At 40.9% G+C, this 144179-nt stretch overlaps 2 protein-coding genes and 1 long non-coding RNA gene across 7 annotated transcripts; 2 read left to right on the top strand and 1 right to left on the bottom strand.

Moving 5' to 3' along the window:
* Nucleotides 51556–114194, top strand: DEUP1 (deuterosome assembly protein 1). Of its 4 annotated transcripts, XM_021382005.1 has the most exons (16): nucleotides 51556–51722; nucleotides 53680–53744; nucleotides 55188–55258; nucleotides 62039–62210; nucleotides 63306–63404; nucleotides 65692–65814; nucleotides 68830–68943; nucleotides 71928–72140; nucleotides 78892–79028; nucleotides 79991–80096; nucleotides 81621–81818; nucleotides 83772–83858; nucleotides 85945–86144; nucleotides 91653–91953; nucleotides 98049–98205; nucleotides 113088–114194. In XM_021382005.1, exons 4-16 carry the CDS (start codon nucleotides 62127–62129, stop codon nucleotides 113282–113284), a joined length of 2016 nt encoding a protein of 671 aa, XP_021237680.1. In that variant the 5' UTR covers nucleotides 51556–51722; nucleotides 53680–53744; nucleotides 55188–55258; nucleotides 62039–62126; the 3' UTR covers nucleotides 113285–114194. The 4 variants fall into 4 exon arrangements, with proteins under 4 accessions (XP_021237680.1, XP_021237673.1, XP_021237692.1 ...); XM_021381998.1 differs by lacking the exon at nucleotides 55188–55258 and having other exon boundaries at nucleotides 51559–51722; nucleotides 63309–63404; nucleotides 113088–114184; XM_021382017.1 differs by lacking the exons at nucleotides 55188–55258; nucleotides 113088–114194 and having other exon boundaries at nucleotides 51562–51722; nucleotides 63309–63404; nucleotides 98049–100708.
* Nucleotides 73734–75841, top strand: LOC110390705. The gene is made up of 2 exons (XR_002433831.1): nucleotides 73734–73901; nucleotides 73982–75841. It is a non-coding gene; the product is annotated as an uncharacterized LOC110390705 (long non-coding RNA).
* On the bottom strand, nucleotides 105562–132197 carry SMCO4 (single-pass membrane protein with coiled-coil domains 4). 2 transcript variants are annotated; one of them, XM_021382127.1, is made up of 2 exons: nucleotides 131896–131984; nucleotides 105562–106631 (listed from the first exon to the last, which is right to left on the bottom strand). In XM_021382127.1, exon 2 carries the CDS (start codon nucleotides 106497–106499, stop codon nucleotides 106320–106322), a length of 180 nt encoding a protein of 59 aa, XP_021237802.1. In that variant the 5' UTR covers nucleotides 106500–106631; nucleotides 131896–131984; the 3' UTR covers nucleotides 105562–106319. The 2 variants fall into 2 exon arrangements, with proteins under 2 accessions (XP_021237802.1, XP_021237792.1); XM_021382117.1 differs by lacking the exon at nucleotides 131896–131984 and adding an exon at nucleotides 132034–132197 and having other exon boundaries at nucleotides 105750–106631.

The following is a 144179-nucleotide window of genomic DNA, read 5'->3' as shown; positions in this document are numbered from 1 at the left end:
TGAGGTAAAGGTGGCCTGAAAAGGACTGAAAGGAAAGAACTGAAAATGGTATATTAAAATTTCTAAAACTTTGCAAGAATTTACCAAGTTAAATTTTATTCCAAAATCAGCCATTATCTTTTTTTATTCTGCAAATCTTGCTTGATGTGTTTCTGCTATGAAGACTAAATGACAGCTTTGCAAACAGGTAGAATTACTCTCCTTTACACATAACATTATCTCAGAGAATTTCACCATCAGCAGCCTGACCCAAAAAACTCCATCCAAGATAACAGAGCCATCCTGCAACTTCAGCAAGTGTACTGTCAGTCCCTAAAGAATGGCAGACCTGAAAGACTGAGGAACTAATATGGGATCATCATTTAATTCCTGAAGAATCTTATACTTACTTGAACCCAAGAATTTTTAAAAATAGCTCTATGAATAAGTATATGCAGAACTAATATTTTGAGCCAGTTAATTTAGCAATAATTTCCTGCATTGCGACTAATGAGATCCCATTGGAATAAATATTATCATAGCTGATCCAAGGCAGAAGGATAATCAAGCAAGTTTGGGAACATAACATGCTGTTATAATAACTGCCAACCAGATATGTTTAATAAATGGTCCTCCAGGCAGAGTCCTCAAACAAAATGTCCTTAGAGCTCTGAGATTCATGAATCTGGTTTCCAGTGCTGAACACACAAGCGTATGTGCAAATCTCCAAACTCTAGCAGTAAAACATCAGAGCTGGATCTCAGTAAAAGATTGTGCTTGGAAACGCATTCAATGTCATGATAAATACAGCTGTGATACACTTTTCTTTCTGCAGTGAAACCATCTATGCTTCTAGGAACTGCATTCCTCTGCACGTCATGCTGCAGTGGTGGCCATGGTGTGATTGGTTCTGTGAAGCATCACTGGCAGCTAAGTCTCAGCTGTCTCTTTATCTCTACCAGTAGTTTTGTGTTGAGATTCATTTGAGAATGCTTCAGATCCTTGCAGTTTTCAGCAAATCGTGGCTGTTAGAGTGATGTCTACGCAAGGATTGCACACAGCTACCAAGCTCATTTTCACGTCAAACCCATTGAGTTTCTGTCCAAACCAGACAACCCATTACATGTTGAAGCCTGTCTAAATGGTACAAGATTTTCTAGGGATGGTAACGGTTTAGTGCTGTTGTGTACTGTAGTGTAAATATGAATAAGCAATGCTCTTTCCACTGAGAAGGAGGAAATACATCACTGTTTCAGGCTGAGAAAGCTGGGGCCGTTCAGCCCTGGAAGGCTCTGGGGAGACCTGAGAGCGGCCTTTCAGTGTCTAAAGGGGGGCTGTAAGAAAGGCAGGGGCAAACTCTTTGGCGGGGTCTGTTGTGACAGGACAAGGGGAAATGGTTTCAAACTAAAAGAGGGGAGATTTAGGCTGGAGATAAGGAAAACATTTTTTACAGTAAGGGTGATAAGGCACTGTAGTAGATTGCCCAGAGAGACGGTGGGTGCCCCATCCCTGGGGACACTCAAGGTCAGGTTGGGTGGGGGTCTGAGCTGTAGATGTCCCTGTTCATTGCAAGGGGGTTGGACTAATGATTCTACCTCTAAGCAGTTAGCTCCAATTACTTTTAGATCCCTCTTAACTATATAAAGGTAGTTTGTCCTTTGACTCTGTCTTGATCGTATACCGATCAATTCATGTTGCTTTCTTTGGAATATTGGTGTTGCAGACACAGGAGACTACTCTTTCTCTGGCATAAATAGCAAGATAGGTTCATCTATTGAGGAGAGTTTGGGAAACAGATAACTTGCATGTTTTTAGCCTCCACCTTGAATAAATATGCAAAAAAATTACCACTGTTAGATGTTAAAACTAGAGGTGAACAAACAGAAAAGAAGAGCAGAAATCTGGGGAGCCTCTAGAATCAGAGATTTTGTGCCATTTATAAGTGGTCAGGAGTTTGGACAATGTAGTAAAATATTTTCCTTATAGTAGTGTGTTTTCCAGAACTGATTTTTTTATGAACTCTGTATCATAAACTGCTGTTTCATCAGCTACTTTTCATGTTCAAAAAGCCATATGCAAGAAACCAGAACCTTGTTCCTGAGTGCCAGCCCAATCTCTTCACAACCAGAAATCAAGCTCAGGAAATCAAGTTTAGGTAAGCTCAAGATATAGACATCGTATGTGTTAAAGCACAAGCCTGTGTAAGCAAGCCAGTGAGAAACAAAAGCCATAAAATACTATTCTGATTTCTGCTGCAGAATTATTATTGAAGTCTGTGTAGAGCTGAACCAACTACCTCTGCTACATTATGGAGATTTAGGCTTTATCCATAACAGACAGGACTTAATATCAAAACAGAGCTCTTATCTGTCCTGTTTGCAAACACAGAGCTTGCCTGCAGTGATGCTGTGCCAGACATAGGGTTGATAAGTACTGTGTGAAGAACTATGCACCTGTCCTTCTTGATGCTTTTCTTTCTGAGAAAGCCTATTTCAGATAACCATATGTTCTGCAAATAACATCTTCATCAAGGAACTGTACAATTCTACATCCTCAGCTGCTCCATCTCAAACTAAGGACCGTCAGAGCAAGGAGAGAGGGTTGATCAGTAGACAAGTCATAGCATTAACTATCTGTATCCCTTTTAAAATAATTTATTTCATCGCACAGAAAGATACCTTTGATTCATACATGCAAATTATATCATAGAATCATAGAATGGCTTGAGTTGGAAGGGAGCTCAAAGCCCACCCAGCCCCAACCCCCTACCATAGGCTGGTTGCCCCCACCAGCTCAGGCTGCACAGGGCCCCATCCAGCCTGGCTTTGAGCTCCTCCAGGGATGGGGCACCACAGCTCTCTGGGCACCCTGTGCCAGGGCCTCATCACACTCTGAGTAAAGAATTTCTTCCTAACTTCTAACCTAAATGCCTCCTCTTTTAGTTTAAAGACATTCCCCCTTGTCCTATCCATCCACCTTATTTTAAGCAGGTGAAAAATAAGCAACAATTTCAGGCCTTGCTAAATTGGTTTCCATTCAGCAACTAGATGTAATTATGCCAGCTCACACCTCACAGAGAAGTTACAGACACTCTCAGGCTTGTAAGACATGGTTGGCTTACCATTTAATAAACAGTACAAATCCCATTATGTATTTTTTATCCCAGTGCATTGCTGGCCGCAGAATATGGAAGACATTTCTAAGCAGAGAGAAAATAGCTTAAATATTCCTAGGTAGAACTCAAACAATGTTGAGATCCATCAGAACAAGATACCAACAGCATATATTTTAATATAAGCCAATAATGCTTCCACAGCTTGTCTTTGGATACTTTTCTGGAAGAACATTAGTTAGAGGTTCCAATTGTATTTGCTTAAGTGAGTGACATTTGCTTAAATAAACATGAGTTTGCATTTATTTAAAGACTTATTCTCTTGTTCCTAATGTTTTGTATTAATGGTCAGTCATGGCTAGGCCAGTTTCTTCAATGATACTTGGATGTTTTAATCCCTATCGGATAAAGACATAACCAAACAATAAATAGGGCTTTTTAGTGTTAGCTGCTAGGGCCGCTTGTAAATGTTCTGCTCCTTGAGGAGTTCATTGTTAAGGAATGCTGCTAATGAAATACTGTAATTGCTCCCATTACAGGAGTAAACAGTACAAATTAGAGCAAAATGGCAAATGTCTCATGTGGAGGAAAACAGCTGCTAACAGTATTGCTCTACAGTAACATTTGGTGACAGCAGTAAGCAAGTTGCTGAGGGCCCAATTCCCTTGTCAGCTAGCCACTGTAATTGCAGTGGTACCATAAGTGTAAACGCAAGTTTATCCTGAAGTGCTAATGGGATGCAGGTGGTGAGCTGTAACAAAACTTTCCCAAGTCAATAGAGGATGTTTCACTTTTTTCCTGATGCTATTTTTTTCTTCACAGACTGGGGACAGGGGAGCCAGTGGGACATCTCAGCTGCTTGCAATTATGGGACAAACTTATCATTTAATGCCATTCACAAAGTCATCCAGTTTGGTCATAAACTAGTTCGATTTCTTCTCCTCCCTATTCCTATGGGAGGAATGCTTCATTAGGCTGAGCGGGAAGACATTTAAAATCTACATCTGGTATGGTTTTATGAAAAATGTTGGAACTTGACAGATTGTGTGACCTGCTCTTGTTCATGCAGCAGTGCTTCATTAAACTATTGGGAAAGGAGAGAGAAAATGAAGGAGTTGTGACAGATAGACAGCACTTTTCAGGATGATGCATTCTCTTGTTATCTCAAGAATGCTTTATAAAAGTTACCAAGAAAATCTTGTTCCATGTAGGAGGGCATAGAAGCATTGCACATCAACTTAAGGATCTTCAGCTGAAAGTATCTAAGAAGATCCTCAGATTTTCCAAAGATCTGAACCCTTAAATAAATCAGTGAAGAGGACTGATCTCTTTAATCTATTAAATTGGCAAAAATAGATAAAGCAACATTACCCACAGTAAGATAAAAAATTTTAAATTTCATACTCAGCATGCTGGAAAAATGCCTATTACTTCATTAAGAAAATATGTCTTTTGTTGGTTGGTTTGTGGTTTGTGGTTTTTTCTGAAGGAAAGGTAGAATATACTATTAATTCAAAATATCCCCTCCATAGTTCATAGAATCACAGAATTGTTTGAGTTGGAAGGGACCCTTAGAAGCCATCTGGTCCAACCCCCCTGCAATGAACAGGGACACCTACAGCTCAGAGCCCCATCCAGCCTGACCTTGAGTGTCTCCAGGGATGGGGCATGCACCACCTCCCTGGGCAACCTGTGCCAGTGCCTCACCACCCCCAGCATAAAAGATGGTAAATAGTTGTGAAGACAGTGAATTTTTGGAAATAATTTTTCCCAACTCTGAATTCCAATAACTTCACGCATTTTTCTCTCACAGTAATGTAAGGCACTCTGTGGGTGCCTTTCACATGCACATGTGCACACTGCAAGAAGTTATACAGACTGTTCCGTGTGTTCACATTCTGCCTTTGGAGTACTTCTGAGTGGCTCCTATTTGGAATATCAAAAGCATCAATCTAGTATTTATGGCTAACAAGAAATACAAGTTCATCTCATCCCTGAACGTTCGTGTAGTACCTCCTGTAGTACTTTTAAGCAGAAGTGTAGCTTATCATTGCATTGTCACAGGAACGGGTCATTAAATAGAAAAATGGCTATTGAGTAATTTTCAATAGAAAGCCTCAATTTCTCAAACATATAACACCTCAAAACTTATGCTCCCTCCTCTGCTTCACTCTTACAGAATTGCGTATCTAGTGCTGCAGTGCTACAGCACTCTGTGCAAAGATATTTTTTCATCGAATGCAGTCCCTGCATGCACATCCTCGCACTGGGAGAGAATGTTTAGTCATTTAGTAATTAAGCTCAGTTATTTCTGTGATTTCAATTAACCTACAGTTTTCATGTCCTCACATTCAAATTCAGTTTCACTAAAAATATTTGTCCTCAGTTGACTGGTAAAAGAAACTGATGGATGGATGGATGGATTTAAGTCATTTAAGAACAATAAAAATAAAAAAAACTATATTCTTGGAAAAAATATTTTTTCATCAGTTATCTTTTTTAACTTTTGTGTCTGAAAACAATATATCCTTTGAGAGATTTTCTATGATAAGGTGTGTGTATGTTCGCATGTGTCCGTGCTTAAAGTCCACCCTGCACGGATCAGCTGTTATAGGCAAGAACCAGATGTTACATGGCTGAGTTTCAAACACAGTAGACAAGTTAAATATTGTTAAGAAATGATCCACAGGGACTGTCCAACCTTCACACATTCAATTAATTTGTAATTTACATAACATATGCTCCAGACTAAATGACCAGTTCAAATCAGTGTTTTATTGGGCTATTGGTGCTTTAATCAACTGATTATAGACTAATCACAAACTTTGTTTTCACATGCTACTCTTGTGTAAAGGACTTCATAAAAGGGGACAAAGCCCTGCTAGCTTTCCGTAGGTGGTCACAGAATCATGGAATCATTCAGGTTGAAAAAGACTCTTAGGATCATCTCATCCAATCATCACCCCATCCCCATCATGCCCACTAACCGTGGCCACATCTCCACGGTTCTTGAACACCTCCAGGGACCGTGACTCCACCACCTCCCTGTGCAGTCTGTGCCAGTGCCTCACCACCCTTTCTGAGGATAAATTTGATAATACCCAACCTGAATCTCTCTTAATGCAACTTGAGGCCATTACCTCTCGTCCTATCATTGTTACCTGGGAGAAGAGCTGACCCCCACCTCACCACAACCTCCTTTCAAGGAGTTGTAGGGAGCGATAAGGTCTCCCCAGAGCCTCCTCTTCTCCAGGCCAAACAATCACAGTTCCCCATGAATCTTGTGCTCCAGACCCCTCACCAGATTTGTTGCCCTTCTCTGGACACACTCCAGGGCCTCAATGTCTTTTTTTGTAGTGAGGGGCCCAAAACTGAATACATTCCTCAAGGTGTTGCCTCACCAGTGCTGAATGCAGATCTGCCCCTCAGACAAATCAGCTTCCCCCCTAACCTGGTGTCATCTGCAAAATTACTGAGAGTGCACTCAATCCCCTCAGCCAGATCATCAGTAAAGACATTAAGCAGGGATGGCCCCAGTACTGACCCCTGGGAATGATGTTTTATGCTGCTCCTACAACACTGCAACACTATTTCAATATGGAGAAATACCACCACTTGTACCCCTCTTTTTTCCAAGAGATCCTGAACTTCTAGGGGCGGAGGTCCCTGGTTCCATCTGGAGCTATGTAGCCTAAGGCCATCACGGTTGTCTCCAACATTTCCCTGCTGTGATGGAGCGGTACCTGCTGTGCTGCAACTCTCCATGGAGCTCATCCCAGGAGGAAACTTCTCCTGCCACTCTCTTCCTGTCTTCTCCTATAGAGAAGAACTTCTTCAGGAACTGTAAGTCTGGTAAATCTGACACAGTAAAGTCTTTTTGGAAAAAAAAAATTCCCCAGTGAGTCTTTCAGAAAATGAAATGTCCAGGTCTGTTCTCAATTGGAGCATTCATCACTCAAAATTAAATGGGCCAAATGAATCCTGGGTACATGACAGATAAAGTTATTTAATGCTCAGTGAACTTGTTACCCACCAGCAAAAGATCTGCAATAGATGGGTCATGGTAACCTAAGCTTTTACTTCTGTACTGTGACTTAATTTGGAGTTGAAGAGGGTGGAGGGAACAAGTCAGAGATTACTGACGACAGAGAAGTCATCATGCTGTAACATGCTGTGCTACTTAGCTCTCAGTATTATGTTTGAAAACTCCTTATAAGTTAGAAGTAGTCCAAATACTCCTTAGAAAATAGGCGGAAGGCTATTTGGACATCAGTTATTTTTTAAAATATATTTTTCCAGATATGTGTGAAACATATGCATTTATTAATAATTAACAATGTATTTATTAGAACGCCTGCCACATAATGTATGTCTCTCTGCCCAAGAAGAATGCAATTTTCACTAAATATGTTGTCTTTCCTGCTTATTTTCAAAAAATAAGCCTTATTATTTTGTTGCACAGGCTTAAGGCTGAAACAATTTCAATGGAGTCCCCCCAGCAACAAAAGAACGGAGAGTTAGGATCACTAGTTGTGTTTCTAAATATATCTTGAAGTAGTCGAACTGGCTGTGAAGAATTACAACACCTGTTCTTTAGGAAATCTGTACAAAAATAGAATCTTATTGACCAAAGCCAACACCTGACTAGTGCAGATGAATGCAGAAATTTGATAATGGCAATGTCATTTCCTTCCCACCCATTCTTCCTCCCACCTAAACATATCAGTTCCAATTACTTCTCTAATTGACCCACTTCAGGAAAAAAAAAAATCTTTACTCCAACTACTTAATGACCATATTTAGATATAAAGAAATTATACTGAGATAGAGAAGACCTGTGTTAACTGTGGAAAGGCTCCCAGCACCTGAGTGACGTACAGGAAGGATGAGCCCAGTCTCCACATGGTCCTGTGCATTTTGCTGGGGTGACCTGGGGCTGCCTTGGGCATCTCAGAGTGCTGCGAGCTCCCATTTAACTCTTGGGATCTGCAAATTGTTCTTACCACAAACCATTGCACGAGTCATTTTGTGGAAGCGTAAGGAAAGCTCTGTCTGATAACTCACATTTCCAGCCGGTGTGACACAAGGGCAGTCTGCATACCAATGGATCCACTCTATGGTCAGCATGACACCTTCTGTTCTTTGTGTCAGCTCCAGGGAGTGGTTACCGAGGTCTTGCTGAGCCAAAACCACAATCACTTCCCAGCCTGTCCGTTAAGAGCCTTCAGTTTCTCATGACAGATCCAATAACCCATCAGCAGAAGTCCCTTTGCTTGTCTGATCATTGACATCAGTTTTTTTGTTCAGTTCCTTTGAACGTCACAGCCCTTTTTAGCACATAGCCTCCTACGTGACAGACAATTGCCAGCAATCGTGTTACCCTGCTTACCACAGCCATAAAACGTCAGCTGGGTAAGATTTTGTGTCTGTAGGCAGCAGGAACTGTTAACCTCTGTGCTCACTGCTGTACTGCTTCCCACAGCTGCATTTATTCACTTCTGGCTCGCAGTCCCACAAAGATTTCTATAAGCAAATAAAAAATCCCAACGAATTATGCAGTATCATAGAGAGGGGTGCAGGAGATCATCATGAGTGAAGGATGAATTACACAGAGGAAAAGAAACAATGTGACTATCCTGGTCAGACTTAGACATGTTAGAAAGAGAAAAAATGAAATTATTTGAAAAAATATAAGAATAGTCCAAGCTTACTTACTCTGCATAGCACAAAAAGCAAAGGCAAATTTGTTGTAGTTTATTTTTTCACCTGGGCTTGGCTAGGTGGGTCTACAGCAGCTTCTGTGGGACACCACCCAGGAGTGGACTGCCACAGGCACCTAATTACTTTGGCAAATAGTCTGATTTTGAAGTTTCTTCTTCCACTAAAAATCTTCTAATATTAGATCTGATATTAGTTCTGAAAAGGGATTATCTTGCAGATTATTGGAAGATAAATGCAATGAAGGTAAGTGCAATATTTCTGGATGAAAATATGTGGTCAAGTTCATACTAAGAATAATGAGGTTCCTCTAATACATAGTAACTCTGTCTTTTTAATTTTCACAGTTCTCTTTTTCCCATTTATTATTCTAAAAAGAATGTTTAAGAATCTTCATTTTAAGATTGAAACCAATACACTTAGAAATACCGATTTCAATCTTAATTAAACTCACCGAATTAGTCAGTTTGATTAATAAGAACTCCAAAATCAGTTCCCATTAGAATATGGTGGGACCTGAGTCTCCCAGGATCAATAAGAATTTTTTGGTTTTCAGTAACCTGGAATAACAAAAGGCAGTGGAAGTAAGTAGATAACAAGATGATTTGAGTAATAGAGATTTGGAATTCCCACAACACATATGTTTTAATGTCATTGTGGTCACACTGGCTGCGTATGGCCTCAAGTTGCACCAGGAGAGGTTCAGGTTGGGTATTAGGAAAAATTTATTCTGAGAAAGAGTGATGAGGCACTGGCACAGGCTGCCCAGGGAGGGGGTGGGGTCACCGTCCCTGGAGGTGTTCAAGAACTGTGGAGATGTGGCACTGAGGGTCATGGTGTGTGGGCATGGTGGGGATGGGTTGACGATTGGATGAGATGATCTTAAGAGTCTTTTCCAACCTTAATGATTCTGTGATTCTATGATATACCCAACCTGTGTTTGTAAAGCTTTGTACTTGTATATTGTTTGGCATACAAGGACAGACTTTCCAAATAACTTCCCATTAGGACCAAAATACATGGTCAGGTATTTTTGGGTGCACCTCAAATGTTGAGGTTATTTTGGAACTTGGGCTGCTTGCTTTCATGCCTTTCCTGCAGCTCAAAGCTTTCAAGGATGTGGCTGTGATTTTGGAGCTAATTCTGGTCTGCAAAATAACATCTGGAAAAATCGGAGCTAGCTCTCTCCAGTGTGAGACACAGATGGGTATGAGTTGGGGAAGAGCTCACTTCCAGGGCAGCTTCCACAGCACAGCATGTGGGAGACTATACAAGTGCCACTGCAGGAAGACCAAACACCTCCCAAGCACCCTCACGCCATGCACTAGGCCAGGCAACATCATCCTTTGAAAACGCACTGCAGGGCACTCAGAAACAGCTCTTACGACACTTCAGACACCCCAAAATGTAAATAGGCAGAAAAGAAACCTCTTTGCAGGACTGGGTGGGGGCACCAAATGTTATCCAGGGGAGAATGTGCCAAGTGCAAAACAGTGTGGACGCAGATGGAGAACCAAGTGCAAAACAGTATGGGCGCAGATGGAGAACAAGCTTCAAACCGTGTGGACTTGGCCCAGGGTCAAGGACTACTCATTTAATCACGTGAATGTCACCTCACCATTCATTCTGGATGGCAGTGAGATATAGGTCTTAGGGCTTCAGCTTTATTCACAACCTGAGGACACATTTGATGTGGAGTTCAGTTAGTATTTGGGAAAAAAACCTTCAGGAGCAGAAGCTACAAATCATAAAGTGTGATAAAACTGCCAAGTTAAGATTGCATCTTCAGTTTTGGAAGTCTGCAATGCTTAACTGCTTTTATTTTCAAACTTACTCCTTGTTCAGATGTTCTCTAGAACATAGAGAAATATTTGCGTTATGTTTGGAGAACTGGCTTTAAGCCCAGGAGTGCTACATAATCTAAATAAAACATTTATAGTAGCATCCTCTATTTTCACTCATTTAATGTATCATTTATGAATAAAGCTAGGTAGCAATCACCTCTCATCTTGTCCTCAGTGAAGTTTCAAGGATCGGATTCTGTGCCAATGGAAGGCGACATTCATCCTACTGAAGCAACTGGATCTGCACTAATGTACACATCTGCTGCTTTCATCCATTTGTAGAAGTACAGCAATTTGCTAGACGTATCTATGGCTGATGGTACAGGACTTTTATGAACTAGCCCAGCTGGTACTATTTCTTCCTTGTGATCTCTTATTTTTAGATCAATACAGTGAGTACCATTAAGTAGTCTCTCATTTGAGGTTTTTATACACCATTATATTACTTTTAAGTTGTCATCATGATGATATTACAGGTACTATGATGGACATATCAGGTACCAATTAAGATTTAAAAGCTAATAATGATCTAAAAATGTAGATGATTAGAATTGCCTGAGAATAATATTCTCAGGGCATCTCTTGACATGTGTAGGCTTTTTAGTCTAATGGTAAAGAGTCTTATCCTCTGATGCTCCTGCTCCCAGTGAGTGCAGCTGGAGGCCGGAAGGACATTCCAGTTTTGAAAATGTCAGTGACCACTGGAAACACTGGATCCCTGTTATCTCGCTGAAAGCAGGATGAAGATTCCTCTGAGCTGTGCTTATCACACAATGACTGGATACATCACTCCTGCCTGAAACAAAAATCTAAGAGAAATATCTGGAACAAAAATCACAGTAGGTAGAGAGAAGACTGAGAGGTACACACTGAGACTTACATCCAGCAGACCAACGAAGCCTAGGGTCTAACAAAAACTCCAGACAATAAGAATAGAATAGGTACTTATGAATGATCCCAAGTCTAACTGTGCTAAAAAACCTTTGTGACAGTGCAAATGACTTCAGTTAAGCACCTTCAGATAGAATGACATAAGTGAAAGATAATGTTTGTATAGGATATTGGTTTCTGAACAAGTATTTGTCAAATTCATCTGCTTTTTGATTTTTTCCCCTCTTACTCCCTTCTCCAAAAATTTTAACTCTTTGGAATCATAGAATCACCAAGGTTGGAAAAGACCTCCAAGATCGTCCAGTCCAACCATGGACTGGATGGAAGAAAAGACAAGAATTTTTTCTTTTTCTGACCAAAATATCCAGTGAAATAAAGCTGCCCAGGATTTTTTCATGATATTTTTTCTACTTTTTCTCATTTTCCTCTATCTAATTTTATCCTCTCTGTATTTGGAAGGGTTTTATTTGCCTCTTGCCAAGCTGTTTTTTCTGTTTTCTTTCAAGTTAAAAAATAAAACCAAGCAAAAAATAAAACCAAAAACTTCTATACTTTCATTCTATTGCACCTTATGCCAGAAGAGGAGTAGAGGAGAAAGAAAATAGTATCCAAACTCTTGATACTTCTAACACTGCCTATTTTTTAAAAGCTGAAAGAATACATTTGGGTTTTTTTCATTTAAAAGATTTAGAAGTGGGACTGAGGAGAGATAAAGCATCCTGAGTCAAAGGAATCCAGCTGAGAATTTCTGTAAGAAATAGTCTGACATAGGGATTCTTTGCAGTATTTTTTCCTCTGGATAAAATAATACCTATAAATTCACTTGCTCCTAAGTAAAGACATGTTACTCTGCAAAGGAATTTGCATGAGCAGAAAATAGCCGATATTGTGTTTAATTGCAGCTTGAGTATTTAATCTATGAAGAAATTCTTAGATACGAGGTCTGGGCATAAATCCCTATTGCAGTAAAATAAAATAAATTTAATTTCTAAAATTTCTTAGCTGTAACTTAGGTGTTTCTCATATTCACTCATTGTAAAGTCACCTCAAAACCTTTTCAGCACTATAAGCTGGAATTGATGGATGATTAATACGTCTAGAATAGCAATAAGTAAGTCATACAGTAAGCATCTAGGCTACTTAGGCCATTCCTGAAAACAGACGAATAATTCTTTCCAGAAAATAACTCTATGAAAGGCAAGTTTGTGTGTGTGTGTATGAAGAAGACTCACATCTGACAAGAAAACTGTTTACTTGGCAAAGAAAGACAGAAAATACAGGGCCGGCCTTCCTTATTGAATGGTTCTGAATAGCTGATTGTCATAGGTCATGTTTTCAAAGCTATGAAGTACATAGTTTTGTAAGGCAGCGAGGCTCAGATCCTGCCTATCTATGAGATATCTATGAGCCTGCCAAAGCCCGGGAAAAGAACTGGATATTGCTGTTATCCAGAGTTACCCTCAATTTGCCTTGTCCTATTTCAGCAGTCACTCCCAGAGGTAGCAGGGTACACCATCTCACTCTGCATTAGGCTGTGATGTTGCTATCACTCTGTTTATCACCTATTTACAGGTCATACTGAGCAACTGAGGAGGCACAGACTCTTTTATTCCTAAGTTGTTCTAGCGGTAAAATGTCTGATACTTCAAGATTTCTTCTTTCCGCACTCTGTTTCATTCTTCCAACTCCTTAAGAGCACTTCATAGAATCACAGAATAATTTGGGTTGGAGGGGACGTTAAAGATCATTGAGCTCCAGCCCTTGCCATGGGCTGGTTGCCCCCCACCAGCTCAGGCTGCCCAGGGCCCATCCAGCCTGGTCTTTAGCACCTCCAAGGATGGGGCACCTCAGCGCTCTGGGCAGCCTGTGCCAGTGTTCTCACTAAGTGAAGAAGCCCCACAAAATATGAGAGGTAGATAAGAATTTTCATGCTGTTTTATACAGACGTTAGGCAGTAGATGGAGCGGTAAGCATCAGGGCACACCGTGTTTTGTAGAGAGGTCGCCAAGAGTGGAAAAAGTGCTTCGCTTATCCATCAAAGAGCACCTCAAGAACCTACATTTCCAAATGGAGCATGAGGAGGAGGGAGAAGAGCAGAGAAGTCACCAGAAACCTGCAAACAGGATTAATAATAGAAGTTAAGGAAAACTAGCCTTCGGTTTTGCCAGTTAGAAAAAGGATGTGTAATGGCTTTCTGTGTTATGAGAACCTGCACCTATGGATCCAGTGCAGGCCTTCACAGTTTCTGAACTTCTTTATTCCTCTGCTGAATTAAAAGAATGTATATGATCCTGATGCTACACTATAAATAATATCATATATCAAACAGATTAATGAATGAAGATACAGAAGGGTGTAATTAAATTAATGATTACAGTAATATACAAGGAGAAATAATTATGTTTCAAGAAGACTGCAACAAATGACAAAGGAGAGCTTTAATATATCATTTTTTTTTACTTAAATAACGATCAAATGATACCTAGAAAAAACTCTAAATGCCTTAATGCATAACTGAGCTTATACAAACTGAATTATATTCACCAACCAGCAAGAAATATTCATGTGAGAGGAACACTTCAGTACAGTGGGCACGGTGGTGTTGGGTTGATGCTTGGACTAGATGATCTTAGAGGTCTTTTCCAACCTTAACAATTCTGTGATTCTATCATTCTATAATCTGGCATTCCTTCAAAAAGACACAAGCCCTAGGAAATAAAGCCAGAAGAAAAAGGGCTTTCTTACAAAAATCCTAGAGGTAAATAGATGGACACATCATCCAGTTATACCTCTGTTTGTAACAGGTCTTTGGGCTGGAGATCTGATGTGTCACCTGTTGTAGTGGCTGTAAAAGGAACAAACAGGAATAGCAGTGATGCTCAGGAATGTGAGCTACTTGCTCTGAGCTTCTTCATCATAACAGTTTCTCATGAAAAGTGCTCAGGGAAATGAAGGAGTGGGCATCTTACTCCAGCTTCTCTTTTTGCTTGGGTTTCTTCTTGCTTCAGATTCTTCACAGGACAAACTTCACAGAGTTTTTGGGAGCTTATGGGATGTAGACTGGAAGAGTGCCTGAGGGAGCTGCCAGGGGTGCTGGTTTGCAGAGAACAGTGGTCACTTTCCTTTTATTATTTATTTTAAAATAAATACTTCCAAAAATATATAAATTGAATGTAATGAAGCACAGATTTATTTGTGGTTAGTAACTTTTGCACTAGAAGGTACCTGTTATACTACTCACTGTTAACTCTGAGTCGCTGAATTGCTGCTTTGAGACAGGGTTATGAATGGTGTTTGTCTGTGTGAGAAAAGCTACTCTTCATCTTCATTGACACACTGTTTTTTTGGCCTAAAATTGTTCTGTGACTGAGTGCATGAGACATTTTTAAAATTCCATGAGTCACAATTTATTTTAATCTTTGGGGAATGTGGGAAATATGTCACAAGCCTTTGACACAACTATCACAGCCAAGAATGTCAGAGTTTTAAACTTGCCGAGGGCTTTAGATTATCTTAATGGAGGATTTAGGAGTAAAGGGTTAATACATGGTTAATTGTTACAAATATATTACAGATGTAAATCAAGCACAGGCATATCAAAAGTGCTTATGTCATGTAGCTATGGACGAGCTGTTCACCTATTGGATCCACAAAATTTTATTTTGGCTGAGATAACTATTTATTAGGACGTTTATGACACATGCAGTCACTTTCACAATGCTGCTTCTCAGACAACTTTCATTCAAGTTTAGTTTTAAAGCCTGAACTTTCTTGGTGACAATTACTGGGAAACTTTGCATGAGGAAATATTAATACAAGAAGCATTAACAAAATTAGTATAAAACCATGGAATCATGGAATCACTGAGGTTGGAAAAGACCTCTGAGATCATCTACTCCAGCTGTCAACCTACCACCATCATGCCCATAACCACGTCCCTCAGTGCCACATCTCCATGGTTCTTGAGCACCACCTGGGACAGTGATTCCACCACCTCCCTGGGCAGCCTGTGCCAGTGCCTCACCACTCTTCCTGAGAAGAAATTTTTCTTAACATCCAACCTGAACTTCCATCAGAATGCATGAAACAGAGACATCCAGAGCAGCTGATGCCTTGGCTCTTTCCATTTACTGCATAATTAACTTTCCAATGAAGAATAAGTCTGTCTTTTTAAAAACTATTCTTTATCCTGTCAAGAAAATGAGGGCCAACTAATCAGCAATGGGAAACATCTCCAAGAAGATGAGACTAAACTTTGAGTCCTGTTTTTAGACAGGTGTCTGAGGAAACTTGAAAATGCCTACACTGTTTCTGTTAGCATAACCTTAGAACAAAGGCAACAAGGAGAAGAGTAGCTTCCATTGCAGCTCTTGCAGTGAGCTGTGAGAATTCCATGGACACCACAGCTGCAAGTGCTGTGCAGGAGATGGAGCTGGGGAAAGCCATGGCCACGGTTCAACCTGCTCTAGTTTACAGCTGAGAAAGAAAACAAGTCTAAAGCCAACAAATGAAAACTGGCTCCATCTCAGAAATGGTAAGTTTCTGACTATTTTCTATTGACCTTAGCACCCAGAATTCAAAACAAACCATTTGTACTGAAAACAGGCAAAACTATACTGAAAATTAAATATTACTCCAAGCCATTAAATTCTTGAGAACATGGGTTTCAATTAGAGTCAGTCTGGTCTCATATAAAGTGTCAGTGGTGGAAGTTTGTATTGTGAAATACAATAATATGCCTTCCAATTTTGGAAATAGGCAGGACTCTGGTTCTTGTCTGAGCTAATCTCCTACCCATTACATTCAGTTTATTGAGTATTTTTCTTAAAAGCCATTTCTTTGCTGTGAGGACCATTTCACTTCCATTCCCTCATCAATAATAAACAGAAAACTGTAATATCACTAAAATTAAAAATAAGTGTGTGTGATAAAGCTCTCTGGATGCTCAGTGAACTTGCTCGCCTGGTGCTGCCTGCACACCCATGCTGTGGGCTCTGCTGCCATCAAGTGGAAATCTGCGCAGACACTAAAGACCAGATTCCATAAATCTTGCTCATCTCATGCCAGTGGTCCTGAGAATAGAAAACATGCACTAAAATGCAGCCAGAAGCTTTTGTTGTTGATGGCAAATACAGCTGAGAAGGTCATTCACGGAGGAAAGTTCAAGTCAGCGGGATCATTCCTCTGTATGTGTATGTTTAAGTGTAAGTGTAAGTGTATGTGTATGTGTATGTGGAAGTGTCTGTGTATGTGTATGTGTGTGTGTATGTGTATATGCATCCTACTAAGGGTTGAGATGTCCCACTCTCAGCCCAAAACCAGCTGTAGGGTGAGGGTGACAATGAGGACAGGACACTGCCCACTGCAGGGATGTCCCACAGCACTCAGCCAGACCAGAGCAAGGATGGGGACAGTGAACAGGGTCACCTGCAGCCCAGGGATGGCTGGGCAAGTCCACAGTGACAGGCAGGTCTCAGTCTAGCAGTGACTAATGTCACATTTCTCATTAACCTGAGCAAACAACAGAAGTACAGGCTAGTTCTAGCGATGCCTTCCCATCATTGCTGCTGAAGTTGAGCTGCTTTACAGCAATGTGTGTGTTCATGGGCACTCAAACCAGCAGTATGATGTGTTCCCTTTGCTTTCTATCCCTCTGGTCTCGGAGAAGCTGTGGTGCCCCATCCCTGGAGGTGCTCAAGGCCAGATTGGATGGGGCCTGGGCAGCCTGATCTGGTGTGGGGCAACCAGCCCCTGGCAGTGGGTTGGAACTGGATGGACTTTGAGGTCCTTTCCAACCCAAGCTATTCTCTGGCTCTATGATTTTATGGTTAGCAACACATGAGGATTCACCTGTCTGCTTTCTGTGTGCTACAATAGAGTTACGTTCACCACATGTTTATGAATTAGCAAATATGCTAAATAATAGTAATAATTCTCTCTTGCAGAATTTTTATACTGGTGTTTATTGCATATAGAATCACAGAATGGCTTAGGTTGGAAAGGACCTCAAAGATCATCCAGCTCCAACCCCCTGTTGTTGGCAGGATTGCCAACCACTAACTCAGGCACTGCTGAAAGATGGCCACTACTGAAGATGGAAACATGGTTTTAAAGACTGAAGAAAGCATAAAGGTTTTTCTAGACATCATCCAATGAGTAAAAGGAGATCAGACCAGCTTTTTCTGGTTCATGTTTGCCCACGATTCAGTTGGGAAGGAATTCAGTAAAATTCAATAAAAATTTGTTGCAGCAAATACTTATACGTTCCAGTACTAACACGATGTATAGCAATTATTTTGCACATTTAATTCTGGATTTATAGCAAATATTCAGCACTGAGAGAACTGAAACCCTTACACCTCCATGGGGTGCAAGACACAAAACAATCACAAAACTCTGCTTCTATCCCAGACTTCTTTTTTAGTTTTTCATAAACTGATCGGATTCCATACTAAACCTGCTTTTCTCTATTCCCCTTAGTTTCCATTAATTTCCTTCTCAGATTGTTAGAAACTTTCCTACCTAAATTCTTTCACATGACATGGTTTGGGATTTTTATTTTGTCAAGTCTGTCTTTAGGTTTAAATCATCTTCACTCAGTGAATGTTGTCTCCCACCTCTGGCATACCTGTCCTGATGTACTCATATTCAGTAATCATATTTCACGTTAACCTTCAGTCTGTAAGGTTATGGAAGCCAAACTCTTCTTGGCTAGGTCTTTATATTAGTAATACTGAACCATAATGTACTTGTGTGCACGGAAGTGATGAAATAACAAAATGATAATTGAAAATGAGGATGAGAATTACTGGAAAAAAAAGAAGGGAAGCCACTGAGAGTCCTGTAAATAGAGGCGGACATACAGCAAAATTTGGTGTTCCAGAGCCATATGGAAAAATCACAGTAGTGATTTGATCTGAAACACGATATAACAACATTTCTGCCCAAATGTTTTTACTGCATGAAATGAGAAGATAAGTTTTTATTTAAATGGGAATCCTTTATTCAATCCTAAATCAAGTGATTAATTTTGTTTTCTTTTTTGATTATACAGTCTTTTTATAGGACTTGCTATCCACTTTGCATGAGCTCCTGCTTAGAATGAGCATGACTTTTTGGACAGCATTTAAAAATTCAAAGCTTTGTAGGTATGAGATAGACAGTTTCAAATTAGAGTATTTAACAGTACACAACAGTTCATTCTGAAAATGTTAAAGTGAAACTTCTTTGGCATTTCCATGGTTTAACCTCCTTTTTTTCCAGTCTCAGCTATTAATCAGATCTGATGTGACCTCACCGATTTCTTAACTGAAATTTCCACTTCAGGCAAAGTTAGTGATCCTCAGAGAAGAAAATGGTCTATATCCATTACCTACTGGATCTGCCTCATGTTATTCTTCATCCTGGCAAAAAAAGGTAATCGATACAAGTTTCTGCAGAATGAGGAGTAAAACAGAGATGGTGAACTGGGTTCAGTTGTGCTCTGATTCACTTGGTACAAAAGCCAGGAAGAACACATTTGTAGAAAAGAAACCTAGAAACCTAGAAGAGAATTAAAACGTAGACTTCATCACAGGCTCAGGAATTCGCCAAGCTGCAAACTATTGAAGTCCAGAAGGATATTTTGGCAAATTATCATAGTGTGCTTCCTCCACTCCCTGTGGATGTACTCCTGTAACTTTTATGAGGAAGGATCCTGAGCTCTGTGGACCTTTGCTCTGACCAACTTATCAGTTCTGCAAACAGTGCAAAGAGACAACATTAATGAAAGAACCAAACTTGGCTGCTCTGCCTGTTGAGCACTGCTGTGTTCCAATGGTACAAATCCTGTTACAGATGTCTCATTTGATGTCTGCAATACTCCTTTGAGTTCCTACTGAATAGCAAGTAGCTGCCCTTCTGGGAGACTCTGACAACCCGGATTTCGTCTGCTTTATTTCTCTCCTGATACCCTTGCGATAGCTTGCCCCATCAAGTTGTTTACCAAAGTAGTCTATTTTATTTCCTTTTGTCTTTTGTAGAGATTCAGACTGACTGAAAATGTGGCATCAATAAATAAGCAAAAGGCAACCTGCTAAGATCTTAAAGCAAAAGAACAGATGTGGAGCGGAGAAAAACCAACATAACCCCATTTTGACATTAACTCAATTGCTTTAAGCCCATCAAACACGAACAGTTTGTATTTCCCATTGCTCTGTACAAACATTTAGCACAGCATAAGAGTGAAGCTGCTCCTCAGCTACAGCCTTCCAAACTCAATCTAGACTTCAGTACATCCATTATATGTAGGATGGGCTGGCAGCATTATGCTGCTTTCACTTCTAAGATTAGAGGAATGATTAAACTGATTGGACATCTTTTGAAGCCTCAGTCCTTTAGACGGATTCTTAAACATCACAGTGACAGCTGTTGGTTTCATATGAATATGTAACCTTTGAAAAGTTCTTGAAAATCTGCTTTGTGATATATAAACACCTTGTGGGTGTCGCTGTGTTGATGGATTTGAGGAGCCGTACATAGAACACTGCAAGAAGAGTCAAGCTAAGCAAGAGAAACGCCTGTTTTTGTCAAATTTATAACAGATACTTCATTAATTATTACTCAGAAGAGTAATAATTTTTTCCACTTTCAGGACCACATTTCCTTTCCAAATAAAAGGCTGATAATGGTATAATAAAGTGCTAGAGCATGTCCAGAGAGGGGCAGCAAAGCTGATGAGGGATTTGGAGCACAAGTCTTATGGGAAGTGGCTGAGAGAACTGGGATTGTTCAATCTGGATGAGGCTCAGAGGAGGCCATATTGCTCTCTACAACTGCCTGACATTGTGGTGAGGTGGGGGTCGGCATCTTCTCCCAGGCAACAGCGATAGGAGAAGAGGTAACGGCCTCAAGTTGCACCAGGGGAGGTTCAGGTAGGGTATTAGGAAAAAAATTCCCCTCAGAAAGAGTGGTGATGCATTGGCACAGGCTGCCCAGGGGGGTGGTGGAGTCACCATCCATGGAGGTGTTCAAGAACCATGGAGATATGGCATTGAGGGATGAGGTGTGTGGGCACAGTGGGGGTAGGCTGGAGTTAGGCTGTATGATCTTAGAGGTCTTTTACAAACTGTGATTCTGTGATTCTTTTTTTTAAGGTACTATCAAATACTTCAAAGATTTGTATATCAGTAAGCACACTGAGTACTGAAATTACTGGTTGATTCACTGTGGGTCTTTGCAGCAGGTTGCTCAGTAGTAAAATGGTAAAGTTAATCCTTCTATCTTAATTTTGCTCATATGTACACATAGGTATGCAAACAGGCACACAAATGCATGCATGTGCTCATGCACACACTCCTACCTCTGTCGTTATAACCCTTTGCAAGTCTCTCACATTGAGAGTATTTCAGCATTTCAAAAAAATCTCAGTGTATTGCATTGTATTTCCCCTTAAAAAGAAGTTTTCTTTTGCCATTTACCCTAATCTGATGGCCTCTGCAAATCTGTCAAGAGGGGACACCCTCTCACCTCCTCCAAATTGTTGGTAATAATGCCAAACAGGTCAGGTCCCAGGACTCATTAATGTGATCCATAAGACACGACCCTTCAAGCCCACACAACCAGTTTTGTAGCCATGCTCATGTAGCTCTGCAGCCATGCAGACCATAGTGACAGAACTTGTTTTATTCATTTTTACATGCATACCAACATCAAAATTCTTGTGTAACAAAAGTGTACATGGAAGTTTGTACTCTCCTAGGAGATAAAGTATATTGCTTCCTAAAAAAATGTCCTTACATTAACTGAAAGTAGTCTTATTAATGAGATGATTGTAAGAATACTGTGAGACAGAGAAAAAAAATAAAAATCCAGGTTCACACAGAAAAGGAATACAAGATGATGATAGTCATTAGCAGAGACATTGAAAGGAAAAAAAAGATGACTTGGAAAAAAAGGCAGTAAATGCTAATCCTCTGCTGCCCATCATTATTTCAGGGAAACTGGACTCTTTCCAAAAACCAGGCAATTTGCGCCTCGCTATGCTGCAATGAAAGAGCCATTTGGGGTCAGCAGTAACTGCAGAATAAATGGACGGCCAAGGAGTCCCTCATTACTCATTTTGACTGGAGACGGAAGAATATTTGATGATCGCTTTTATATTCTGTCCCTGAAGGTAAGCACAATTAAGCCCAGCCAAAATGGTGATGGCTAATGGGATGCTGCCGAGATTCAAACACGGTGTAGAATCCCATGGCATGTGAAGTCAAAGCCAGTAACATTGTTCTGTGGTTTAATTAAAAACAATAACGGAAATTTTATGAACGCTGTGTTAGTGCAATGGGAGAAATTTGTATTTTTTTTTTTAAAAAAAAAGGCCTAACAAGAGAAGATTGAACATATGTGAGATCTGACAAAAAGCCCAGCTGGCCAAAGGTTCAGAAGGTCAAACACATGTCACTATTGCTTTTAGTTTCCTGTAAGAATTATAAACAGACGGGTCTCTGAGGAATTTGGTGTGAGAAAAATAGCTTTAGCAGCACCTGAACTATAGTGAGCAAAGGTATTTCAGTGGCATTCATTGCAGCCTGAAAGAAGAAATTGCTCATTTCTCTGGGTGAAACGTATTAACCTCTAACAGTCAGTGAGTCAATAAAAATGACTTAAGACTCCTTTCTGGCCCTAGAGTCTGTGAATCGATGAATACCAAAACAACACCTGTGCAAAGCCAACTGCTTGTCATTCATACCAGGAGCTTCTTTATGTCTCCTGCCGTATTAAAAGGACAATGCTCTTCTTCACTATTTTCCCACTTGCACATCTTAAAAGAGTTTGTAATCATATGCCAGAGAGTTTGTGAGTTGTTTCCATGCTCTGGATGACCTACTTAGATGCTGCGATCCTGGGATATGTGTGCAGAACCATAGCTATGCTGCTACCAGCACCTGATAAATGGGAGGGTACAAATAGGGCTTGTTTTTTGTTGTTGTTTTGTTATGATTTAACCAAATCCTACACTACAGCTAAGGATTTCACATCAATCCTGAATGCAGGTCTGCAGCTCTGTCAGGAGGTGTTCAAGAAACATGTAAGTGTGGCACTTCGGGATGCGGTTTAGTGGGCACGGTGGTGATGGGCTGATGATTGGACTAGAGGATCTTAGAGGTCTTTTTCAACCTTAATGGTTTTCTGATTCTCTGACATAAACAGTATCAGTGACTGCAGATGGAGAGCCCTGCTTTTACTCACACTGCAAGACAACAAGGCAAGGCCATCTTCTAATAAAACAGTTCCTTGACCACAGTGTTTTGAGATATACTCAAAATAGAAGAAGTTCTTCTGTGAAGTAGGGAGCAAGTTGTCAATGACCCTTAGGGAGGATGTAGGAAAAGGAATGTTTTTCCTAAAGCCAGGACAGATGGGAAGGGTGATGGGCAGAGAGGAGGCAGCTGGGGCAGAGCTCTACATCCCTGTGTCCAAAGTTCTGGCATTCTCTTGGTTTGGCACTCCCAGTTCTGACCACAGTCGTGCCTGTCGCACTGGATTTCTCAAAAAAAGCTGTTGCCACCATTGTGTGAAACTCTTGGCTTTGTGACTTTCAGAGTATAATATTATGTTAGGGAACATGCATTGCCTAGTAGCTGCCAACAGGAGATAGCAGAGGTTTAGGCAGCCAAAAATTACAACTTCAATATATGCACAAAGCTGAGGCCAGCTGGCATTGCAGCGCGTGTGTGGTGAAAATGTGCTCTGTGCAGTGTGATCAGTGTAAGGAGTAAGAGCTAGCTGCCTTGGATAAATCTCTTTTCCCTTTTTCCCTTCTCTTGGAGGTCAGCTGACAGCAATAGGACCAGAGGGAATGGCCTCGCGTTGTACCAGGGGAAATTCAGCTTGGATATTAGAAACAATTTCACCTCTGAAAGACTGATGAGGCATTGGCACAGGCTGCCCAGGGAGGTGGTGGAATCACCGTCCCTGGATGTGTTGAAGGAAAGAGCAGATGTAGATCTTAGGGGCATGGTTTAGTGGGCATTATGGGTGGTAGGTGGGTGGTTGGACTAGATGATCACAGAGGTCTTTTCCAACCTAAATATTCTATGATTTTTTTTCCTTTCTCATTTCCTTTTCCTGCTCCCTTTTCTCTTCTTCTGTCCTCCTTTGACTTTCCCTTTCTCTATTCCCCTGTCTTAAATTTGTATTTTTTAATCTTTCCTGAAAATGACCCTTTCTACTGAGCTGATGTCCCTCGGTTCTTTATATCATCAGTCATACCCAGACGTACTCTCCATAAAACAGCTATGTGGATGGTTTTGGATAAGACAGCTGGGTAATCATTCACTTCAGCAATTTATTACTGGTGCCTAGGGCTTCCATATTTTAGGTTTGTAATGATTTCTTCTCAATTAATGGCTACGAGGCCCAAAAAACCTTGACTCTTGTTGTCTGTACTTCTTTTTGCATTTAGAAACTTTCACAAAATGCTGTATCTTTGTCTCCAAGACAAACATTTTTACTTTCAAAAAAACTGGTTTCTCTGTCTCTCTCTTTCATCTAGCAGCCTGGAAGTGTACCTGGGGGATCATTACTGTCTCAGAAGTGCTGCCATTCTTCTCTGCAAACTGTTTTATTACCCATAATCCTTTAAGGATAAGGTTTCAGAATAATTCCTTACAGCATCTTTAGATGATGAAAAATGCAGTGAGTGTTTTTCTTTAGTAAGTATGCCTGTAAAACTGCAATCTCAACATTTTTAACATCATCTCAAGACTCTACCAAGGCTTTACTGGGAGGCAGCATGCAGCAGCAGACAAGGCTCTATACCATGACATAGAACTGCTGGGGTCTATTCCTCTCTGCACAACTGCTTGTTCTGTGGGTTGGGGCAAGATATTCCATCTTTGTGCCTCAGTTTCTTTATCTGTGGTAATGAACCTTGATACTACGTTCCCACTGTTGCGTGCAAAGTAGCCTGACTCTACAGACAGGAAGGGATTTATGTGAGTATGGAGATTTTTTTGTTAGATCTAGCCTTTTGACAATGAAATGTATATAAATAAATAGGTCTTAAATTTAGATTGTTGTGACATTGTCTTATTTCAATTTCACAAAATCTAGAAACTTGGTGAAGGAGGCACAGGGGGGAATCTGCTGGAATAGTGCCTGATCAGGACTTTTTTTTATGAGCTCCACACCTGATTTTCCTCCAGACAGTTTGTTCCCTTTCAGAAATGCCTACTGCTGCCTCTCCTCTAATTAATTCCTTATTCACCTGAAATTTCTTCTAGTAATTTTCATCTTCTCCCATATTACCGTATGGCACAGGAGGCCAGACAGATGACATCCATGGCATTTCTTTTCATCTAGAAAATGAGTTAGCAAAGAATAGTCAGAATATTCAAATGCAATTTACATTCAGTAAACCTGAGCTTCAGTTTATCTCATCTTCCATTTTGTAATCACCTTGGGTTTCTTTCTCCATTAGGATAAGTGTCAGGGCCCCAAGGGCACTAATAGGCTTGCATAGTCCCAGTCAGCCCTGCCCAAGGTCTCTGCCCACCCCTTCCAGCTCCCTCAGGAGATGCCATCCCTCTCTGTTCCCTGACAGTATAGACTTAAATTCCTCATGCTTCTGAGATCAGAGTAATGGGCCCGTACTTACATAAATAACCCTTTTAACCATCTTTAAATAACATCCCTGTGTTTTTTTTTGCTTTCCCTGACTTGAAGTCTGTTGGAAGTATTGCTGTTAAACCAATAAATTCACTTATTCTCAAATCTTTGAATCTATATTGGAACTGGATGGGCTCTCCCTGATCTGAGCTCATCAATCTCTTTGATGTTTTTGCGTTCACCTCAGTTTTACTAATTTTCACTTCTATATTCTTAATCACATATCTGCCCTGCCTTTGCCCATATGCTCAATATCATCATCATGGCTAACAACTAAGAAGAACAACCATTAATGTTTCGTCAGAAGACATCTTTCTGTAGAAAGTTATCCAATTTGTTAAGTACACGTCTAACTAACATAGAGGTCAATGGGAAACATTACATGTTTAAATGCTTCATTATATTGGACACTTGTACCCAGTTGCCAACCTCGTTGTCAAAAGATTAGTGACATTCTGCACTGTAACTCACATCATGCAGTCTTCAAGCATTTCAAGGAGCTGACACAGGTGTCAAGAGACACTTGCTGAGGCTAAATATTGGACCTTGTATTTTAATACAGTACATTATTACAGGCAAATATTCCCATCTAGCAGCCATGCACCATATGGTTATCTAGTTTCATGCAGATTGCTAAACCCAGACTGCCTTAATGCAAATAAACCATGACATTCTCTTAATATATCGGAGACTGCATCTGCTATCCTGCACCTGTCAGTACTGCGGCAACAGAATGATTTATGGATCTTCAGCTCATTACCAAATGGTTCATGGACAGACACACGTGGCACCAGCGGTTCTGAAGACAAGTGGAAGTGGCAGGGTCACAGACTTCACACGTGGTTTCCTGATCGTATCAGCACTCTCTGATGGACAGTTCATCCATGAAATCTCATCTAGTAACTAGTTACTCGCCAACATCTGCATGCTTCCTTGGTACTGGAGCAAAGCTTAACGTTATCCAAAATATTTGTCTGCACTGGAGAAATGAAGAACAGCACATAGCTTGAAAGTACAAGCAAGAAAATAACTTTTCTAACTCTTTATTTATTTGCTTGTAAGGTAATTTTAAAATATTTGATCTGAAATAAGGCAGTGTTGAGCTCTGCTCACAGGGGCCATCCCTGCATCCCCCCACTACCAACACTCCGCTACATAAACTCAATACAACAGCTCAGAGAAAACAGACCTACTCTTGTTTAAGAACCAGTAATGAAATATATTCATAACTTGATGAATAAAATATGATAGCAATCTTGTTTTTATAGTGCATATGTATGTCTCTTGTGACCCTACGAACAATGAAGGGCAATTCAAAGAATCACAGCATCACTGAATGGTTGGGGTTGGAAGGGACCTCTGGAGATCATCTAGTCCAACTCTGATTCTTTACATTATAAAAATAGATCTCAAGTGCATAAAACCTTTTAACACCCTATGCTGGCAGAATACATTTTTATACTAGATGCCCAAATTTAATTATGTAAAAGGAGATCAATCTCAAAACCTTTCTCAACAATAAGGAATTATCATGACTTGCTCAGATAAAGCAAATAATTTGTCTGTTTTCCATAATTCGCCCTAGCAGCTATCTAGCAGTTAATTGTATTATCATTTATTAATAGGAAATTCTTACTGATGTCTGGTCATTTCACAGTGTTTAAGCAGAACAGTAAATAATTTCAATTACACACTGTTGGAACACCATGAAAATAATTCAAGCAGCTTGAAATATTACCAAGCACCTTCACAATATTTTCTTGGGAGAGTCTTCTGTTTTGTCCTGTTATTTCATTTCAGCTTTTAGAAATACTACACCCTACACTTGGAGGCCCGCAGAACGTGGTTTTCTTCATTGTCATATAACTATAACACCTTGGACAGCAAAAGAGCTGGACCAGAAATGCATTTCTGCATGGTCTTTCTTCTCTTTCATGACTAAATTGGAGCAACTGAATTTCCAGTGCCTAATAATTTCATGCATCTGTACGAGCATCCAAAAGGCAGACAATCTGTGAATATTCTATTCATACATACCATAAATGGTATAAATGACTCCTGATCTGGTCAGAAATTTTCTGTAGAAAATTGCTGTACAGGAGTCTTTCATTCACATCTCTTTCATGGTGGATAATTGCCTGGTTTCATGCCAGCTTGCCTGCTTCCACTGCAGTTCTCCAAGAGAAGATTAAACATGACAGCTAAATTCACTGTTTCTTCAGAAAATTGATGACTAATTAAAGAGTATACACTTGAGTCGTTATTGCTACAACCAGGTTCTTGGAAGCATCAGCCTGTCCCAACTAAGGTGACTTGCTGGACCTCCATCTCCAAAGCTCTCAGTCTCTTTCATAGGCCACCAAGCTCTACACTGAGAAGGAGGAATCCTTAAGACCCCTAGAATGTATCTGCAACTGAATATTGAAGAATTTTGGCACCATGAAAATTTCTAGGGTATTAGCTTTATGTCCCCGTTCTTAAAACCACTTTTCACACAAGTAGAATTAGCTTTTTCAGCAAGCTCTGTGAAATAGACAACTTGCACCAACAGATGTTACTTTATGCCTCACCAGATGGCTCAGAGTTAGCAGAATCACAGAATCATGGAACTATAGGGACTGAAAGGGACTGCTAGAGATCACCAAGTCCAAACCCCCCTACAATAGGTCACACAGGTAAGCATCCAGACAGGCCTTGAATATCTCCAGAGAAGGAGCCTCCACCACCTCCCTGGGCAGCCTGTTCCAGTTCTCTGTCACCCTCACAGTAAAGAAGTTCCTACTCATGTTTGTATGGAACTTCCAGTGTTCCAGTTTGCACCTGTTGCCCCTTGTCCTGTCACCGCACACCACTGAAGAGTCTGGCCCCATCCACTTGACTCCAACACTGTTGATATTTATAAACAGCGATGAGATCCCCTCTCAGTCTTCTCCAGGCTGAACAGCCCCAGGTCTCTCAGTCCTTCCTCATACAGGAGATACTCCAGGCCCATCATCATCCTTGTATCCCTCTGCTGGACTCTCCAGGAGATCCCTGTCTTTCTTGTGCTGGGGAGCTCAGAACTAGTCACAGCACTCCAGATGTGGCCTCACCAGGGCAGAGTAGAGGGGGAGGATCACCTCCCTCGACCTGCTGGCCACACTCCTTTTAATGCACCCCAGGAAACCATTGGCCTTCTTGGCCACCATGATGCTGGCTCATGGCCAACCTGTGGTGCAACAGGGTAACCAGGTCCTTCTGCAGAGCTCCTCTCCAGCAGGTCATCCCCCAACCTGTACTGATGCATGTGGTTATTCCTCCCCAGGTGCAAGACTCTACACTTGCTCTTGTTGAACCTCATCAGGTTCCTCCCTGCCCAACTCTCCAGCCTGTCCATGTTTTGCTGAATGGCAGCACAGCCTTCTGGTGTGTCAGCCACTCTTCCCAGCTTTGTATCATCAGCAAACTTGCAGAGGGTGGATTCTCTCCCTTCATCCAGGTCACTAATAAAGATGTTGAATAAGACCAGACCCAATACCAGCCCCTGGGGAACATTGCTAGTTACAGGCTTCCAACCAGACTGCACCTCTGATCACAACCCTCTGAGCTCTGCCGGTCAGCCAGTTCTCAACCCACATCACTATCCATTCACCTATCTCACACTTCCTAAGTTTCATTACAAGGATGGTATGGGAGACAGTGTGAAATGCCTTGCTGAAGCCAAGGCACACAACATCTACTTCTCTCGTCTCAAGTATCCCTCTGGTGATGACACCATAGAAGGCTACCAGGTTCACTGGAGCTTTTTGTATTTGTTTGGCAACAAGACTTTTATTTTTTTAGATATGAAAGATAGCAATTAGGACATTTAACAGGACTTTCATAAAGGCCTATAGATATTTAATTCCATTGCTTTCAAATATGTTTTCTCATTCTGTATAATGAAAAGAAATATTTGTGAAGTCATTTTATTGCCTCCATGAAAAATGCTCTGTGACAAAGAACAACAATCCCTAGATTACAGATTTTTTATGATCTCTATATGTTATGAGAATTAATGCTGTTCTAAGATTGTGCTTCAGAGCCTAGAAGGTATTTAAAGCACAAAATCATTGTCAAATTGGTAGCAAATTATTAGTGTTTCCTAAAAATTGCAGTGTAGATTTCCATGAATGAATGGAAACTAGTCTTTGAGATCACTCATAAATAATCTTTTTAGTTACTTGACCAAATACTGTCTTGAAAAAAAAACACAGTAAAATCTTAGTATTTCTCTACAAATTCATAGATTGTAAATCAAGACAGATTTGGGGCAATTCATAGCAACAGAAATGTACTAGTCTTGGAGGAGCTATAAGTCACAAATTTCATTTTTCTGTAAAAATCTGGCATGAGCAAACTGCAGTTCTCAGTCAACTGCTTCTTCCATGTGAGAAACAAAAAGTACTATGCCAACCCCATGCTTTCCAGTGAAAATCCATCATCAGTGTTCTTAGTTGTTTAAGCGTGAGTCTAAAGGCTGTTGAAGACTGCCATTTATTTTAATAGACATTTGAACAAGTTTTTCAGAATAACAAAAAGATTAATACTAAATAGAAAATACCACAAAAAGCAATGACGATCTTCCTTCGTTGGTATAGAGCTCCTACATTTATAAAACTACCCCATGATACTTATAAATATTTTTTTGATGAATGAAACTGCATTTTATACGTAGGATATTTCAACTTGAAATACAGCAGCCTGAAAGCAAGTGGGAAAGTTGATTAAAAATGTACTTTATCATTTCAGTACTCTGCATGAAATAGAAAAGACAAAGAAATTGTTGTCTGTAAGAGATAAAACTATTTTTGGTTGAGTTTAGAATGTTTCTGTAGATTACTAACAATTACATACAAACAGACTTATTTAACAGATCAACAGCTTTCGGATTAATATTCTTTAGGAAAATAATGTTACCAATTTTCTACATTTGATCATAAATTTTGTGATATTTTGTGTTTTTCTTATAGTTCCATATACTTGGATACAGTAATAACATAGTCATTCCAGTCTTCCTGTGAAGCCAAATTAAGTTTCTAATCCCTAGAGTTAAAAAGAAAGGAGTGTGTCATGGGTCAAAAAATAAAATAAAACAAGCAGCTGACAAAAGGAGCCATTAAATCTGTAGGGATTTTCATCCTAAATCATAGCTAGTGGAACTACTAGGATTTTGCAGCAGTGAACAACTGTTAAGGTTACAAAAAGGCAGTGTTTGTAACACTTGGGGTCTTATTATATTCTCATTATATGATTATATGATTATATTCTAATTATATAATTATATTCCTATTTATGCTGTGTTAATCATTGTGATTTGGGGATTGAAAGCAGGACATGGTGTGAGACCATTTTTCTGACATTATTGGCCCATCCTTTTTCCCCATCCTGAGACAGAAGCTGGTCTCAAAGCGCAGGAACTCAAGACAGCAACCCTGAAGGAGTTCGGCTGGCAGATGTTAAGATATTCAGAAGATATGGTCTACCATGAGAAGTTTAAGGATTAGGATCATTTAACCTAAATGAAAGAAAAGAGAATACATATGTTTTCATGTTTTTATGTAAAATATTACATAAAGGAGAAACAGATTGACTTGCTCTGTTCCTGTGATGGACAAAATCAAGTCAAGGGATGTGATTATCCCACTCCACTCTGCTCTTGTGACACCCACTCCCTCACCCATAGAACCTCAGCATAAAGACATGGACTTGTTGGGGCAGGTCCAGAGGATTGGAATTCCTCTCCTATGAGGGAAGGTTGAGGGTTGGGCTTGTTTATCTTGGAGAAGAGAAGGCTCTGTGGAGATTTCATTGCAGCCTTCCAGTACTTGAAGGGAGCTTATACAGCGGGAGACCAACTTCTTGCACAGACTGATAGTGATAGGAGGAATGGCTAGAGGAGATTTAAGTTAGATGTTAGGAGGAAATTCTTTACTCAGAGGGCGGTGAGGCCCTGGCACAGGCTGCCCAGAGAGCTGTGGTGCCTCATCCCTGGAGGTGCTCAAGACCAGGCTGGATGGGCCCAGGGCAGCCTGGTCTGGTGGGGGGCAACCATCCCATGGCAGGTCTTTCAATACTGTAATTACTTCATTAATTGAGGTACTTGATTCTTTAGTTAAAGATAAGGAAAATGATGTAATTGTTGTGCACCCACACGTGCTTAGAAAAATAGCAATGGATTATTTACAGGTTGGATTAATATTGAGGTAGAAAGCTCATCATGGCAAACAGTCCTTTCAGAGACAAAGATTTGCAGGTTTAACTTCTTCAGCTCTCATTTGAGTACACACTGAAGATAAAGCACCACACCGAATGCCTTTATTAATGTGCTCAGTTACTGCCTAGGCTGTTACACCATCAGACGAGACATACAAAGTGTTATGAATGACAGAATAGAAAATAGTTTTCTTTAAACAGTTTTCAGGTTTGCTCTCAAATTTGCTTACAGAAATGAAACTGTATCGTTGAAAATTTCATTTAGATGAATCCTCATGAATCAATCTGTGCTAAGTTTACATTTAGCTGACTTCGGTATCTTTGTCTCCTGAACAGTTTGAAAACTATATTAGGTTCCTGAATTGCTGCTGCTAGGCATTATCTACATCTATTACAGCATAAAAATTAAGGCCTAATGCTTCCATTTGTCATTATGTCGGTTTCACATTTCTTTGTCATTCAGGAGTGATTCTTAGGGAATATTTCTGAATGCTTGGACAACTGCAGTTCCAAATTACCCTAATAATGAGAGTATATCAATTCTTGGACAACGTTTCATTACAGGAGACATCACTGTTAACACCTTTGCTGATTTATATATATTGTAAGCTATATCTGAGTTTCTTTAAATTCAGTCATGTCTTGTTGCCTTCCTTGTCTGAGCCTGGACCATTATGCTCCATCCCATATATTAAGACTGTCATATATTTGCAGGTGGGAACAGATTTTCAGGGGATGGGAACAGACCATTGTTCCTCAGTGGCAGCCGAGTGCCATTTGTCCACCCAGGAAACGCAGTAGGCTTTGTCCACCTCTGCGTTGTATTTGTTGACCTTACTCAATGGTGCAATGTAGCTGTATAAAGTTACGTTATTAGATCAGTGGTTTTCAATGGGTACTCACCTACACATCTCTGGACGGCTTCTCAGAGATCCATCCAAGATAGTTAAGATAAGATAGAATATATCTCAAGTGTCTTAAACTTGCTTCATTGAAAACCATGACAATTAAACTAAACTAGATCCATGTATTCCTTTGCTAAGAAAAATGTAACAAACCAAGAGCAGTGAGTTAACCCTGTGATAAATTTTTTTGAAAGTACATCTTTAAGCACATAATGGTGTTTGTTATTTCATTTCTGAGCTCTTTGTAACTTCTTTTTCTTTTTTGATATCAAGATGCCCAGGACAGTTCATTGCTGTGACAGTCTCTAATGTCTAATAGCCATTTAACATCTTTGTGCACTCTGGTCTCCGGGACCTTTTCACAGCTGTAGCGCTATATTCTACCTGCCCCAAGGGCACCAACTACCCTGTTGTTCTTTGTCTCATGTTTTACTCACTTTTTCTAGAAAAACAATGTGATTAATGTCTCTTTGGAAAATGTCATGCAGCATTCACTCCACTGTAAACGAGCTAGACCAGCTCTCTTCCAAATGTATGAAACAAACCAGTCCTTCTACTACTGCCATTGCCATTAGTCCTCATTAGTTAGACTGCAGGAGCACTACTGCCTCAGCTTCATCTTGGTAGGCACTCCATTAATACTTAGCAAATAATGGAACCTGTTCTAAAAAAAAATTAAAAAGAAAAATAAAAAGGGGGAAACAATGCATGAGACAAGTAAATAAGAAGAAGTGAAAACTAATCATAGGAAATAAGTTGTGCCAAGTATATTACAGAGTGGAAAACAAAAATAACAACTGTAAATTTTGATGACAGGTAGGTGAGCTACTCTGCAATTACAGAAAAGGTATGAACAGGCAAGCCTGGAAAAGGCAGTCCATTCTGGAGCAAAACAATATTGTGAATGTTCATTCTCTTCTGCAGGCAGGAGGGCTTATATCAAAGCAGATACAGCCTTCAATGTGATTGCATAGACTCCTTTTCCCCTGTACTATGACTTTAATTACCAGATCTCCATAGATTCCCTGTTCTTCATAGCCAAGTTGGTATTTTGATACCGTGATCTTGTCAAGGGCATGAACAGACACCATGAATCCCTAAATGTCTCTGTTGAAATAGAATTTCATTCTCCTCTTTTCTTGAATTCACTTTTCCTTCCATATCCATTATCATCTTCCCTCTGGTGCATTCAAAAATCCTCTCTGAATTGTGAGTATGGTCACAATGATTGAAGGGCAGTAACATTCTGAAAATGTTCTGTAATATTCTGAAGAGAAACCTCAAGTGGCACAGCATGAATTCATCTTTAGTGGTCTCATTGGTCCCTCTACTACAAGCTGTTTATTTGGAAGACCACAGACTGCTGTTTGTCCTAAAACTTGCTGTAGATTGATTTGATAATCACATCAAGTCCTTTCTATTTCTGATGTCTTCGGTGCTAATAATTCAACTCATTTATCAGTGGCAGCAAAAGCGTGGCACAGTGCTCATGGAAGTAAGACTGAAAGAACTTCATTGGTGTTATGCTTCCAGAAAGTGCTATGAAACCCTCCTAGATGTACTTCTGAATTCACAAGCATTAGCAGTTCCATTTTGTCCAGTTTTCTAACCTCCACTCTATTTTCAAAGTAGTCCTTGAAAGTGACACATTCTGCCCATGGAGGATACAGTGTTCTAGTGCTCACACTGAATGATAGAATCATAGAGACATTTGGGTTGGAAGGGACCTTTAAAGGCCATCAAGTCCATCTCCCCTGCAGTGAACAGGGACACCTACAGCTCCATCAGGTGCTCAGAGCCCCATCCAACCTGACCTTGAGTGTGTCCAGGGATGGGGCATCCACCACCTCTCTGGGCAAGCTGTTCCTGTGCCTCACTATCCTTATAGTAAAAAACTTTTTCCTTATATGTAATCTAAATCTCCCCTCCTTTAGTTTGAAATGACTTTCCCTTTTTCATTCACAACAGGCTCTGCTAAAGAGTCTGTCCCCTTCTTTCCTGAAGCTCCCCTTTAGATATTGAAAGGCCGCTCTCAGGTCACCTTGGAGCCTTCTCTTCTCCAGGCTGAACGGCCCCAGCTCTCAGCCTGTCCTCGTAGGAGAGGTGTTCCATCCCTTGGATCATTTTTGCAGCTGTCCTCTGGACATGCTCCAATTGCTCCACGTCTGGATGCAATACTCCAGGTGAGGTCTCACCGGTGCAGAGTAGAAGTGCTGGATCACCAGAATCAGAACGATTCGTTTCAATTCTAAACATAAATTCTGTTTTTAAGAAGTTAAACTTGAGGAAGAGTGAAAAATGCATAGTCTAGAAATCTAACTGCACAAATTTTCCACAACATTTAAGTGATTTTTCAGATGAAATTCAGTCAGTACTCCTCTGGAGAAACTTAGAACATGGTTACTATTTGCATCCATTTTCAAACTTCACAGCTCCTTGATTAATTACTCTTTATATTGCATTCAACACATTCTGAAACAGCGTGACTCATTTTCCTGTGCTGGAGATCCTGGCATCGCAAACACAAGAACTACTAATCTCAGAGTCAATACATGGTTAATTCGAAAATCAGTTTGCCATACAGCAAGCTTAACATGTGGATAAATTTTTAAGAGAGCCTGAAAGAGCAAACAGAAAAAGCACTTGATTGAAAAGAGCAGCTGATCTGCGAGAAGCAGTGCAAGACTGAGATGCAAACACTTGAGTTTTTGTTCTTGGAATTTGATGCTACAAGGACATCATTATTTTTCAAGTTAACTATAATAGAAGATAGTTTAACACATGACAAAGCAACGCAGCTAGCAAGGTAGAAAATGCAATTCTTTAATGTGGCTACACGTACTCTTCTGTTGAGAAACACTTTCTACTCTGCAGCTACGATAAAATCTACAGCAAATTCTTATTTATTCTTTTAACAAAAGCTCTAACAAAATTTAAAACCAAACAACAGCAACAAACAACATTAAGTAAAACATGGGTGCATTTTTTTTTTTACTTACTAAAGCAAGGAATACTTTAGGAATAGTAATTCCTTACCTTATCTACCTATTGAAAATGAATAATGATTGTTTATCCACCAAACCTGTGTGTTCAAAAAGCTGGAAAGTGGATGCAAATTTTACAGTGTTCTTATATGTATAGCAATTAATATACAGATTAATATATATATAGATAGACCCTATATAGGTAGATAGGTGCACAGATAGATAGATAGATAGATAGATAGATTAACGATAGATTAATCATTTCCTTCCAATCCCGTTTCAGTGCTGAACACAGTATTGTTACAAAGTTTGGTCTACTACAAACTACAGTGAACAAAGCACTTGAATATTTTGATGCTTCTAGAACTAAGTGAAAGCAAAATAAAAAGGCATACTTGACTGGACTTGAATGGACTTGAGCTTGGATGTTTCCAAGGGGAAAGAAGCTGTCACAGGCAGCAAAATTTCTCGAACAGAAACAAAAGCAAAATATTCAAGCCCTGCATTTTCTTAGTTTCTCTGATCACAGCTGGGTGGCAATATAGACTAGGCAGACTAATGACCTACAATAAAGAAACGTTTCCCCCACATTCAAACACATCTATCTATAATTTTGCCATGTTCCCCAAGTAAAATGAAAATATCCAGAGAGGCTTTTGGGGAGTTTATTCAAAAGTGGATGAAACAAGAGCTAAAATCAATATCAGCCTACATCAGCAGGCTTCATGTAAACATCATACTAATGAGTTTCTTTCAAGTCTTTTTCTATCCCTCCTGTTCAGCTTACACAATCATTGGATTGTCTCCTCTTTATATGTGTATGTTTATATTCCAGGCTCTGTAATGCAGCCATTGAACATGACTGATTAACTGAAAAGTAGTTTGACAGTGAAGAACTTGGGATTCTTGGTGGACAGCAGTGCTGACCATGTGACAGGAATGTGCCATCACTGCAAGAAAGATCAGCATCCTCCTGGGCTGTAATAGACAGATTGCTACCAGAATGGAAGGGGTCTACTCAGCACTGGGAAGACCACACCTGGAGCACTGAGTCCACTACTGGACTCTCCAGTGCAGTAAATATACCGACTTACCAGAGCAAATGCAGAGCAGGGCCACAAAGATAGTTAAGGAACAGGAGCATCTCTTACACCATCAGAAGCTGAGAGAGCCTGAGGATGAGAAACAGAAGAAAACACTTCTTTCTGTGAGGGCACTTAAACACTGGTACAGGTTGTCCAGAGAAGTCATAGAGCTTGTCATTTGTGGAGACATTCCAAACCAGCTGGAAACGGTCATGGACAAGCTGCTCTCACTGGCCCAGCCTGAGCAAGCGGTTTGGGCTGCGATGATCTCAAGAGATCCTTTCCAACCTAGAAGGTTCTACGATTCTATAACAAAACAGTAAAGAAAAATCAACTAATTTCTCGAAAAGTGAGTGCATTCATGAATTAAGATGTAGGAAAACATGCTTAATGCTTTGTTTTCACAAAATAAAATAGCTATTTGGTCTTACAGAAAACCTAGTATCATAAAGGACTGAAGCAAAAGCAGAATGTTTTCTACAGAAACACTCTGTAGCTCTGGAAACCAAAATCTATAGAATTATGAGCATCAGTCATCTTGAATCACATTTAGAGCGTACTATAGTGAGTAAAGATAACAGACCATTAAATCAAAGTAAATGCAAATTTCACCTTCTCTCAAAAGCCCTGCTTTCTCATTTAGGAAAGACTTAAGAAAATTCAAAGCTTAAAAAAAGTGTTGTTATTGAAGTGAAAGATATCTAAGGTTAAATGCCAAATGAAGACTGTCAGGTTGAGAAATCTGTTAAAAGGTATACATTTTTGATATAACAACCTCCTATGATGTCTGTCTTAGATAAGCAAAGTTAAAAAAAGTTTGAATTTTGAAACAAAAAGAATTTCTGTGCCTTCTGGTTCCGTTTTCTCTGTTTCCTGATTTCAAGTACATTGACTGAAAAATGAGAGCTTAGATCCTGTGTGAATCTTATACAAATAAAAATTATAGCATGGAGGGGACAAGAGGAGAAGGAGATAGAGGACAGAAATGGTGGAAACAAAGTTTGTGTAAGTTAATTGCAGGCTCTCTAGGTGAAAATAAATTTCAGAAAAAAAAATCCCTATAAAATATTACATATCTAAGACAATTCCTAACTTAGTGTACAGAAGATAAACAGCTTTATCTTAGATCCTGGCTCGAGGAAGGAGTGTCATAAAATGTAGTCAGTTCTTCTGGATGGAAAAGGAAACACAAAAGTAATAGGAAGCTGGTGAATGAGCTTCAAGGGCACCAGAGCACTCTCAGCCCCAAACTGGAACATCAGGGTAAGCCATGGAGATGTAGAGACCACAAATCAGAAGACAGTTGTGATCTTTCTATCCAACATCAAACACCAAAAATGAGTTGGTTCTGTTTGCTGAGGAAAAACAGTAAGAAAAAGTACCTTGGGTACTTAAACATAGATTTCTAGTGCCATAATAGACACCATAAAATAACCAGGATATCTGCTGGCACATAGGAAACTTGCAGGAAAATAATCATCGGAAGAGGATCACACTCAGATGACAGAAGAAATCAGTTAATGGCACATACCCTTAAATTACTGGTGGTTATAGACCTTCAAAAGTAACACAGTGCTCTTTATATTATAATAAGCAAGAGAATCAAAGAAGAATAATAATCTGAGAAATACTTTCTCACATTAACGTTGTGCAAAAAGTAAAATCTAATCCATAATATTGTAGAAGATAACGATTGTTATTGTGATGGTAGAAAAATAATCACATATGAGTTCTTGAAAAAAACCTTAAGATAATTAGATAATTATCTAAGTCGCCGATTATTGCTATGACTGCAACCTTGGCAGAAGATCTGTCAATAATACAACAGAAAGAGAGTGACATAGTAACCCTACCAACAACATCATTATTAAAAATTCACATGTAAAGACATACACAGAGCAATGAACTGTAGAACTCTAATGGATTTTTTCCATTTTTTTTCCTTTTAATTAAAAGTATTCCAAAACTACACAATAAGAATAAAACCTTCAGCTTCTGAAGTGAAGCACAAGGGATAAAAAAGCTGAAGGTTCTTTTTACACAAAGAGAATGTATGCCTCAGTATGAACATGAAATTTCAACAGATATAACTCATTGTCCCACTCCTAAGACACTGTTCTCTGAGGAAAAATCTTATTCTGGAAACACTGATATCTTATATGGTCCATACCATTCAGAGTAACCAATATCGAGTTTGCCAAACACTCTATATGTAAGTACCAACCCTTTCAGAAAGTATCAGGAAAATGTGAAAATGTGAAGTTTTCTGAAAAAAAAAAATAATAATCAAAAAATGTGTGAAAATGATTGAATGTAAAAATAATCCTGAGAAAGTCAAGCAACCCTAATTGCAATGCTATCTTCTTAATCTGAGCTATAGTTACGTGTGATGCCTAAAAAAAATTCTAAGCAGGGAAACTTTCTCCTTCATTGTCAGATCTTTTTTTAAACAGCCTGATATAAAGTTTTAGATTTCAGAAGGCCATGTGTAAAAATAAAATGTCGGTAATTATCAGGCTTCGGGGTCCTCAGAGAGGTTACAGTTCTCTCCAGTTGAATCGAATGAATCCTTGAACACATTACTCTTAGAAGAATCACAAGGTTTCTTTTCAAGCTGGGGTAAGTAGTTATGGCTGCCTGTTTTCTTCTATCCAAAACTGCATCAAAAAGAAGTGTAAAAAATATCCAGCAACTCAAGAAAACAAAATTCTATAAAATCACATTTCTTACTTCCTGAGACATTGTTTTGACCAGCTCCCCTACATCATTTAATTAGCAGCAGCATTTTTAAAGAAAGAAATGTCAAATGAAGTTACAGGACCATACTTTTAAGCCGCTTGTGTAGTATTTGTTGCTATCACATTGATGTACATGGTGTTTCCTGAGTTTAGGATTCATTTCACTTAACTTTAGACACATGCAATATACGTAGTTTTACAAATGGACAAGGCATCCTAACATCCCGTTACAGTTAATGACAGAAGTAGAAATCTTAAAGGCAAAATTAATCAACCTCATTGTAGTTATTTGTATTAGGAAAAGAAGTAGGTCTAGAAATGCCCATCTCATCTAATGGACTGTTAAAGGATAAAAAAATTATAAAATCTTACAGTAGACAACTCTTAAGCAGGCCTGTATTGTCTTGAGACCTTGATCAACTTTATTTGACCAAGAATAATAAATAATAAAAGCAATATTATTTTAATCAGACTTGAGGAACATTTGGTATTGCATACCAAAATGACATGTAGGTATTCATGTTAATTGTAGTTTTAGAAGTATAGGAAGGTACCTTAAGCACGCATATATATCACATACATTTATCTTCATGTGCTACATGCAATGCATATTTTAAAAAATTGATATAAATTAAGAATTGTACATAATTTGATTGCCTTCTACTTCTTTAATTCCAGTATAATGTTTATCTTAGATTCAAAAAGATAATAGAAAAAAATCAAGGAATTAACAGCATTTATTATAAGTGTGATATCTTCTTTTTCCTCCTTTGTCTGTTCTAAATTTTTAATGATTTTTTATTCGGGATGAGAAATCTCTTACCAAAGGCTTCCCTTAAATGTGGGCTATATCGGCTTACCTGACTTCACATTTGCTACCTATCAAGAATGCAAAAATTTGAAATTACTACAGAACAGCTGCTACACAATGAATGAGCTACTAGATGGCAACTTGTTGAAATGTCTAGAATTCCACTTGTCACACAGAATCTATCGCTATAGAAAAGACAATTAATGAAATAAAAGTAATGCAATTGAACCTGACTTGACTGAAATAAAAAATGATTACCCTTTTGGCTCTGAAGAATCATAGAACAGTTGAAAAGCCTGTGCTTGACGTTGTGCAAGTTAAACAGCTACTTACAAAATTAGTTTTTCCTGTATTCCTTTGCAAGGGATTATTGAGGTATATAAGGTGATAAGGCATAGACCTGGCTATATGGGGAAAATAAAAGATAACAAAAATGGAGATGTAACAGGGACCTCCTTAGTTGCAGCACCTGAGGCACAGACTCAGATGCGAACGCTCCAAATCATTTATTACAAGTTCTCACAACACTTATATACATTCACAAGTTTCTATTCTTAGCTCTCCCATCCACCTTTACAACTTTCCCATCCACAGTTATATGTCAACAACGTATTCCACAAACACTTCTTAACTGTGCGTACAAGCACTTGCACTTGTCCAATCAGAGCCATGAGACATTATTTTTGTTTTTCTCCTCTTCTGGAGGTGTCCTTGGTTCTCAGCGTTGCTTTCTCATGCCATTTATCTTGCTCCGCAGCTTCTGCTCTGAATAGTCTTTCTTGTATCCCCACACTTAGTAAGGAAATAATTTATTATCAATTGACCAGTCACTCTTCTACACTTTTTTTCAATACAATTGAATGAACTCCCTCATTATACCAGCTATGCAAGCTATACCTCAAAGAAACCATGCACATACCAAATATGCCAACAACAGTAACTGGCTTTTCACACAGTGAGACAGATGCAGAATTTAAAGCCTGAGTACATACTAAAAGTGATAGAATATATCTCCATTTGCACAAGAACATATGACAAGATTTATAAATACAAAAAACAACCTCGGAGACCTTCAGAAGAGGCAGGAGGCAGAAAGAGAAATGCTTTCAGATTTGGCACCATGTGGCAGTAACAGATGAATAGCCATGTGGCTTGGGAGTGCTCTTAAAAAATAAAATAAAAATGAAAAGTAACATTCACTTCACAAAGCTTAAGGAAAGGAGAGCAAAGTCGTGAATCTTTTTGGATAATATCCTGTACATTTGCAAATACGGTTATTCTCTGTGGACTGATAAAGAATTCAACACCTCAAAAGAACACAGACATTTTTCCCAAGGTTTGCAAAAATGCAAGGGAAACACACAAAAAATCTTTATCAGCATGTCAACAGACTCTTTGAATTTTTCCAGCAGAAATCTCTGTGGGAAAAACCCTTTACACTCTATAACAAGGACCATCAAAGCAGCTTAATCCTAAACAGTCAAAACCGGATGCTAGACGGTACTTAAGACCTAGCTTAATTGAGCTACTACTGATATAAAGAAATGGAAAAGCACATTCAAACCCTAAACTCCAGATGTGATGATGCTTAAAAGTCATTTAAAAATTTCCAGTATACCATTGATTCTGATAATATGAATGTAATCCATCAGATTCCAATATACCTCTATCGGTCATTTTGTAAAATGATCAATGAAACGTGTTGCAATTCCCTGGAAAATAGAATGAGAACGTGAAGTGCCTTTTTATTACAGCATATTAACTGAAACGTTAGTTTAGCTTAGAAGATTTATCTTTCTCTATCGGGCAAGACAAAATTTCATTAAACTACTTTTGCTGAAGTAAGTAAGAACAACAACTTGTGAATGAAGAATGCATATGAATAATTAATGCCATGGCCACTGTGTTACTAAATCCCGGACAAAAGAATTCTTGGATGTAATAGGAGGACTTGCTAACTGAGCCAGGATTATGTTTCCTAAATATTTCATGTACAATAAATAGGAAATGGTCATTGCTGCAGTAGGCAAAGATAAAGGATATGTTAAGAAATAGGAATAAAATTAACATTATAACCAATTTCCCATATCGGAAAATTATTCCAAAAGATTTGCTGAAAGGCTTGTGAAGCCATGACAAAGTTCAGAATTGAATCCAGAACTCAAGAGTTCAGAGAACCACCTTCCTTCTCTATATGCTAATGGTTATGGCTGGCTAGAGTCGACCTTTGTAGCTTCTTTCTTCTTTTGCAGTAACCACATGTAAGAAGACCCAGTGTTTGAGCAGAATGACTGCTTTCAAGCCTCCTCTGATACTTTAGGTGAGAGATTACCCTATTGAATAGTTCTGTTGATGTAAGTGAACGGTTTTGGTGTACCTTCACTGTAAAAATACTTCAGAAAAAGAACTGCTGCAGTGTAGGTGTGGCTGTCCTTACCAGTCTATACATTATATAGGAAGAGGAATCTGCTAGGGAACCTGCTTCAGCAGGTTGATGACTTCCAGAGTTCTCTTCCAACCCCTACAATTCCATGATTCTGTGATTCTGTGAATTTGTTGGGTGGGAAAAGTGACACCAAGAAAAAGAAAATCTTGGACAAAGAACCAAAAAATAAGTACAGCAGTGAGTCCTGCCTGTTGAAGAAAATCTCCTGAAGAGTGCCATTGTTTCAGTCAATCAAAGCTAGTCTAGGTACAAAAATCTTTAGAAGGTGCCTCTAAAGATCACTATGGTCTTGAAAGAAGTAAGGGACACAATCAGTTCTTTATAATACTATGAATTGAGGTAGGAGAGCTATTTTTAGACAGCAGTTTTATATTTGGTTTTTCAATTTAAACTACTGGGAATGTGGAAAGCTGAAAATATTGGTTTAATATCTCCCCAGCTGTGGACTTTCTCGAATATGATGGAAAATACTAATATCACCTTAATATATATGCAGCTGCTTCTGTCCCAGAAGATCCCTAGGACATCTACACACTATTCATAAAGAGAAGTATATTCACTAAATCATAGATTACAGCAATCAGATGTTAGTTAGGAGTATAAAAACAGTACAAGAGAGTAAACAAGGACATTTTGGACACTTTTATCCTATGAAAAACCCTGTGCTTATGGAGTATGATTATACAACATTTAAAGTCAATGGCTTAATTTTTCTGCAGTTGGATTCTAAAAGTGGCACCAATTGAACTTTTCTGAGATGGAAGAGAACAGCTGAGGTGGGAAGACACTTCTGGGTCCATCTGCTCCAACCCCTGCTCCAGCAGGGACCCCAGAGCAGGGTGCCCAGGGCCATGTCCAAGCAGCTTTCGAAGATCTCCAAGGAAGAGACCCCACAACCTCTGGGCAACCAGCATCAGTGCTCCATCACCCGCACAGCACAGAAGTGCTTCTGGTGGTCAGAGGGAACCCTCTGTGTTCCAGTTTGTGCCCATTCCCTCTTGTCCTGGTACTGGGCACCACTGACAAGAGTCAGGCTCCATTCTCTCTGCACCCTCCCTTCAGGTATTTATGAACATTACTGAGATCCCCTTGAGCCTCTTCTTCTCTAAACTGAACAATTCTTTCTCTATTGGCTTTTCTCATGGGAGAGGTGCTCCAGTCCCTTAATCATCTTGTTGGACTCTCTCCAGTATGTCCATGATTAATGTTCCTAAACAACATGTAAAATACCTGTGAAGTATTGATTATCTAGCTACTTAGAAAACAAATGAGCTCTTAATGAAGCAAAATCTTCCCTCCAGATCTATGTCCACAGTACTTTCTGCTTTTAATGGAATGCTGTGAGAGTAGCTAAGGAAGTTCTGAAAACAAAAAGAGCATTCAACATTTGGATCTCCTCCTTACCTGTTGCAAATGTTTGAAAGGAAGATTGATTCTCCTTTTTGTGTTTGTTCAGTCCTATTTCAGCTGATCTGCAACCCTCCCTTGCTCCAGCAGCCAGCGGCCATGAAAGGCAGTGTACCAGTACACACTGAGCACTCAAAAATACTTAACAATTACATTATAAAATTGGACCAAAAGCATAAATATCGTGCTATATAAATATTTTGTCTTTTGAATGCTCCTTTTCTTTGTTTGTATAGCTAGCATCTAGCAGCCCAAACAGCCCCAAATATATAATTTTGGCCTACATTGGCAGAATCTCAACCCTATTCATTGCACAGCAAGCTACTGTTCTCCAAGTTCCCCAGCTCCCTTCCCACTTACGCTGTTATCTACCCTGCCTACACTAGGTCTTCTCCCATTCCCCTTATCTTTTCATCTACACAGTTTTTCCTCAGCCTTTTCCCCTGGTGTTTTTCACACACTGCTCTGATGTTTATGAGAGCTTCTACAGGACCATCTTCTTTCTCAAGTCTTATGTTTCACAATTGGAAAATAATTCTCTTTACTCAAAGGCCAGAGAGAGAGAAAAATACAGGGCTGAGTTCCTTCCTGCTTTCTCATCACTTCTTTTCAGCAATATTGTCAGTTTCTGAAGTGTATACATGAGAAAAACATATCTAATCTGTGTTTCCTATGAAGGGCAATGAAAAAGTGACTAACCATAATTTGAAGCTCTTGAAATTCAGTAGCAATGCTTGTTCTCATGCTATTGAAAAACTAGTTCAAATCCTGGCCAGTTATTCATGAGGAAAACATAAAATATGCCAATGTCAAGGTAAAGTCAGCCTTCGATATCAATGGCATCAGAAATCCATTCCCTGTATATATTGCCAGTGCTGCTTGTGTCTTTGTTTCTTTGTCTTGAGACCTGGCCAAGGGTGGGCTGGAATGCACGAAGGCCAGATCAAGGCAGGTTTGAATGTACCCATCAGGAAAAACATAGCCTGCAGTCCAAGAAGGCTCAGCCAAGCCAAGGAGGTCGGTGAGAGGGGCTGACTCTAGGAGAACTCTACTAACATCCCAGTGATGTCCAGCAGTAAATTGGCCAAGCAACCCTAAGGCTATCCAAGGGCGAAGACCAGAGTGAGTGACAGGATTTGTTTTGCTGCAGTTGCTTAGTTGGGAGATTAGATCCTTCAGGAGTCATGCCTCTCCAACAATCTTATGTCACCCAGGTGTAAAATTCAGAGTGTGTATCTATATGTATCTCTGCACACACGTGTACGTCTGTCTCCATGGATCTTGTACATTATTCCCCCCCTACTTTGATCACCTACTCTCAGTAGAAGCATAAATGGAGCATGGCTTACATCTACCCAGTAACTCCTTTGGATAACAGCATGATGCTTACAATATACTTAATTCAGTGATATGAGAGAGAAAGTTATAACGTGGCCTCAGTGGGGTGGTGGTGTCCAGGATGGGAGGGCAGCTCAAGGATTAAGGCTCCACCCTTAGAAGACATTTGCTTCTGCTAAATAGTGGGACAGCAATCCAGACCTTAATTTCAGCTTCTAGAAAATGTAGCTTATTTCTGTTAGCTCAGATTCTATTGGAAAGCCTTGTTTGCCTTTTCTTTTTCCAGCAAGCAGAAGCAAAATTTCCACTGCAGCTGTTGCTCTAATACCTGAATGCAGTCAGCCCTGTGAGGGGCTCTTCTCTTAACTGAAGCTTCATCAGTGTTAACTGTCAACAGTTAAGCAGAATTTGATATATGAGCATATCGTGTACTTGCTCAGCCCAGACTAAGCACTGGGTATGTAAACAATTAGCAGCCTGCTGAAGACAAAGAAGGGAAGCAACAGTTGTTTTTTTATTTGTGCTCTAAATACAGTAATGACTCTCAAGGTCAGAAGGCTGAGTTTAGATGTTGAATTGTTAAAAAGCAGTTTTCTGTTTCTGGAGACAAGCAGGAGTGTGACACAGCTATTATCATTATGTGCCTGCCTCTGACTCCCTCCTCTGGCTGATCAAAAAACCCTCTGCAGTCAAGCCAGCTGAGGCCTTAACTTTGACAGACAATTTATATTGCTCAGACCTCATAATGAAATTCTGTAGAAGGCAACATAACTATGTATTTTAATTGCCATACAGCTGTACCCCAATACTGATTCTAAAAATAGAGAAATTGATGTCATTAGAAAACTAAGGGCTGAAGCCAAAGGTAAAAGAAATAAAACTGGTTAGAGCACATGATCATCCAAGCATAACATGAAAATACCATTTTAATGTAACGAATATAGTACTGCACTTTATAAGTACACTCTTACACAAGTGAGTAGTGTGAGCTCCTATGTCATCTCCTCAGTTCCTAACTCTTAAACTCTGGAATGACATCTTAAATGTCAGCATCATTAATTATTTTTCTGCAAGTTATTTCAACAGAATATTCACTTCATGTGGTTGAGTCAAAATTCTACGCTAGCTCCAAAATCGGTGCAAGATTACAAAAGTTCCAATTATCCACCCTTCAACTGTCAAACGCAAATGCTACCAAAAGTTACTTCTGCAATCTTTATCACATTTTGTGCCATTGAAAACTAACATCGTAGGGATTTAAAATAATTTGAATTTAAGATGAAACAAAATGTGCGATTTGTTTCCTGTAATCCCTTCAGACAGTAAAAACCGAAATTTGTGTCTTAGAGAGGTGATATTTTTCTGTAACTTGCCTATTTTAACTAAAAAGTTTCTCATAAATCCTTGCACCAGTGTACCACTGAAGCAACAGTGGCACAATATTCAGCAACAGATGAAATGTTCCATATGAAGTTTAAGAGACATTGCTCTTTTTTTAATTGTCAGTGATCACAGACAAGAGACAATTTCATTTCATTTGTATAAGTAAGAAAAAGTTAACCAAGAAATATTCCTGCCTATGGAGTACTGGAAACATTCTCATGCTGCTAAAACGTCAAGATTATGTCGATGCTGCAGTAGCGATGACTACAAGACGATGACATGCTAAAAGATATTACAGTAATGCTAAACATTACCATGACTTTCTAGAAAAATAGATGAGCAGAAAGCTTAAAAAATATTTTTATTCTATACATATATTTATCTAGCATTATTTTTTATCATTAAAGAATGAGACACAAAAAGATTGAATTATAACTGTCACAGCAAGAGGCCAAATACCACCATTAGCCCTGTTTTTCATCTTCTCAGAGCACTACCCTTAACTTTCACATTTCTTGCTGTTACCTGCTATTGGATAAATACTGACAGTTCTCCACTTTTAAAGTCTCAGCCTGCAGCCTGACTTACCGATCAGTTTACATGTCAAATCCAACAAAATCCAAATTCTTTCCCTTCTTCCCTTCTGTGATCTCATAAGCTGCTTAAGAACAGAGCACTTTTCAGCTTAAACTTGAAGCAAATCATTTAGAAACAGGACTCTGCTCCTATCAATGCATTATGTCAGGATTTATCACCTCCTGCCAGTAAATTAGGTAGGTACCTTCAGAATCCTCAGGTTGATTTTATGCTTGTCTAATTTTTACCAAAAAAAAAAAATCAAAACAAAAAACCCTCTCACTTCCAAAAGTTGTTTTTAAAATACAGTTCTTCTCTCAGTGTTTATATCACAGAATCACAGAATTACAGAATCACAGGATCACAGGGGTTGGAAGGGACCTCAAGAGACCATCGAGTCCAACCCCCTGCTAAAGCAGGTTCCCTACAATAGGTGGCACAGGAAAGCATCCAGATGGGTCTTGAATATCTCCATAGGAGACTCCACAACCTCTCCGGGCAGCCTGTTCCAGTGCTCTGTCACTCTCACCATAAAGAAATTATACTGCATGTTAGCATAGAAATTCCTCTGTTCCAGTTTTAGGCCATTACTCTTTGTCCTATGACTACACAGTGAGAAGAGCCTGGCCTCATCCATTTGCCTCCCACTTCCCTTTAGATATTCAAAAACATTTATCAGCTTCCGCCTCAGTCTTCTTTTCCCCAGGCTGAACAGACCCAGGTTACTCAGTCTTTTGTCATATGGGAAATGCTCCAGGCCCTTTATATCTTAGGAATTTTGACATAGATTTTATTGTCTCAGTGACTGCTGTCTTTTTTGTTGACAAATGGCTTATGCTGAGCTACTCCTTTTCCTTTCCATCTGTACTTTCTAAAAGAGCTCCCCTAAATTTAGTTGGTACATTCATAAACATCCAAACTAACATATAGAATATAGTTATTAAACTGTTTTAGAGCTGCTGTGAATCCATACATAAGTGTTAATAAAACAATTTCTGCACCAAAGAAAGCAATTTCATATGTGTGTTTCTTACAAGAGCTGTGCTGTTTCATGCAACAAAGAAGTTTTTCCTCTAACAGAAGTTTGTCATCTGAGATTGCACAGAATGATATGAGCATATAAAATATATATAAATATATAAAATAAAATAAATAATATAAAATAAAATAAAATAAAAACTGTATCTGAAGTTAAATACACACCTTTTACCTACTGTTATATATTATACTACCAAAATGTCGCATCTTGAAGAATTCAAGTGACAGATATCTAGGAACGGTGACCATCTATCATTTTATCACTCAAATTCCACTTCAGTTACACTACTTCCTCTTTTATTCTTCTCTGGAAATATTCTACATTGACTTTATGTTATTGATTTAATTTCTTATTAAAAATGTCCCACTCAGCACTTTTTGTTCCACACCTGGAGTATTATTATATCCAGTTTTAATCCCCACATTTCAAAAACATCATGGACAAACTAGAAAGGGTCCATGAAGATGATCAAAAGGCTGGAGAACCTGCCCTGTGAGGAAAGACTGAAGGAGTCAAGTCTTTTCACCCTGACGAAGGGTCAGGGGAAACCTCATCACAGTCTTCCAGTACTTACAAGGCGGCTACAAAGAGGGTGGAGGCTCTCTGTTCACAAGGAGACACATGGATTAAACAAGTGGAAACAACCCCTAATTACAGAAAGAAATTTCTTATAGTGAGATCAATTGCTGAAAAAAAACTCTCCATGGATATGACAGAGGTCTTCAAGACATGACTGGACCGAGTGCTGTATAATCTTATCTGGGTGCCCTTTTCCAGCAATGGTTGGACCAGATGACCTTTTAAGGTCCCTTTCAGCTGCCACTGTTCTGTGATTCTATAATTCTGTGTTCTAAATTCTCAGCATAATTATTAGACTAAAAGCATTTCACTTAGGATTTCTTCAAAAACTCTTAATATTATTTGCTGGTGGAGTAGAATTGTAACGGAATTCAGGATGCTTGATTTTCAGCGTTGTATCTTAAAGTAACTACATGTTTCCCAAACATTATTGACAAAACCTCTGCAATTCCATGTAAAGCCCACACCAGTGGCAAAATACATCCTGTATGAAGAGACTCACTTTGAAGAGTTCCCTCCAAAACAGGAACAGCTGGGACATACAATCTTTTAGGTGGACAGGCAGGATACCTACCCATCAATAGTGTGGTGCAATGCTACAAAAAAAGAGAAGAATCTGACAATTCAGAGTTGCAGATATTGAAAAATGAACATCTCTCTTTACACAGCTTCTTCCAGTTCTTCTACTAGAGCTGTTAATCTCATTTTGCTTCACGAATCCCAGGACCAGACTGAGCAAGGGGTATCCTATTGAAGCTATACAACTTTGTACCCACTGGGTCACTATTTGGATTTCCCTGTGCTCTCTTGTTGCCAAGTAAGTCTGAATGTGAGTACCTGCCTTGCTAATTCCCCTTGCTGATTTGTTTGTTTTAATATCAACGTTATGCCTTGTCTTGTTTGACATTTGGTCATTTTCTGTTTTGTCCCTGACCTGAAATACCTCCTTTTTCTCTTGCAGAATTGTGCTTATAGCTTTCCATTAATTTGCAGGTTTTAAATTAGTTTCTTTTTCTTCATCATTTTATTGGCTACCATAATTTAATGTATGTATAAATATCCTTTACAAAATCTTTAATTATTTTGCATTTATTATGCTTCCTCTCCATCTGCTTTGAATACTACTAATTACCATTTTAAAGTCAACAAGTGAAAATTTTCATTCTCATTAACAAGCTCTAGTCAAGAGATAATGTTCATGAACAAAAGCAAATTGAAAATGTCAAAAATTTTGTAGGACATGTTTTTTTTAATATAGCAAATGAGATATTCAAAGGAGCATCCAGGAGTTAGAAATACAACTCTGATTAAATGCAGTGGGAACTGTCCTTCAAAAAAGCTTTTAAAGCACTGATATGTCATTTTAAAATTATTTTTCTGTGTGCGTGTTGAGTTTTTTTTACATTTTATTTGGGCATGATAGATGGAAGTTAAATTTCTGAATAACTGATTACCACTGAGAAGGTATGAGACAGGTAGGAAATTAAAATGAGCCCAGTGGGAATAGGGCTGAAAAGTTAACTTCAATTCCTCATATGAACAATGGGAAATTTGCTGGCAGTTACATTGCAAATTATTTCTACAACATATTTTAAATTCTAAGTTTATGTATTTTAAATAGATAATTCTAAAATTCGGGGGGAAAGGGGGGTTCAATAAAAAAACCCTTACAATAGCATTTCCATGCAAGAAGTTATATTTGAAATATTTCAGATATCAATAACCAAATGTTTTGGGGTCATTTCACATTCTTTCTATGGCAGTAATTAGGACAAAGAGGTGTCATGAAGAAAATGTTTTCAGGGCCAGGAGTGCAGTAGCAGATTCAGGGCATTGTAGAGAGCAATAAGGTTTCTCCTGAGCCTCCTCTTCTCCAGATTGAACAATCCCAGTTCCCTCAGCCGCTCCCCATAACACTTGTGCTCCAGACCCCTCACAACCTCGTTCACAGAAGTGGACTCACTCCATGGCCTCAATGTCACTCCTTCAGTTGAGGAGCCCAAAACTGAACACAGTATTCGAGGTGCGGCCTCACCAGTGAGTGCAGAGGGACCATCAGCTCCCTGCTCTTGCTGGCTGCACTATTTCTGATACAAGCCAGGATGCTGTTGGCCTTCTTGGCCACCTGGGCACACTGCTGGCTTGTGTTCAGCTGAGCATTGACCAACACCCCCCAGATCCATTTCCTGCACACAGTCTTCCAGCTGCTCTGCCCCAAGCCTGTAGCAATGCATGGAGTTGTTATGACCAAAGTGCAGGACCCGGCACTTGGTCTTCTTGAACCTCATCCCATTGGCTTCAGCCCAGAGATCCAGCCTGTCCAGATCTCGCTGTAGGGCCTTGCTACCCCCAGGCAGATCGACACTTCCTGCCAGCTTGTTGTCATCTGCATATGTACTGAGGGTGCTCTCAATGCCCTCATCCAGGTCATCAATAAAGATGCTGAACAGGACAGGCCCCAGTCCTGACCCCTGGGGAACACCACTCGTGACCGGTCGCCAGCTGGATGTATCTCCATTCACCACCACTCTCTGGGCCCAGCTCTCCAGCCAGTTCTTTATCCAGGGAAGAGCAGACCCGTTCCAGCCACAGGCTGCAGCTTCTCCAGGAGAATACTGTGGAACAGAGTCAAAGGCTTCGTTAAAGTCCACATAAGCCGACTTCATCACGAACTTTCTTGAAATTCTGCATATACTTTTATTTTAATCTTTCATTTTAAAAACACTGTTCATAATCCATAGCTTGCTCTGCCCCGGCTCTGTCCCGCGCGGCCCTCCCGCCGCTCCCGTCACGGCCACCGCTCGCTCTCCCGCCTCGCCCCGCGTTGCCGCGGCGACGGCCGAAGCCGCCCGGCGCTGTGCACAACGGCCGCGGGGCGAAGCGGGTGGGGAGGGCGGCGGGCGGGAGCTGGGGCGGGATGGGGGCGCCGGAGTGACCGGTCCGAGGAGCTGTGCTGCGGCCACAGAGACTGAGGGTGCAGAGGGAGCGCCGAGAAGAGAGCGGCAGGTAAGGGGTCTGCTGAGGGTCCGGGGAGCTCCGCCAGTGCCCGTGAGTCCCGGCCCGACAATTCCACGGTGCTTGGGTCACCTCAGGTGCTGCTCCCTCTTGGAGCCACAGCTGCTGCTGTGTCACCTCAGGTGCAGGTCTTTTGTGCAGCCACAACTGGTCCTGTCCCTGTGTCACCTCAGGTGCTGGTGAGGGGTCTGGAGCACAAGTCTTACAGGGAGTGGCTGAGGGAACTGGGTTTATTGAGCCTGGAGAAGAGGAGGCCCAGGGGAGACCTTAATGCCCTCTACAACTCCCTGAAAGGAGGTTGTGGTGAGGTGGCGGTCAGCCTCTTAGAATCATAGAATTATAGAATTGCTCAGGTTGGAAAAGACCTTAAAGATCATCAAGTCCAACCAAAATCTAACCATACTACTCTAACTCTAACAACCCATCGCTAAATCATGTCCCTGAGCACCACATCCACACACTTTCTAAACACATTCAGGTATGGTGACTCAACCACCTCCCTGGGGAGCCTGTTCCAGTGCTTAACAACCTTTTCTGGAAAGGTTGATATACAACCTAAACCTCCCCTGGCGCAGCTTGAGGCCATTTCCCCTTGTCTTGTCACCTGTCACCAGTGAGAAGAGACCAGCCCTGCTCTCACTGCAATCACCTTTCAGGTATTTGAAGAGAGCAATGAGGTCTCCCCTCAGCCTCCTCCTTCCCAGACTAAATAGCCCCAGTTCCTTCAGTCTCTCCTCGTAGGGCATATTCTCCAAGCCCTTCACCAGCCTTGCTGCCCTTCTTTGGACCTGCTCCAGCACCTCAATGTCATTTTTATACTGAGGTGCCCAAAACTGAACACAGTACTCGAGGTGGGGCCTCACCAGTGCCAAGTACAGAAGTACTCTTCTCCCATGTAACAGTGATAGGATGAGAGGTGATGGGCTTAAGTTGTGCCAGGAGAGGTTCAGGTTGAGTATTAGGAAAAATTTTTTCTCAGAAAGAGTGGTGAGGCACTGGCACAGGCTGCCCGGGGAGGTGGGGGAGTTACTGTTCCTGGAGATGTTCAAGAACCGTGGAGATGTGGCACTGAGGGACAAGGTGAGTGGGCATGGTGGGGATGGGTTTGGGTTGACTAGGTGATCTTAGAGGTCTTTTCCAACCTTAATGATTCTGTGGTTCCCCAGTGGATCCAAGGATGGTGATCCTGTACGTGTGTCACCTCATGTGGCCATCCTCTGTGGAATCAGAGCTCCTGTGCCTCACGTGCCATGGAGTGGTGTCCACACACCTGCATGTGCTGATATCCATACTCTTGAGAGTCTGTGGCAGGTTCCTGTCCTTGCACGCAGCCAGGCTTTCTCCAGGTCCCTATTCCTTCAGACCCACAGACCCAGGTTGTTCCCAGGATCAGATTCTGACCTGTCCTTGCCACCAAGGTGCTTGAGTGCTGTGTGTCTCCATGCTGCATTCACAGTGCAAGGGAGCAGATAGTCACTGTGAGTCCAAAAATGTGTTTGAGTGCAATTACAGCCCAGTATAACTTAATTATGAAGGTACGGAGTTTGACTTCTGCGCTATGGCAGTGGAGAAATGGCTGCTGACTGCACCCATGAATCTGTGGCAAATTTACATTCATGTGTTTTGGAGCAAATCATTGATACCACAAGCAGAGAATGATCCAAGCCAAACTCTTCCTCGTGGAAATCCAAGGCTATCCTCAAGCCAGCAGCACCTCTACTATCTCACTGCTGCACCAAGTGGATGAGCTGCTGACAGAGCTCAACTTACTCCTGAAGCTTTCATGCTACCCATTGCAGTCTGTAATCATTTCCCTTCTCCTGTTGTTTGCAGTGGAAGAATCACAGAAACTGAAAGGAAAGCACTGAACTATCCAGTATGCACTGCTTTGCTCTGTACAGGTGCACTTGAGAGAATCTGATTTATATGATTTTTGTTGTTCCAACAGGTTAACAAGACATTCAGTACTATGGAGCAGGGCTTAGAAGTATTTCAGGAACAGGCTCTCACTAAGTAAGTAAAAACTATCTGGGGGTTGAATGCATAATAGAATTGAATTCGATGGGTTTATTAAGGATGTAAGATAAAATACAAATGACTTCAGAAGCAAACATTCTTTTACAATTTATTTGAATCCTTTTTGTGCAAGATGCAAAGGGGTTACTGATAACTAATACAACACAGTTTAGAGCTTTAATTATCTACTTTTATTAATTTAAATCTTTAAAATCTGCGTATCTAAACAAAAGAAAACAGTGGAAGTGGGGTTTTATTAAAATGTTAAGGAATTTCGTTTTGCATGGTCTTCAGAAGTTATTGAAGTTGCTAGGATACAGCAATATAAACTTAAATATCACAGCACTTACAACATTCAAAACTATTAGAAACAAGGTTATTGGTTGTTCAAGCTGTAGTTCTATTTTTCACATACAATAACCAAAATTGTTCTGCCAAGTTTTAAGCTCACTTTTCTTCCCAACACAGTCATCTTTCTTCCTTATCATCCAAATTGAGTTGTTTTAATCTAAAAAAATATGTAGTAGAGCACAAATCATGGGTGGGATTTGATGCAGGGCCTCATATCATCCAGGCTGTTCAAGGAAAACACAGCAAGATAAAGAGCACTTCCCCATATGTCATATCAAATGGTTTCTTATATCGTTATTATCAAGAAGCAGTCTAGCTAATATGGCACGTATTAAGTGTAAAAGTACTTCTTAAAGTAATAGAAACACATGTATTCACCCACACTTTTTTCTAGCTAAAGAAACCTTTAATATGATTTGAAAGCATGCTCAGTTGTACTGAAGAATGATTCATGCAATTTTCATAATGGAAAAAAGTAGCATGCTGCATTAAGGTATATTCTGAACGACACGGCTCCTTTTTGGCTTTGAGGGCCATTCTTCTTGTTAGTTGACAACTGGTAAATACGGTCTCATAAAAACTCAAATTTTAAAAAGATCAAAACATTGTTATTCTTTGGATACTACTTTAACAAATCAAAAGGCCATCTTAAGAATTGAGGTCCATAGTTGTAATTGGCGTACATGAAATTTCAGGCCATTGTAGGTGGATCTAGAGAGTGATTTGTCCCATTGTAAAACAGATGTTCTAGATAGCTATTTATTTCCATTAACAATACAAAGAATCTGGAAGTTTAGTCTAGGGTACACATCCAATGAGAGAGTAACGTTTCTATCTGTGCTGACGGTACTGCAGAAATAATGCAGATAGCTTTAAATTTTGGAAAAAGGGTTAAATTATGGGGTAGAAGTCATGACAGTTATGTCACATCTGCAAGAACTCATAAGTCACAAATTATCCATCCACACATCTATGACAGTTTATGGCTAAAAATTGTTAAATAAATCAATTGCAGTTCATATACAGGGTTAAAGGGTTACTAATGGAGTGCTGTATTGTAGACAGCTTAAAACTTTTCTATTTCTAAAGCAGCTCTTAAGAAGAGAAAATGCATTAATGCTGGCTCTAGAAGCTGGGTTAAGGATCAAGATCTAATGAAGGTACTGCTCAAGAGGGAAATATTTGTTTACATTGTTCTACTTAGGTTTTGCACATTTGGATAAATATGGTCATACACACTTTTGTATTTGTCAGCAAAGTGAGTAATTAAAGGACACTGACAGGATGAACTAAAAAGGTACACCTACTTGGATGTACCTAAAGGATCTAGGTAAGGAAGCAGACCACAATGAGAAGGAGAAAAGAGTGAGACTGAGAAGCTGCTTCATATGGGATTTTTTCCTTCAACATGTCCATTTTCTATACTGGAAGTTCTAGGTTCATGAAACATGCAATGATTGTTGCATGCTGCAAACAGCTGCAGAACTTGTCTCGTGGGAGTTGATCTCAAAAGGATAGGTGAAACAGCCCGAGAGGAAAAGATGTGAGCCATGGCGGATCTGGAATGGTAATCCGATGGTCCAGGCTGGAGATCACATTTGCACTTGCACAGCAATGTTTAGATAATCCATATGATGCACAAAAATAGAGTACCAATTTATGAAGGCTAAAATCAGATGGTAGAGTCCCTGCTCATGGTTCCCTGACATGTTGCCACCTGGCAATCATAGAATCATAGAATGGTTTGGGTTGGAAGGGACCTTGAGGATCATCTAGTTCCAACCTCCCTGCTATAGGCAGGGACACCTCCCTCTAGACCAGGTTGCTCACAGCCCCATCCAGCCTGGCCCTGAATGCCTCCAGGAAAGGGGCATCCACAGCCTCTCTGTGCAACCTGTTCCAGTGTCTCACCACCCTCGCAGTAAAGAATTTCTTCCTCATATCTAGTCTAAATCTACCCTCTTCCAGTTTAAAGCCATTTCCCCTCATCCTGTCACTACATGCCTTTATAAAATGTCCCTCCCCAGCGGTCTCACGAGAGCACAGTAGAGGGGCAGAATCAGCTCCCTCCACCTGCTGGTCACACTTCTCTTGATGCAGCCCAGGATGCAGTTGTCCTTCTGGGTAGCATAGCACACATTGCCAGCTCATGTTGAGTCTTTAATCAACTGCCATCCCCAAATCCTTCTCCTCTGGGCTGAAATACATGAGGGTAGAAAGGCAGAGGTCCTTATACAGTAGCATCAAATGAAAGATAGTTCTGATGCAGTACCTCTTCAACTTCTGTTTTTAAAATCCAAATTTATGTCTCCCCCAGTAGTGGAGGTATCCAGAGGGAATTAAAGTTTGCTGTATCATGAGCGCTAATTTGAAGTGGGTTTCAGGCATTTGGGGGTGGGAGGGAAGCATTTTTGTCTTCCGATTTGTACATCATGCTGTACTACTTGCTTGCCTTTTTGTTCCTATGTTCTATGAATGATACTAAATTTTAAAATAACATTGCTAACAGTTTTAACATTAAAAGCCATTAAGATTTTTTAAAGTATTTATAAAACATTTCCTTGCTTAATATTGATAATGTTAAGGTTTCTAGGATTTGAATTTCTGTAATAATTGTCGTAATTGTAACATACGCACCTCTAAAGCACCAAAAAACCTCAGCAAACATATTTCCATGTTAAGGAACTTTTTTTCTTAGTGCACTGCATTCAGAAGTTGAGCATGCAAGATATGGAACACAGAATGTGTGGGGCCAGTGCTTCACTCCTAGCAGAACCTACAGATGGGATTTTGGTGTGTCTGTACAGGCACCAGGAGGGCAGACAGGGAGCTGGCTGAACAGTGAGAAAGAGAAGGATTACCAGAAACATTTACAGCAGGGACATTTTTATCCAGTGCATTTGTTATTTTGAACCAGGTTGTTAACTTGGAAGAAATACTAATGTTTCCTTGAGATACTGGCACCAACTACCAGGAGTAAAGTGTGTGCTTATATTAAGGCATGTTTTGTGTAGTCATTTACAGCAGAAGAACGTGTGAGTACGCGTACTGCTCTTCAGTGGGGTGCTGGCAGCATGCTCAGAAGCTGAAGGCTTGCTGGCATTAGGGGTATGTAGTGGTTTAATCTGGCAGGTGTCTAAGCACCACACAGTCATTCGCTCACTCCCCCTATTTCCCAGTGGGGTGGGAGAGAGAACTGGGGGAAAAAAAAAATAATGTAGAACTCGTGGGTTGAGATAAAATTATTTACTAAGAGAAAAGGAAAAGTGTAATAGTTATGACAAATATATATATATGTACGTATATAACAAGTGATGCACAAGCAATTGCTCACCACCCACTAACCAATGCCCAGCTAGCCCCCTGAGCAACGGAAGAGAGTGAGATGAACTTCCATATGACGTCATATGGTGTGGAATATCCCTTTAGCCAGTTTAAGTCAGCTGTCCCGATTCTGTCCCCTCCCAGCTCCCTGTACCTCCCCCAGCCATTCACTAGTAGGAGATGACAAACTGGAACGGTCTTGGCTCTTTACAACACTGCTTAGAAACATTGGTGTGTTATCAACGCTACTTTTCTCCTGCAACCAAAACATAGCATCATACCAGACACTATGGAAAAAACCAACTCTGTCCCAGCTGAAACTAACACAATATTACCTCTGAGTGCATGGTTCAGTTTGTGTCTGATTAGTCGGATTCTACTAAAATACAGTTCCTAGTTACTTGGCACATTCTTGATTGCAGTGTCCATTCCAAAAAAATCTGCCAGATTGCAATGTACTTGACACAAAACGGCATCCTGTGCTAATTTTGGATATTGAAATCTTCACCAGCACCCCTTAGGACTGAGTGGTTACATGTCCACTTCTGTGTACTTTGTCATTAACCCTCTTGCAGGTTGCTGCTACATTATACAGATCCTACACTGGCTTTTGTCTCTGTGTGACCACCTCTATGGCAATTATTTCATAAATTATTGATTGATGGCTACACTTGGAAGGAGAGGAAAGAGAGCTAGGAAATGGTAAAGAATTAATAAAGCAAGTAGCTATGCTCACTTTTTCGGACTATCATGCCATAGAGATATTAGAATGACTGCACACTGATAGGCAATCATAAAGGCATTTGCCACACAGCTGTATGTACCATATGCAGTCAAGAGAGCTGGTAACTTTTAAGCCTGTATAAATTAAATAGTCACCAGTTATTGTTCTTTTACTTATTTTTAGAAAGATTAGTTGAGATAATATTTTTAAGAGGCAAATAGAATATGGCAAAAGTCAAAACGATGACACCACTCAGATTATTTTAAGAGAAGAGATGCTTATCAGACAGCTAAATATACTATAGTGAAAAGTAAAAGATTACAATACATTTTGTCACCATTTTAGATTATCAAATTTATGAAAGAATACAATTCCTGGTTTTATGAACAGGAAATTCAACGCAGACTTATAAACAAAAGAATAAAAATAATAAGAGGCTTGAAAATTTTGCAGCAGTATGAGGAAACTGAAATTAAATTTAGATTAAACTTCAATTGTACAATAAATAGGCAATGTGACAGACAAAAAAGTGAAGAGCAAACAGATGTTTAGTAATAGTACAGTCTACTGAGTTAAGAGGAAGACAGGTGATACTGAAGAAAAAAAACACAATGTGATTTATTTGTACTTTCTTGTAGATACAGCAGTAATTGAATACACTAATCTCTAAATCATTGCAGAGGGAAATTGTAGAAATTTTCATAATGATGAGATAATACCACTAAAAGAAGTAATTTGAGGATTTTAAATGAGATTTTTTTTTTTTTTTTTTTGTCATGGCCAAGATAAGATTAAGCCTTTGACAGGGTCCCTCACCACATCCTTCTCTCCTAATTGGAGAGGTATGGATTTGAAGGATGGACTGTTTGGTGGGTTAAGAACTGGTTGGCTGCTCACAACCAAAGGGTTGTGATCAGTGGTTCTATGTCAGGGTGGAGGCCGGTCACCAATGGCGTCCCCCATGGTTCAGTCTTGGGACCGGTGCTCTTCAACATCTTTATCAATGACATGGACAATGGAATCGAGTGCGCCCTCAGCAAGTTTGCAGACGAGACCAAGCTGAGCAGTGCAGTCGATACAGTAGCGGGAAGGGAAGCCATCCAGAGGGACCTGGACAGGCTGGAGAAGTGGGCCCATGTGAACCTAATGAGGTTCAACAAGGCCAAATGCAAGGTGCTGCACTTGGTCCGGGGCAATCCCAGGTATTTATACAAACCAGGAGAAGAACTCCTCGAGAGCAGCCCTGCGGAGAAGGACTTGGGGATGTTGGTGGACGAGAAGCTGGACATGAGCCAGCAGTGTGCGCTGGCAGCCCAGAAGGCCAACTATGTTCTGGGCTGCATTAAAAGAGGAGTGGCCAGCAGGGAGAGGGAGGTGGTGGTCCCCCTCTACTCAGCTCTTGTGAGGCCCCATCTGGAGTACTGCATCCAGGCCTGGGGCCCCCAGCACAGGAAGGACATGGAGCTCTTGGAACAAGTTCAGAGGGTGACCAAGATGATCAGAGGGCTGGAGCACCTCTCCTATGAGGAAAGGTTGAGGGAACTGGGCTTATTTAGCTTGGAGAAGGGAAGGCTCCGGGGAGACCTCATTGTGGCCTTCCAATACTTGAAGGAAGTGTATAAACAGAAGGGGAAATGATGGTTTACATGGGTGGATAGTGATAGAACAAGGGAGAATGGTTTTAAACTAATACAGCGGAGGTTTAGGTTAGATATTAGGAAGTTTTTCACACAGTGAGTGGTGAGGCACTGGAACAGGTTGCTCAAGGAGGTTGTGGATGCCCCATCCCTGGGGGCATTAAAGGCCAGCCTGGACATGGCACTGGGCAGCCTGGTCTAGTGGTTGGCAACCCTGCACTCAGCAGGGGCGTTGAAACTCGATGATCATTATGGTCCTTTTCAACCCAGGCCATTCCATGATTCATTCTATGATTAAGATTTCAGTGGCTACTGATGACACATTTCGATACTTCCCAATACGTGACAAAGATAAGATAAAGATAGATCTAAAGAAAGTCATAAGCTGTATATGGGGGTAAATTATAAATATTATCTCTTATTCAAACAAACAAACATATAAAAACCTTTAATTAAAAGAAGAATAGGAAAAAAGAAAGGTACTAGAAAGCTACAAAAAAAAGTAAAAAAAGAAAAAAATTATTAACTAATATGAGAAAGGAATGTATAGATAACAGATGCCACTAAAAAAAATGTGTGGAAAGTAGATATTTACAGGAAAGGAAATGAATGAGATGCTGTGCCTCGAAAGTTTAAAAATGCAATGCATTACTCACTGGTTAAAAACAATTAGTGAAAGATCTCCTTTCACTTCAGTGAGATAAATGCCACTTTAGCTCAGTCTTTGTAGCAGTCCAAAAATAGCTCTAAGTGTTAATGGAATAAAATTCCCCCTTTTATTTTATGGAGAGGAATTAGGAAAGAATTTACTTTGTCTTCTCTATCTTTTCCTGAAACACTAGAATCTTATCTTAAATGGATACAAAGCAGTAAGTCAGAAAAATAAAATCGTCGGAAGCATTTCAAGAAAGAGTTTTATTTAATTATATTGTCCTTTTCCTAACTGGAATATTTCACCCAAATTTGAATAGATCCATGAGTTCTAGAAAGATCCTGACTTTAAAAGAGGTTGCCATTCTGAAATACCAGCTGTAAATTCACAGATGAAAAGAAACCCCCAGTTCATAAAACAATTGAGTTTATTGGGCAATGAAGTCTCGAAAACACTTATGGAAAAAATCTCATATACCCAGCAGAACTGTATAATGGAGATGTAAAACAGTCATTTCTACAAATAGAAATTTTTAGAGTGCTGAAAAAATTGTGCAATTTCTTGCAAAGAAAGTATCCATAACCAAATATGTTATAATATATATCTTTCTTATTTCATTTTTTTACTAATATTTATTATCAAATACAAAGTTTGAATTTATATGGAATTAAGAAGGCTGCATATTAAAGTTCAGATGCTTTTTACGTCTGCTAAATGGTGAATACCATCTGATTTAAACAGCTTGACGCTGTCCAATGTCCAATTTTTTTTTAATACTGCTCCCATATAGGGATAAGAGGGTAATTAAAAGCAGCTTTGACTGCTTTCAGTTGCTGATATTTCATATATTAACCAGACACCATTATTTTGTTCCTTATGACACATCATATTCCTAAAGCAGCAATGCAAAAAATATTCCATCACTGACAGTGAAGTTGTACTATGAGGGACGTAATCAAAATTTAACCTCCTAAGTTTGGAAAAATTCTAATGTTTCTGGCCTCCCCAAGATGAAGGCATTTGCAAAATGCCCTCATTTCTCTGCTTCTTGGTAGTATTAAACCTGAGTAGTATTATAGAAGTCTTTTTATTTAAGTCCATTTTCCACAACGAGATTAGGAAAATAGAGTGTAAATGTTGAACTAGCAATCAAGAATAGTAACTAGCTTGCAAGCTAGATGTTTAATAACTTCCTCCAGTAAACTCTACTTCCATCATTACTCAACCCTTAATAGCAAGTCCTGTGCCCATGAGCTACTGGATATTCTCCTACTACCTTCGAGGTTTCAGCCTGGATAATTTCTACTTAACTTATGCTCGTACAACAGCTTGTCCCTGAAAGAGCGAGAGGATATGAAACAGTATTTATGCTAGGCAAAAAGTCAGGAATGTGCTAAATATTCTGGTTTGGACCTCAGGCAAACTTACAATTTAACTTCGGAAGGCATCACGTAACTTCTCCATTTCTTTTCTTTCTGATGTTGAAAAATGGCTATTTCCATCAGAAGTAAAATGAAGTCTTAGCAATGTAATTACAAATTTGTTTTCTCCCTTACTCTGTATTTAAAAAAATAATAAAATTTCTCATTATTATTGTTACTAGAGCCTCTTCATGTGAAGCCGAACTTCAGGATTTAGTGCATCAAGTTGACATCATAGTAAACAGCAAGAAAGTAGAATGGGAAAGGAAGATGAAAGCTTTTGAAGCACAGATGGATATCCAGCATCAAGAATTAGCAAGTGCCCAAAGCAAATTGGATCAAAAAGGTCAAGAGGTATTTGAAAATATCAGATCTCTAAAAAAGTATATATCCTGTGAGGAAGTTAATAGTGTGATCACAGTGCTCTGTAAGTAGGCTTGTGTGTTCTGTCATGTGAAAATATCGAACTCTTTAGAGGTCACAAATTGTCCTTGCTATTTTGTTTCAAAGTGGGCTTCTGTTCTGAGAAGTGACTGTAAAAATCTCATTCAAAGTCCCATACTTCTTTTATTTCCTTAAAGTCTAAATCAAATATTCTCAGTTTAACTTTGAAAGGACAATTTGATTTTTTTTTTCTAGTTTAATCAGAGATTTTAAATGGAAAAATGCAGTTCCAAAAGTTTGACAAAATTATGTCTTTGTAATTCATGTTTATACTCCATTTTTGTCATTTTACATGCTGCACTGGCTTTGAATGTTAATTTTATTAATAATAGTTAAGATTTGAACTGTATTACCATTTAGAATTGCTTATCAAACTGAAGGCACCAGCGGATCTGACATCACCTGTACTTTAAGTCATGTCTGCTGAATATTCATTCAGATGTATTGGTGAATCCTGGCATGACATTCAGCTCTAGTGCAAGACACCTGAAGTTAGGTGTTTACATGTGGGTGTCCTCCTGTGAGCTACGTGCCAGTGGGAGTCTTGAAAAGGATATATCTCTCCCTAACAAGCAATTACAGCAACTTGCCCTTTGTCACTGCAGTCAGAGGAGCCAGGAGGATAATTCAGCTGGTCAGTCCTTACAGCATCGATCTATTTGCCCATACACAGATGTTATCTGAAATATTTTAGCTTATTGCAACTAGCTTCCAGCTGTCTCTCCAGAAAAACATAGGTGTCATGTGTGCTCGTGGTCATATTTCTCGTATCTCTGTGGAAATCTCAGATAATTCAAGATGTAAACAATTCAAGCAAAATTCTTATGCTGGGGCACAGCAGCTCACTTATATACTTGGGTCAGAAATGTTTCGTTAAAGGACCTTTCATGACAGACTCATACGGTGTTATCATTGTTTCATAACATAATATACAATTCTACGTTTTGCTATAAAATCTTCAATTTGATGTTGCTGCTGTCTGGCTTTGTGGTGTGTTTCTAACTGCAGGTGGAACTGCTTTGTCAGAAACTGGAAAACTTACAGAAAACTAACAATGAAATGGCTCAGAATTATGAAACTCAGCTTTGTGCGCTTAAATCTCAAGTAAGAAAAATATCAGTTTCGTTATTTTCTGATTTCATTATGAAAAACTTATATGTGCCTAATGGTATAGACACACCTCTATGGATTTGGGAATAGGTTGAGCTGTGTAATCCAAATGATGCCGACTGTAGCTTCAAACCTGGCCCCACTGTCTTTACTGTACTGACATGTACAAGCTCTCTGGATGGATTTTGATGTGAAGACAAGTATTTAATTTTCTGACTATGGACAAATAACCTAAAACCTTGGTGAATGAATAAAACATATAATTAGATTCATGCTAATAAGATTTGGACGCGCATTAAAAATTTTAAGATTTAAACTGCTCTTGCTACTACTCTGCTATAGTTTTTTTTCTGGTTTTTGTTTGACTGGTTTAAAGGGATTATTAAAGACATCTGATAACTTTCCATAAGGAAACATAGCATTAAAACTAGTGTAGCCTGGCACTGTGGAGTCGCTTTGGCTTTATTTATGTGTTGCTCTGTGTCTGTGCTTTTGCTCTCCATTATTTTTCATTGCAGTTATGAATTCAGATCCTTAACAAATTTCAATCTATTTTGATTCTCAGTTTTGAACAGGTTCACGTCCACATCTCTACATTGTTTTTCCTGCTGTTCTGCTGTTTCCTTCATTGAATTCTCCTACCAGAGAGTTAGCGTTATAATTAAAATTTTCCAGTCATCACACTTACCATAGAATTCTTAAATTGTTTATATTGGGAATCATTATTTTCATTTAGAGGTGATAACACTTATCATCCACAATCCATGAAGCCAATAAATGTAGAATTTATTTTTAAGATTATGTTTCCTTTGTCTCCCTTCTTTTGGTTCTTATCTTCACTTGAGCATTATACCTCCTTCTACAATGTATGTTCTTAAGAGCTGCAATTTAGTTTTGCACAAACAGTGTGTTGATATTTACATCATTGTATCTTTCTGTGCAGATGTTTTCCTAAAATCCCTTGCAATTTTTGTTCCTTCCTAATCTTGATAGAAATAGAAAGGGTTGCTTTTTCTAGCTCTCTCTAATAATGTTTAGGCTATTCAGAACAAATTTCTCTGTGATAACACTTCTGAGGTCCTTGGTGCTTTTTACCTTTTATACTAATAAAAGCAACTGTTTAATGAGCAACATTCCCACAGACTTGATTATATGCCTGTTGACTGCAGTAAAACCTATTTTTTTGTATTAGAGAAATAATTCCTTATAGGTAACCCAAAACTCTTACACCACACTGTTGCACTCATTCAAATGTACAGCATTTTGTCATAATTAAATAGCAAAAACTTTAGAGATTCATCTTTATTGTTTTCTTCCTTTGTTGTTTTTTTATTTTGGTTTGGTTTTTTTTTTTTTCCTGTAGTAATACTTAGTTACTCTCATTTTGAAAATGACAGAAAACCTTCAGCAAAAGAACGAGAATCCGTTCTTGCTCTGAGGACTCCAGCAACTAAGTGCATTTAGAGTTTAATGTCTAAGTCTGAGCTACGTCATGCTCTCTTTAGAATCGATGGAGGGAATTGAACACCCCTGGAATGCAATTCCTTTCAGTGTATGAGAATTTGAGGCAGGTGAAACGTCTAAGCATTCAAAGGCAGCTCTTTCGAACTCTGAGTAGCGAAGTCCTCCTCAGACTCATGTAGAATAGCAAACTTTTCAGAGTGACCACACTTCTGAAGAAGCTGGTATTTCTGCTGAGACCTTCCCGACTTTGCCTCTGACTCCTAAGCCATGCTTTCATAGCAAGATCAATAGGCAGAACAGTATTTGGGGTCTAATTCTCAAAGACGCTCTGAGGAACTCCACGATTCCAGAAGAAAACAATCAGCCCATGCATAACATTTCAACAGTTTTCGTAGAAATAGATAGAAATAGATATCTTCATAGATAGAAAAGAAACGTGCAAGCCTAAAATATGTTAGTGATAATCCTTCATTCTGGTTGGTGAAGCACCCTTTAAAATTGTTAACACAAGATGGCAGTAAACAAGTGTAAAAATTTCACGTAAGCACTGGGGGAAATGACACTATGGGTAATGGTGCCATAAAAATCTTCAGCATAATTAAGTAGTTGTCAAATGAACCTATATGAAATTTTAGTTTACATGTAAGTGAGAGCTTAGTTTATCTCTAAGAAATTCATTTTATTAAATGATTCTTTATAGTATTGATTGACTATTAGAATGTTGAACTTGCAGTTGGCAATTCTAGTTTAAAGAGAACTTTGTTCACGTAGTCATCCTTGACAGATTCTGAATGTTCCCATCTGCTTTCATTTTTAGTTTTCGAAGTTGACACGCAGTTATGAAAAGCTATTAAAACAAAAAAACTGTCAAAGTAGAGAAAAACGTAAGGAAAGCCCAGAGACACCATTTGAACGGAGCAATTTAAACAAGAAACTGGAGGTAAGAATATCTTGTTAACATATTGTATTTTTAGTATGCCTCTAGAATTAATATCTTGGTTACAGTTGTAAACTCTAAGTTTCTGATTCTCCTACAGAAGTTATATAATTTTCTTGCTCTGGCAAGAAAAGGTGCGTAGTTTGGTATTCAGGTTTTGTTCTTTCACTGAAGTTTTATTGGTTTTGTTAATAGTTTTACAAGTTAATATACATCATTTCTTTCATAAACATAACAATAAATAAATTTTGCTTCCTGTATGTGTACTAGATAGTATCATCTGTTCAGGCATGAGAGCTTTTACATGTGCAAGATTTTGTCACATGATACCTACCATTAATGTAAGTCGTATAGACTTCAGGACAACTTTTATTGTCTAGGGCTAGATAGAGTAAGGATTTAGGATTGAAAAACTGCTTGTTATACACATATCCTGTCAGCACTTACACGTCTGAGGCAATCCACAGCTTTGACTTCAGTACCTAGATTCCCCAGGTCACACATTAGCAAGGATAAGGCACTTAAAAATACAGTCTGCAGGATCCAGCATATTGATAGGGAACTAGATCATATGTGATGCTGAGGATAGGATTCAGTCATATTCTCTATTCAGCCAAATACAGAAGGGATTTTAGCTGACTTATTCTTGGATACAATGAGATGCTGATCTCTAATCAGAATTCCTGGCCTTGACTTCTCAAGAGTTTGAAGTTGCATTATGATCTGTGGAATAATTAAATATTTACTGAGCCAATAGGAGAGTTACCCAGCACAGAAAATTGGTGTCTATAGAGTGTGATTGTACCTGGCAGCTTCTCCTCTAATACTCTTATGGGTGCATTCACTGGCACAGAAGCATGGGACTGAGCAATGTAATCTCTAGCTCTACCAATTTTTCCTTCTTTCTTACTTAGCTAGCACATTTCTTTGCAAAATGAAACAACTTCAAGGAGAGAAATTCCAAAAACTGTTGAAAAACAATGCATAGTTTATTATGTAGAAAATTAACACGAGGAGATTCTGGTTCAGATTCTGTTTGGAGAGGAGATTATTAAACTGAGTGTTCCCTACACTGGGAGAACAGTTTATCCTCTAGTCTGATGTAGCACAGAAGGATCAGAAAAAAAAAAATCAATGTTTTCTCTGGACGTCATTTGCAGAGATCATAAGAAAAAAGTAATGTGTGCTTCAAGCATTTACTGACCTGGGTTCTGGGTTACTGGGAAAGTAAGCAAAAGAAGACCAGTGGAAACTAAGTGTGAGCTAGTTGCTTTACTTTTAAGCATTGTGAAGACGTGATTTAGATTTATGTAGATTTATGATGGTAGACAATTTAACACTTGGAGAACTCCACAAATGAAAACTTAAGAGCTGATAGATTTCAAATCCTGTCATACTTAAATAGCAATTAAGCAGCATTTTAGGATCTTTATTTTGATCTTGCCTATCTTTTCTGTTACGAAGTAAAATATAGGAGGAACTCCTGCCACCTTCAGGTCACTTTACATAACACATAAATGATGTCTCTTCCACATGGAAGAGTCTTTATCATCAGAAAATTTGCTAAGCTTTGGATTTCAGCATAGCTACCAACATCTGCCACTACCAGAACAAAAAATGGGTTATACATTTATAATCGACTAAATATATCACTACTTTGAAACTGTCTGATCCAGCTAATTTGAGAATGACCTCTTTCAAGATTAACATGAGAAAATAATGTAACACAATTCTATCGTTTGATTAATTACGCAGTATGAAAAATGATTGCTTGGAATATATACAGGAAATTCTAGTATTTAGGAAATGATCAGTGTTGAAAATCTACTAAACTCAGCAGTCCTTTAATAAGGCCTTAAACTTGCAGTCCACATTTAGCAGATTGAAACTCCGCTTGTGTGGCGTTTTGTGAAACTGCAAGATTTTTGTTCATTTAACAAACCAAAGCAGATATTATGAAAGCTAGGACTTGTATTAATCTATGTTGAAAAGCATTTGATTTTGTTTCAGTAGCTTTTTTCTCTGTGTGTGTGTGTGTGCATTAGAATAATGAGTCAGTTTAAGATAATTATAAAAACTCATCTCCCTTTTTGGGACCAACGTTTCAATTGTGAAAAAAGCAGGTTTTATTAAGGCTTATAAGAGTGTCTTGCTTTTCAGTGTATGAAACAGTATGCCGTAATTTTGCTAACTGCTCATCCAAACAAGAAGAGCAAGAACTTTATTAGATGTGGAGCTCTCCCACTTATTTGTAGAATATTGCCTTTAAAGTCAGTTGTGACAAGAACTATACAAGATCTGAAATGATATAAGAAAAAATTCAAACAGTGTAAATAGGAATATAAATACAAATATAGATCAATACAAATACATGTATGTAAATACAAAACAATTATATTTATATATAAGTATGAACACAAATACAAAAGTAGTATTAGCAAAACCTGATTGTAATAAGCTTTGTTAAAAAAGTTTTTGTTCAAACTAGGTGAACTTAGGAAAAAAATCCAGAAGCAGCAACTGAGCAGAGAACAAGTAGTAAAATTTATTCACTGTAGCTGCTGTTTGTTCGTTCAAGAAAAAGAACCACAAAAAAAGCACTCAAAACATTTGACTGAATGTTAAGGTTTTGATCCCCTGCTGATTACTCTTACTTTAAGGTCACAGGAGCTACCCACCATCCAACCAAATTGGTGTTTTATAGTCATAGCTCTAAGGTGTACAGCCATGCAGCCATGGAAGCGATTTTAAATTCTTTATCATTTCTATTTAATTATTATGTTCACCACCCAAGTTTTTCAGATTAACAGCCTTTATTTTTTTCCAGAGGGGGTGGCGTGTGGCAGGATGGCTGTTTTACATCACTGGGTTTTTTACTTTTTACCAAAATTATGGAAAGGTCATGTATTAACTATGAAACTATGCTTTTCTTAGAACGATAGAATTAATGAATTATTTAGATTAAGGAAAAAGAGTAATTTTCCCTCTGCTCAGTAACTTTGTTTTGCTGTCTTTCAGGAATTTAAAGCAAAATCAAGAGAATGGGATAAGAAAGGGACAATCTGCCAAAATCATCTCAGTTATTTAGATGCTCAGCAAAAATTATTGTCTGAGAAATGTAATTTGTTTCAGGTAAAAGTTCTACCTTCCTTCTTTAGAAGGAAGTTGGAAATTAAATAAGCTGTTCAGCTGGAGTCATTTTTACGTATGTTTTAAAATCTAAACACTCCTAAGCTTACAGCAAACGTAAAAAAATAATTTGGATACATTATTTTAAGTAAAGAAGATCCATACTGAAAGATACTGATACATGCAGTTATTTTAATTTTGTTTTTCTCTTGTAATATAAATAAATCTCACAATGAAAATTACGATATTTCTGCTAAAGATAACTGTAAAAAGCAATGCATGTTCCTTTTTAACTTTTCAGATATACTGTGGACTTAGATTTATTTTCTATGCTACTTACTAACGTATGTAGGTTGCTCTGAAAATAATGTCTTATTCATTTCCATGGAAGTTACAACAGATAGAAGCACAAAGAGCACAATAACACTATTTGATAGAGCAAATTCTCAGCTGCAGAACACTATTTTTCTACATATTCGCCGCCAATAGCTATGCATTTTTGCCAGCCGTGAACATGAGCGTGTGTGCCACATTTGTGAATATCTGCACCAGCAGAGGGGAGCTGCTGCCGCTGTCACCACTACTGAGACACACCACCCACTGCCTCACTGTGCTCACATCCGCTGTTTGGTCTCCATAAACACTCAGTAAGCATTGGTGAATGTCACTGTGGAATTTTTTCCGCAGTGAGAAATTAAATTTCACACCTTTGCTTCCTTCACGCTTCCATGTCAGATACCATTTTCTCAGACTGCCCCTCTGCTGCCCATCTGTCACATGGCAACAAAACGTAACAGAATAATGATGGGAAAGTTCAACCTCTGCTGCCATGCCACCAACGTTCAACTCTGACATGGTGGGCCAACAGAATAATATAGGAAGCGTTACTTTCAGAGCAGTCCTTGTACAATAATAGTGATGACAAGTTATTGAAATTAAACTTCCACTGTAGATAGTATGTATCACTCCTATTTGGTCAAAGTATAAAGCTCCCTCAAATCTAAGGTATCCCTCACTATCTGAGGATCATAAATGAACATTAATTTATACAGAAAATTGAATCCCTCTGTGCTGCTCCAAAAGCCCACTTAGGGGTGTTTCTTGGATTACTTATACCTTTTCGATCATATTTTTCATCTTTTAATTACCATTCAGTCGACTGTTGGCTTTGTGATCCTTTTTTTACCTGCCAGTTCACTTAGTTCTTTATTATATAGCCTACTGGTGCAGCATATTTTATTTTTTTTTTAGTATTTCCATTCTAGAACAAAGTATACATTTAATGATTTCTTGATGACCTATTCTGGTCTAAAAAAAAGTTAAAGAAATAAATTAAATATTGTTTGGGCTACTAAACAGCTCAAAATGAAGCATGGGGAAGCCAATTACATTGCTAACTGGTAATCCTCTTTTCCAGTGGGACTAAGCTCATTGGATCTTAATCTAGTGAAACGTGTTCTTAATGGTTCCTATGAGACTCTTTACCCATATCCACTATTTCCAAGGATGACAGTTACGTTTCATTTACTGATGTGGAAAGCACTATTTTGCTGTTACTGAACTTTCATACAAGTGGCTGAAAAAAACAGGGCTTTGATTAGACAAATCTACTGGCTGGTGCATGTTGAGTTGGTTATATAATTAGACGAGTCAAAGTAGACTACTCAGGATGATCATCATTTTTCTGTTGAAGTTCACAGGACTGTTGTCAGTGAACTCTCTTTGAAGACAGCTTTCATCACAACTGTGACATCATACTAGTAACATCAGGCTAGTTTATTAATGATAAGTTTAATGGATTGTTTCTAAAGCATAAATTGATTCTGTGTCTTTGGCTCCAATTCCTCTTCTGTAAGGTCTTTGATTTCCAAATGGAGACTTGCACTTCTGTTTCACAGGATGCTTTGACATCCTTGCATGTCAAACTCCATAACTTAGACATTGGGGGACCTTGATTTCTTATCTACACACATTACATTTACCTGCCAACTTATTTAGGCTTTTTATTTAATATGCAGCCTATGGTCCATTTCAGCCAGCACAAGAGGACATAGTCAATGAAATCTAAAGCAGTCCAAAGAAAGAATTCCTTTCTGCAGTCCTTATCAAGGAAGTATAGTATATGCAGCACTACTTATTTTTTATTTCAGTTTTCTTGCTCAACTTGATCTCTTCACATGATATACAGTTTTCAGGTTGTATTTTGGTCTCATTTTTCAGCTAATTCTGAATTTCAGTCTTCTGAAAGATGACTGCTGCTGTGTCCAGGTGGAAGGATCCATATAGATAATTTTTTAAACAGTTGCCATAGTGATTGTGGATCTTCACACTGCTTGTGAATTCACAAATACTACCATTACCTATGTTCCAAAGTTTTCTTTTTAGAATTATTTAATGAGTACAAGAAAAGGAAAAAACTGAATGGAGTGCAAGACTGTTTCCAGAGATTCTGAAATGTGCAAATGATTTTTCCACAAAATTAACAATAATGATACCAAAAAAATACAGTTACTGCAGCAACTGAGCTATGAAGTGTGTAATACTCACCTTTTAATCAAAGGTTAATACCAGTCCTGAGGCATACACACACAACTCCTACTGAGTTTGTTATATCAAAGAGAAAAATTTCTTTCAAATCATTTTTAATAGGTAACTGCTTTGAGTAGGTCATCATAATCACCTTTTCACTTTTGAGGCTAATTAATATCAAAGTGCTAGGGAAATACACAACAGAGAAAAATCCTTGAAAAAATCTGTACCCTTGTAAGTTTTAGAAACGTTATTCTCACTGAGCATGATGAACTTGAGGCTAAAGAAAGGAAATATCTTTTAGAATAGTAACACAAACCTTTCCAAAAGTGCCATCTTTTCTAAGCAAGTCCTGATGAAGAAAATGGAAATTAGCTTAATCATTTCAGTAGCAACTGTTTGGCCCTAATTTAGATGTAATTATTGGGTTTCATTAAAAATATTTTATTGTTTTATAGAAGCACACTCAAAGTTATCAATTCCAGATAAGCAATAAGAAACAAAACCAGGAAGAGATTGTTAAATATGGCCAGCCTGAAAAAGAAAAGGATGGGTTAATTGTTGAAAAGCTAAGGGCAGCAGTGAATGAAATGACAATAAGCAGGAATAGACTAGAAGAGGAAAATCTGAAACTCCGTGAAGATCTAAAAATGTTCCAAAACCAGTGCCAGGTAATAATACATTTTATTTTCCATAAATACTGCGGAATAAATTTTGGAGCATTAATTTCTTGTGACTATACTTTAAAAAGTAGTTCTAAGATGCCTATATACAAGATCTGTACACATACTGTACGTGTATTCTTTGCAGAAATATAGAATGAGCTGTGAACAGTAAAATTCTTTCTATGAAATTTCTTTATCTGGTTTGTATCTAGTTGCACAACGTGCCCTTTACATATTAAATAAGTATATATAAAAGTGTATGGAATACTTTATTGTTCTAAGAATATTCTTCAGTGCAATGAAGAATTCTTCAGTGCAATGAATATGCTGGCAGCATAGACATAAAATTTTATCTTATCTCTAGTTTACCATTTTTCAACTGCTCTATGAAGATAGCTGTTTGGGCCTCTTTCGCTCATAATCTATGGATTCTGACAAGACTATGATAAGATATACTAGAATTGTAGAATGTCTTGGGTTGGAAGGGACCCAAGAGATCATCAAGTTCCAACTCCTCTACCACAGGCAGGGTTGCCAACTGCTTGATCAAGTGCTTGATCAGATTGCCCAGGGCCCCATCCAACCTGGCCTTAAACACTTCCAGTGACGGGGCATTCATAACCTCTCTGAGCAACCTGTTCCGGCACCTCACGATCTTCTCAGTAAAAAACTTCCTTCTGACATCTAATCTAAATCTCCCCACTTTAATTTAAAACTGTTCCCCTGTGTCCTTTCACTATCTACTCTTGTGAAAAGTTGTTTTCCCTCATGTTTATAAACTCCCTTTAAATACTGGAAGGCCACAATGAGGTCTTCCTGCGGCCTTCTCTTTTCCAGGCTGAACAAGGCCAGTTCATTCAGCCTGTCTTTGTAGGGGAGGTGCTCCAGCCCTTGGAATATCTCCATGGCCTTCCTCTGGACCCTCTCTAGCAGCTCCACATATTTCCTGTATTGCGGCCCCCAGACCTGGACACAGTACTCCAGATGGGGCCTCACAAGAGCAGAGTAGAGAGGGACGGTCACCCTACCCTGCTGGCCACTCTTCTTCTGATGGAACCCAGGATACCACTGGCTTTCCAGGCTGCAAGTGCACAATACTGGTTCGTGTTAAGTTTTTCATCAACGAGGACCCCTAAGTCCTTCTCAGCAGGCCTACTCTCAAGGAGTTCTTCCCCCAGTGTGTATACCTATCTGGGATTACCTCAACCGAAGTGCATAATCTTGCACTTTGCTATGTTGAACTTCATTATGTTCACAAGGGCCCTACTTTTTGAGTCCCTCTGGATGGCATCCCTTCCTTCTGCTGTATCAACTACACAACTCAGTTTGGTGTCATCAGCAAACTTGCTGAGGGTGCACTCAATCCCATAATCAATGTCACTGATAAAGATGTTAAAGAGTACCAGACCCAAGGCGGTGCCCTGGGGGACACCACTCGTTACTGGCCTCCACCTGGACACAGAGCTATTGACCACAACCCACCTTCCAACCAATTCCTTATTCACAGAATAGTCCACCCTTCAAATCTATATCTCTCCAATTTAGAGATAAGGTTGTGGTGGGGGACCATGTCAAAGGCCTTGCAGAAGTCCAGGTAGATGACATCAGTTGCCTTCCCTTTGTGCGTCGATGCCATCATTCCATCATAGAAGGCCAGCAGACCTTCCCTTGGTGAAGCCATGCTGGCTGTCTCGAATCACCTGCTTGTCCCTCGTTCCTTAACATGTCTTCCAGGAGCATCTGCTCATGATCTTCCCAGGAACAGAGGTGAGGCTCACTGGCCTGTTGTTCCCCGGGTCCTCCTTCCTCCTTTCTGGTAAATGGGAGTGATATTTCTTTTTTTCCAGTTCCCAGGGACTTCGTCTGACAGCTACAGTTTTTCAAATATAATGGAGAGCATCATGGCAACCCCATCAGCAAGCTCTCTTAGGACCCTGGGATGCATGTTGTCTGGCTCCATGGACTTGTACACATTCAGTCTCATAAGTTGGTCTTGGACTTGCTCCACCAGTACAGTGGGAGGGAGTTTGCTCCTGCAGTGGGGAGAAGTTTCCTACCTGATATATTCAGCCTTTTTTATTAGCAAAGATTGAAACAGATCAAGAATAAGATTCTCACTTCTATTTTTTTCTGGTAACATGATTTTGCTTATTTATTTAAGCACTTCAATATTCAGGAATATATCGAGTAGCCTATAGTGACTTTATCTGGAGAAAGATCATCTATTTTTCTTAACTTCATTTAACTTCAGTTACAATATACTTTACAGTAATTAACATATTTGGTGGAGATTTATTTCAGGTATTGTCAGAACAACCAAATTCTGCACATGTGATGTTTATACATTTGAATTGCACATTAGTTCCCCAAGTCACTATAATGTATGGAAGTTATCAGTATGCAAGCAAAAAGACCTGCTTTGAGGCATGTTGAAAAGGTTGCCACAAACAGTAGTTGGATTAGAATATATATGGAGCAGAACAAAACATGGAAATTGGAGCAGCAGGCATAAGTACTGTAGGACACAGGGAGAGTAGATGGCAGCATGCTGTAGCCTTCTTTAAGAAAATCTTCAAGCTAGAGGAAATATTTTTTAGGGATGTCCATATGAGAAAGCAGGAAGTGCAGGGTCTGTCATCAGCCAAAAGGAGGAGGCAGGTGTGCATATGAGTGCTGGATGGAGGACGAGGATCATAGAATCACAGAATCATAGAATGGCCTGGGTTGAAAAGGACCTCAGAGAGGATAGCTGGACGTGGGTTAGGTGAAAGAAGGAGGAGGAGAGGGGAGTCTTGGTGGGGACAGATTTCAATGGCAGCTAGCCTGGTATTACGCCTCACATGTCTTCTATGCCTGTGACTGCTTTATGTATGCTTCTACCTATTTCTGTCATACTACTATTAGAAAGAATAATGAACAGTATGGAAGATGGATTTGTTGGCTGCACAGAAAATATGAACTTAAGAAGATCCAAACTGAGACTAAAGAGTATTTCTCAATCTCATAAACTGTTTGACAAACTTAGTTGCAACCATACATGAGAGCCAGCTTGAGAACATCACACAAGAGATTTGGTTCTCGTAAAGTCTGCCTTAAGTCAGCTAGTGGACACTAATTCATGTAGAAATACAGCACATGACTGTGTTAAAAAAGTTAAACACTTTTGAGCAGAGTTAGAACACAAAAGCTGATCACAAAAGTTTTGAGTCTTCCTTTGATATCAAACATGGCAATCTATTTAAAGCAATTTTTTTCCCCAAAAAGAAGAGAACATGTAGTTCTCTTCTATTAGTAGAAATATTAGTAGAAAAATTAGTAAATTTTTCAGCTTGAAACACTCTCTGAGAAAAGTAATATTTAATTGGATATTTTCTAAACAAAACCTTATGCTTTCATTTTCATTTTGGTATTTTTACTAAGTGCAATAAGTGGTACGTATCTAACTATTTTTTTTAAGAGATGTGTGAAACTCTTGACCTGAAGTTCTGTTTCAAGTATTATTGCTGCTACTGCTGTGGCTGCTGTTATTCCTGGTATTACTTCATTTCACAGGAGGAAATACAACTTCTGTAAATGTGCATGATGACTGCAGTGTGCCACAGATGATTTGAGTTCCACCGCACAATTGTGAAACATTCCCCTTATCCACAGCATAATCAAATCAGAGGTGTACGCACACACACCTCAAATAAATGTATTATGAACCAGTTGTGGCTATCTCTTGAAAATTGAAGTCATTAAGATGATCATAAGCAAGTTCCTGCTGACAATTTTAAAAATTCATTAAGTTTTGTTTGCTAGAATATGCCCAGACTTGCATTTCCAAGTTTAAAAAGCTCTCTCAGGCTTAATTTAACAAAGGATATGATGAATGAATCTGTATGTACAGCCCCCATAAAAAAAACAAAAGTGCTTCATATCTGTCTTTGGCAGCTCTTTCAGCCAGAGGAAAACCCCAGGCTTCTTGGAAGGAAGGTCATTCTAATGTGAGGCTCTAAGGGAAATAAACCTTTGAAGTTTCTTGCTTGCAGTGTCATTTTTGGATTCCATTTTTAAAGTAGTCTTCTGAAAGTTTAAAAGTCTCATTTTTGCTTTTAAATATGGAAACTATATTAAATTAAAAGGAAGAAATTACGAAAAATCCTAGGTTTTGGTGTAATAATTTTAAAGGCAAAGCATCAGCATCGTTGGAAAATCCTTTTCTTTTATCTAGATCTTGGATGAGAATAAATGTTCTCTAGGTATTATTATTGCAAGAATCTGATTATTGTTGCTCCTTTTATTGTTTGTTATCTTTAGTATGATTTTAGTGTACCTTATGGTAATTGCCATAGGAATTCAGGTTTTATGATGTCAAATATAACACATAGCATGAGGTCACATTATCAGCCAGAAAAAGACAGGTAAAATAGAGACAAGATTTGTGGACTCCCTAAGAAATGTATTTTCATGATTGTGTGAAAATTTGGTGATGTTCATCTAAATAGGCAATTACCTAGATAGAACTAGTTTTGGTGTTGATTGAGCACACACCTTATCTAAGCACGTAAGTCTACAGGCACCTGCTCCAAGCCTTCAGGCAACATTTAATGAAGACATGCACCTAATCCTGCCTTTCTATAGCCTTGTAGTTTTCATGCTTATAAAATTGGAAATGCTGTTAATGCAAGCTACTTATGGTACAAATTCTTACACATGAAGCATTGTTCACGTGTGAAGAAGCTATTGAATCATGCAACCTGCGTATTTTAGACACACTTAGTGTGACGAAGAACTTCTCAATGATATTTCCTACGATAGTTTCAGAGACATGCACTGAAAGACTGCAAGAGCTGAAGAATGTTCAGCATCTGATCTTTAGACGTTTCTGGAGAAAGGAGATGACATGGAAGCAGTGCCTTCTTCAGAGATCCAAGTTGGAATAAAAGCATTTATATTCATTCAAACACATTATACAGGTGTCAGAAATGATCATAAAATCATAGAATCATAGAATGATTTGACCTTTAAGATCATCTAGTTTCATCCCCCCTGCTGTAAGGAAGAACACCTCCCTCTAGACCAGGTTGTTCAAAGTCCCATCCAGCCTGGCCCTGAGCGCTTCCAGGGAAGGGGCATCCACAACCTCACTGGGCAACCTGTTCCAGTGTCTCACCACCCTCACAGTAAAGGATTTCTTCTTAAAATCTAGTCTAAATCTACTCTCTTCCAGTTTAAAGCCATTTCCCCTCATCCTGTCGCTACATGTCATTATGAAAAGTCCCTCCCCAGCTTTCCTGTAGGCCCCCTCCAGGTACAGGAAGGCCACTATAAGATCCCTCTGGAGCCTTCTCTTCTCCAGGCTGAAGGGCCCCAACTCTCTCAGCCTGTCCCCATAGAGGAGGTGCTCCAGCCCTCTGATTATCTTCATGGCCCTCCTCTGGACCCACTCCAGCAGCTTCATGTCCTTCTTGTGTTGGAAGCCCCAGAACTGGATGCAGCACTCCAGGTGGGGTCTCATGAGAGCAGAGTAGAGGGGCAGAGGTCACCTCCCTTGACCTGCTGGTCATGCTTCTCTTGATGCAACCCAGGATACCGTTGGCCTTCTGGGCTGCATGCGCACATTGCCAGCTCATGTTGAGTCTTTCATCAACTGACACCCCCAAATCTTTCTCCTCAGGGTTGCTCTCAAGCTGTTCTCTGCCCAGCCTGTATCTGTGCTCAGGACTGTCCGCTCCAAGTGCCTTATTGAGTTTCATGATGTTGGCATGGGCCCACCTATCAAGCCTGTCCAGGTCCCTCTGGATAGCATCCCTTCCCTTTCGTATGTCAGTTGCACCACTCAGCTTGGTGTTATCTGCAAACTTGCTGAGAGTGCACTCAATCCCACTATCCATGCTGCCTACAAGGTGTTAAATAACACTGGTCCCAGCATGAGTCTTTGATGAACACCACTCTTCACCAGTCTTCACCTAGACATTGAGCCACTGACCACAACTCTCTGAGTGCAACTACCCAGCCAATTCCTTATCCAGCGAGTGGTCCATCCATCTAACTCATTTTTCTCCTGTCTCATGACCAGGATGTCATGGGGGACAGTGTCAAATGCTTTGCACAAATCCAGGTAGATGATGTCAGTTGCTCTTCCTTAATCCACTGACACTGTAACTCTTATCATAAAAGGCCACCAAGTTTGTCAGGCATGACTTCACTTGGTAAAACCATGTTGGTTACCACAATCACTTCATCTTTATTTTCCATCTGCCTTAGTAGAGCCTTCAGGAGGATCTGCTCCATGATCTTGCCAGGCACAGAGGTGAGACTGAATGGCCTGTAGTTCCCTGGATCTCATTTTTTCCCTTCTTGAAAATGGAGGTTATGTTTCCCCTTTTCCAGTCAGTGGGAACTTCACCAGACTGCCAAGACCTTTCAAATATGATGGATAGTGGCTTGGCAACTTCCTCTGCCAGTTCCTTCAGAACCCGCAGGTGGATCTCATCGAGTCCTGTAGACTTGTGCATCTTCCAGTTCTTTAGATGGTCTCTAACCTGACCTTCACTTACAGCAGGCAGATCTTCTTTCTCCCAGTTCTTACCTTTGCTTTCTGCAGCTTGGGCGGTGCATCTAGAGCCCTTGCCGGTGAAGACTGAGTCAAATAAGTAGTTGAGTACCTCAGCTTTCTCTGTAACACTTGTGACCAAATGATGTACTAAAATAAAGCATTTTAAGCTATTGCTTTCTCATTTTATATACCTTTTCATGTATTTGTGTTTTTTAGAACATAGAGGCAAGCTTTTCAGAGATGAGAAATGAGCTGCAATCACGGGATGCTCTCTGGAGGAAGATACATCTGGAATGCCAACAGTTGCGTGCAGAATTACTGAAAATCAGAGATCATAAGGATATGCAGGAAATGTATGTATGATAAAGACAATATTTGAATTAATGACTACTGAGTTAATAACTTTTTTTCTTGTATTTAGTTTAAATGTAAGAAAATTTGGGGACGGACTCTTTAGCAGGTTCTGTGGTGATAGAGCAAGGGGAAATGGCTTCAAGATCAGGGAGGGTAAATTTAGGTTGGATATAAGGAAAGAATCTTTTACAGTGAGGGTGGTGAGGCACCAGAACAGGTTACCTAGTGTTACGTTTGATGCCCCACCCCTGGAGACATTCAAGGTGAGGCTGGATAAGGCCCTGGGCAACCTGATGTAGCTGTGGCATCCCTGTGCGTTGCAGGGGAGTTGGACTAGATGACCTTCAGAGGTCCCTTCCAACTCTAAGGATTCTGTGATTCTATGATGATTCCAAATTAAATTTGTTTAAAAAGATACTTGCAATTCAGAGATCAGACTAAACAATTTTTGAATAAACATTTTCATATAGGATAAGATTGCATGCAATAGGTGTCGGCTGTGTTAAAAGGCTTTTATGTTGCCTAGATCTTTGCAAATTGATATATTTCATCTATTTTATTTCTTTGCTTAAAGTGCCTTTATATTCCTTGGCATTAAAACACACTGGGAGTAGTTCAGTTACAATTCTTCCTAGCCTCCTTTGAGTAAAAGGTTCATGTTTTTATGGTTTATTTAATCTACCATAACTATCTTGAGAATATATGAAATACTAATCAACAAGAGATTTCAAGATCCTTTCTGCACACTCTTCCGTTGTCCTTAACCTCTAGAAATTTCCCAAGATCCAATTTGTTTTAAGCCAAATCTTTTGGTGTTGGGTTGTTTTTTTTCCTGATTGATGTTTGTTTTTTTTTTCATCAGCAAGCAGGTTCCCAGTTTTACATGAAGGAGAAGATATTGTAAGGTAAATGTTATTGCGCATTCTGCTTATTTCGTTTTTTGTTTGTTTTTTATTTAAAGGCATCCGTCATCCTGTGTACAACTTACTGAGCAATCAGAAAATAAAAATGCTGATTTATTACTACAGGCACAAAGTCAAGAAAGCCAACGAGAAGTGCTAAACAAGGTACTTCATACTGTTAAGTGTTTCTAGATCTTACATTGCAATCCTGGATTTTGAAAAGAGAACGCGAAGTACTGGTCTTGGTCATGTGCAGAAGAGAATTGGAGGATGAACTATAGTTTTTGGAGATTATAGAGTTTTCATATATGGATAAAGTTTTCATATATGGTAATTATATAGCTGTGCAATTGGTATTTTGATTCTGTGTGCTCACAACAAAGGTAGCTACTTCATTAAAGTCTTAGACCAGTTTTAAACATCACTGTGATTCAGATAATACCTTACAAGTAGTAAGCCCTCCAAGGCTATGGGTAATTAATAAGTTGTATGAGGAAAGTAGTTGTTTGTAGATGGTCTCATATGTAACATATACTAGCAAATCAACTGTTAAAAGTCCCTATGGCCGGTACCTACACAAGGGTAAGCTTAATCAGTCATCTGCTGCACAACCCAGAGCAGTGCTCTTTTCTTTTGAGTTTGCTTCATGTTGCATTCCACTTTTCAGGAGTGCTGTGTGCGAGCAATGGTGGCACAGCACTGTGGAATCACATAAGGCTTGGCAAGTGAAAACACTTAGAGGAAGGAGATGACCCAAACTCCCTTTATGGGCTTGGTGTGGTTTTTTGCTGTGTAGCAATGTAAGCAGGAACACCTGGAACTGGATGCAGCTGACTTGGATACTGCAGCAATTTTGGCATGCTCTAGCTCTTGGATTTTTTGCATCTACATCTATTTGTTTACAATTCTAGTATTTCTCTGTAGCTTGCATAAATAAATTTGAAATGCCATCTGCTACTGATTGTGTACGGTTTGAAGAGTTATTAAAATGCATTCAAAGCTATTTATGCTGGTTTTGTAGTTGTGTTTCTTAGATAATATAATGCTTACTGGTAGAAAGATTATGAAAACAATCTTTGTGTTGATTCTTTGGAGAACTCTGCATAGGAGATAAGTGCAGAAAACTTGACCTTAAATTTTATATGTAATGGCAGAAAAGTTCTTATAAATTCATTTATCATATATACTATTTCTACCATAGTTTCTCACTAAAGAGTCCCTAGATTTATTTATTTATATTCCTCCGAAGTTATTTTAGGTTAAAGATATGTTTAATGCAGCCTAAGTTGACTTTGGAGCAATATAAACAAATCATACTTGGGTTTACTGAAAGAATATTTCCTTGAATATTTTTTTGCTTAAATTCCAATTCATAGAATTAATATTATTACGTTATTTTAAACATTGAATTTAAATATTTTGTATTTTGTTCATTTCTAATACTAAGTAGGCAAATGAAAACCCAAGAGAAGGACTGAAAAAAAGATGTAGAAATTAATACAGCTGTGGGCTCCGCCTGGTGAAGAAAGACACTGTTGTAAAATCTCAAAAATGTCTGACTTGGTTAGAAGAGTTGGGGTCTTGGAAGCAGGCAGCAAAAAAGTCACTAGTGAGTGGGCTGTTAGTGATGCAGTTGTATTTACTGCACAACAACTTTTTTTTTTTTTTTTTGAAACATATTTGCTACAGATAAGAAACCATTTTTATCGAGAGGAGCAGTCCCATTGCTCTGAGCAGGAAAGGATAAGGACAGAAATCTCTGACCTGACAGAAGAGCTTCATCAGAAGGAGATCACTATAGCAACTATCATGGAGAAAGCTAGTCTTCTGGAAAGACGGTTAAAAACGGAGTTACAGATAAAAGACAAATTGTTAGCAAAACAACAGGTATGCAACAGGCAAAAGCAGCCTAGGTCATTTTACTCCCCACTATAGATCACGACATACATTATCTGTTAAAAAAAGGCATAGCGTTTCTTTCTGCAGTTTTCATCAGCATTGATAGTTGCTAAATGTTACAAAAGCAGCCAAATTGATGCCATAACAGTGAAACACCACTAAATGTCAACTGTACATCTAAATTGCAAATTGTTTTGACCATCAATTGTAGTCACCATTTTAATATGCAAAAGATTTGGAAATGTTCAAGTTTGTTGTTATTGTAAGTAGTTAATCATTAGAATTATTAGATAATCTAGAACATTTCCTATCTTTTCAGGTTTTTTAAAGCTTTTAAAGAATGTTACAAATATGCTCAGAAAAGTCTATCAATTTGAAAGCTAAAAACTGCAAGGTACTCATGTTTTAAATGGTAAATTTCCATTTTAAAAGCAAATATGCTATCCCTGTTACTTAGTTATGTAAACTAAAATAACCGTGATACCTATGAAGCTATCTAGGTATCTGGGTTTTCTGAGAGGCTTGTTGCATATTTGAAAAATAGTGATTAATGTAATAGTTACTTTTGACAATAGGAAAGTTAATATTTGGGAAAATGTGAGGCTGCTAATGCTGTGTGGCACTCTTTACCAGGCCACATGTGCTGTATGTGTAATGTCTTGTTTTCCTAAGTGATTACTTCTTTCAAAAAGGTAAATAAAACTTGTGGCACTTCATTTCTATGTCTCTTATAGATTATATAGTATTTCTTTCTGATTTAAAATCATAGAATCACCAAGATTAGAAAAGACCTCCAAGATCATCCAGTCTAACCATCCACTTACCACCAATATTCCCCCACTAAGCCATGTCCGTCAGTACAACATCTAAACATTTACTGAACACCCCCAGGGATGGTTACTCTACCACCTCCCTGGGCAGCTTGTTCCAGCCCCTCACCACTCTTTTGGAGAAGAAATTTTTCCTAATGTTGAACCTGAACCTCCTGTGGTGCAACTTGAGGCAATGCCCTCTAGTCCTATCACATTTAGTATTGTTGTATTTAAAAAAAATGTTTCTTATAGTTCGTAATTAATTATACATATTTTGTAAAACTAATTAAACTTTTACATACCTGTATTCTAATGAGGTTTAACAAGGCCAAGTGCATGGTGTTGCACTTTAAGTCTAGGCAATCCCAGTTATGAGTACAGACCGGGAGAGGAACTCATTGAGAGCAGCCCTGAAGAGAAGGACTTGGGCACCGTGATGGAGGAAAAGTTGGACATGAGCCAGTAGTGTGCACTTTCAGCCCAGAAGGCCAACAGTATCCTAGGCATCAACAGAGGGGTGGCAGCAGGGAGAGGGAGGTGATTGTTCCCATCCACTCTGTACTTGTGAGGCCCCATATAGAGTACTGTGTCCAGAGGAAGGCCTCGAAGACAGTCAGAGGGCTGAGCACTTCTCGAACTATGAAGAAAGGTTGAGAGAGTTGGGCTTGTTTAAATTGGATAAATGAAGGCTCCAGAGAGACCTCATTGTGGCCTTCCCGTACTTGAGGAGAGCTTACAAGCAGGAGGGGTCTGACTTTTTACATGGTCAGTTAGTGATAGGACAAGGGGAATAGCTTTAAACTAAAAGAGGACAGAATTAGTTTAGGTATTAGGAAGAAATTTTTTATTCAGAGGGCAGTGAGGCGCTGGCACAGGCTGCCCAGAGAGGCTGTGGATGCCCCATCTCTGGAGGCATTCAAGGCCAGGCTGGATGAGATCCTGGGCAGCCTGATCAGTTGGGTGGCAACTCCGCCCATGCCAAGGGGTTGGAACTAGATGTGAACTAGATCTTTAAGGCCCCCTCCATCCAAAGCCATTCCATGACTTTATGATTTTAAGATATACTCTGTATTTTTCCAAGTTAACAGCAATGTTCTGATATCTAACTAATAATTTAATTTTTTCCTAGTTGTTGAATTTCAGATACAAAGTTATCAAATCTGAAAACACGCATCTAAAAGAGATCATGGAAAATCAGAAGTATAAAAGTTGCATGGTAATTTATTTTATTTTATTTTAATCTATGCAATATGAAGAACAGTTTCTTGTAGTTCCTGTAAATGTAGATTGAGATGGCAGATTTAAAAGTTTCTGGCTTGTGTGAAATAAATAAAAATAAACTGAATGACATAATCAAAGACAAATTGCATTCACATGCAGCCTGAAAATGAGTACAGGTAGCAATAATTTTGACATTAACTATAATAAGCTAGACTTAAGAAAGACTTTTCAGTCACTTTGACACTGAAAAATTTATCAGGGCCTATTTGTTGTCACTGACTTTATTTATTTCAGAAAATATCCATGTTTAAACAGTTGTCATTCTCACAGACACAAAAATGTGTACCTGAAAAAGTACACATATCCCCTGAAAAAGGGGATATTTAAGGTTTGATTTATAAAAGCATACAATGTAACATAATGTGGAATTGCAGCTTATACAAATATGATTAAAATTACATCCACTGCCTTCCATAAACCATTTCAAAACCTCCCCTCCTTACTGAACATCTGCAGTTACTGTGTCTGTCACTAGAGAACACTGAAATACTGTTTGTAAATAATGCTGTAAATATGTCTTTGGGGGATTCATAGCCTGGTAATTGTCTCACTGTAAATTGCAAATGTCACCCAAGAATGTCACCTTTTTCCAGTTACTAGACATGCAAAGGTCACTACACATACCAGTGCATTTATGGACTTGATAATTCCTTCCTACTTTACTATTTTATTGTGAGGATCTAAACATTGAGGACTATCTGGTATTTGGATGTTAAGATTGCATGGACTGGAGCAATGTTTATGGATGTGCTTTTACAATAGATCGTAACACAAACTCCTCAAAATAATGCTAGCCTGTATCAGTGTAGTGTCATTCATCACCAGGAAGAGGTACCTGTTTAGATTTCAAAAGCAATGTAGCTGTGTTAACTCAGCTGTGGGGTTCTTGCCATTATAACTGTACTGCTGATTCTAGAGCTATTAACGTTAGGGTGACTTAACAGCCTCCTTTGTGTGTCCTACCTCACTTCTCCACACGGGAGACATAGCTGAGCCTCTACCCTCCATCAATCCTTTGACAAAATGTTGAATTTTCTTGTACTTTCTGGCACTTCCATGCCAGGTTGGCTCATAATTTTGCCATAGAACTAGCTAACTAAGGCGTGGTTGATAGGAAGAGATAACATTACATCAAACAGAGCGAAAAATAGACAGGTGCAGGAGCCTTATTTGTGCTAGCAATGTACACAAACTAAATCTTTAATCGTCATGAACTACTAAGTTCCAAAAGAATAGGGTAAGACTAGAAATATATGAGAGCACTTCTTAGTAAAATGTGTGTGGTTTTAGTCTTTCGTGTGTCATTTGACAAGTCCTTGCAGATAACTTTCTGTTGGTGATAGTACAGTGCTACACTTTACTCTGGAAGCATACTTCCAGTACTAATCTTCCACTTTTGATTTCTCAGTGGACGGGCCTCTTCAGCCTTTTCAGTGCATGTGTTGTTTGCCCTTTCGTTACTTTGACTTTTATTTCATGTGGGTTAATCCGACTAAGAGGCAGGATTTAGTAACACAGGTGGAGAGCAGTGTGCTAATGTGGCTTTACTGCTTCTGAAACTGAAGGTGATGTATATTGACACAGATATCAAACTATGCCTGTAGACATTCGCTTTATCTGGTAAAGAACTTACGTAGTTTTTCTTGTTATTTTCAGTAGAGTCATTACTGAAGGGAGTAACAAAATCTATAGCTATAGCCGTTTGTGTTGGTTTTATGTCATAAGTTCTACAGTGCCATTGATGATGAATTTACAACAATAAGATTTTGAATGCCCTGTTTGTTGAGAAATTCTAATTTGTTTTATTGTGTTATAGCGGCTGATATCCTTTCTTTCCCATTTATCTACAGTATTTCTTTCTGGAGGCAATTCTTTTGGCTTGCCACAAGCGTTGCTTGATTATATGTGGTAGCTAGGTCTTTCTTCAGCATAGAACATTGTTTTGTGGTTGTTTAAAATACAAACACGCATTTATTGTGGGAAAAATGCTCATTGAGTGAGGGCTTTATCTCCTTTCACAGAATATCGATTTATCTAAGAAAAAACATGGAGATTTCACAGCTTCTATTCACAAACTGGAACATGAGAGTGCAAAATTACAAAATAGTCTTGTTAAACTACAGAATCGCACAGAAACACCGATGCTGAGCGGCGTGGATAACCAGGGAGAGACGGAGCACAGCTACCAAACCTATTCAAAGAAGCAAGAAAAGGAAGAGAGGTAACATTTAGTTTGTACGTGTATACAAAGTTTTCTGTAGGCTTTTTGGAAGCCAAACTCTTACGCTTTTTTGCCTTTTCTGTCCAATCAGAACTCCCAAAAACCTAAATATCAGACCTACTTAGTGTATTTGTGAGGTTTTCCTACTGTTTGCCTGTGCGTGGCTAACTGAACTTGTTGATAACTGAAGTCCCAGAAATGTTTGATAGTTATTTTGCTATTTTTCACATGAAACAATTTAAGAACCTTTTAGTGTGCTGCTTCAGTTATTCTTAGCTCCAGGTATTGCAAAACAGGACAGAATGAATTTTTATTGCCAAATAAAAAAACAAGACAAGGAAAGGAAAGGATATACAAATCAACATGAGAAGTAAACTGCTCCACAGGAGGTTATCTTAATAAGCAGTTTGAACTACAGCTCCTGCTGAAAAGCTTTGTGTCCCACCAGTCTCGTTTGCTGCAAATTTCACTATGTGTATTTTAATGCCTCGCAAAGTTTTGGTGTTCTTGGGTGACCTGATTTTTAGAAGAAACATAATTTCATTTGCCCTGAATAAATTGTTATTACAGCAAGCCCCTTATTAGGGAAAAAATAATGTCTTTTAAGAATATTCAGGCTCATAGGAAACATATTGTAGTGATCTCTTTTTAATTCTCTGTATTCAGTGAAGCGCTGAAGGACTTTCAAATGTGTTACAATGATGGCAGTGCAGTAATTAAAAAAAAGTTAACCTCTCTGCTATTTCATAGCAGTATTTCATAGTGCAGGAGATTAAAAATTAATAGGAAGCTAAATATTTTGATAATTTCTAATACAGAACTTATGCAGTAGCACTAATGTATAACAGTTCTGTGAAGGAAAGTTTAAATAATGTGGAGCCAGAGTTGTATGGACTAAGTTTTCTAAGTCATAAGTTCAGTCACTGACAAAACGCGGTGTGATTTTCTTCTGTGTAACAGAAAAGCATTGCATTATCTGTTGATACACATTCATCTAAAATTTCCTTTTAAATATGATGTTTAGTGATGGAAGTAGTATTTATTATGAATAAATATATATGTATGTATGTAAATAAGTATCTCTGTACATTTGTGCCTATGTATATATTCATATACACAGAGAGCTATATATGGTAGCTATAGCTGTTTTCCTGCTAAACTTCAAATGATGTTGAAGGCTTCACTAAATGAAAGATTCACAAACCAAAATGCTATGCACCTGTACGTCTCAATTTCACCAGAATTGGACAAAGCAATTTTTGTCCATGCTTCCACTCTTCTTAAGTGAGTAGAAGTAGGTTTCTCCCATTCTGACTACACTTAATGTACAAGAGGAACTACAAATCATAGAATTTCGTGAAATCATGAAATTCATAACTTTAAGTGCAACGAACAATAGAGCTGTGCAGGTAATTTGCAAGATCCTGATTTCAAAGCCATTTAAGACTGATGTTAAACCTAAGCAGAGAGAAACAGCAGAGATCTCAACCAGCCCTGCTGAACACAGTTTAAATTACGACTCAAGTAATCTGATGGAATAGGCAGATTGAGCCTGTTTTTCAGGTTCTAAAACATGCACAAATTCTTAAGGCTATTTATTTAACTAAATGCACATAAAGACTTTTTAAAATGTACAAATTCCACATGCGGTGCATAAAAGCAACAGTCAGTCATCTTTTTAAGATTTGGCCCTCTGTGTACTGTTTGTTCTCTGTTCCCTAGATGGGGAACTACCTCAAGATTTGCTCAGAAAACAAAAAATAAATGTTCACCCATCTATTGTGTGCACATAAACCAAGCAATTGTTGTTTCAGTTTAACTCTGGGGTATGTTTTATTGCATTGAGAGCATAAACCATGTTAATTCTGTTTTAATTTGCAGTTCAGTTTCCATGGTAATTATGGCACTGGAGAAAGGGCAAAAAGACTTTTTTTTTTAACTTTGTAAAAAAATAGCAAACAGAGTTTTTGTGCAGGGTGGGGAGGCTGTGTTTTAAATGGTGGTTTTCAGAAGCCGTACTTTTTGTTTGTCCTGTATGCATTCTGAAACCTAGGAACATTTGCAAAAATGTTTTTCTCTCACAATCAGTACCAGAATCCCAGTCAGCAGCAAGATAGAAGAGCTCCAGAGAAAATACAGGAAATTTCAAGAAGTTAGAGTGACTGTTTAGCAAGAGGCATTTCTTATTTCCTTGACTGTACATTGAAATTCTAAATATCAAGAAGTAACACATGGCGAAGTGTTATCTTTTTATTAAAAAAGACTGCAGCCACATCCTACCTATAACCACTTTAGTTTATTACTATGCTCATAGATTATTGTTGGCTTTAACTGATATTGAAATAAGCTTTCCCTATCCCCAAAGTTTTAATTCCTTCTTTATACGTTGTCCAAATACAGTTAATTTAAATGTTTGCATGATTTAAGATGGTTTTCACTGATGAAGCCAATGTGCTTAGCCCGCTTCTTCAGAAATTAAAACATGCATGTGAGTTCCCATAAGAAGTTACTATAAACACACACACAGATTAGGTGATTGCTCAAGCCAAAGAGCACTTTCATCGTGTGGTAAAAGTGAAGGGCAGAGGTAGGACTGAAAGCCAACTGACACAGCAGGATCTTAAAGGATCTTCACTATCTGTTGTAAGGAAGTTTTCACTACCCTGTGGAGGTCTCACATCCTTCATCATACTCACCACTACATCAGTTATTGCAATAGATTACCTGGAAGCAGAAAAAACAATCTTTTCAGAAAAATACTTTCTAGCAATTTTTAAAAATCTAGTTCATTAATTAAGTTTCATTTGCAAGGTCAAAGTAACACAGTTGATTCTGCAGACATTTGGTCATTAAAGATCCATTGTTCTCTTTCTCAAGGAGAAGTATGTCAGCCAGCACGAGCTGTGTAAGGAATTTGTTTTGCATTGCTGAAGACATTGATGTCATAGGGACCAGGCTGATTTTATACATATGTGTGTCTGGAAGAAACTATTCTGTCTAATATTCCCTTTGTGAGGACATTCTTCTTTCACTTCTCGTCCCATGTGTCTCCATGCCAACAGCAATATTGTTTTTGTCAAGTATGTGTATGTGTTAAATTCTCTATAAACCCACTAAAAGCACTTATTCAACTGCAGTTGGAGTGAATTTGCATTGCCAGCTTTAACAATGGCCTGTTTTTTTTACAAACATGCAGACGTTTGCCTACCTTTACATTTGTATTCAAACTGGAACTCTGGTTTCAGATGTTATTTTGCACTGAACTGACAGGAATTTAAGCCTCAACTGTGAAATTTGTCTGAAGTGAAGGCATGGGATCCATATCAAAGCACCTAAATGTAGGTGGCATGTTTCTCCAAGATAGCAAACAGCCCCAGCAATCATACGGATTGCAGCAGAAAGTGAAGTTCCTTTAAATAATCAGTGGTTTTGGGGGTGGGTGGGGAGGAGGAGTCTTTTCACTATGTGAAAGATACCATAACTGTAGACACCCAAGTCTGACAATTCTGCTCTTAGTGAAGTAAGCTGCAACATAACTGTAATAACTGTTATTAAATACATAGAAAACCAGTTCTGGAGGAAAAAAAGAACACGGATCACATAGACTTTACTGTGGGTTTACAGAGGAAATTAGTTCCAAAAAGGTCAGAACACAAAATGGAAAAAAAAAAAAAAATGTGGTTTTATTACTCATAGAATCTACCTTCAGTTGTGGCGGTGTTTTTTCACTGTGCCCTTCATAAAAATAATAAACAGAATAGACTTTAAAATAGGCAAAAAAGATATAAAAATTATTCTCCCGTGCCCTGAAAAGCAGCAGTGTATTTATTTCAATGAAAAGCATGAAAGAAAGGAGATCATTCTGACACCAAAAAGATTTTAGGTGACCTGGAAAACTGGAAGTTTTGGTAAATATTCTCAGGGAGTTCTATCTTCAACTATATAACAAAAATTGTATAGTAATATACTTAAAATGTGCTATCCTATAGCATTCAGAGTATCTTAGTCACCACTAGTTTATAATCAGAGAAAATACATTCTTCATTAGTTCTCTTTACTGTTCATCTATGGGGTGCTCAGTCTCGCGTTTGAGGCCCAGCGTGCTCGTGGATAAGCAGGGTTCATTAGGACTGCACAGCCATCCTCTCCCAGCACCAAAGCTTTAAACTGATGTTAGACAACGATGGCGCGATCTTTCTGCAGACAGCACTGCCCTTTCACTGTGCTTGGCCAATTCTTCCTTTTCTATTAGAAATAAAAGCTGGATCTAGCAGCAGTGCACATCCTTAGGTATTCATAATGATTGTATTTTAGTGGCAGAGAACTTGATCTTTAAAAACTTCTGTAGATGCATTTCAAGTTTGTGAAGTGTTTTAGAATCTTTTCAACGATAGGATCATTTCAAACAGCTGTCATGTTTAAGTATAGTGGTTGCCTCCCAAGAGAGAAATTTCTTTTTTTTCATACGCGTAGATCTCAGTACAGTGGCATTTTCTACTGTTGCCAGAAATACTGTAGCAGAAATGTAATAAAATCTGAAATAATTGATTTTTTTTTCATGTTTTGGTATATCGTACAAGTAAAGTTGCAACTGAAAATTAGTGTAATTCAGCAGACATCTGGGCAAGCTAGTCTCAAAATTTTCTGCTCTTTAATCAACGTGGTTTCAGAATTATTCAGTTATCTGTCAGGAGAAGATATTTCAAACGGAAAGCAAAGAGCCTGCTTTTTTTTGAGTTGCAATTAACCATAATAGTGTTTGCTTGACAGAACTACAAATGAATACAAATACATGCTTTTACATCCATTTCACATCCCCTGTTAGCAGGATGAAAGAGTTACAGAATGTCATAATAAAGTGCTTAAAATTCTTCTGTAAGACTGAAAATTTCCCTTGTTGTTACAAAAGCATGTTCTTGTGCACCTAAAAATAATATACATATATATATAAATTAATGATGCAGTAAAGAGGCAGCTGCTTTCCTATACAAGTGTTTTTATTTAATCGATTTAAAAATTTATTCTAAATTCTAACTACTCAAACATTGTTCTTTACATTTATATTAGATCAAAATTGACTAAGTATCCAGACAACAAATAATAGTTTTTTTTTCACATCTCACTTCTACTTTAATATTTTATTTTAGTATTTGCGTGGCTAATTTCATCCTCTTTCCCATCATACTGAAGCACATTGCTTGTGGTTTAGATCTTATCCTGAAAAATTATATGGCAAGGTTACTCAGCTTAAGTTGCAATTAAAAGGTTTAAATCAGAGTGATACAAGTGGGAGCTGAAGCAATGTATGCACCCTCAGACATTCACAGTAACTTTGCTGGAAAGCTGCTAAACTTCTGCAGGAATGCCCATAACCTGATGCGTGAAACTGTTTGAACAGCTGAGCAATCAGAATTGCACAAATGAACAAAAAAACATGGTTTCACTGCGATAGCTTTGAGTTTTAACTGCTTTTCATATTTTGATTTTCAATTTTTATTGCTATTTTAGAACTTTCCAAAAGGAAGATGAATGGCATACGAAACCTCAGCAGCCTGCTATATTCACAGCCAGTGGATACCATAGAAGCTGTAGTCCTACTTTACATGGCCAAGGTGATATCGTCGGTTCCAAAAGTGATCGTGCTTTATCTTATCATAAACTTGACAGAGGTCATGAAAAGGAACTAGATGATAAATCTCCATCAGCACCAACAGAATATTCTTTGTGCTTTGGTGGACTGTTTCCTGAAAAAGGCAGAATGGGCACTTTATTAAGCCATGCTTATGATGCAGAAGAAATCAAATTACCAGTAAGTAACTGTTTTTCTATAATACAGATATTCTCAAAGATCCTTCTGTGGACCAGATGCAATCTTGGAGGAGCCAAAAATTAGATTACCTCTGTTGTCATTATTATTTATTCAATGCCAGCCCAGCAAAAATGAAAATACCTTATCCTAAAATAACTGCAGTTTTTCTGAATATTAGACATCCCCTACTGGGCCATATTGTGTACCGTTAACAGTGATGATAATTACCTGCCATTATGTGACTGCGGGACAGGCTTCTACAATTTAGCTCATTGCCTTCTGTATGGGAGTACTCTGCTTCATATTCCCTTCTGCAGGGGTACTCTGCTTTAAGTTTGTTTCCATAATACCTGCAGAATTACACTTTACATGCTGCTAGACTAATCAGGTTTCTACAGCATTTAATTGATGGATGAAATTAGAAGAACTGCAGCAACTATGTGTGAGCTGTTGGATTCAGAAAGGAACAGAAATGATAACTGCTGTAATCCTTATTTTTCTTGAAATGGAAGAGTACTAATGCAGAGTTGTTTCTTTCAGTCTTCACAGGATGCAGATTACCAAAATCCATGAAAAGTGGGATAAATCCCACTTCGTCTATGGCAAATTCTTAAGAAAAGCTTTCCAGAATTCTTCGAATTTTATACTCTTCCTTAGTATCTTTTTTTCTTCCTTAGGCATCCACTACAGGCCACTATTGTTTTCCTCTTTAAAATTTAGCAGACCTCGAACTGTGTGACCACACCAAAACTTAATAGTACTAACAGGTTAATGAGGAACAGACTGTAGCCATCTCTCTGTCCAGCTGTGATATATGCTTCTTTGTACCCAGGAGATCCTGAACTGTGTGTGGCTGAGTCCTCTTGTGAGAAAAACATGAAAGACTGTAATTCAGCATTCACTGGGGAGAACCAGTAGGCAATATTCTTGCCATTTGACACAGTAATTAGGGCAGAAGAGGCAATGTGACACTAAGTCATCTTAAAGCAGGTTGCAATGATCATACCCCAGTTCTGCTGTTCACTTCAGAAATGTGTCTCTCCTATCAGAGACATGGCTGCTGGAATGTCACTGCAGGTAGGAAGCAGCTCAGTGGTGACCTGCCTGAGAAAAGAGGTACTGCAGTGCAGCCCTCCGCTGTCCGTGGTCCCAGCAGCTGTGTCCCAGCAGATGGAGAACAGGCAGTGAACCACATGGTCCTGAGTGTGTGACCTCACTTCCATTTTTATTTTCTTGTGTTTCATATAAATGTTAAGTGCATGGCTTTCAGTTTCTCATGGCTTGGAAGTTTTCCTCTTTAAACTGCTAGTAGCAAAAAGAATTGTTTGGACTTTTCAGGGAAGTCTGATAAACACCAATCCTCATCCTCTTAAGAAGTTTCAGACAGAGACAACGGGGCACAAAGCTTCGGGTTCCAACCAGCCCATGTTGTGTCATTCTGACACAATTTTGCAATCTATAGGGAAACTATTTCCCAGCTGGCACTCAGGACAAGACAATTGACTACATTATGAGGAAAACACTTGCCAGCAGATGTGTGGGCAAAGTACAAAATGAAACTATTAAGTAGGGGATATTTCTCATACAGAGTTTTATGTCCAAATAAGAGGGATCAAAGCAGGTAGAAGTTCAGAAGATCAACAAAATTAAATTATCATTCAGACTGACATTGGATACTACAGCTTTAGGGGCGAGACAAGTCAGCTGTCTGTTACTCCAGAGTTCTGTGTTTGAATGGAAAGCCATTGCATCACCAAAAAAAAAAAAAAAAAAAAGAGGAAAAAATGTAGTGTATTGTAAATCAGAGTTCTTTGGCAGATTTTTCAGGACTGATGTTTCACGTAAGTTAAATCTCCAGTATATTCAAAATTTCTTTTTCTGAAGAACATTGCAGCACTAATTGAAAACATCAGAACAGGAAGTGATGTTCTGAAACCTACCAAAATTACTCTTTTAGTATTTAGAGAAGAGAGAAAATAGTCTCTCTTTTGACAAAGACCTATATCTCTTCTCCCACTAGAGAATCTTTGAACAACCTTAATGAATGTTACACTGGAGCCACTGTCCTTTCACATTCCTTCTTAGAGGTTACAGAAAACTCCTGCCTTTAAACTAGAATCCTCAGCTAGGATTCACTGAAAATTTCCAGAATCTCAAAAGTTCTTCTTTCAAGGCTTTCTAATTGAAATAGATACTCTTGGCCTGAATGGTACCTTAGGGTGCATTCTTCTCTGGAAAAGAACACCTTCACAAAATGGCTGCTTGAACCATTCCCAGTCTCTGAGAAGACAATTCAGTAGAACAGTCCAATATCTAGCATCAAGTTTAATCTTTCCCATAGAAAAAAAAAAAAAAAAAAAAAAAAAAAACCATGACATGGAAAAATAGCTAATAAGTTTTATTTGCAGCTTCAGAATAGTCCATTTTACATAATTTCTCTCTATTAGCTGGAGCAAGCTGTTCTGTACACTGTGCTTTCCAATCTGGATCTTTAACCTTTAGTCACAAATACTTTGTCATGTTTCTGTTCATGGACATACATCATGCGTTCTTGCTTTCAAGACTTGGTATAAGACAAGAAAGGCTGTAGCATTAGGAAATTTTCTAACTTTAAGGATGGGAAATGACTTGAATAAATTGAAATTGAAAGGTATGGAAATTCTAGCATTGGGCATTATTAGGAATGATTTTGACAGTCTTGATCCTAGCATGGTCCATGCCTCTCACTTTTTAGGTGTGTAGAAGTTTGAGTATTTAGGTCCACCAAATGCCTTCCACTGTGGCTTGACAATATCCTAGCCATCTTGATTTTTATTTTCAAATATGAGCAGAAGCACATTTTTCTTAGAAGACAGGCATCTCTACCTGCTGCCTAAGGTGTATTACAGTGTAGAGTTAGTTTCCCAAGAGGCCCCCAGATTTAGCCACAGTGAGGATAAAATTAGGCAGATCAATTCCTAGGCTTGTTGTTACAAGAACTTTCCTGGGAAGCTGAAGGGACTGAACGTGGGAAGACTAATGCTCTAGAAGCATGATTAGACCACTAAATGTTAGACTATCCCAAATGTTGATGCTTTCTTCCACCCTGCTTAATGAGCAGCCAAGAATGTAGGCACGGCTCATAGGGCAAGAAAGATTAACTCTAGGCAAATTAATTAGGCACTACTCTGAGTAAGAATAGGTCTGGCTTCCTGGAGTGTTTCTGCCCAGCAATCCAGTTAACTCATAAGCACTTTGTGTTGTTCTTGTCTAAGGAAAAAATGTATTTCACGCATCACATGTGGAGATTGACATCTTTATCAAGTTTTGCTTCATTTCCAGCAAACAATGAGGCAAAAAGGTGATTCTCATTACTGGTCTACACCAAGGAAATATGGGGTCAGCTGACACAGGAGTAATGAAAAAGTAGAGTCCTTATTGCCTGACTACCCAAAAAGTTAGGTTGAAATCTTACCAATAATCCCATTTCTGTGCAGCTTTCAGTTAGAAAACTGAAAGACAAAAAAAGAAGAGTTAGCTGAGGAAAACAAATTCAAAACTAAAGACTATGAGTCTCATCTGACACATGGGTTAAAGCAGTTTCTTGATGGTTTTCCTTCCAGGCACAGAAGGTAAAGATAATACAGAACATAATGAAAGAACAGATCAGAGCCTTGGAAAGCAAAGCTTACTTGCTAACAAGAAATTTTTGCCTTTTAGACCTGTGTAGATAACAACCTTCTCTCAAAGTGCATAAAAACAGTGCATTAGGGACCTATCTAAAATGATAGTCACCGATGTCTTACCCTCAGGATACGAAGGTATAAGGAATCATCATCTGCTTGTTCGGAGTGATAAACATTCTTCCCTCAACTCTGAGTAAATTCAGAAATGTTTCATTTGGGGTTTACATTGTGTTTCAAGAGAACACATCAAAGTATCCATTGAAACCAAGGACACTAGTAGTTTATCAGGTGGCTTGGTCATGAGGCCAGTGTGTTTCTAATGACAAATCATCAATTGTAAACATCGTTACAAGGAATTTCTCTTAACCTGAGACAACATTTCTGAAGGCTAGCACTCATATCAGTCTGCTTTTGGAAGGGTTTTATTTGCTCAGTATTGACTCAGTGCTTTCAGAGGTGGCATTCAATAACAGTAACAAAGTGTTTCTGTAAGTAAAGCCTCCATATAGATCCTCTTCTTTGTAATGCAAAGGCTTTCTTAACATACTTCAGAAGAGTACTGCTAACTCTATTGCCGAACTCAGACTTGACAAGGAAATATTTATAGGACCTAGCCCATGATAGTAGAGGAAAGAATGCATGTGTCCATGGAATTCTAACAAAAATGATGATCTGTGAGTGTGAAATTGTGCATGTTTATAAGGAAAAACATAAGGCAGGTGATTTCCCTCCAGAGTTTCTGAAGCACTGGAAGATCAATGCTTGCGCAGGGATTAATAGAAGAATGTTGTGGAACAGGGAGATTCAATACGTCTAGGTTCTTCATCCCTATGTAGCAAATTAAGTCGCTTTCTTCCCACTCTGTTAAAACACTACTTTGGAGGCACTGGGAACAGGAAAATTCTGTTTATCTGTGAATTTCATTTGAAGAACTATGTACGTCCAGAAAGCCTGGCTTAATCTAGAAGGGTGGTATTACATCCAGAATTTATTTCTGACTATCATTTCCCTGCTGCAGTTTGAAAAGTAAAGGGATTTCCTAAAGGAAATTCCTAAATTGCATCTCAAGGTCTGCTGCAAACAGTTTGAATAGAATAGTGCTTTAAAGCATTTCTGTATTATATAGGTAGTATCTTTTGGCCTGAAAAGCTACTAAAGGGCAGAATTAAACCAAGCTGAAAGCAAAGACTGAATCTGCCTGTAAATGCTGCGGAAATAGAGAATACGTCATTCTGATACAAAGGATCTTAGGCTAAAAATGTACAGGTGTCATAGAACTGGCACTTCCCACAAATTATTTGGATATTTAAGTCATTTGGAGCCATTCCTACCTGATGTATTAACAGATAAACTCTCCGTTTTACAAAACTCTCCATTTTGTCTAGGAAAAACAAAATCAGACATTCTAGGCTAATAATTCTATCAGTTACAAAAATATTTTTAATATGCAGTCTAATTAGGATAATAAATTTTAATAATCTTTCTCAACACAGAGCCATATAAAGACAGAAAACTACCTTCCTCTTAGTCAGTATTACAGCTCCTCTACAAAGCTTTTTTGAGTTAACTGTTAAAAATACAAGTCATAAAATTGCACTTATTTATACAAATAAACACTGAAGTTATTTAAAGAAGCCTGATTTCCTTCGATAAAGAAGAGGGTTTTTTTATAAAGACATTCAAATGAATGGATCTTAAATATTAGCAAAAATAATTAACAAAAAAAATGCTTCTTACATATGTAGAACTCATTCCAGCTTCCAGCAAAGACTTAATCCTGTCTTTTCCTAAGTTCCATGACAACCATTTTAAAACTGATTTTCATATGTTTTATGCTTCGGTCTGCTAAATGCCCATTAAATGGAAAGAAGACTTTTCAGTGACCTACTCACAGTTTGGCACATTCTCCAGAACATCAGGCCTTGATGCTGATAGTACTGAAATGAGAACAGGTTTTCTTCCTTTCCTCAGAAGTTATCTCATGAGATGGAAGAGAGTTAGAGAGAGAAAATTACAGGCGGCAATCAGCAGTACTCAACACAAGTTACATTCTGTCATTCCAAAGAACAGATTATTGTCCTCTGTCCTGGTCTAAATTACACAAGTGACTGACATGACCTTTAGCTGATCCAAATTTTGGAGGTTCTGCAGCGTTGTAATTCTGTCTGACAAGATATTTACATTTTCAGTGGAAAATCTACATCCTAACGTTGTGAATGTCAGAAGCATTTAAACATCACGTTCAGATTATGTTACTTAGGCACCTGAACACATTTTAAAACATATCTTCAAAGTTGTGGTTTTTTTGAGAGATACAAAGAATTAGAGTTATTAGCTGCTCTGTGTAGAGATGTTTTAAAAACGGATAGTGCAAGCATGTTGTTGTACTTGCTGTTTTTTACTAACCATGTCTTTCTGTGCACTTCTTAGTCTTCTCCTGAGACATCCTTCCTTGCAACAACAGAAAAGTTCCTTCAAGAGGAAGAGAGACATACCAAAGAGTTTGAAGAACGTTTAAATTCACACCTTGAAGAACTGCAAAGACTTTCTGAAAACACTCTTAAAAAATACACCGGGCTACAGCAAAGTAAGCATACTTAAGCCAGTCACACAACTAAGAAAATAAAAACACATGTAATCACTGAAGAGTTTCTTAAAACTAAAATGTGCAACTAAGTTAATAATGTCTTTAGGCACATTGCAAGAAGCATGTTAACATAAAGGCTTAACATAAAGGCTTCAATAAGTTTTTATCTTCCAGATTTAGATAAATCATAACCTGACTATACTACAAAACACTGTACCCTAGACATAATGCAAAATATACAGTTTTCTTTTGCACAGTTAAATCAAGAGCCTGTTGCAGCACTGTACATTAAGTAAGATATTTTCAATTCTGTGGTGTACAAGGGCTAGTAAGTAGAATTATTTCCTTGAAAATATAATCAGCCAAGAGAACTTCTCTAGATTGCACAGAACAAGAATTATAAGGGCTTTTAGCTATGTCATAGCTCCTAGCATTAAGAGCTTATCTATGCTCTGGTTATTCTTGGCTATAGAAATAGCCCTTGGGACTCTTGAAATGAGAAGTTTGAGCTTTTGATTTCTTACGCTGTAAAGCCATGCAGTACTGTAGGAGGAACACAAGCAGACAAAGCACAAAGCTACTTTGAAGCCACCTCTATTGCTCCTTTTTCCAGACCTATAGATTTCACCTGGACTGAGTCTGATCTCAGGTGCTTTCCATGCTTTACATTAATACTTAAGATTTTTAAATCCCATCATCAAAAGCACCTTCAAACGATTTTGATACTATACTGGCTTGTTGTTTAACTACACTGGAATAGGGAAAAGCCTTTTACTTCAGATGACTTGTGATGAGTCTTTGGAGATGGCCTGAATTCCTTATATTTTTCTGCAACTTAGAAAAACATTATAAAACTGAGCAGAGCTAATTCAACTCCATATGCTAAAAAACTGCATAATGTTGAGATTCCTTTTATTTGCAATTCAAACTGGATTCTATTGCTGTGTAAGCGAAACAAATTACAGGCAGTGTTGATGAACCACCAATTTCAGTGAAAGAGATACTGAAGAAGTGCTTTCCAGCATAGACTGCTGCCAACTTCCTGGAAAAATCTGGATAAAAATAATACCAGACTGTCACACAGCTCCAGCGTGAGTAAAACAAGTGTTATTGATATTCAAGACCACAGCAAAAATGTAAATTGTTTTTGCAAGATATATTTCCATTACGACAAAATATACTACATCACACACAAAATACCAAGATTTTAAATACCAGTTTGCAATAAAATGAGTAATGAAAATGAGGGCATCAAAGATTCTTTACAGGAAAACTCAGGGAAATTGCTAGACTCAGCTGGAGAAATGAAGACTGAATAAAAAGATGAAAGGACATTTGAACAAACTAAATATGTATCCATCCTCAATTTAAGGAGAGATGCATCTGGATTTTTTGAAAGAACTAATGAGAAAATTTAGGAACCTCTCTAAATGAAGCTAAACTTTAAGATAGGAAAGATTTGCAGAATCAAAAAGCAAATCTTTCAGAAAGCGGAAGAAGAAAAAGGGCTATTAGCCAATTAGCCAGATTCTTTTGATGCTTCAAGGTTTAAACATGCAAAAAAAAGTCAGCATGCCCCAGATCTTTAGAGGAATGCTCCTCAGTCCAGTTAACTTTCCAAGGATCCCGCTTGTAATACAAGTTTGTGTGATTATGTAGAATGAATGAATGAAATTATAAAAAAATGAGTAAGATTTTCTTTCTAGCCTTTTAAGATCCGGCCAAGCTCTTAACTTTGGCTAATGAAACACCAGAGTCAGTTTCAGCTTGGCTTTTGTGGAATAGCGTATAATCAACCTCTACATGAAAAGCGTTGAAAACTGCAAAGCGCTCGTGCCCGAAGAGCCTGCTTGTTCACCTGTACTTCCTGCACAGAGCACGTTGCACTGAAAATGTGCTGAGTCAGTATGGATTAAAGTCCTGGTTCTTAACACCTCTTTAACTGAAAGATCACCTTTCTCTTCCACGGCCAAAATCAGCAGAAGCTGCTAATCTCACAGCGCGCATTTGAACAAGGGCCCAGTTCTGCTGCAGTCGACTCAGAGCCACACCGCAGGTCCTTGAGCGGTGCCACCTGCGTGTGGCTGCAGAAAGACCTTTGAATCATTAACTTAGGAGTAGTATTTCTGAAAGAGAGATGTTATTGCTACACATACAGTCTTAGGAGTAAAATTCAATGCAAATGCATATTTTAAAATTTTAAATTGATGAAATGCTTTGATTGTATTAAAATGTAGAAACTTGCTTGAGCTGGCGAGAGGTTTGTTAAGGAAAATACATATCCCTGATGCTATCGTGACTGAAACAGTTTGTACAATATATGGCATTTCACATTACTGGGAAAAAAATTTTAAAGAATGATGGACAGCAGAAATAATAAAGTCTGAGAATTATATCCCTGCAAACAGGGATCGGGGATGCATACATATTGCTAAAAGAATAATCAGATGGGTCCAAGGCTATAAATGTCTGAAAGTACCAATAAAAATGAATAAGAAATGAATTATTAATTGTAAGCTCTTTTGAGAGGACAAGGTGAAACGCTCTGGAGCTAAGGATTAGTCAAAACATACAGAAGATTGCTCTTCTACTTTATGAAGAGCTGGCAGTGGAAAATTCTTATAAGCTGCTGGACTTCTTTTATGATTTTTCAAAGCTTCACCGAAAAACATTTTTGGCTCACAGTTGAAAGACTTTTTTTAAATGAAAGAACAATGGTTCAGACTGCCACCAGCCTTTTTTGCTGAGGAAGAGCAGAGGTCACGTACACACAGTTGCCAACATGTTTCATCAAGGTGCAATTTTGAAATAGTTGGTATTGGACGAGCTGCCAAGACATTGCTGTCCAATTCACTTTCCAAAATGTTCCCTAATGAAACAGTGGACTAGAAACATTTAAAAGTAGCTTACATGAGAAGTGGTCATTTAGCACATTTTCTTCCTACTTCATTCCTTACTGTCTTCTTTTAAGTGTGGGAGATTTAGGAATGGAAGAATAGAAGAGCAGCGCAGAGACTCTGGGTAGTCTGGGACGTGGGTACTCATGGGAACACTGCAGCCCAGGATGCAAACAGCAGCAAAGCACCACCACATCAGCACAAAAACAGACAAACATGAGAAATAACTGGCACAATTGTCTTGCTTTTCCAATGGGAAGACTTAAATGATAGCTTTAGCTTATCCAGTCCAGACTAGAGTCCCTACATCACCATTCTCATCACAGCATGACTGCTTGTCATTCCTGGTCTACTGGTGGTGTAACCACACAGAATCAAGCCCAACAGCACTCAGTCACCCACAACCAGACTAAACAAAATCAGGGGGAAGGAGAAGGAAGTCATAACCATAGGCTGCCTAACGCGATGAGCCCCAGCTGATATTATTTCCATGGTCTGTCATGGCAGTTGTCACATTTCTATTGCTACAGTCCACCCAGTTGTGTGCCAGGCTCCATCCAGGAGCTGGTCCTGCTGCTTTCTGCCTCTGGATCTATCAAAGGTCAAGCAGCGGGATGAGTGCTGTGTGAAGGACCTCAACTATACTGTACTGATCAAGGGATTTACATTCCCATGCAGCTTTACAACAAGCAATTATATCATTGCCATCACTTTTTTTTTTCACTTAAGTCTATGCAAAATAGCTACTCACTAGATCTCCCATCAGGTGTCTTGTTCAAGCAAAATGCCTTCTTCCCCAACAAAGCAGTCTGCTTGGAAAAAGCCAGGTTAAAGATGGCTCATAGCAGAGCTTCTTTGAATTGTTCAACATGGAAGTGCCATATTCGTTTTTCCTTGCTGCGGGGTTCAGATCTCAGAGTTATTTATTCATCATGTCTGAGGGACTTTTTAATCACGCAGGCACCCTCAAATCTATAAATAGGCTGCAACTTAATGTACCACATTGAAATCCCATTAGTGGATTGACCAACACCCCTGGACTGCATGCGACTCGCACCCCAAACCAACAATCCCATTGCTTTGTTCCTGTGCTCTACTCTTAGCCACAGTGCTAGAGGCCTTGAATCAAATTTATCAAGAGTGTGCTTGCCCAGTTATCCTGTGAGAACCAGTCTCTGTGCAAGGAAAGTCCAGGACCCTCCTGCCACTGAATTGCCTGCGACAGATGTAGAACTTACTTACAGGCTTGGCTTGAATCCTGCTACGATCCCAGACAGAACAACAAATCCAACAGAAGTCCTGGGTTCTGTTTCCCACCTAAGCACCACAAGAATTTTGTAGCTGAAACTCTTCCACCGTATACAAATAAAGGTGGCACACAGAAGACAGGATCAGCTGAAGACCTGAACCTATGGGTATGATGAGAACACTCTGTGTGGGGACAGAGGGGTTTCCCTCTGCTGGTACAGGTGTTGGACTGGGACCACATGCCCAATATTCTCCTGGTAAGAAATGTTTCTGTGATGCAGGTCCAAACTCAGAATGGAAGTGCAGGATCCAGTTCACATCTGCTGGAGCCAAGGGTGCATTCTAAACCTGTGCACATATTATCTGGACATCCAACATAAACATTCTGAAAGTACAGTGCACTGTATTTCCCGTATGTATTTAAAAGTGCTATTTCCTGACCATCAGGATTTGAATAAACATTTTCTTGAAGTTTGATGGAAACAGAAGACTGCTAAGATTCATCTCTATTTCTTCTTTCAGAGCATGGGCCTCTGTCACTTGGTTTGGGGAACTCAGGGCCATTTATAACACAGACGGCCAAATGTCCACTGTGAGGATACTTGACACAAGTCTTCTTTGCTTAGCACTTTGAAGACATAAATCTCCATTCAAACCCTGATCTCTAAGTGGTTGACTCAGATTTGATTTATGCTTTGAAAAACTGGTCTTAATAGATTGCTTCTGTAACTTGATTTATCAGAAGGCAATGGCAAGTTTGTAATGACTTCACCTGATAATGAGCTCTCTTGGAAACCATAAGACTCTGCAGAAGAAGCATCTCAGCGTGAGTTTTCTGGTAAAATGCTAGAAGTAAATCATTCAATTTTGCCCATAAGCTCCCGTATGCTGGGAAACAGTTTGAAATCCTATTTCTAAAACACTTTTGACGGCAACTGACACTTGGAGCAATATGTACAGTTAAAAAACAGAAGCACGGTTACACCTTAAGCAGAGTTCAGAAGAGTTGACATTTGGGCAACCACCATTAATTTCCTTCCTGATTACTTCCCAGTGATTTCTGACAGTTTCAGTCTACAGAGGCTTCATACTACTTTTTCAAATCTGCATTCTCCTGTACCAGCAAAAGGAAACTTGGTAGAAAATGTCAGAATCCATTCATTGTTTACTAGAGAAAAACATTTTTTTTTTAAGAGTCAAACTGTGAAATCAATTCTAACTTCTGCATAATGAACAGTACTGAACATGTAATACTGTTTTCCTCTCAATTAGTGCTCAGTAAAATTGCACATTTCAGGAAACTGAAATACAAAGTCTCTTATTAGCATTAAGCTATAGGTTCATAGTAATAAACATTTGGCTCCAAAAAGGTGATCATCATGACCTGAAGAATCTGTAGATGACAAGAGACAAAGGAAGGGCATAAGAAAAAAGCAGAAGTGAAAGATGTAATTAGAGAAGTACTCTTAAATATTATCTAGCCCTGCTGACCTTTTACCTATTTTGTTGTTGTTATTAGCCAGTTAATTGCTCTTATGTGTCACAAACTGAACTCTTGCAGAAAATGAAGGGGAAAAAAAACACACAATAACAGTTTCAAGAAAAGCTCTGCAAATCTACAAAGTCATTGCTGGAGCTGATGAAAAACCCTACAGGTGGAACTGTCCAAACTAAAGCAGCCACTCAAAGCTCAGGACTTCGATAAACCATAGAATCATAGAATCATAGAATGGCCTGGGTTGAAAAGGACCTCAAAGATCATCTAGTCTCAACCCCCCTGCTGAATGCAGGATCGCCAACCACTAGACCAGGCTGCCCAGAGCCACGTCCAGCCTGGCCTTAATCATACAGAGAGAGTATCACAGGACAAGGAGGAGAGGAGGACCTCAGTGAGGAACTGATGGAAGAGGAAGATGAGGAAAAGGAATCTGTAGAAGAGGTCAGAGGAAAGTGCTTTCATTCTAGGTGCCCAAGAAACCAAGCACCCTCCAGAACATGCATGTTTGGAGTACACACTCTTTTGTTTGCTTCCTCAGGCACAGATTTTGCTCCAGCTGAACACTTCCTTTCAAAAACATTCAAACTGTCACATCTCCACTGTAGCCAAATAAATATAGGACGAAATGCACTCGGTGTGTGGGAGAACAGAAGCAACTGGGAGACAATGCAGACCAAGCAATGACCCTTACAAAGGCATCATTTTGGAGCTCTCCAATTGAAGGAAGCAGCTCACAGCACAGAAGCACAAACAATTTAAGTGCCAGGGTATGGCTTGGTGAGCAGAGGGATTCCCCTGCAGACTTCCAGCTGGTCCCTCAGTGGTAAAAACTCTTCTGAATATATGATGATGACCATCTTGTCCACATCCTTTGCTGTGCATATATCCCAACAATGCTGCAAACTGGAGGGAAACAAAACAAACCTTAACAGTTTATCCAAACTCTTTCCTTTAGTTTTAAGCAAATTTTGTATTTCAAAAGCCTCCTAGTCTGCAGGACATGCTTAATTCTGGGTACTATCAATAGCAGTGACCATCCCAGCATAACGGGATGGGTACCTCCCTTTGAATTGGGTTATTCTGTAGCTAGTCATAGTCTCGTCCCACTTGGGGAACATTTGCCTTAAGACAAAGCCTAATGCAGGGGATTTGCTAAGTTTGGTGGGGTTTTTTTTGCAAAACAAGTTTGGTCATTCATAGCATTCTGCATGAGAACAATACACTGAGTTAATGCAAGAAGCAGGAGAACAACCTTTTGTAGGCACGCATACAAACAGTCCCACTGACCACACTGGGACCGGTGGAAGATGGCACCTGACGTAAAGATTGGAGTGGTCTCTGACTTTCTGCCTGAGCGTACTTCCCACTACACTTCCATGCATCACAGCATCACATTCTTTCTTGCTTGGTCTGTATTTTAGCCGCAGTCAAGTACTGTCAGGTTTCCTCCCACAAGATTTTTGAAGTTTAAGGCCTACTATGTGCCTTAAAATACTTGGATAAGAAAGGGCTTTAGAGCAATACAGAATTACTGAATCATTTAAGTCAGAATGTGACCAGTTTAAGCAATGCTTACAGATCCCTTTAAGTGAAGCAGGCAGGGGGATATCAGAAGAGAGCAGCTTACTTAAAGAATGAGATCAGAGACCTAAGACATACTGTCATTTTTCCTTCCCTTATGGAAATTAAATTTAAAATAAAATAACCAAGGGCTGTATCCAAAACCACCTTTTATTGCCACTTCATGGATTTAAATACTTAACATTCGTATTGTGTTTATGTAGTTTGTAGTTAGCTACTTCACCAAAAACAGCAGAAATGGTAGAATCTGCCTTCCCAACTTCAATCTGCTGGATCCTGAGTATTCACTTTGCACGTACGCATCTCACTGCAAAAAGAAATTCTTTTTGAGTGAACTATATAGAGTTTAATGAAAAAATTATTACACAATGTAGTCTTTCACAATAAGTCACATTTTTTTTTGCAAAATAAGATTCCAAGTAAGACTTCTCTCTTTTATTCAAAAAATAAATATATCCTTTCTGAATCAAAGCGTTTCATATGACATTAAGTACAAAGAAGAAATGTACTTCTTTGGAAGTTCTGAAATAGACATACAAGAGCTCATGGGAGCAACATTATCCATAACAGTGATAAAAGCTGAAAGCTGATTTTTTACAAATTTATAGCAGAACAGAATTTCCTTTTACAATATAGAACTTCAAACAGATTTAAGAAAAACACCATTGTAAAAGTCTGAAAGGCACATGAACTGGACCATAAAACGTACTGGCACATTCACTAATACGTTTTATGTTACATTCCTAAAGAGAAACGGTGGAATCCTAACCAAGAGAAAGACTGAAGGTACCAGCAAGTTCCTTTGTAAAGTATTAGGAGCGGCAGAGAGTTTCTTTTGGCTCTTGATAAAAGTATTAATACCCCAAAGTTAGAAGGTCTGAAAAGCTGCATCATTCAGTTGTATTTGGACGAGTCGCTACATAAACAAACACAACAATCAGCAGTACTACGACGGCCAGCGTGGGAAGCACGACCGTGGTGATCTGTTGGCGGGCCTCTTGCATTGCCTGTTTCCTCTCCTTTTTATCTTTGGAGGTCTCTTTTTTGGGCTTTCCTCTTAGCTGCCTCATTCTCCAGTTAGGGCCTTTTGTTCACCAAAATGGGGGAGCAGAGGGAGCTGAGCTGCAGAGGACAGGCTGAGGTCACTTGAAACAAGGGGCTGAAAAATTCCTTCTCCTTCCAATGGTTGGCCTCACTAGAAACTGCAAGAGAAGAGAGAAAAAGTATTTTAAGCAAAATCTACATACATTACAGCTATTAAAACCATTTGCAGCTTCTCCGGGTAAAACTTTTACCTAACTGGCACCAACATCTATGCAGCTGAATCACCGCGTGTTCATTCACCTCATCGGTAACGCTTTCCCCACAATGAACAGCAGCTCACGGTGTTATTTGTCCAAGAGCACTGAATTTACCCTGTATCAAGCCAGAACAAAGTCCAGCACTGTACATTTTATCCTCCAAGTCAAACAAGATAACACAGCTAAAGACTTAATAACCATAATGTCGATGAGCCTTGCATCAACACAGAGCGCAGCTGCCCGCCTGGTAGCCGGCTCCCAACTACGGGCCTGCGGCTTCCCACAAATCTGCAGCACCAGGAAGCACACGCACGCACCCTGTCATCAGGAAAAGCATTCAGCATTTATCACCCACACCTGGTATTTATGGGAATCAGCAGTACTCAAACAGGAAGAAACACAGGGAAAGTGCTGAACTTCTACTTCTGGTTCTGCTGCCATAGAACAACGTCTAAACCATAGCATGACTCAGTGCTGTCTCTTATTACAGCTGTCATTTTTATATGAAAAAAATATCCCAAGTGATAATCAGCCTGCTGACAAATCACTGGCTTAGACAAGCAGTCATTAATAAGTCATTAATAACTGCTCTGAAGCATCAGCTACACGAGTTATAAAAGTGGAAGTATCTATCATGCAAGATTAACAAAAACACAGCTCGACACAAAAGCCTTTCTGAGCTAAGGACACCTACTGGATGCCAGCACTCCCAGACCCAAGTGCATGGGGAAGTTTTTCCCCCCTCACTGCCTACAGCCATGCACACCCCTGACTGCTGGGGAGAAGGAGGAGGCTGCCTGTGTGGTTGTGTTCCTCCGCCACATCTCCTGCTGCTCTGACTGCCCAGCAGCTCCGTGCAGGCCACATGAATGCTCGTTAGGGGGGTTACAGCTGCTGAGGTTACCTCTTTAGCTGAACCCAAAGTTAACTATGAACTGATGGTTCTTCATCACACCAAGAATATAACATATGAAGAAATTAGTGTGTTACTGCAATTTCCTTTCTTCTTGATGCATCGTCTTGATGGGTTGTATCAAGAGAAGCATGACCAGCAGATCAAGGGAGGTGATTCTGCCCCTCTACTCTGCTCTTATAAGACCCCACCTGGAGTACTGCATCCAGTTCTGGAGCACCCAACACAAGAAGAACATGGAGCTGTTGGAGCAGATCCAGAGGACGGCCATGAAGATAATCAGAGGGCTGGAGCACCTCTCCTTCAGAGACAGGCTGAGAGAACTGGAGTTCTTCAGCCTGGAGAAGAGAAGGCTCCAGGAGACCTTATTATAGCAGCCTTCCATTACCTGAAGAGGGCATACAGAAAAGCTGGAGAGGGACTTTTTATAAGGACAGGTAGCAACACGATGAGGGGAAATGGCTTTAAACTGGAAGAGCATAGATTTAGACTAGATATTAGGAAGAAATTCTTTACTGTGAGAGTGGTGAGACACTGGAACAGGTTACCCAGTGAGGCTGTGGATGTCCCCCCCCGGAGGCATTCAAGGCCAGGCTGGATGGGGCTGTGAGCAACCTGGTCTAGTGGGACGTGTCCCTGCCTATAGCAGGAGGGGTGGAACTAGATGATCTTAAAGGTCCCTTCCAATGCAAACCATTCTATGATTCTATGATCGTAGAACATTACAGCATTACAAGTCAGTGTTACAAGTTGTCTTATGGTTGCCTTAAAAAAGAAATGGTTCTCACTGAAAGTGAGACACATTCTGTTGGTGTTATCAGTCAACGTTTGTCAGTCAGACAACAAAACCAGGCTAAATGCTCACCTCCAAAACAAGAGTCCCCACCTACCAGCTGGGTGCAACTACAGAAATGTTTGCATCCTTTCTCATAACAACAGCAGTCTGCCTGTTGTGAATCTCATCCAACAGTAGGTTGAACTTACAGAAGTGACCAAGCTATCAGAATGATCTCATGGTGCTGGGTCAGTACTTGTGTTTTCCCACAGTCTTGCCTGGATGCCATCTAAGCAAACAAACAAACTAGCCACCAAGCAGACAGGACTTCTGTGTGCAGCTGATGCTTCTGGTCTTATTCTTTGCAAATTCAACCCAGACTCCAAGGCAAACAGTTCACTTCAGTTTTCATAAAGCATAAATGGAAAATTTTGGTGACTGGGATGACTCTCAAAAGAGAAGACAATAAAGTTCAAGTCTTAGAGAAAATGGTTTCCTTCTACAAGCTGCAGCATTAGAATTGCAATACAAGATATATTTAGAGAGACCAGAAGTGGTCAGTGAACTTCATAACAAAGAGGCATAGGAACTGGATGGAGCAAATACACACAATACACTGTTCCAGTCTGTTTGAACAAATAGGATTACTTGAATACTAGATGTTAACTCTCTTTCAGCAAATTCTCAGCTCTCTTATGGATCCAGAGAGAGTCTTTGGTACTGCACCCTCGATTGCACAATCTATGCCGCTGTGGGTTCTTTTCAGTCTTTGATTTCTTCTGGCAAAACCCAAGTCTTTCTTTTGCTTACCCCTTCCATTTCCATTTTCCTCCTGCTCTGGTCACAAGCTTTGTTACCAAACTCTAAAGAAACCACTAAGTAGAATAAAGCTTTACATCTGTCCCCTGGGACAACTAGATTTGCAGAGCATTTCAGTATTTTCTTATTGTTTTCTGCCTCCACTGTCAGTGTACATCAGTGGGTTTTATATCTGGATTATTCACATGACCTAAGAAGTGATGGACAGTAAAATCCCTCGGGACTCACTGTGTGCCATAGTAACAAACAGTAGTTGCCGTGAAACCAATTTCTCAAACAAGAAATGTATGCCTTGCTCTACACAGCATCACTTGCTACCCAGACATTAAAAACATTAAGTCTCTTTTGACTGAATATTTCATTCTGAAGCAAAATTACACCAAGTTAATGACATACACTAGCTAACATCTGACAGCTTAGAACATAAAGCCTTCCCGCAAATGTCAACACCACTTGAGTTGCAAGCTGATGCTCTCCAGTTTGGGAATCTGGCATCAATCCCCAAACACGCTTCCAGTAGATTGGGTTACTTGGCTTTGGTACAGGCAGAGATGGACTTGCACAGAAACAGGCCCACAGTTTTTTAGGTAGATGAGCCTTAGCGTTCATCTTAATTGAACCATAAAATGGAAGCAGGGAATCTCTGCAAGTTGCTGCCAGCTCCTGCTGCCATTTGGAGCCCAGATGTGAGGCCACGGTCATAGAGCTTCTGCAGGAGACAGCACTCACCCACAGGAAAGGCCCAGGATGTAACACCTGCTGGTATATTCCTGTTGGTATGAAACAGCTCTTTAAAAAGTGTTCAGTTCCAATACGACAAAATTCTGCAACCTATGTTTGTGCTAGCAGAGTAAGAGCCATCCCCATCCACTTCCATGTCTCTCACCAGCCACCCAAGGACTCCATTGGAAGCCAAGTGACTGTGCAGTTATGGACGTGAAGGAGCAGATATGGAAAGAGCAGACAGCTTCAGCCGAGCAAGTCAGTGTCAGAGCCAGGATGGCAGCATCAGGATCTCACTACCAGAAAGAAGTGTGCACAGCCCATGAGAACAAATCTCATGTTTCTGAGATCTGTCCTCCTTTGGCCAGTAATCACCTTGCTTGCTCACTGGGAAGGCCAAATTCAGACTAGGAGAGGAAGGAAATAATACAGCACTGTCTGTAATTAACAAGCTGGTTACCACTGCCTCTTTAAAATATCTCGGGTCAAGTCGCTATCAGATGGGCAATCAGAAGGTGAAGGCTTATGGGTACTGCAATCTTGTATAAGCTCATTTCCAAGCTCAGAGAGCAACTCATTCTGCTGAAGAGTTGGAAACTCACATTTTCTCCTCAAACAGAAGCTGAAAGAAAGTATTCTTTCCATTCCTTGTCATCCCTGGACAGGAGAGGGCTTGCTGTCACACCCTGTATACATCCCAAAAGCTGCTTCCCATTGCTAACAGCTGCTCAGCTCAGCCCAAGCACCTGCCAAGGCTGGCAGTGAACACCAACCTTGTTCAACTACTGCTTTTACCGGTCAGTGACTCCTTTGGCTGGGACATTTGTCTGAACACCAACAGAAGGGATTAACACAGTCCAGCAGAAGTGAAATATCCATAGCCCACAGCAGCCTGGTGGTACACTGAAACTTCATCTTCCTTTTATGGAATTGCACGGGGTGATGCTATTTTTTATTTATTTATTTTTTAAGTCCAGTGTAGCAAAGTTACCCAAAAAGCAGGAACCTGCTGGCTAAAAAGAAACCATCTTGATTACCATGTCAAGAAAAAGAGCATTGACTGGACACAGTTGTTTGGAACACCCACTTCACAGAGACTGCCCATCCAACCCTGCACTGCTCCAACTTGGCGCTGAGAACCTAAGGTTTTGAACAGAACAAAAGCTTAGAAGTTCAAGCTACTAAAGACAAAGCTAAAAATGTCATTCTTCAACATAATAGAAACTCACAAAGTTAGCACCCTGCTCAAAGTCTAGCTAGTGCAATTTCACTCCTCCCTGCTCATCATCCAAATTGCTTTTTCTATGTAGAAATGCTCTTCATTATAACCTCTGGATTAAGTTATTCTGAACTGTTTTGCAGAGCTGACCTCAAAACATAAGAGCACAAATGATTAGACTTACCAAAGTTACTCCTATCAGCGCTGAAGCATTTGGCAGCCTCTTCATGCAGCCAAATATGGTTAAGCAGAGGTAGCAGTGAAACTTAAGGGAACTTACAGCCTTCAAAACACACCAACAACCCTCCCACCAGATTTTACAGCAATCTGTTGTCTCCTTTTGTTGTAAAATTAACACTAACCACAGTGACCTGCTGTTCATAGCTCCTCACATTGCCCGTGGCCACTCCTGGGCGCCAGGGAAGGCACAGCTGACTGCCTCCAGCTGCACTAACGCTGCCGGGTATCGCTATGCGGGATCTCCTACAAGCAACACATGCACAGATTTCTTTTAGCTGCACTCAGCGTAATCACATGTCGAGACGTCTGAAGAACTTATTATCGTTAACGTTACAGCACAAACTTATTAACCACCTTAAGCTGAATAATTTCTCTCCAAACCCCGAATAACAAGCATTTGCAAACCACTTTGGATTAACCTGGCCCCTGGATGATGCTACTGACACCATAACATTTCTGGAACAGCAAAATATCTCAAAATTCAAGCAAATAATCCAACAAGAATTAATTTTTATCGTTTAAGTTTTCCCATAGGGCAATGTGTGTTACTGAGACATTAAAAACAAACAACAGAACAACAGATGAGGACATGCTGCATTCACATTGCTTGCCAGCAGTAGGGAAAAAGATCCATATGCAGACAACACTCTTCAGATTACTGTAGTGCTGAAAAGCCTCTAAAACCTGTAGTTCAAAGTCATAGAATCACTTAGGTTGGAAACGACCTTCATGATCACCAAGTCCAACCATCACCTAATACAAGTTCACCACTAAACCACGTCACCTAATGCCACATCCACACAACTTAGATACCCCCTGGAATGGAGACTCCACCTCCTCCCTGGGCAGCACCTTCCAATCCCTAACCACCTTTGCGTGAAGAAATTCTTCCTGATATCAAATTGAAGCATCTCTTGGCACAGTTTGAGGCAGTTTACTTGCTCCCTATCGCTTGTCACCTGAGAAAAGAGACCGACATTAGGATGCACCAGCATGGCAAGTAAGCTGAGGAAGAGCTCAAACCACCAGCCTACCAGCTTGTTCCTTTGAGTTACCAGGCTCGTGCTGAGGGCCCAGCAGCTGGAGCCACCATGAGCAGGCTGGAACAGGAGTTGAGTGCCAGAGATGGAGAGAGGCCACCAGCACAAGGAGGTGGCAGCTCCTGGCAGAGCTGAAGGAAGCATGACCCAGCCAGCAAATTGGCTGAAATAGCAGTGCTCTTGGTTCCACCTTAATTAATGTCTAGCTGTTGCCTAGACCCCACTTCATTTCCTGCCTTTGAAACCACATCAGTGATTTATTTTTTTAATGATTGAACCGTGTGTAACATTGTTATACAAGCTCTGGGTAAAATTTAATAAAAGCCTTGTTCTAGATTTCATATGGAGCACAGATTTACAACTCTAAGATCTGGCCATGGCTAGAGCAGCATCAGCAAGGTCACCAGTTTCTGATGGGATTTGGCCAGCTTGCAGATGCAGCTAAATAGGAATTTTAAAAAGCCAGACATCTTCCAGAAGGAGCTTGGGGCAGATTTACAAAGGGAATACCGTGCACAGAGCTGTAGATGGGGTCTCCAGAGACCTCAGATCCACACACAGCCTTTCCTACCATCCGGGCAAAGCTCCAGCTCTGCCATTGGTTTCTCTTGTGCTTCACTTTTTGCAGGTGTAAGAGGAAAAGCACAACCCTTGTATCTTCCCTGCAGAATGCCGCTGGTCCCACAGGTGGCCACAACCTGGGCGCAGGACTTGGGGAAGCACAGGACCAGCACAAAGCTCCCGCAGGGTCTGCTATCCAATGCACCTGAAACCTCATGCCCTGAGGGCCAGCCTCCAAGGAGAGGGCTTCCAAAAAAAACCTGACTGTAACAGCTTTTATCCAACTGTAGCAGCTACTGTCCAGCACGACTTCGAACCACTTTCAAGGACGATTATTACTCTACTTTTTAAATGCTAAATGTAAAGAGATAGTTAAAAAATCTTCATTATGCAACAGGCTCCAAAGAAGCAAAATGTTCTGTGCAATCACTTGTGTGGGTGACAAAGATGGATAGAGCAGAGATTTGCCAATATGACTGAAACAGCTGAACCCTAAAGAGCAAGTCTGCCCGGAAGATTACCGTAACACTTTAATCCCAACCACATCCTCCCTCCCCCACAGCCACTTCCAGCAGCACAAAAGCAGCCTCCCGCTGGAGAGAATATTCCAGCTGCAGGACAGTTCCTTCTGGCACTGAAGCTCTGTGGGGCCATTAACACAGAGATGCAAGCATTACCCGCTTAAAAAATAAACTTAATTTGTACGAGACGTCCCCTTAATGCAAAAAGAGCAAAGGAAGCCAGATAGGAGTCTTGGGTAGAGCTCAGTGTGACACGAGTAACTTCTGCTGCTGCGCTATCAGATGCTCTGGGTCACCAAACCCAGGTCTTTTCAACAGAAGTTACACAGCAGAATGGAAGCACAGCTGAAGATAATGCTGGGAATGTTACATTTGAAACCTTCGTGTTTTAGTGACACTATGTCATGATTTCAGACAGCGCTAAGAATGGAGAAAAGCATTAAGAGAAAAATTGCTGCTCTGTGAAAAATGGATTTTCACATTACAGCATGAAGCCATTCTTAGCCCCGTAAGAATTTACCTGTCTATTTCACCGTAGCAAAGAATTATGATTAACAAATCCAAGCAACTCTGTTTTCAAGGGTAAAGGCTTTTAATTACACACATAACGATATGGAACTATTAAGATGCTGTCTGATGTCAGTTTAACACTATTTTTTATTGAAGGTGTTTGGCTTTTTTTTTTCCCATATTACAGACTGAATCTGAATTGACCCATCATTACTGCAGCATCACATTTACTGTAAATGCAGCTTTGAGAGTCTCCAAACTACTCACAGCATTTGGAAAATGAAAGCCATCACTGAATACTGCCAGAAAGTCAGAGATTGCAAGGCTGTCAAAGCAAAAAGCCACTTCAGTACGGTTTTCACTATTCTGAGGACTTGGATACAACAAGTAATCTGTATTAGAAGCAAAAAGCCATGGATTTCTGCATCTGCAAAGGTAAAGTTAAACAGAGATGAGGTGATGGTATTTCAGCACATCCAGCATTGCAGAGCAATCCAATCTGCCCTGCATGCAGCACAGAAGCATGAAGTGAATGGAGTAAAAAATAAGCAGGCTAGTCCTTTTGCTCTATGAACAGGTGGGCAACAAGTAACGTTTTTCCTTGCAGATAAAGAATCAGTATCAAGACAACTTTTGCAACAGGGAATCCGATGAAAAATAGGACTAACGCTTACTAAAAACAAACAGGTCATTTCTGTCACTGCATGAATTCAGTTCCCCGGGGGGCTCTAAAGAAAACCTCGCCATTCTCCATCTACACAGCTACAGATGATCTTGCACATAAATGCAGTAAACCACAACACCCAGCATATGACTTCATATTGTGTGTTTGCTCAGCTGTTTTCCTAAAAACTAATTTTCTCAGCTGTTCCTGACAATAATCCTTTGGATACGAAACATGTATCTTTCCGTTGTGCTAACAGAAATTCAGATCGTTTCTAAAGAGCCACATTAAATAAATAAAGCAGTCACTGGGCTCAAATCCCCTAAAATTCGCCGATTCACTCCCAGCACTTGGCCTCTGAGAGGACGTGCAGCACACGGAGTGCAGCGTGCAAATATCATCTACGTTTCCCAACGGCGCTGCGCCGGGGCCATGAGCCCACCGAGACCTGGGCTGTCACTGCTGACTCAGTGCCACAAACCGAACTGTCACCGCAGGGCCGCAGCTCTCCTCCTCTGGGCTGCCGATGGCCTAGATGGGAAATTCTCATTTCTTATGTGCCAGCGTGTGTTCAGCTTGTTACTTCTCCAATTCAAACTACCGAGTTCCCAAAAAGTCGCTCTGTGAGACAGCATCACTATAAACACGTTTGAAACAGAGCCCTAAGACACAGCCAGGCGGAGCGCCCGCAAGTCTGAAGGCTGATGTTACAGTTTGGTAATGCAAACACGGGACTTGAGCAACTGTCACAGCTTTTCATTTTAATTCTACTGTCATTAAAACTTTGGCACTGAAAACTCAGTCCAAGCTAAAACTTGGCAGGCAAAAAAATCCACAGCCACAGCAAGAACGGATTGGTAAGCCTAAAAATACAAAAACATAAAGGCCAGGGGAGCGTGGCCTGGCAATGGGGCTGTGAGTGTGGAGGGGAGCAATGGATTCTGACTGATGTGTGAGGAAATCTGGGCAACAGCTCCCAAGATACCAGGACAACATCTTGAAACAGCATCCGCACTTCCTGACCAGGAGACAATCTGAGCACACTGGCCTCCAACTACTCGTGCAGCAATCTCTTCAGGAGGCACAAAGGGAGATCTCCCTCTTCTAGCTCAAGTTACAGAACTATCTGCAATAGCAGAGAGCAAGACAGATGGGTGCTGTGCTCCCGAGACCCTCCCGAGGCAGTCCTGCAGGGCAGAACGGGCAGTGCTGCACTGACAATAGAGCTCACAGCATTAGGAAGTATCTTGGAGGTACCTGCAGATTTAAAGCAAAGTGGGTGCAACACCAGAGCCCGCTGAACAAGGGGTTGTGATCTCAAACTCACTCCCTTCAGGGCTTGTTTGAAGTTCTGGTTTTTCAAGGTTTTCTTGGCACAGATGGGTTTTTGGTAGGAGGCTGAGGAAAGCCTGCTGGCACTGTGCCTGCCTTTCCCTGCTTGTCCACATGCCAGGGGAGGACTGCGTGGCAGGGCAGATAACTGAAGCACACAGAAGTCCACCCAAACACAACAGCTGAAGTGGGTGCCTGTGGTAGGGGAACCACTTTCGTAGTGCATCCATCTCCCCAGGAAAGGGGACTCCCTTTGCTACTTGTTCTCCAAGCAGGGCACGTGTTTGCAACCTTGTGCAGAAGTGACATGGCCAATTTCATTTCCACTTCTGTGGCCTTCTGCACGCCCTTGATCTGGGTAATCAAGTCATTGATGAATGAAATAAAAACCACCTTACATTAGAACAGCACCACTGGGAGGGCCGGGACTCTCCCTGGCAGCCAGAAATTGACGCTTTGCCCAAATTCCTTTCAAATTACAGAAATGTTCTCAAAAATCAACGTGACAACAATGCAATCAGGACACCTTTTTTGGGGGGTGGGGGGAAGGGAAGATAAGGACTGAGACTTGCAGCGCAGGATGGGTGTGGAGTTTTCCTATCACTGGCCTCATTAAAATCTCATTCTGTTTACTTCCCAGCTGAAACCTGAAGTCTTATTACATTTCACTAAACAATCCCACATTATTATAAAGCAGCAGGCTCCCCTGCCATGATTGATAGACTCTGTTTGCAATTATTTAAGGAGAAGGCACATAATTACATACAGCTGGATTAGGCTGATCAAATCCCTGTTAGTGTCTGTCAATTTACACATAATAGGACAGTGTGACATTAATGTAAACTAATTCAAATGCAGAAAGTTTAATTAAGATCTAAAAAAAAAAAAAGAAAAGAAAAGAAAAGAAAAAAGACAGGGACAGAAAGAAAAGTTTTGCACAGTCTAAGCAAAGGGAGTTTCCCAGCAAAGCCATCCCCTAAGCACCAGCCCTCTGCCTCTCCAACACTGCTTCTGGCACCACCTGTGCATGTACTCCTGTTTGCAATCCTACTTGCAGGAGCTTCCTGCAGCTCAAAACTCCAAAGCAAAAGCAAACGGCACAGAGCTGTGTGCGTACTGGAAGCCCATTATGAGCAAGCAGGGGAAGTGAAAGGATGCCTTGCAAGCTCCTCTACAGCATTCACCAAACAGCTATGGATTCAATGCTGTCATTCAGCCAGCAGAAAGTACAAGTGACCTTCCAGAACACTCAGCAACGCCAAGCCTTTATATGCCCTACGTAACAATTCATAGGCACAGGGATGCAACAGAATTGCTAACCACAGCTAAAAAATATCAAGTCAGCATGGCACACAAACCACTTCACAGCGGGTAAGACCATATGTGCAGTCCCAAGGAGATCTTGGGTGGAAGCCAGGAGCCTTGTTATCAGCAGAACTTCATTTTTCCGCCTTCACACCGCAATGACTTCACCTGTGCTGCATGGGTACGTGCGTTACTTCCATTTCTAATGCAGGTCCTTCACTGCCTGTGCACCAGCCGTGCCTTTCCCAAAGGAGAAGGAGATGAGAGGGGTGCGGAAGCGATGCTGCGGCCAGCAGAACTCATCTCCACCGCCAATCCTGCTGGTGCTGCAGCACAGCAGCAGGTAGGATCCAGCATCTCACACGGGCCAGTTCCCTGCTCCCAGCAGCAACGCCTGATTTCCCCACGCCGCAATTTCCTAGTACACTCCCTGCCAAATTCAATCAATTTGAGCATCTAATTAAATTTTTTTAAAAATCACTGATTTTGATTCATTTTTAATGGTCTCTCTGCTCGTTGAGCCTGCTGCTCTGATCTGGTCTACAAGACAATTCGTCAGCTGCCCTGCTCAGCCACCTCTCCGTGGAGACGCTGCGGTGTTTCCCGAGTTTTGGAAAATGCTGAAGGACACACAGGATCCTCACTAAAGCCTTATCCAAAAAGTCAGCAAGAATTCTGAACAAATCCATTTCCCAACCCGGAACATTTCCTACAGAACCAGTTTTTGTCAACGGGGGGAAGGGCCAAAAGGAAACAAGGAAAAACTTTTGAAACAAAGGCAACCCCAGAAAGGATTAGAGTGCAATCTGCTGGAAAATACATTAAAATGCCATACTTTATTAAAACTGTCCAAAAAATTAAGCCCTCCGCTGTTCAATCACATCTCTGCAAAGCTCTCAGTCAATCTCTCCGTGTGAGGGAGCAATTGCTGCGAGATAACCTTTTTGAACAAGTCTATCAGTTATTCTAGTTTACATTCTGGTTTCTTTGGCAGCACAGCTATTTTAAGTCACCCTTCTAAGCCAGCGCCGCTGGTAATTTTTCCTTTCTGTTCCTCTGCAATTCTTCAAAGCATCATAAAGGCAAATTTAATAAGCACCTCAATTTGTATTGCTTTCTATTTATAATGCTGCAAGCACCTGCTGCTGCTGCTGAGATCTAAGGAGGTATCTTTCTTACTTTGTATAGATTAATTCATATTAATCTCAATAGCTCCATCTTTTAGAGCAATTTCAAGAAACATTCCTCCAAGCTGTTGGGTTTGTGGGCTGTTTTTTTGTTGTTGATGGTGGTGGTGGTTTGGTTTTTAAACATTTTTATCAAGATCCAACTGACCAGTGCTTGAGAATATAATTCATTTCTTTTCCTTGCTCACATCGGCCACACTTGGTAGTGCGTCTTCTGGAGCACTCAGTCCAGCAGACCCTTTCTTCAACACAACAGCAGGCATTCAACAATGAAAACACTTTGGGTTGCACCCTGAGCCTGTAACAGCGTAAATCAAGGCATCAGGACACGTGGATGGTTTGGGAACTGTGCACGTGCAGGGCATGGGTGCCCACAGTCCAGGAGACGACAGGTTTGGATCACGTATGATTTGACCTTCTCTCCAGTGGGGATTATTTTAGCTTTTTATCTTACCATGGTGCCAGTGGAGAACAAGGGGCAGCTAAGGCCCTGCCACCCAGAAATGCCCTTTCAGAGGGGCTGGCAAACCACTGACCCATCCTCCACAGCTTACAGTGTTAGTGGCTGCAGCCCAGCGCCCTGGGCTGTGGGCATTCTCTTACCTACAGCATCAACACTGATCCCTCTTGCTGTTATTTCATTTAGCAAGAGCATAGAGAGGAAGTTTAACGCCACTGGAGGGAGGGAGGGAAAACAATGATGTAGCACAAGGAGGTGAGGAGGATAGCGAGGCCTGGACAGAAAGAGCAAGAAAGCCCCCACAGTGCAGGAGAAAAGATGAGAAAGGAAATGAAAGAAATAACCACGCATGGAAGTGAAAGAAAGGCTAAAAGAAGCGGATGGGAGAGCCAGTTCGTCAGAGAAACCAGACATCAGTTACCATGCTCACCTCCGCACCGTGCTGCTGCGCTCTCAGCGGCTGGCGCGTGAGGTTTGTAATTCTCACCCATCTCCTGCCTATGCGTTCAGGTGCGATATTGCAGGCTTCTCTGCAACCTGCCAAGAGATCTCTCAGAAGACTTCGCAGGGCGTTCCGAGCAGGATTTCATCTTACGAGCGACTCAGAACGCTTCAGACTCTGCTCCACAGGGATGCTCTGCTATTTGCCTCTCTGCAATCTTTAATATGGGCCAGGCCTTAGAGCTGAACGATTTTAAGTGTTCCCATTAAAAATCATGCATCTTTCTCCTTGGAAGAAGGTTTTGATGACGTTTTTAATCATCCCAGTTTTACAAAGGTTGCCGTTAGCTTCACGAGAACGTAAATCATACATGTTTATATTTGTATGAAGTTTTAAAAACTGTTTTTAACTGCACTTGTTGAAAAATTAAGGCTTCTGTAACCTTCCTGCATTCTCATCCTCTGCCACAATGGTCTGTACCACAAGAGGAGGTTTTGAACTTGTGCAACAACTATATTCAGCAAACAAGCTATAAACAGATGTAGTATAGATACTCCACAATTCCAAGCTGATAGCTAATGACTTTCAGCCTCCCAAACAAATAGGACAACTTAAAATGGCAAACACTGCTCTATCCACCCATCCATAAATTAAGAGCGACAATAGCAGATTATTACTCATTCACTCAGAGTGTTTGTTTGGCCCTGAGAGAACTGGCTTTATTCCAAGAGCTGGCAAACGCTGGTTAATGTACGTGTAAATGTGCTCCTTCTCTCGGAGTAGGCAATTTCACACCAGGAAATACCAAATTACAGATGACCTCGGTTTTCCTGCGGGTGCCTGTCTGGGACGTGGGGCTGCTGAAAGCCTTTGCGAGCTTCTTCACACCGAGTCACCAGGGAAAAGCCACCGTTTCTTTGGAGAGTGAGACAATTTCTCTGCGGAAACATGAAAGCTCTAACTTCCCCTTGAGGTAAGCAGACAGAGGCTGGTTCACATAAGGTTCCAGTACTGACTTGATAATATTGACACATTCCAAAATGTTTTTTGCAAACTGCTCCCAACAGGCTGTTCCTCCGTGCCGGAGCTGCAGTACAAGAGCTGCAGTGCCAGAATTAGGTTCAGACCCCAATGTTTGATATGAGGGCATTTAGCAATAGCACTTCTCAGTTCCTGAGAGTGAAGAGGGGACTTTTTGCCCTTTGAATTTCCTGTCCAAGTACAATGGAAAACGAAAATGTGGTTTCCCTCAAACAAACTAATCTGGACTGGAGGAAGAGAGACTGAGAAAAGCGATGGACACAGAGATAAACAAACCACACATATGGAGAGAGAATCAGGCAGTGGTTTAGCAGAGCTTCTGGCTAACCACCAACCCAGCACCTGTATGCACTAAATAAAGCCGGGGGGATAAACCCATGCTCCTGAACATGGGCTGTCTAAAACCCCACGTTAAAAGCTCATTTTGTTTCTTTGGAGGCAAGCATGGACAATACACATTACCTCCAGCACAATTCAGAACTTTTTTCCTATTAAGGGCTAGAGAGGTCAGCAGATATCTAGATTTACTCCTCCCATGACCTGGGTCCATCAGCCATTGCTTATCCCTCCGTGTGACAGAGAAGTGAGATTTTCTGCAGGCATTAACAGAGCCTTGAAGCCAGAGCTACGACAGCAATGCCCATTTCTGAGAAGGGAAAAGGAATAGCACAGCCCTTTCCTGTTGTCCCCACATATGTGCCATCTCACCTCCCTTGAGGACATGCTAATGTTTCAAACAACTGGAGAGGTCAAAATTGTTCATTAACATCTGAACAGAAATAACACAGTATTCATACATCTCAAAATAGCCATCTTAGAATGAAATACAAAATAATTTTGCATAGGCAAAGACTGTGACAACTTGATGGAGCTCAAGAACAAGAATTGTAGAGCACTTAAAAACAACAAGGTCAAAATTCCTCTCCTTCAAGTAAAAGGAAAGTAGAAGATGGTCAAACGCTGATGGAAAGCAACAACTGCCAACAGAAAACACTTGGAAAAGATACAGGGCTGCTTAGATCTTGGAAGAACTGAGGAGAAAGGAGGCAAAAGAAGTTCACCTCCAGCATGGCAGCCTGCCTCAGCAGGCACTGCAGTGCTCGGCAGGCTTCAGGCCGGCCTCTCCATGGCCATGAGCATCTACGCGTACAAAGCGGATTGCAGACTTGTGTTTGATATGCACAGCTGGCATTAGAATTACTCTTCCTGATACTCTCTGCTTCAGGAGAAAAACAATTTAGACTTTACAGGCTATTACATTAACTAAAGCTACTTTTGAAATAGAATTTTGGGAAGTAAATACAAGAACTATGGATTTGGTTTAAGCTGTTGAAAATTGTAGAGATGAGCACTGCCACAGCAAACACGCTGCCTGCTGTCTGACAGCACTCCCGGACCGAACACTGCGCTTTTCAGCGCTGCTTTCACACAATGCACTCTCTCCTCCTTGCCGTGCATTACTGCTTGTGCGACACTTTGAGACCTCACAAGGAGATCTGCTGAATAGGAGGCCGGCAGAACAGAAGAAGACAGCGCCAGGTTCAACGCTGAGAGGATTTTAACATTTATTGCAGGGGATCGCTCTGACTCTCAGTGTTAGACGTGGCTGAGATAAACGTACGCCTGGCAGAGCTGCATGAAAAGGCACCTCTGTAGAAGGGGCGACAGCACTATGACCAGATAAGCCACCAGCCAGACATCACTGATAACTACACTGGGCAGATTTTAACTCATCTGGAGAGCAGACAGCTAATCGGATTTCTTAATGGGCTTCTCTCAGTTTCACTGGGGCTGTTGCACAGTGCATGCAGGATTCGGAGGGATTTTCTCCCCAAAGAGCGCGTGGTGTTCACAGAGCGTTCCGCAATCATCTTGCCTCGTGCTTACATAAAGTACCAGACAGAAAGCCACAAGTTACATGAACAGTCACAAAGAGGTTAATGATTAAATTCAAGCTTCTCCAGGGCAGGAACAGAGCTGACCTCTTGAATAAATTGAGCTTGGATAAGGTAGCATCGATTTTCCTAAAGAGGTTTCATTACTTAACTCTAGATTGTGATTTCTTTTGACAGTCCACAGTTCAGAGTAAATCCAAATGCTTTTCCTGCCCAACCAGCAACCGACTCATTTGAAATGCAGAGGATACGACAGACCTCCCTCCCCTTCACTGCTCTCTCCCCTCCGAGAGAAACTGAACTTCACAGACCTTCAAACCTCATGGAAAAAAACCAACAAAAAAAAACCCTTTTAAAAACCCTCATCTTTATTCCACAAGCCTTTCTTCAGCACTGAAAGCCCAATGCATATTTTCTCCCAACTACTTTTATCTCCGCATTGTTCTTCCCACTTTCTTAGAAAAGAGTTTCTTTAGCACGCAGGTGAATCATTTCAATTTGGAGCAAGGAGCCCTAGCCAGCTAAAGGAAACCACGCCGGCATTTGGATATGTCACACAACCTCCCCATCCTTCTGGCTTGTTTTCTGCTTTACAACTCTGAGCTTCCTATTTTCACTTTAAAGAAGATACTTCCAGCAGAACCCAATGGCTGCCCATTACAAGCTCTTCCATTAAACACAAGGGTTGCTTCTCTACCTTGTTTGAGTCTGAAATGCGTACTGAGCCACAGCAGGTGCATCCACGACAATCAGGGTATCTAACAGACTCGGGGCTTTGCTTAACTTTCTGAACTCACCGTCCTGATACACATCCCTGGGAACGCGAAACTTACTTAGGTAACATCTAAGAGACGCTTGCTAATCTTTTGGAGAAGAGGGATGTCATTTTTGATTCTCTATGTTGAAAGCCTTGCCTCTCTCACAGTTAAATTCTCCCCGCAGCAGCCATCGCTGATTGCATTCACTTGGAATTTTTCTGTAAACAAGTGCTGGAATATGAAATGCGGTCAAAAGAAGGATGCCGAATCACAGGAGAGACGCATCCCACAGCCTGCACGCGTCTCTGCGGAGAGCAGGAGCAAAAAAATACCCGAACATGAAAAAGAAAGAAAAGCAGACAAGAACACGGAACCTGAAAGGCTTTTTGCTTAAGGTCCCTCGTGTCTTACGAATGTATTAAATGACGTTAGAGCACCTGAATCTCAGAGAATTGCTTCAGAGATGGCTCCTGTTGCAGCTTTTTCTGCTGGAATATTTCACTCTGGCTGTCAGCCAAATCTTCACTACGCTGATGCCAAATGAATGATACCCAATTTCAACGACAGATGCTGTTGTGTTGACACATAATTGATACATTTACATTCAGGGCTCCCTGGAATTGTGTAACAGCAACACTTTATTCACAGGAAATACTACCCGCAGCAGAATTCCGAGGGACTGGCGCACAGCTGATGCTGCTACACTGCTGTATTGCCAAGACACCCTAACTCCGGGACTGGTGGAGACCAGCAAGTTTGTAGGGCAATGGAGAATAATAAATGAGAGATGGCCCAGCAGTGAAAGTGAAGTGGCCCCGCCAGAAACCAGCTCGCTCAGGGAAACAGGAAACCTGAGTTTTCAACACAAGGTGCATGTCCCTTCCCGCAGAGCTCGTAACTGCGCAGGAGATGGAAGTTACAGCAACGCCACGGCGCTCCAGCAACAGGAACGTCCGTAATCTCCTTCTCTCTTTGACTTCCTCGGCTTCCTAGGCAGGAAACGCATTAGCAACCCTCACAAATGTGTTTGGAAAAGGTATGCTCCAAAGAAAACACCACAAATCCCCCACCTTGCGTGTGCACTTTCCTGCAGATAACTTGGAAGAAAACAATCCTGCATCCACTGCAATTCGGCACCAAGGGCGGCAGCAAATAAGCACCACAGAGCAGAATTTCCTGACATTTACCCGGCCTGGAGATGTGGCTCAGCAAACACGCGACGACGAAAACCCTGCCGCGACGCTTCTTTTTAATTCAATTAAGGTTAAGCTTAAAAATATTTTTGAATTACGCTATATGGGGATCGAAGGAGTTTGAAGCTGAGGATGAACAGGAATCGCTGCCTGGAAATCTTTTCAGCCCCTGGAAAGCACGTTTTGTTGGCTGTTTCTCAAACTGTACTTTAGAAGACTGAACAGCCCAGGAAGCTTCTGCTGCTGGTGGGGCCTTACCAAGCTCCCAGGTGTTGTCCTTGCTCTTCTGCTAGCACAACAGGAAAGACTGAATCCTCCCATCACCTTCTTCCTAATACTGCATGAAAAAGGGACTGGATATACTGATGTGGATTCTTCAGACTCTGCACACTGCAGCTGTTCTCCTTAATTCTTCCTCTCCTGCACTTGCAAGGGTTGCTGAGGCCAAAATCTGTCAGACCTCTCTTCACACAGAACTTCCCCTTCAGGATTGCCCAGCACACAGTACAAAGACAAACTTGCACAGGGAAAAATTCGCATTTACCGTCAAAGCCCGTATCCCTCAGAAACCCTCAGTCGTCATTTAGTTCAGCAACATGGGATATGTAAAATACCCAGGACCATACACTCGCAAAAGCAGAAAGTGATTGAAAAGGTCAAAATAGCGCATTAAGTAGAAAAGCTTCAGGGGCCAGTGGGTTCTTTTCACCGCTGCAAAAGAGGCATTTGAAAACCAATCTCTGCCAGGGAAACACATCCAGATAATAAAAAATTAAGCATCAAGCGCAGATGTACCTTAAAAACAAATACATGAAATAAAATAAATAAAACAGCAGACAATCAAAACACCTCACCCCACAAAACAACTACAGATAGGCACCAAAATGCCCCAGTGTCACCAAGGACACAAGCTCCCCCTGGCAACTGGGCATCTCAGGAGGAGGACGGCACCTGAACAAACCTCCATGCAGTCACCAAACCGGGCACAGGGCGCGCCTGGGTCCCAACCTTCCTCACCCCTGCTCAGAGAAGGCCAGAAGCAAGCCAGCTCCAGCTCAAAAGCTGCAGCCATGTGTCGGAGCAGAGCTGAACCTAAGCTGAGAGTGCTCAGCACTGCATTTTTATGGAGCGCAGGACTGAAATAACAAAGCCGGACGGCTTACAGACAAGATCCAGCTCTACCTGCTGATTTGAGAGCGCACACGGAGAAGCGCAGGCCGGTCAGCGAGACATGGTTCAGCTACACACCAGCTCTATGAGGAGGGGCATCGTTAGGTGGGGAGGAGCCCCATGTTAATACACACAGATCAACCTGAATATTTCCGCTTGTAACTGAATTTCCTGTGAAGATTTACTCCTGCAGGTTTCTCTGAGCGTTTGAAACACCCCCTGCTTCACATTAAGCACGTGCTAAACTCAATAACTTTATTAAAAAAAAAAAAAACCCACCGTGTTCAATAGCAATAACCCATTCTACTATTAACAAAAGCACGGATTCAAGAAGCCAAATGGATTCTCACTCCTAACGCTGGTTTCTGTGTCGTACTCTGGACACACAGCAGAAAGGTTCCCCTTCCTGATCCTCCCACATAGGGAGCAGTGCTATAGCTGGAAGGCACGGGGAAAAAAAACAATGAAATGATTGTATACAAATCTTTGTCCCTTCTCCCAGTTTATGTCAGGAAAAATAAGCAGTTGTGTGCTTGTTACAGATTACTGTACAACGAGCTAACATGCTAAATGAATTAGCAGCAGAAAGGAGCCCGTTTCGGCTTTAAAAATGTACGACATGGAAGTAGTTCCTGCAGTCAGATGTCAGAGCAAATCTGACTTTCACAGACCCTGTTTTCTGTCCTGTTCAATGTTTGTCCGACCGCTGTGGGAACCACTCGAACAATGGAGGGAAGCAGGCTGAAATCAGCCCAGTTCTGCAGCCAGACTTGCGAGCAGCGCTACCAAGCCTAAACATTCAGGCAAGACGTTGACACGCACCCCTTCCCTCAGGCTAAGGCCCTTCAACACAGGTAACTCAAGCTTCCAAACACGTGTCACTCATCATAATACCATAGCTACAAGCTCCACCTTTAACGTGTCAATTTGGGAAGCCATTTGGTTTTTGTAACGCTACGCAGCACTGCCACCTCACCCACCCCAAGTCATTTAGATGGATGCACACAGGTCTCTAGAAAATGAACTTCTGAGATGCAAAGAACTTCAGTGAGTTTCAGTGCCGGGTTCGTGCAGCATGCCTGCTCTTTGGACTGGCTGCTAAGCACTGCACTGTGGCCAGAGAACACAAAGCCAAGGCGCCAAACAAAGCCAAACTGACAGAGGGTGTAAAAACAATGAGCCCAATTTATAAATAGAAAGCAGGCTGAGAGCACGACAAATACACACCCTGAGGTTTGCTACATCCAAGGCATGATTATCTGTACCGCCAGCACAGAACAAAGCCCAGAATAAAGATGGGCTGAATGCAAGGCTTTTCTGTTTGGCAATGTAAGCCTCATGGAGCCTTATTAAAGACCTAGACCTTTATCAGAGAGCCTGACTGAAGGCAGGCAGTGCCGGAGCATTGAAGGCCCCCACCTCAACCTGCTTAATCTTTTTCCCAGTTTTACCATCATACAGCTACAGCTCTCCAACTCTCTACCCGTAGCACATTTGCACTCTTAGTAATTTTTAGAGCTGCTCACAGCATAGGAAAAACCACACAGCTAAAGAAGTGCTTGTGAACAAAAGCACCGCCACAACAAATAGCCCCAACCCAAATGGATTGGGTTTGCTGCCATCAGAGTCCAAAGGGTGCCAATGTAAGCAAGCACAAGGCCAAATATTCTGCACCCCCTGCCCCAGCAGCTCATTTCAGCCCGGAGAAGTCATCTGTGGCTGCAGCAGGGCAGGCCACGTTTCTGCTCTTCATGTGACAAAGGCACAGACACATTCACTTAGGCAGAAGCAGCTTTTGCACTGATGCTGCTCTTTATTTTCCATTCTTTTTGTGAAACACAGAGACAATTTCTGAGCAAAGCCTTTGGGGAAAGAGCTCTACTCAAAATCACTGGTCCTCTGTCTAGCACAATAAGAGCAGAGAATGCAAATTAGTTTCAATAAAAGCAGCTGGCAATCAATAAGAAAGGGCTGGTCTCCAAAAGTAAAGCCGGGTTCCTCTAAGGATAAGAGTTAAAAGGCAAAAAATACAAGAAGATGAAAGTAAAGGAAGAACAAATGTAAACAACGTTGTGGGAGGGAGGCACAGAAGGAGGAAAAAAAAATCTAATGATACAACTGAAAAAAATCAGACAAAGTGACAAGGAACAGCTGGGGGTAAAAAGGGAAGGAACACACAGACAACTGGACTGCACAGAGAAGGATCATTAGAAAAAGTCTAACGCAAAACACGCGCAAGCCAAACAAGATAAAATCAACAGTGAAGGGGAGCAGATAAGAGGCTAGCTGGCACTAAGACTTAATGCAGCAGTCACGAGTTCCAGCCTGGTACCCAGGCATGGAGGAGTCTGGTAATGAGCACCAGCATTTCCTCTGCTGCCCGTCTGGCCAGCTCAGCAAGTCCTGGCCGCTCGCCTGCTGACCTTCTGCGCCAGCCAGTGCCCACCTGAGTGCAGCAGGACCCACCCACTCTACCTGCAGCTAGAGTCTTCTTCAGGCCTCTAATGCCCACCGGCATCTATAATGACCTGAGAAAAGCCCAGCAATATCCCTACCGCCTGCCTAAAGGAAGGAAGGCTTCCTCAAGGCTGACACACTGAGTTTTCCTATTATTTTGTCCCATTTTTAAAAGCCAGTTACAGGGGAAATACATCACGGTCATAGCAGCCTTGCCTTGCAGCTATCGTAGACAACGCTTGATATGAAGGGGAAGATAAAAGTGTTTTGGTACTGTTAGCTAGCTCCACTCAAGAGAAACCAAAAAAAATAGGCATCTCTCATATTGCAAGTCAGTGTCACAAACCACTGCCTGCATCTTCCATCTGCACGCTCAGTCCTGGTCTCACTGACACCCTCCACCAAACGTTTGGAACTCAGGTCGCTACCCGGCGCACGCTGTCAATGTAGCGCACCAGCAGCAAGGCAGGCAAGCAGGTACTTTGCTCAAAGGCCTCCCAGCCCCAAGGAGCATCACCAGCAAACTGCACAACGTAACTCCTTTGACCAGAAATATTTTCAGCAGCTGCTGAAATAGCATGCAGTAATCAGATAGGGTGGACACTGGCGTCTTCTGCACTCACATGAAACTGCAAGGGAAGTCCTATCGGTGCACTGTAGTTATGTAGATTAGGTTTAGACCAGCATGCTGATGGACCAGAGAGGTGTCTCTGCCAAGTTGCTAATATACTTAAAATTATGCTTATGCTTTCATAACTTCCATACAGAACAATTTGAACGGGGCGTGTCCTCTGCTTCAAGAAATTCTACAAGATTTCTAATGACTGGAGAGGTCAGAAACTTCTAGGCACATTGACATCTAACGGCACAGAGCTCTCATTTTAAAAGAGAAAGACGTGACTTCTTCGCAACTAAAAGCAGCGTACAAGAAATCAAGTGAAGCAGGACAGAAGAGAGTGGAAAACCCTGAGGCCAAACGGCAATAAAGGGAACAGCACCACACACCTCAGCCCCTCAAAACACTCGCAGGGCTCACACATAGCCGACCCCTGGCTGCTTGCCACAACCAGCACACAGAGCCTGCTCCCTCTGTTGCCTACAGCAATTCCTGTGGGGTTTGTCTTAACAAGAAAAACATCCCTCACCAAAATAAAAAAGCAGAGGGGAGACCCGCAGCACAGGAGGGGTTCACAATGCCAACCTCTGGTCCGCCACTACTGCTAAGGCAATTACAGCATCTTAACTGCACGTCTCCCAAGGCAGCGGCAGGTGAGACCTTCGTACAGTGAAAGAGATGCTCTTCCACATTAGCGTGGCCTGTTAGCCACAAACAGGATTAAGAGCTCAGCAAATCCTCACAGAGCCCACAGCTGTCGACATAACTCTTTCCCATATGGATGGAAAGGAAGGTAACTTCTCGGCTTTAACGAGCACTTACGGGAAAGCTGATACTACAATAATTAAAAAAAACTAAGGGAGGGGGGAGAACAACACAGAGCATCACAACCATGGAGGCTCCTCAGGATACAGCCCCTCGTGGTAAAAAGGCCACCTGGTTAAAGAGCAGCCCTGCTGCGGGCTGGTGCCCTGCACAGCAATCAGCTCAGCAGATCTCTCGAGAAAACCACAGCCACGATCTGCCTGCCAGACCTTTCTTGAAGCGTGGCAGTCAAGGGTCGAAAAATGGAGAAATCCAGATTTGCGCACAACACAAAACTGCTATGGGACAACACGGGCATGAGTCATCCACAGATACTCCTTGTGGCGCATGACGGAGAGACTAACAGGAAGGCAGGCAGATGGTTCTGCTCTGGAGCAGGCCGACCCAGCAGCTGAGTCCAGAAATGCCAGGTCCGCTCCCGAGGAGCTCAGGCTTCAGGAGCAGCTGGGGCACGGAGCTGTGACGGTACGAGCAAACCCAGCCCAACTCAGCACAGAGAATGAGTGCTCGGTTCTCTCAAAGCCTGGTACCACTGTAAAAAGATGAATTTATCTTCCCGTAAGCGCAGCCCTTGTGACAGCACCGCTCCCTGCGGGACCAGGGCTGGTTCTGTGGAGAACTCTCCCTTTTCAGTTACCCCGAACCACTGCTTCTCAGTAGCGCACACACCCTCAGGGCAAGTCCTGCTGATTTCAAAGTAACAGGGAAGGGAGAAAGATGATGGAGGAGGAAAATCTGTAACAAAAACGTACCAGGAAACGGCTTTACACAGCACATGAAGTACCACAGCTCCATTTCCTATCCAGTCGATCTACCATCCCATAAGACAGCTGCTATCACCCCACCGGAATGCACACTGTATATACACACGAAAGCATTTCGCTGTTTAATGCACAGAAAAACACGATTAGATTTAAAAAAAAAGAGTCAGATTATTTTGCTAGCACGCTGCCACAGGAGTGACCAGAGGAAACAGCCCACTCTGTCACCCGTTAACAGCACGTACCTCCAGATGTGCAGCTAGTAAGTGTGACTGACAGCCACCGCCCCCAGCGCGACCTGTGCTCCAGCCCGGTGCTCTGGGACAGCTTCAAAGCCCGCGTGCTCTCCCCAGACAGACGCAGTCACGCACCCACTGGTAAGCACAGCTCCAGTGGATCGGTCCCACCGCTCTGAGAGCACTGCTCACAGCCCGAAGGGCCGCCCCGCATCCCCCGTTCAAACAGGGCTTTCCTGGCCGCAAGGTGCCCAGCTCTGTTAACAGCTCACGTTTACCTCTACCTACCGGCGCTGCCCGTACTGCTCTGTACCGGTTGCGTTGGGTCAATACCTTCACCACAACCTGACCGAGGAGCAGAAGATATCTGTGCAGGTCTGGGCTGGAAAGAGGACTGGGGAAACAGGCGGTTCCCAGAACATCCTGTCACAAAACCAGAGAATCACAGAATGCCTTGGGTTGGGAGGGACCTCCAGCACCACCCAGAATCAACCCCCTGCCCCGGGCAGAAAGGCTTTGTGACAACCACAGCCCAGCTCCCTGCTGCTCGGCGTTGCTTCTACGCTCCCCACACACCACAAGGGAAGGCTGCAACCCAAGCTGCTCATTCGCCTGAGAAAGACGAGGGAGGTTTCGGAGCACGGCACATGAGGGCAGCCCAGACCTGCCTTCCTCCTAACTTCAGCCTAGGAGCTCTGCAAGGAATAAACAGGAGAGAGAGCAAAAAGTCACCACAAATGCACTCATGAGAAATTCAGCCCACTTTTTTTTTTAAATAAGGTGATGGGGAATTCCCACCAGACTTTTATTCCATTATAGAGAAGCAACGTGAACAAAGCAAAAAGAACTGAAGATGGGGCTTGCGGAACGGAGCGGCAGGAGGGGCCGGCACGGATTTGGGGCGGACCAGGACAGCGCAATGGAGACCTCCACAGCGCCCGGACGTTTCTTTCCCCCTCTGTTTTCATAGCGGATAGGAACCTCGGGCCCTTTAGAAACACACCCGGAAAGAAAACGAACTGTTCTCCAGGTAGCCAACAAAAAAAAAGAGAACCAAAGAAAAGCTCCAAACTGCGTACAGCACAGGAGCAAACGGGAGCAGTGCGTTGAGGAACAGAGCGAAGCCGCATTTCCACGTTCAGAACGGGTCAGCTCGGTTCCCCCCCGCCCGGGGCACCTTTAAATGTTTTTCTGAGCTCCCCCCCCAGAGAGGCTGCAGAAACGCGGGTCCCGCTCGTCTCACACGCAACAGCACTCGCGGCTGGAGAACCGAAATTCCGAGGAAAGTAATGGCAACCGAGGAAGCCGCGGGGCTTTCTAAGAGTTGTTCTCCTCGAGGATCCCCGGAGGGCTGCGGCTCAGCCCCGGCGGCACGGCCGCACACCGCAGTGCCCCGCTCGGTTCGGTCCCGTCCCGTCCCGTCCCGTCCCGTCGCGCCGTGGGGCCGCCCGGGCTCTTCCCTTTCCCCTCTCCCCCCTCCCCCCGCCGTGCCACCCGCGCACCGCCGCGTCCAAACTTTGCGCTTCCTCCCCGCGGCGCCCCGCCAGCGGCAACGGGAGCCGCAGCCCGCAGGAAGTCGGCCCGCACCGAGCCCCCCCCGCTCTTCCCCGCCCCGGGACGGCGGCCCCGCGCTGCCTTACCCGGAGTTGCGTTCGCCGGAGAGAGGGGGGCAGAGCGCGAGGCGACCGCCGGCAACTTCTCCGCTGCGCCGCACGTGGGGCCGAGGCGCGGGCTGGCTGCGCTCGCCGCAGAGGACGTGGCAGCTCACTCCTCCTCCTCCTCCTCCTCTCCCTCCTTCCTTCCCCGGCCGAGCCGCCCCGCGCCGCGCCGTGCCGGAGGCTCCTCCCGGCCCCGCTCTGGCGGAACGCGGGGCGCCCTCTGCCGCACGCCCGGGGACCCGCTGCCCGCTGCCCGCCGCCGAGCGGAGGGAGCCGCCGCCTCAGCGCCGAGCTGCGTTTGGGTGGCAGCGCCGAGGGAAACACTCGGGGTCTTCGTTCGTGTCACACCGGGGCGGTGAGAGGAGCGGGCTGGGGAGCAGCGCGTGGTTCCTCTGCCTGCGGCGCTGTGAGGAAACCTCTCCTCCAGTCCAGGTGGTGTTGCGTTTATTGGTTACTTAGATGCGAGAGTGCAAAAAAGAATAGGTGGAATTAGAGTGTGTCAGCGGGAGGGAAGCTTGTTACACACGCTCTGAAGTAACTGGCCCGAAACAAACACAGAGAGCTCCCAGAATGGGATGGGGACAGTGGGAGCACAAAGCGGCCCCGCCACAGCCCCCAGGCCGCTGCCTGGACCAGCAGGACCCCGACACCCAAGCCTGCCTTGCAGCACCATAGAATCAGGGTCACAGAGTGGCTTGGGTTGGAAGGGCACCCAGGGATCATTGAGTTCCAACCCCCTGCCACAGGCAGGGCCACCAGCCTCCGGATCTGGTACTAGACCAGGTTGCCCATGGCCAAATGGTTTGGGTTGGGTTGGGTTGGAAGTGCCCTTAGAGCCCACCCCAACCCCACGCCGTGGGCTGGTTGCCACCCACGGGATCGGGCTGCCCGGGGCCCCACCCAACCACAGCCTGCTGGGCACGTCCACAGCTCAGGATGACTGCAGCGCAGACACACTCTGCTTCCGTAGTGAGGAGAAGCCTCTTGCTGTGCTCCTGAGGAGACAGGAGCTGCAGCGGGTAGGAAATAAAAGATCTCAGACATCTATTTGCATTTTCTTCTTTGCAGGGTTACACGTTTGGAAAATACACGGCACCGCTCGGGCTGCGTGGCTTCAGAACGCCTGCCAGAGGTTTGCTCTGAAAAGGTCACTGGGGAGGGATCTGCCCGTCCTTCACGTTAACAGCAGCACGGAGCCGCTCCCGCTGCCACCGCCTGCTAAGGCGTGCTGCCGTTCTTAGAGCTCAGAGTGCTCCTGGAACAGCGTTCGGGTCGGGCACCTCCATGCGAGCCGAGCTCACCCTGCCCCCGGGCGCAGTCACGGTGTGCAGCCCGCTCCTCCCGCTGCGCTGCCTCCAGCTGCAGATGTTCAATCTCGAGGTGCGCTGCCGAGCTGAGGTTAGAGCCGAACTTTGAAGTCGTATGGAAGCAGTGCTCCCGATGCTCAAATAACGCTGAACTGCTCAGGGCGAAAGCAGAGAAGAAATAAAAACTTTTCTATTATAAAAAATAATACATCCCTGGCGCTGCGGTTACATCCCAAAGGGCCTTAGGAAGCAATGCCAGGCAAAGGGGCACCTGTAAGCACCGCAGTGTTCCGTGCAGCAGCGTTCCTTTGGACAGACACGGAGGCTTTTTGGCTGAGACACCAGAGCTATCCATAATCATTTAATGGGGCAATTACGTGTGTTTAATGATCACCTGCAATGGCATGAGAAATGGGCTGTAATAGGCATCACTTAAAGCCGTGAAGGGAAGATAAAGTGCAGAGCGCATCGAATTCACCCTTGGCCTGACCGCAGGTAAGAGCCGGTTCAGTCGATTTAAGGCTGTAGCGAATGTGTGAATCTTTCCTACGTACTCCAGCGAAGTTCCTCCTTACAAAGTACGTCACGTGTTGGTAAGTAAGGTGTGTGTCCCAACAGCAAAGTGCACCCGGGGCCCTAGGGGAAGGCCCGCCCAGCACGAGCAGTGTCCGTGGCTCCTGCAGCGTTCTAGCTGCAGTAACGCGCTGTAACAGGGCGCTGTGGCTGAGGAAGCACGGTTTCATTCCTGACCTTTAAGCAGAAGGCGACACGTGAACCATACAGGGTTTTTCCAAACTGCGTCTGTCCGCAATAGATATGATGAAGTGCATTTTTGTTTAGCTATTGATTTATGCACCCGGCTTCCTCCAGTGTCAGATGTACGTGTGGTTTTTTTGTCCAAGAAAAATAGGTCTGTTTGCACTATTGATTGCAACGGCGCAGCCTGCAGGACGGCTCAGAGGAAGGCTTGGTTTGCACTTCAAGGCGTCGCACTCGTCCTTAATAAACCTGCACCTCCTTTGGATGTAGATGTACAATCTGCTGCCAGGATTACAATGTAATCTTTATTATTTTATTTTTAATCTGGGGAAAGAAGTCTTTTCTGATTTTTTTTTTTTTTTAATTATGAGCACGCAGTAATCTCCCCCTAAACCTGCTTAGAATTATAGATTTTATATTCAGTAGTACAAAACGATGGAAAATGCTGTTACTACATACAGATTACTTCTTTTCTTTTTGTATCCTACATCTATGGCAGTAGTAGATTTTTCTTTTAATAAATAATTATGTTTTTAAATATCTGAGTGTATGGAGAGAAAGAGGGCAAAATCACCCACCAACACTAATTGCAGTATTACAGCTTCTTTTGGAGTTACAAATTTGAATACAAAATGTAATGTCCATAGAATCATAGAATGGCCTGGGTTGAAAAGGACTTCAAAGATCATCGAGTTTCAACCCCCTGCTGAGTGCAGGGTCACCAACCACTAGACCAGGCTGCCCAGAGCCACGTCCAGCCTGGCCTTGAATGCTTCCAGGGACGGGGCATCCACAACCTCCCTGGGCAACCTGTTCCAGTGCCTCACCACCCTCTGCATGAAAAAAATCCTCCTAATATCTAACCTACATCTCCCCTGTCTCAGTTTAAAACCATTTCCCCTTGTCCTATCACTATCCACCCATGTAAACCATCATTTCCCCTCTTGTTTATACGCTCCCTTCAAGTACTGGAAGGCCACAATGAGGTCTCCCCGGAGCCTTCTCTTCTCCAAGCTAAACAAGCCCAGTTCCCTCAACCTTTCCTCACAGGAGAGGTGCTCCAGCCCTCTGATCATCTTGGTGGCCTCCTCTGAACTCGTTCCAAGAGCTCCACTCTTTCTTGTGCTGGGGGCCCAAGGTTATGGGTGCATACACATAAACACTACCAGGACCTTTCCCTGGAGAGTGTTTTCATTCTGGGGGAACTTACAGCAATAAAACCTTACAGATAATCTCTTTCCCAACTGAGAAGCAGCTCTGGGTTGTCTGGGCTCCTCGAATTTGTGATTTTCACAGACTCCAGTGTTCTGGATCTCCTCAAAGGGTGAGGGACCAACAGCAAAACCACCCCATCTCCGTGCAGTCCCACAGCTGCGTTCTGCTGGTGTCTTTGCCTTTCAAAAATTTTCAAGAACTCCTCCACTCTTCTTGAATTTCTTTCTGGTTCCACACTTTCTTCAGACGTACTCTGGGCTCTTGTTTCCTTTATTTGCTGTTCCTACCAGAGTCCCGTGGGACTCCCACTGCATCGCATCGTCAGAGTCTTCATTCTCTCATGTTCAATACATTCTTTGAGTGGCCACGAAGCCTCCTGCACTGTTATCTGAGACACTCGTGCCAGGTGATGTTCTTCAGGTGGGAGGGATGTGCCACGGAAGCACCTATTTATGTTTTTCTGACTGTAAAAATCACTTCAGAAGTAGATAAGATTTTGACATTTGTTGCTGAGTAATATGAATTCCACCTTATGAGACTTCTCTGTTGCCAGTGAAACCACAGACAAACTGACTGATTTTTGTAGTGAAAAACGAAGTTCTGAACTATTTTTTGTCCTGGCAACAGTGGTACCTGAGGTGATGGGTAACAAACCCTTTTCTGCTTCAGCAGCCACCTCAGACCACGAGTGACTGTCAGTTGCTGCTGTCTGAAAGTAGCTCAGTAGTCTCTGAAAAATGAGAGAACCCATCTTGCCCTTCATCTGTATTCTCTGAGATGATTTCATTATAGGTGTCACTCACCGAACTGCCCCGGAGACTCTATTGCCCTTTTGCTCTCTTCTGGAGAGAAGACTCCAAGTGTTGCGGAACAAGCTTCTCGAAGAGGTGCTTTTGGGAGTGAATTGGCTGAGAGCTGGAAGCGCCTGCATGGGGAACAAGACTTCAGAAACAAACTCTTCAGGCTCTCAGATGAAATTGAAGTTCAACATATGCACAATAAGAATGAGATTAAAAGCAGGCAAGCAAATAAATGGGGAGGGCAAAATGCAAACCAGTAGGACTTGAAAAGTTCTGGCAAGGTCTAAATTCCTACGGGATGGTTTCATAAAAAATATAGGAACTGAGCCCAGAACTTCTGATGATCTCCATGTACGGAAAGTCAGAGTAAATTAACGCAGGGCTTTCTTCTGGCTGTGCAAACTGTGGGGTAAGTTCTTCAAACAGAACGCATGTGTTTCTTGCCAAGGTAGAAGAAGTGGTGTGCACCATCACCATTCTGCAGAGCTCTTCTGAGGGCTGGAGAACAGTTTCACAATTCCATCGGTTTGTTCAGTGAAGAGACTGACGTAACCTGTAGAACAATATGTCGGTCGTGATGGAAAACAGAAGACTGGATTCATCTGCTGCTAGAATTTGGCATGGCTTCACTTGAGCCAATGAAAATGTATTAATTTCTACGAGGAGAAATTCTGATCTATGAAGATTTGAAGCTAAGGCTGAAATGCCCTGACACACTGTCTCTCTTTCCTAGGAATTCTGTTTTCAGCAGGAAAACAGTTTCTTTTTCATCAAGAAAGAATGCACAATGTACTGAAAGATACTACAGAAATGTGACATCAACAGAACTTTGGCTGGTCTTATCTGATCTCTATCACGACAGTATTATTCAGAAACTTCTGACAGCTGATTTACATCTCGCATGCTGGATACGCTACAATAACTATTACATTTTGCAGGCTAATTCTGTAGTGAACGTTTACTCTTTTTACATTGCTTTTGCTGTCACGAGTGATCAAATGACAGATACAAAATTGACTTGATAATAATTGAGTATGTCATCTGCCTTCAAAGGCTCACGGCTCCAAAGCTAAGATAGAGTGAAAGAGCAGAAATGTATGGTGCTACGCTGTACTTTATCTTCCAGGTAGCTAAATATTGTGACTAAAAGTCAGATTAGACTGCTACATCTGTACCATGTTTTACAGCAGCAAAGAGATAAGTCATGACAAAGCTTTCTTCAGCACAGACTATTGATATAAATGCTTTAGTAGCTCTGCCTATAATTTTTCTCACTATCTCCTCTTTCGGCACCGAACAATGTGACATTTACAAAAGCTACACCTCCAGCTCTCTAAACCACAACCATTCTGGGAGTTGATGTCTATGTACAACATTTCCATGTTCAGTCACCATAACTACATTAGCAGGTATGTGACCCGTGATGTATGCTTGAGAATAGATTTTCTCTGCTTCAAGATTTCTTTCTTAATTAGGAACATAACGTAGCAGTCAGACTTTCAAATCCTGCACTGTAAATGCAACTGCGTAGAGCTGAGCAACTTCCTGCTAAATGCTTTCAACTCCTATTGATCGTTGGGGACCGAAGGCATTTGGCTATTTACAGGAAGGGCTGAGCCTTGTAAAGAATCAAGCGCACATGATTCTATTAGCTTACAAATTTGTAATTACCTTTAGGTATGGTTTGGCGTTCTCTCTTTTCCTGACATACAAAGGTACTCAGCTGGCAAACAGCCGCTGTCGTTTCCTGTTGGGATTCTCGCACCAGCCATCACCTGCCTGCTGCTGATGACATCATCTGCAGTGAGCTGCTCTCAGTGGTAGAGGACAAAACGTTCTGGAGAAACTCGAGCGCACAAGGATTTTATGCTTAGAAGTTAACGCGCAGCTCCGTGATGACCAGCAGGTAACTTGCCTCCCTCATGTGTACAAACACACTAACGATGTGAGCTCTTATATTTTACCTAGATTATTGCAGCTGGATATCCAACAGACTGATTCAGTTGAGGACTTTCTCTCTAAACATCCACGCTAATTCCAGGCCGTAGCTGCTGGCTGCTCAGTGGTCCGTTGGAGGCCCGGTGGCACTAGGCACATAGGTACTGTTTACAGCACACCCTTTATTCTTTCTGGCACATAACGAAGCCTTCTGCTTCCTCCTGCTTCACTGATGATCACCTTACAGTGACGGGGGAAGTAAAGTAATGTAATTAGGGCGTTTGTAGTTATCCCCTGATAATATCAGAAAATCACATAGCAAAATTATTGAGCTTTGTCCTTGGCATATTTAGCAGAGAGGTGGACCATCTGCTTTGCTGATGTAGATATCGCTATGATTCTTTGTGATGGCCCTTCACATCTGATGGCTTAGCAAAACCAAAAGCTTTGAGTTCAAGTAGGATAGTTTCAACCTTGAAATACAATGCAATCTGTGAGAATAATAAAACGGTAGGATGCCTTAGCAAGGAAGCGGTAGATTCATTATAACTTAAGTTTTTTTTAAATCGAGTGTTAATATCCTTTCTATAAAATATGCATTAGTCATCTGGAAGAAATGAAGAAATTTGCAGCCTGTATTCTGGCATTGTGTGCTGGAGACATTGCAGTTCCTTTTGGTCTCAGAACCTATCAATGTGTGGAACGTTTCCTCATGGGTCCTTACCCGGCGAGTAGAATCGTGTGCACAGTCCTTGCTTTGCTCATGGCACTTGCCTCTCAGTACTGGGACAGTGTTTGCAATGAATTTCATGTGTTGGGGCTTCAGGTCAAATTTGGGCCTCAGAAGAGAGATCCTTCAGGTGTGGACCTCAAGGTGGATGTGTGTGTCGGCAGAAGGAAGGGTGTCAGGAGACAACTCTTACAGCTGGCTGGAGGAGTGGAGCAGAATCTGGCTGTAGATTGGCTGCTTGCAGTCATACCAACGATGATGTCAGTATAAGACACTTTCATGCATATCATGGTAAAGATAGAATGTTTAGTTCTTGCTTAGATCCAGATGAAGAGAGTTGGGTGACTTAACCAACTCCTCGGATTTTACCATCCTAATTACCACGTTTCTTGAAAGCCTGGGCAGTCTGAGGGTTGGACTGCCATGCAAAACTATGCAAGCTTAATTCCAGACTGAAAAGCCTTTTATTTATTAATGTCAGACTTTCAGATTTCAGGAATAATGAAGGGGACTCTGTCTAGTTTCTGCAGTTCTGTCTGGGCTCTTTTCCAAAGTCTGTCTTCACATTATATCATGGATATAATATCTGATGTTATCCCAGAGACAAAGTTCATTGACTTTTTTTTTCCCCAAGGTTTTATATTTATAATGCCAAAATACATATTGTCCTTTATTACAGTGTTGAGAGAAGTGAAGGGCAGATGTTTTTTAAACCTCTTCTCTTTCAGCCTCGTACCTTGCGTGAGTAGATGCTCCTCAGCTACAGGAGCAGCCTCACAGAGGCGAGATGGGCATGAAATGCTGTTTTGAAAGCAGACTCACGTGGAAACCCACAGTCAGGACTGAGGAGATTTCACATAGTACATTCCTGATGTTTTCTGACTCAGAGTTCTAGTTTGGGAAATTTTCCAATGGAGATAAGCATGATTATACACTCTAATAGTTGAAATAATCTCTGGTTACATTTGGATTCATTGCTCTGCATATTTCCTCTTATAAAAATATTAGAGATTAACTCCTCTCACCTCCATCCCAGCAGTTGTGGGGTTTTTTGTTAGTTTTTTTTTTTTTCTTTAAATGAAATTCAATAAGAAGAAAAAATCCAATGCGTTTATACTCACAGGAAACCAGTCATGCAAAGCATTCATTTAGGAATGAGATATGGTTACACTGAGTCAATACTAACACAATTACCCACTTAAACAAGCTCAGCTACTCTATGCATTACCTAATTCTGCATCCTTATATATTTGCTGCTGCTCTTTTTTTTTTTTTTTTGTAAGGTTCTTGTCCGTATTCTCTTATCCTTGTGCTTTCAAGAACTACCACTATTAGAAATGTGGAAGTACACACAGTTGTCATGGAAAACCTGCCTTACCTATGCAGATACATTTCTTTCACTATAAACAAAACACAGGTGTGAGATCTGCCAACGGTTTGTACAGCTCCGAGACTCCATCATATATTTGGTAGAGCTGGCCTGGAAAACTTTTTGTAGACTGTGAAAATCTCGAAGGAAGCTCTTCTTATTCCTGATGGGACAGAAGGTTCCTGTATTCCTAGTGGGACAAATGCTTCTATTCATTTATTTATTAGTATTTTTTGGAGCAGCAGGGAGATAAAGGGGATGAGAATCACCTCTGTTAAATTGGTGTTAGGTGAGTTATGACGTCTCAACTTAATCTATTCCAAACATTTTTCAAGGCCAGGTTGGACGGGGCCCTTGGCAGCCTGACCTAGTGGGGGCAAGCTGCCCACTGCAGGGGACCTGGGTGGGCTTGAAGGTCCCTTCCAACCCGAGCTATTCCATGATTCTGTGCTGATTCTGTGATTTTGTTTCAATTTAAACTTTTCCTACATGAGCTTCATTGCTAAATGGCAAAGAGTACTGAAGTTAAAGATCAACATTTCTCATTTGAAGAATGCTCTAAGAGGAAGATTGTAATTATTTCCTAATAGAAATCATTTTGAAATGGATAGTTCCATATAAAACTCCACTTCTGTAGAAATGGCACTTTCAAATAAAATTGCTTCGATAAAAGGTGTAACTGATCTGGTTTATCACCGATTCCCAAAGATGAACACTGAAGGTTTGGAGCGAGCCTTTTTTGTGAGCCAGTGAAATCAATGGGAATCTCCTACTAACTTCTGAAGGTTGGATCAAACATTTTTGCAAAGTGTTATAATTCAAAATATTTGTGTCAAAGTCATAATACGGGTTGGAAGTAGGTTTCACTTCTTAGAGAAACCCATTGAGACTTGCCATGCCCTGCTTTTATTGCCCAGCAATTTAACAGGCACTAATTTTAATGATTAAACATCCCTGGTCACATCCATGCAGCATGTAGCTGCCTGCCTCTACATCAGCTGCAGTTAGAGGAAGGTACTCCTCCACCGCAGCGAACACGTGCAGTCTTATTTGATCCTACAGCACTGGGAATTAACCTGGAGTGCTGCACTGATAACAGTTAGAAGTCACTTACTAAGGCACCAGATCCACATCGCAAAAGCAAGCAGGAAAGATGCTCCTAAGCAAAGAGCTTTGATGCCACGTAGTGTCGTGGCCAAACTGAAGCCTGCATCGTGATGCACTTCCTGCCTAGCATCCATCATACATTTTCAGTAATGTACTTAGTAAATTAAAACTCATACATTCCCTGGAGAATAGATGAGAAGCCCCACCCCCTCTCCACTCGGCCACGTTAGCCACCAGGTCTCAGAGCCATAATCTCTCAGGTCCCTGTGAATACTAATTATTCTACACAAAGTGGAATAGAGTCAGCAGAGGCGGCCAGCAGTGCTCTGTAGCCCGGTGGTTATGGTACTCTGTGGGAAAAACAAGCTCACAGCTTGAAGCCAGAAGAAGCAACCATGTATCCTGGACTGCCTTCAAATCTGGGCTCCTTATCAGAGAGCTGTTAGCTAGAATGGGCTTATCAGGACCATCCAGCAGAGCTTAGCCCGAATCTAATCTGAGCAAGCTCCTAGCAGTACGTTAGTCACAAGGCCACTGCTGACATTAATATTCCTTCCTCCGGTGTTAATCGTTATTTAGAAAAATCACTGCAGTATTCTTTTCTAGGCAGAAGGAAAAAGGGCAGAGCATCCCTAATGCTTGGTGTGTCGTGAGAGGGATATGAAGCAGTAGCTGTTTGGGAAAGCATACTGCTGGAAATCTACATTGGCTCCATCCCTCTGCAGCTCACAACTGTGAAATGGCTGTTTTGTCGAGCTTGTCAGCAATCTGCATCACTCAGTTGTCAACACAGAGAGCCCGGGTTGGCTCACAGCGCAGCGATTTCCAGTTGATGAGCTGGTTGAATTGATACATTCACTTTGGGAAATAAACTAAGAATATTCTCATTCTGAGTGAAGCTAGCACTGCGTGAACATCCCCCTCAACTAAAAGAGAGACACGATGAGAGTGCGTATAAGGCAAGGTGTGATCAGCAGGAGGGAGAAGAAAGAGAGGCAACATCTTTTAGAAGGAATTGTTTCGTTCCTTTTTTCTTGGATGTTCTCGAAGCAGATTCCATTTTCTGTATTGGCTGTACGTGCCATTTGAAGCCAATGGGAACTCATTCTTACACTTTTTCCCTCACTCTTGTTTCCCCTCACCATGCGTTCACTGCCTGACTGTGGGTATAAATTAGCAGTTGTTTGCAGGCTGGATTTCTTCTCCAAAGAAGAGAGATCATTTCTTTGTAAATATAGAATTAAAGACTCAGGAATTAATGACTCTCTTTGAAAGCCAAGCTGGACACAGGAGGGACCAATCCTTGTAAAGTATCAAGGACAAATATAATCTCTAAAAACGATGCTCAAGAGCAGGAGTTAGGGACCAGATAGCTGACAGTGAGCTTCACTCCATTGCTCGGATGCTGGAGCAAGGCAGGTTGGTTTTGAAGTTGAATGACATAGCAGTAATAAGAACAAGTCATTGTTTAGCACTGCTCTTCTGGGCAGTACTTCATCATTTTTTGGTGCAGGGAAAGAAGGAGCTCAGTTTTCTCTTGTATTTTTTATGTTTTTACAAACATGGCATGCACAGAAGGAACTCCTTGTGTTTTATGCAATCTGTTGCTGATAGCTTTTTCTGCCACTGCCATTCATTCTCCTTACTGCCTCTCCTTCTCTTACTGCTATATTTGCCATAGGTCTGAGCATGTAATAGCAATGCAGTGCATGTTAGCAAGAAGATCAGAGTGGTCTCTCACTACATACCTTACTGCAACAGCTGCTGCAAAAAAAAAAAAAAAAAAAAAAACCAAACACTTTATATTCCTGTTTCTGTTTGTTTGACAGAGAAACGTTCCTGAAAACCTTTAGATAAATTAAACATTCCTAGTGTGCAGCATTTAGTGTCAAACTTTCTTATTTTAGGATTATTTTTCTCCGACAACTTGATACAGAGTACATATAATTGGTATCCTTACAACCCTGCAGTGCTAATTGAACCTTCAAAACCATGGGCTTGTTTTGTTTCTGGTACTGATACCGATCCTTAATTACGCTGGTATTGTTATAACTATCTATCTCAGCACACCCTTATCTGTCTGGATAGACTTCATTTCACATTGCATATTTACAGTTGGAGCCTTGACAAGAGGCAGAAGCAATCAAACCGTATTGTCTGGCATAGCAGTGGGGAAACTGCCACGTCTCTCATGCAAAATATTAATAATAGACTGTGAGCTGTCTTTGTAAAACAAAAACATGCTTTGCTTAAACTGCTTAAAAGTTGCATCTCGTGTGATGCTGTCAGTATGGGGCCCCAATGTCAGACATCTAAAGGCGTTTTAATCTTTGTAGAAGCTTTTTTCCTTGCAAATCACGCTGTAAGCTCCTGCTGCTGATCTCAGGGCAAGATGCTTACATTAAACTGGTGCCGCAGATAGGAAGGAGCAAACTGTTGCTGGGCAGAAGACGAGCCAGGAAAGCCACGAATAAGCAGACAGTGGGAAGGAATGGCCTGCTCTTGCCAGGGGAGGGAGCTGTTCAGGTGTAAGCTTGAATTTAGAGCCAGCCCTGTCTGGAATACAACGTACTGCTGCTGCTCTAAGTTCCTGCGAGAGCCAGGCACTTAATTGCTACATGTGGCAACAGCCGGGAGGAGCCCACACAGGTGCCTCTCCCTCCCTTGCTGAGATTGATCCGAGGAGGCAGGGATAGATCCAGTATTACTGAAAGGAAAAAAACGGAAAGATTTAGGAAGAGGCAGCAAAAGGATGTTTAAAAGACATTCACAGAGCTGTTAATAAAGGCTTCAGAAATATATGAAGTCACTTTAGGGACTTAGTTACATTCCGGAAATATAACCACTCCATAAGGCATTTTCTGTGATCCGTCGTGGCCTAAATATTTGAACTGAAGGTAATG

Source organism: Numida meleagris, chromosome 1, assembly GCF_002078875.1.
Source record: "Numida meleagris isolate 19003 breed g44 Domestic line chromosome 1, NumMel1.0, whole genome shotgun sequence".
Taxonomy (NCBI): Eukaryota; Metazoa; Chordata; class Aves; order Galliformes; family Numididae; genus Numida; species Numida meleagris.
The sequence above is the reverse complement of the archived record's forward strand: the minus strand, read 5'-3'. Positions and strand labels throughout refer to the sequence as shown.

Coding starts and splice junctions, on each gene's coding strand:
- SMCO4 (XM_021382117.1), bottom strand. CDS start 106,499: ATGAGGCAGCTAAGAGGAAAGCCCAAAAAAGAGACCTCCAAAGATAAA.
- DEUP1 (XM_021381998.1), top strand. CDS start 53,701: ATGGAGCAGGGCTTAGAAGTATTTCAGGAACAGGCTCTCACTAA. Junction 53,745..62,038: donor CAGGAACAGGCTCTCACTAA/GTAAGTAAAAAC, acceptor TATTGTTACTAG/AGCCTCTTCATGTGAAGCCG. Junction 68,944..71,927: donor AGAAATGTAATTTGTTTCAG/GTAAAAGTTCTA, acceptor ATTGTTTTATAG/AAGCACACTCAAAGTTATCA.